This window comes from Quercus suber, unplaced genomic scaffold (assembly GCF_002906115.3).
Source record: "Quercus suber isolate HL8 unplaced genomic scaffold, Cork oak 2.0 scaffold_579, whole genome shotgun sequence".
Classification (NCBI taxonomy): Eukaryota; Viridiplantae; Streptophyta; class Magnoliopsida; order Fagales; family Fagaceae; genus Quercus; species Quercus suber.
The window spans coordinates 196,392-340,570 of NW_027070024.1; the positions used below are offsets into that span (position 1 = coordinate 196,392).

At 33.3% G+C, this 144,179-nt stretch overlaps 11 protein-coding genes and 2 long non-coding RNA genes across 16 annotated transcripts in view; 10 read left to right on the top strand and 3 right to left on the bottom strand.

Moving 5' to 3' along the window:
- The window catches only part of LOC112020913 (aladin), an 8,347-nt gene extending 1,334 nt beyond the window's left edge, over positions 1 to 7,013 (bottom strand). Inside the window, exons 1-10 of one of the 2 annotated variants that reach the window (XM_065764717.1) lie at positions 6,769 to 7,013; positions 6,635 to 6,690; positions 6,350 to 6,499; positions 5,511 to 5,625; positions 5,258 to 5,354; positions 4,943 to 5,126; positions 4,535 to 4,589; positions 3,352 to 3,439; positions 3,184 to 3,259; positions 925 to 1,024 (exon numbers count right to left, since the gene is read on the bottom strand). In XM_065764717.1, the coding sequence (XP_065620789.1) occupies positions 925 to 1,024; positions 3,184 to 3,259; positions 3,352 to 3,439; positions 4,535 to 4,589; positions 4,943 to 5,126; positions 5,258 to 5,354; positions 5,511 to 5,625; positions 6,350 to 6,499; positions 6,635 to 6,690; positions 6,769 to 6,826 (979 nt within the window). In that variant the 5' untranslated portion in view covers positions 6,827 to 7,013. Of the gene's footprint in view, positions 1 to 924; positions 1,025 to 3,183; positions 3,260 to 3,351; positions 3,440 to 4,534; positions 4,590 to 4,942; positions 5,127 to 5,257; positions 5,358 to 5,510; positions 5,626 to 6,349; positions 6,500 to 6,634; positions 6,691 to 6,768 lie in introns of both variants that reach the window. The other variant, XM_065764716.1, reaches the window with a different exon arrangement.
- A 16,702-nt stretch (positions 7,014 to 23,715) lies between these two features.
- LOC136063800 (F-box/kelch-repeat protein At3g23880-like) lies at positions 23,716 to 24,831 on the top strand. Its single transcript, XM_065764707.1, has one exon. It carries the CDS (start codon positions 23,716 to 23,718, stop codon positions 24,829 to 24,831), a length of 1,116 nt encoding a protein of 371 aa, XP_065620779.1.
- An 11,042-nt stretch (positions 24,832 to 35,873) lies between these two features.
- On the top strand, positions 35,874 to 38,226 carry LOC136063801 (F-box protein At3g07870-like). The gene is made up of 2 exons (XM_065764708.1): positions 35,874 to 36,879; positions 38,108 to 38,226. Exons 1-2 carry the CDS (start codon positions 35,874 to 35,876, stop codon positions 38,224 to 38,226), a joined length of 1,125 nt encoding a protein of 374 aa, XP_065620780.1.
- Positions 38,227 to 49,904: 11,678 nt separating this feature from the next.
- Positions 49,905 to 58,577, top strand: LOC136063809 (uncharacterized). The gene is made up of 4 exons (XR_010625448.1): positions 49,905 to 50,363; positions 50,480 to 50,542; positions 56,904 to 56,959; positions 57,978 to 58,577. It is a non-coding gene; the product is annotated as an uncharacterized LOC136063809 (long non-coding RNA).
- Positions 58,578 to 58,637: 60 nt separating this feature from the next.
- On the top strand, positions 58,638 to 59,141 carry LOC136063802 (F-box/kelch-repeat protein At3g06240-like). Its single transcript, XM_065764709.1, has one exon. The coding sequence runs from the start codon at positions 58,638 to 58,640 to the stop codon at positions 59,139 to 59,141; it is 504 nt and encodes a 167-aa protein (XP_065620781.1).
- A 2,210-nt stretch (positions 59,142 to 61,351) lies between these two features.
- On the top strand, positions 61,352 to 62,536 carry LOC112026524 (F-box/kelch-repeat protein At3g23880). The gene has a single exon (XM_024059214.2). It carries the CDS (start codon positions 61,352 to 61,354, stop codon positions 62,534 to 62,536), a length of 1,185 nt encoding a protein of 394 aa, XP_023914982.2.
- A 9,181-nt stretch (positions 62,537 to 71,717) lies between these two features.
- On the top strand, positions 71,718 to 81,209 carry LOC112012450 (sphingosine kinase 1). The gene is made up of 10 exons (XM_065764725.1): positions 71,718 to 72,319; positions 73,170 to 73,292; positions 74,129 to 74,229; positions 75,132 to 75,204; positions 75,926 to 76,012; positions 76,122 to 76,199; positions 76,498 to 76,568; positions 79,352 to 79,648; positions 80,122 to 80,244; positions 80,779 to 81,209. Exons 1-10 carry the CDS (start codon positions 71,986 to 71,988, stop codon positions 80,968 to 80,970), a joined length of 1,479 nt encoding a protein of 492 aa, XP_065620797.1. The 5' UTR covers positions 71,718 to 71,985; the 3' UTR covers positions 80,971 to 81,209.
- Positions 81,210 to 82,850: 1,641 nt separating this feature from the next.
- LOC136063803 (sphingosine kinase 1-like) lies at positions 82,851 to 85,172 on the top strand. Its single transcript, XM_065764710.1, has 4 exons — positions 82,851 to 82,880; positions 83,315 to 83,611; positions 84,085 to 84,207; positions 84,742 to 85,172. Exons 1-4 carry the CDS (start codon positions 82,851 to 82,853, stop codon positions 84,931 to 84,933), a joined length of 642 nt encoding a protein of 213 aa, XP_065620782.1. The 3' UTR covers positions 84,934 to 85,172.
- A 10,444-nt stretch (positions 85,173 to 95,616) lies between these two features.
- LOC112012445 (B3 domain-containing protein Os07g0563300) lies at positions 95,617 to 111,957 on the top strand. The gene is made up of 15 exons (XM_065764722.1): positions 95,617 to 96,007; positions 101,407 to 101,488; positions 101,623 to 101,721; positions 103,006 to 103,339; positions 103,508 to 103,841; positions 104,083 to 104,179; positions 105,387 to 105,561; positions 106,726 to 106,805; positions 107,209 to 107,256; positions 107,353 to 107,616; positions 108,541 to 108,590; positions 109,094 to 109,207; positions 109,728 to 109,798; positions 110,047 to 110,356; positions 111,077 to 111,957. The coding sequence occupies exons 1-15, from the start codon at positions 95,880 to 95,882 to the stop codon at positions 111,579 to 111,581; spliced, it is 2,691 nt and encodes an 896-aa protein (XP_065620794.1). The 5' UTR covers positions 95,617 to 95,879; the 3' UTR covers positions 111,582 to 111,957.
- Positions 111,958 to 114,852: 2,895 nt separating this feature from the next.
- LOC136063804 (vacuolar protein sorting-associated protein 28 homolog 2-like) lies at positions 114,853 to 117,060 on the bottom strand. Of its 2 annotated transcripts, XM_065764715.1 has the most exons (3): positions 116,921 to 117,060; positions 116,648 to 116,734; positions 114,853 to 115,840 (listed from the first exon to the last, which is right to left on the bottom strand). In XM_065764715.1, the coding sequence occupies exon 3, from the start codon at positions 115,714 to 115,716 to the stop codon at positions 115,093 to 115,095; it is 624 nt and encodes a 207-aa protein (XP_065620787.1). In that variant the 5' UTR covers positions 115,717 to 115,840; positions 116,648 to 116,734; positions 116,921 to 117,060; the 3' UTR covers positions 114,853 to 115,092. The 2 variants fall into 2 exon arrangements, with proteins under 2 accessions (XP_065620787.1, XP_065620786.1); XM_065764714.1 differs by lacking the exons at positions 116,648 to 116,734; positions 116,921 to 117,060 and adding an exon at positions 116,740 to 116,872.
- A 7,352-nt stretch (positions 117,061 to 124,412) lies between these two features.
- LOC112012449 (uncharacterized) lies at positions 124,413 to 131,334 on the top strand. The gene is made up of 5 exons (XM_024044832.2): positions 124,413 to 126,061; positions 126,649 to 126,833; positions 126,934 to 127,104; positions 129,766 to 130,218; positions 130,663 to 131,334. The coding sequence occupies exons 1-5, from the start codon at positions 124,534 to 124,536 to the stop codon at positions 131,116 to 131,118; spliced, it is 2,793 nt and encodes a 930-aa protein (XP_023900600.1). The 5' UTR covers positions 124,413 to 124,533; the 3' UTR covers positions 131,119 to 131,334.
- Positions 131,335 to 134,685: 3,351 nt separating this feature from the next.
- LOC136063808 (uncharacterized) lies at positions 134,686 to 136,256 on the top strand. Of its 2 annotated transcripts, none has more exons than XR_010625446.1 (3): positions 134,686 to 134,955; positions 135,201 to 135,239; positions 135,332 to 136,256. It is a non-coding gene; the product is annotated as an uncharacterized LOC136063808 (long non-coding RNA). The 2 variants fall into 2 exon arrangements; XR_010625447.1 differs by having other exon boundaries at positions 134,686 to 134,937.
- Positions 136,257 to 141,587: 5,331 nt separating this feature from the next.
- LOC112012457 (uncharacterized) lies at positions 141,588 to 143,446 on the bottom strand. Its single transcript, XM_024044841.2, has 2 exons — positions 142,711 to 143,446; positions 141,588 to 142,040 (listed from the first exon to the last, which is right to left on the bottom strand). Exons 1-2 carry the CDS (start codon positions 143,246 to 143,248, stop codon positions 141,640 to 141,642), a joined length of 939 nt encoding a protein of 312 aa, XP_023900609.2. The 5' UTR covers positions 143,249 to 143,446; the 3' UTR covers positions 141,588 to 141,639.
- Positions 143,447 to 144,179: the final 733 nt, after the last annotated feature.

The following is a 144,179-nucleotide window of genomic DNA, read 5'->3' on the forward strand; positions in this document are numbered from 1 at the left end:
CATATGTATACATATATGTAGTATGAATGTATATATGCACACATACAAACACCACAGTTAAGTATCTTAATGAAAAAAGCCCAAGGACCCAAATAAACATGTTAAACTGATATCTATCCATGCTAAAGATATTGTCCAAAGGGCAAAAGACTACCTGATGATTTTGCATTTAAAGGCTCATCTTTGCAAGCACATGATATTAAAGATCCAAATAAAATTATGAAATTGATGGAACATCACAAACCAATAAAATGTCTGTTAAAGAAGAAATACATAATAAATTTGTAAAAGGTTGTAGTTTGTAAGCTGGACCAATTGAGAGAACTAAAACGTTTAACTCTGAATCAATGTGTGTATGGCTGTTTACTAAGCATGGTAAATGGAAAAGATTTTAGTAAATAAAAAAAACGTTGTTCAGCCTGAAATTGCAGAGAGAGAGACTGACATTACATTTGCAGTTAGGGCTGCTGGTAAAAGTTTGTTATGAATCAAGGTACTTGAAGGATTACCTGGGAAGGTAAGAGTGGGAACGTTGTTTTCTTTGCTACTTTATTAAGATGAAGAATAAATTGGCAACCAAATTGGAGTTCTGCATTGTTCAAATTTGGGTTGACAACCCAGCATCTATATTTAAAAAAAGAAAAAAATAAGAGTACAAGATGATACTTTTTTCTTGCCTTTGTTTTTTGGCATTAACCTCATGAGGTTTCTAGTATGTTAAAATGAGGCTCTTGTGTGAATCTAATATGTAACCTATGATTCAAAAGAAAAATTTACAATTTCTGGAATATCATTTAATGGACAAGATCACACATTTGAAAATCTTAGAGAGGGTTGAAATAAAATATAGATATCAAAATTTCAATTTTTCTTTCTTAAAATTAAATGATTCAAAATAAGAAGTAGAAAAATAAGGTTGCAAACCTAATGATGGAGGCTTTGATGCAAAGTGTACAGATCCCAATGTTGACGACCCTGAGAAAGCAATTAGTATCATACGGCCATCAGGATCCCATGCTGCACCCTGATTTTAGAAGAATAAGAATAAATTAGTGAACTTTCTACCACTGTATGTTGACCAGCATCAAATACAATCCAAATAAGAAAAAGGTACTGAACTAATTGACAATCAGTGCATCGATAACTATGACTTCCAACTCATCTTCAGCAATACAGGGGTAAATACTCTCAAGTATGTTGGCCCTATGTATTATTGTCTCTCTTCTTCTTTGGCACAATTATTTTATTCACAGCCCTTAACAAACATAATATTTTCACTTTTCTTCGCTCTTTTCCAAACCCAAATCAGAACCCTTCTCTGTACCCTTTGAAACCTTGTGACCTAAAATATAACAATCTTTCAGTCTAAACATTTCTAACAGTACAACCTTTACCACTGCCAGAAAATTGCAGTAAGTTGTTTTCTTGGTTTCAGTTTCTTTCATCCATAAAATGTGAATATATATATATATATTTTATTTATTTATTCATTTATTTATAAGTTACACAAGCACTTAGGTTGTCTTGAACCCAAGATCTCATCCTCCATCCCGTTATGGGAGGAAGAAGTGCGAGTTGAGCTAAAGCTAATTGGCCATCAAAAGTGAATCTTTTCAACCCATTATTCAATCTACTAATCCTTAACCTTTCTACTAAATTTCCTCCAAACCCTAAGCCCACAATAATCATTTGTAAATAGATCCCCTAAATCTGTCCTAAACATCAAACTATATTATTCCTCAAGTATGTTTCTTATTCTTCCCCAGAATTGCAGATCTATAATATTCATAAAATTTCTCCACCAGTACATGCTCCAGAAGATGTCAAAAGGATTCCCAATTTCAAATGTAGGAAGGATTACCAACAGGGAAAAACTTTACCAACAGGGAAAAACTTTCTTCATAGTTCAGAGCATAGCTTTTTTTTTTTATCATAGTTAAATATCCAAAAGTGGATTAGGATTGAACAAAATTTGTAATCTACAGATTCTATGTTAACTTGAAAAAATTATTTAGGCCAAGGAAATGATGTTTGATCAAAGTACAGGTTGCAGGATTTTCTGGGCAACAAATAACAGAACTTCAAGGATTGTTTTGATAGGTTCTTTGGTGGCTAGTGGCTAATGGCTAAGTAAATTTAGTGGGGTCTTAGGGTTTTGATAGGTGTAAGAGAGGTGGTACAATCTGTGGTTGAAAGAGAAAAGAAAATGGAGAAATTACTCCTTGTTCCGGACAGCATGAACAGTGATGTGAACAGGCATCAAGATGAAGATGATGAGTGAAGGCAAACCTTAATACTCAACATTCCATTAATTAAATCTGAATCTTCTCGTACATGAGCATACATATAGAGACTCGGTTCATTGTCCTACTAGCATCGAACTCTTATATTGACTAGTAAACTAAAAGCCTAATAAAACCCATTATAGGACTCTTAATTCTACTAGAAATTCTATACCATTCTAGACCAAAAACAATTTAGAAAACCACCATAAAAACATAATTACATGCAGGGATAATTCAAATTTTGCTATATCCGCCCCTGCACTCAAAAGCTACTATAACTATTAAACTAATGACCCAAATTAAAAAATACTCTCACCATATACCCTTAGTAACTCAACCTTCAAAATTATGTAAGACCCATCCTAATCCAATGTTGCACATAGCCCTAATAACACACACACACACACACACAAAGATTTACTAAATAAAAACTTATGCCACTGACAGCTAGTTAACCTTTCTTCCCTGCCCACATCAACTTGTGATGTGTATTCAGTTTCCATTCAATTAACAATATTGCAGGCAAATAGATACACACACATGTATTTAAATATTTATACATGCATACACATATATGTATGTATGTATGTATGTAAAGAAAAAAGAAAGTGCCAATTTTTTGGTAATCCAACAAATATCTAAAACATCTCATGGGAATATAAGCTTAAAAATGACCATTTTGATACACTTATTAATGTTGGTAACTGACCAAAAAACAAAAGTCTAAATAGATGAAATCAGAGCAAGTCAGACAAAAACATGAATTAAATCCAAGAATGTTGATTTGGCAAGATCCATTGCAGATTTGCAATTTGGAATTTGATAATGTGACCATTAAAAGCCTATATGATTACAGTGATTTGTATCATTGAATGAATAAAGTAAATGTCATTTTTACCGTGACAAATCCACTAGTTGAAGACCATGGTTCAGATGTCCATGTATTTGTTTCCCAAAGATAAAATGTCCCGTCACTACAAAGAAGCAGGTTAATCAGCTTACTTCATGTTCAATCAAGAATAAGATCAGTCAGATCAAGGAGCAATATTTAAGTTAATGACCATACAATTTTGCAGCAAAAAAGTAATCACCAGTAGGTGACCACTTCATCATTGAAATACCCCCTAATCCTCGTCGAATGGGTGTCCCCACACCTGGAAATTGCATCCAGAAATTAATTTATGAATACAGAAAAAGAAATTAACTATTGTAGTCTAAGGAAATACAACAGTCACATAAAACAAAGTATAAGTTCCACAGAAGGGTGACTTTTTTTTTTTTTAGGGCGGGGGGGTGTTCTCAAAAGTTTTAATTTTAATTTATGATTTCAAATATATCATGTCAGCTCAACCATCCATTCCTATGTCATTGTCAAGAAAGTAATTGGAACTAGAACTTCTTTCTTCACTTGATATGTATATATATATATATATATAACAGTTCTTACATCATATGAAACAACAAAACCAGAAATTAAAGGAGTCCCAAGGGTTTCCTTCAAATGGTTAAGCTTGGGCCATTTTCGTTAAATAATACATTTTCAAAAATTATTTTCTAAAATAGCAATGTTGTAAATTTATTTTGCAAAATAGACCTTTTGTGAAAGAGAATAGTTTCTGCATGCGAATCCAAGCGTACTCATCTTTAAGAAAGACCAGTCTCACTGTTTTAAAGGAAACTTGTCTCAAGGAAAGACAAGTTCTACATCACATTAGCCATGTCAACATAAAAGAAGTAGAACTCACCTCTCCAAAAGATGAGTTCAAAGAAAAAGGCTATTTTGCAAATTAAGTTTAAAACAATGTTACTTTACCAAATAATTTAAAATATATAATCATTTATATTGAAAAAAAAAAGGCCATTAAGCTTGTAATTTGATTTTTTTCTTTGCATGCCTAAAAAACTCATTTCTGTACATCCTTCATATTTTCATGGTTTTAGGGATTACATGGTAAATTACTTCATTTCTGCTGTGTTTTAACACATGCTAGGTTGCCAAAATTTTAGACAAGGTAAATCAAACATGCAAAGCCATAACAACAACAAAAATGATAGTGAAATTGATGATAATGGAGATTAGGAATTTCATATAGCAAACATAACAGGGGGAAAATAGCGATAACAATGACTTCTAATTACTTCTAAAGTCATTAAGCTAGCAATTCTACAGAATTTTGTAAGCAGAAAGATTGCCAAAGGAAGCTAATAATAAGTTCACAGAAATATGAGGGACAATACTGTTATCATACCTTGAGCAACATCCCATACGGTAAATGATGAGCTCTCATAAGAGGCGGATGCCAAATATGTGCAAATAAGTCAAGGAATTTCTATATTACACTGCTTAACAAAACCTCAGGGAAAATAATGTCAGAAAGCCTACTTTTGCTGCATAAAAATACTACCAAAATATAAGATAAGGCTCAATCGTCCAAAATAACAGGTCTTTGTAGAATATGTTATATCAAAAGACTATCACAAGTCTAAAGGGTGTTTGAAAAGAGTTTGATTATAAGGGCTTCAATATGACAAAGAGATCACTTGCCACAAAAAAGATAAGTTGCATGAACAAGCAATAGTGGCGGTAAAAATTATAATATCTACAGGTTCATATAATAAACAGAACTAAAATCAATTAAGTACTGGAGTTGATTAGGATATCTTCCATCTGGACTCCATGACAGTGCACTAATTTGTTCATCATTAGGACTTCGAAGAAAATCCACCAGAATATATCGGACTCCAGAGCCCCTAGAGTTGGTTCCCAAGAAGGAAACAGCACCAGGTCTCACAGATGCAGCATTGCCTGGGAAAGAAGCAGCCCAAATGCAAATTCCGCCCCTGAAAAGTGAAATTCCATCTATTATTGAGAAATTACATGGACCTTGATAACTATAGCATATCTACCAAACAAAAAGCTAAAATATAGACATAAATTCAAATAACTAGAATGTAACATTTATGATACTTGCTTGCATGCTACAGAAAGCACCCTCCCGCTGTTTGGCCTCCACTCAAGTACTTTAACATCTCTTTGTGACTCGTTGGTCAAAATGCAGGGATCCTTTCCTTCTGTCCAAAATATAAATTGCATTAGGCAGTCATTTGCAAAAGCTAAAAGGAGTGTTTTCTAAACAAACAGAGATGCTAATGAACTTACAAAGGAAGTAACTCATACTGCAGAAAAAAATGATAACTTATTGACCGCATGCATAAGTTACAGACCTGAATCCTCATAGTCATGAACCATGACTTGACTTGGCCCAGATATAAATGCAATAATATGCTTATGTTGGTGCCAGCTTACTCCATGAAGATCAACCTCCGGTAACAAGTTTACCTGTAAATGTTGTAATTTGACAACACAAATTTAAGATATCCATAAGCACCTGCTTGAATACATGCTTCTCAAGTGTAATTTCTATCATGAATTCTATCAAAATTAAGTTAAGAATTTTAACATTCAGTTACATGACCCGAACAGTAAAAAATAAGATTCTGCGACATACTAGGACAGGAAGAGCAAGCCTTGTGATGTACAGACAACCAATGTACATGGCATTCTAAACTTGCAATTCACAGAATGTTTACATAGAGCAAAGCAGACCCACCACCAAATTGTTATCACTTTCCAATTCACTTGATTATTTCAAAAGAGGATGGGCCTTGGTGTGGTGGCAAGCGCCTTCCACCAAAAGCGATAGGTTGTGGGTTTTGAGTCTAGATAGAGATCAACCTATTCAAAAAAAAAAAAATAAAAAGAGTTGAAAGGTTGCCTACCTATCACCTCTCCTAGACCCCCCGCAAATGGGAACTTTGCGCACTGGGCTTATTTTTATTATTTCAAAACATCAAAATTCTCTCTGTTACACATGTACCTAATGGATTCTGAACCCATGCCACGAACAAAGTGCTATTTAAGCCAGAGCTCATTGGCCCTTTGTTTCAAGTAAAGAACATGTACAACATATCTAAATAACAAGCGAAATCATATGCTTGAACCGAAAATTTATCTACAAACTAGAGTTAATAAAGTGTATTGAGGAGGAGAGAGTGATACATACATCATTAGGATGAAAAATGCGTGCGAGGGAGTGATTAAGAATCCCCTGAAATGTAGATATTAAACCCTTTCCTTGCTGTTCTGTGTCCTGCTCAGAACTCGGCGGCACCACCTGATTTGACTGAAATGGAACCGGGCTGAACACCATTCCCTATAACAAATGAAGAATCCAAAAAGGTTTTTTTTTAAGTCCAAAATGTTTAGGGAGCAATAGTGTATTTAAGCGAAAGGGTTTTAAGTATAGACACAGACACAGACACAGACACAATACTGTAAGAAGACTTACAAGAAGTTTGGCATAGGTGTCTTTGGCTCGATCGTCTGAGAGGCTCTCTGCGGTAACTGCAGAAATCTGTGTGTCAATAATATATGAGAAAAACAACAAACCCAAAAATCATGATATGGAGAGGGAGAGAGTACTGAGGTCTCGATTGATTTCGCAGATGGTGACAGAACCAGGATGAGGAAACGAAGGCATGATGAGTGATGAGAAAACGAAGGATGAGAGAAATTATCCTTCGCTTTTTTCTCACTGCCGTGCTGAGTTGTGAGCGAGCGAGTGAGTACTCAATTTTGGGGTAGTAGTTAATAATAAGTTTTTCAATAAATTGAAATGAAATGGGGGAAACTTTTTAAAATAATTATACTACCAGACTACTCTAGAGTCTAGACAGCCGAGAGAGTTGAAACAGCCAAACAGGTTCGTCGTTCATTTGTGAAGGCGTGGGTTGGGTTTCTTCAGTGAAACGGCGTCGTCCTTGGGCGTTCTTCAGCGGGATTTTTTTATAAAATAACTATAAAATTCAAACAATATTATTAGTTAAGTAACGTTTTAAACATATTTCTTTTCTAACAATTCGACTTCAGAGCGGTCATTTTTTGGGTTACAAAATCGATTGGATTGGACTCAATTTTCCTATTTTAAATAGTTGATGAGTGGGTAATACAGATTAGAAAATGACTCCAGTAGAGTCGTTTTACAAGCCTAGAAAACGACTCCAGTGGAGTTTTTTTTTAGCACAGAAAACGACTCCACTGGAGTCGTTTTTTTAAGCACGGAAAACGACTCTAGTGGAGTCGTTTTCTAACCCAGAACACACGCGTCCCTCATTGCGCCCTATAAGAAAAACTGAAGTTCAAAAACTTAAAAACAAGTTCAAAACACACCGCTGTCACGCCTCTCACTTAGTCTCTCTCACACTCTCAGTCGATCACTCCCACTCTTAGTCACCTCTCCGTTGTCGTCGCCGTCTTTGTCACTCTCAATCCCGTTCAAAAAGAAAAAACTAAGTTTCAAAACACTCTCAGTCGCTCTCACTCTCAATCCCGTCTTTGTCGCTCTCACACTCTCACTCTCAGTCTCTCGCTCAGTCATCTCGCTCCGTCGCCGTCGGTGTTGCTCAGTCCCTCTCGCTCCGTCTTCGTCGTCGTCGCTGCCTCTCGCTCCCGTCGCTCCGTCTCCGCCTCGCTCCGACGCAAGTCTCCGCCTCGCTCCGTCGCTCTGATTACCTCACAAAAAGTAAGGACTCTCTTTTTTCTGGGGTTATTGGTAATGCATGCATTGATTGTTCCTTGTTGTTTCCTTCAATAACACCAGACCAGTTTGGATATGTTAAACCCTTGAAAAATCATTTGGATAAAACTATTAGGATTTATGAGTTTTGGCTAATTTCATGACAAATTTATTTGTATTTGTTTGTTTTATAATTGTAATGTAATTTGTGAATATAACGGTTGAAGGTTGAAGTTTTCATACTGACATTTGCACAATGGTGTATTTAACTAGACTTCACGGTTAATAAAGTGTCCTGCATGTCCCACACTCATTGAAGAATCTGATTTACAGATTGTAGTAGTAGCAGCAATACCTATAAAAAAAATTGTAATAATACTATAGTTACCATTTTGATTCCAAAAAATCTAAGTGATTAGTTTCCTATATCATTCAAAATACTTTCGATATTTAGTTTTCATATGGTTACTAAAGAAATTTACCTTTATTATTATATTATTATTTAATTTATGCATACTATATGTTCTATAGTTCCATTGTTCCAAGCAGTGATAAGACCCAGAGACTTAAGTCATAGTGGGACATATTCCATTTTAAAGAGTGTTGAATTTTTGAATTTTTGACACAAGTAATGAAAAAGCAATCAAATTACGTTGCACTTTTCAGAAGTTAGAAAATTGATATGTAAATCCAAATGCACCAAAGGGCCCACAAATTCACTTTGCACAAGTTAGAAAATTGATATGAATCGAAATGGACCTAAAATAATAGGCCACAAATGAAGGGTCCCATCCCATCATTTGTGCGGTAGAAATTTAAAGCATCAAAAAACCGACTAAGCTCAAACAAACAAACTCAAAGTCGTAGCAAGTAGTCAACACAATGCAATACAATAAAGACGGTCCATTTCCTATAAATTAGCATCCCATTATTAGCATTTCGTATTACATAACAAAATCATAAACAAGTTTTTATTTTTATAAAAGCATGATGATGATGAATTGTAATGTAATTTTTAGTTGGTTTTTTTTTTATTAATGTTACTTATTATGCTTTTTGTGAATTTTTGTGGGTTTGGAAATATGGGTTATAATTGACTTTGATTTATTGTGTTTTAAGGGCGGTCATGATTTTTAGTTCCAATGTAAATGTTGTGTTTTTACGGTTTGGTTTATGAATACTCGATGAGTAGCGGGTTTGGGTTAGCTCAACTGGTAGAGTCTTTTGACGTGTTTGAATCGCGCCTAGACTAAAAAGAATCTAATTTGGCGTCTTTGTCAATGGTAAAGAACAATCAATCGGAGAACCCAACATTAGCGTCCGCATCATCTTCATCACATTTAGCCATATCATCAACATCAGGAATTGGAGAAATTTCATGATCATCAACACCCCTGTCAAAGTCACCATTATCAATCCTCTCTTCGTACTCATCTCTATCGTCAGGATCTTCCCCAAAACAGTCTTCATCTTCATCTTCAACTACTGGAACTATAGAGGATTCACCTCGATGTGTATAAAATTGATTTTCATATCTATTTCCAAGTTCGCTCTCAATTGTTGCTGGTGTCTCTTGAAAAGGGGGTGTATAGCCTCCCAATGTGGTGCATTGATCATCTAGGACTGCAAATTGTAGAGATGTAGTTGTTTGTACAATTTCTTCCTCTACGCCGACTTCCGCACGCAGCTCCAAAGTGACGTACAACTCAAAATCTACTATTGGTTCCCATTTCTGCATCTTACTAAACATGAATTTCACATGTTTGTCCTCTGTTATCTCCATATTTCTATAATTAATGCATTGATTGAGGACTTCATATGGAGAACGTATGTCATGCAAAGCAGGGTTCACTTGCAACTATTCCATAATTTTTACTTTCAGCTCATTCAGGGTCTTTAGTTTATGGCGTATCATCATATAGTAGCACTGCATACCCGGACCTTGAAATGAGGATCCGTCATAAGGGTTGGTATTGGTAAGGGGTCCATCGTAGTATATATTTATAAGGATCATTGTCAACCTATAAATCATCAAGTGCAATTGTGTTAGTTACAAATTCATAACGCTCAATCAACATTAATCACAAAACTTTGCATATGAAATGCCAACAATACTAACCTCAACCAAATTTGCATATACTCACCTTTAGTAATCTTACAAAAATAGTCATTACCAAATTCATATTCTTTAAAAATTTCAAATCATTCTAGGGGCATGACTTTCAAAACCCATTCAAATAAGTTATGATGAACAAAAATATTATATACCAACCAGTTATCCATTGAAATCTTTGTTACAAATATTATCTTAGGTATCAACTCATAATCCATTTCATATCCATGATAAAGACCTAAAAGTACTAAATATACCTAACAATTGATCACAATATTTAGTAATAAATATTCCCAATACATCACAATAGTAATTTAAAAAAAAAAAACTTAGCATATTATCACAATATTTATACTAACAACCAAAAAAAATATTCCCATATGTTGTAATAACATAATTAATCACAATATTTTGTACTAAATATTCCCAACAATCACAATATTAATTTTTTTTTAAAAAAACTTAGCAAATAATTTAATCACAATATTTACACTAACAAAAACAAATTCCCAATATATTGTAATATCACAATATTTAGTTCTAAATATTCCCCATAATCATCATAATATAATGTGTGTATATAATGTATTCATGATCTTAAAGTATATAATGTGTTTTTGTTAGTGTAAATGTGTGTGTATAATGTATTCATGATCTTAAAGTATATATGTGTTTTTGTTAGTGTAAATGTGTGTATATAATGTGTGTATATAATGTATTCATGATCTTAAAGTATATAATGTATTCATGATCTTAAAGTATTCATGATCTTATAAATGTGTGTATATAATGTGTCCAAAAAAAACTAGCAAATAACAAAAAAAAAATTACAATATATTAACAATTTAATCACAATATTTACACTAACAAATAACAAAAACAAAACTTTTCCTAATATGTTTTAAAATTTTTCTTCAAAAAAAAAACTAGCAAAATAATCACATTACCTAAGATGATGAGTGTTGTGTGAGTGCAAGTGAGAGAGAGCAGGAAAGTGGTTATGGGAGCTGTTATTTGTTTTATGAAGAGGAGTTTTATGAAGAAGAGCTGATATGTTCAAAAAAGAGCTGAAGGTGTGACCGGGTAAGAAGGAAAAAGGTCCCAGTTGGGACCCATGATGGCAACACGTGGAGGGGATGGGACAATTCTTAGAAATCGAGTCCAGAGGAGACGATTTCTAGCTGTGCACGTGACCCCTCTGCCATGGAAGAGACTAGGATGAGACATCTAAAAAGGGGACAGGATAGTAAGAAATCGACTCTAGAGGAGACGATTTGTATGCACAGAAATCGACTCCAGAGGAGACGATTTCTATGTATAGAAATCGTCTCCTCTGGAGTCGATTTAGGGGGGGGGGGGGGGGGGGGGGTGTGGTGTGGTCGCGGGGCGGATTTAGACAAGCTAGATCTAAGAACAATGGTATGTTTGAAAATGTAGAAACCATAGTTTTTGTTTTTGTTTTTGTTTTTGTTTATTTTTATTTATTTATTTAATTTATAAAATGTACTTCAATGTTAAATCATTTGCATCTTTGGTGTCTCACAAATAAAAGCAAGTAATATTTGAATTTTGTAATAGTTTAACATTTAAGTTTTGTTGTAAATGTTGTGCTAATAGAGTTTAATTTTAAGTAAACTATCTTTATGAGATTATGGTATTTTTAAAGAAGATGGTCACTTGGCACAACCACAATTTTTAGGATTCAAATTTTGAAAATATGCATGATTTTCCTCTTTGAGGATTCGTATTTTGAAAACTAATTACTTAATTTAAAAAAAAAAAATCATATGGAATAGGTTTAGGTTTTATTTCCTTTTGAGATAGGGAGATAGGTCTAGTTTGAATGGATGGCCACACGGAAAATGGACATATAGTGCTTTAATGTGTGTTTGAGAACATCCTATTTAGTTTTTTGTTGAAAGTGCACTAAAATAGGTTTTAAAAAACTATACATAAAAACTAAAGAAAATAAATAAAAATAAAAAACTAGCGTACAAGCTGTACTCAAATCACAGTTACTATGTAAAGAATCTTTCAACAATATAGTATAATTAACTATAAAATTAAAATTAAAATTTATGAAGTGAATCATACATTTGTGGGTGCCACACTGACCAAAAGTTCATGATCTATATAGTCTTGTAACTTTAAGATGGGTGGGTTTTATGGATTTTCAAGGCACATACATGACTGGTATAAAGTATCTCTACCTTCATGTTCTTCTTGTTCTTAGACTCCATTCTATAGATCTAGACTTTATACGTAATTATCCAAAAAGAAACAATTTGACACACCATTGATTTGAAGATCCCATATTTTTCTTCAACTATATGGTTCATACAAATACAAGTCTCTCCCATGTCTATCCAGCGTAGTTACTATAATTTCACCATTTTTCTTGAAACCTATCACCGTTCCAAATCTTTCACCAATATCAATAACGTATAGCTTTGTTCAAAAACTCCACACTCCATACTCTTTCTCAAGGCTATAGCGTTAGCTGTTGATGTGAGGTTTTTACTTTGCAGAGTTTTTGGTTCGGGCTTTCTTAAGTGGGTTTGGTTATGGTAAATTAGGTCCAGCCCAAAATAATTAAATGGGTTTTGTATAGGCTACAGAAACTAAGACTATGTGCTAAAATACTTTTAGCCCAATATGAATGATAAGTTTGAGGCGGGTTTTACTTTGTAGACCCAAAGATTACGTGCTCCTCTTGCTAAGCCGACTTATTACGCATATATAAACTGTAACACAACACTAACCCTAATTAATATGCAGCATCTCTCGTCTTCTGATCTTCTCCAAAAAAAAAAAAAAAATGCAGCGTCTCTCATATTCTCAGACGCAGAGAAACAAAGGAAAAAACATGTCAAACTATTTGCCCGTAGAGGTTGTTGAAGAAATTCTTGTAAGACTAACGGCGAAGTCATTGCTGAGATTCAGGTCCGTTTGCAAGACATGGCACTCTCTCATCTCTAACTCTCGCATTGCCACCGCTCGCCTCGCTCGCAGCAACCAACGCCCATCTCTTATTCCAAGGGGATGCCAAGCAGTGCTTCGACGCCATCGACGCTCCAGATTCCCAATTTCCTTGCGCTATACTCGCCCCCATCTCTGATATTCGCTGTTTAGCTGTTTATTTTGTTTCCTGTTCTTTCGTTTGGGTTCCTAGATCCTGCAATGGTGCTGCGCACCATGCAGCTAGGGCTGCTTTAGACTTTAGGATGTTTTTTTGCTTCAATAAGGATAATCTTCCTCCAGACTTGTTGGCTGTGTGTAAGGAAGATTTCCCCAATTGTATTTTGTGCTCTTAGCAATGAATTGCAGATTATCAAAAAAAAACAAAAAAACAAAAAAACGCCCATCACCCTATTTTCTATTTGAACGTGTTTACCACAGAAAACAACGTTTTAGTTTGCATAGCAATCCAGCCATAGACTCATCAGATTTCATTGAGTTCCATACTCCATATGAGGATAGATATACCAACTTCAAAATAGTCGGTTCAGTCAATGGAATAATTTGTCGGGTTGATAGTGGAAATTTTATTGTTTGGAAACTCTTCTATTAATAGATACGTGCAACTTCCAGATCTCCATTGTACACGATATATTTGTTGCCATGGCTTTGGATATCACGCCCCAACTAACGAGTACAAAGTGGTGAGATTTCGGTGTTCGGAAGGGGACGAGGATACTCTTGTGGCTGAGATTTATAGTTTTAATAATGGTGAATGTCGCCTTTTGACTTTTTCACCAAGTGCTCCTTTTATTCTTCGGCAAGGTACTGCCTCCGTTTTTATGAACGGGGCATTGCACTGGCTTGTTAGGAGGACGCAAAACCCCAGGTACAATTTTATTATATCTTTCAATTTGGGTGATGAGACTGTTTTTCATGAAGTGCATGTGCCTAAGGTTTTAGAAATAGAAAAAAATTATCAATATAATCAATATTATTCATCATTAACGGGAAAAAATATTGCGATGCTTAATGGATTACTTGCTCTATACGGAGGGGTGGAGCCGCAAGAGTTTGATCGCGGCAAGGATTGGCTGGCAAAAAAGCATGATGTGTGGGTGATGAAAGAGTATGGAGTTGTGGAATCTTGGACTAAACTATACGTTATTATTCCTGGTGAAACATTGGGAAATGTGATTGGTTTCAAGAAAAATTGTGAAGTTTTTGTAACTTTTTCAGATAGATATCTATCTTGCAGAAGCGACTTATCTTTATACGAACTATACAGTTAAAGAAAAATATAGAATCTTCAAATCAATTATACAAGTTGTTTCTATTTAGATAATTACGTGGCAAGCCTAGCTCTATCGGATTGAGTTAAAAGAGCAAGAGTTATAAAAAAAAAAAAAAAAAAGAAACAAGAACAAGAAGAATATGAAGGTGGCCGGGATACCTTAAAACATATGAACCCCCTGGTTTGGCCCCAAAATATATATATATATATATATATATATATATTTTGACCTTAAAATATAATTTTGAACACCCTGAACCTAAATTTTGTTTAAACCCAATTGATATAAACTTGAAATATGATCATATTAGTGCTATTTTCACAATATTTTTACAATAAATGTTAAGTGATAATTTGTAATTTACTTTTTATCTAAACCCATAACTAACATCATTTTTTTTACATACCTTTAACAACTTGTCATCTAGATTTTATTGGATAAATGTTTTGTCAGTAGCACTACTCTTAAAATTGCTCATTTGTTAAAAAATAAATAAACCTTCTCTCTGAACTCTGGCTTACTTTACTGTTGATGGTAGAATGAAATTGTTTTTTCCTGCACTTTACTTCTTCATCAACAAAAAATTACACCACTTGTACAACTAACTAATTTGTATTTACATCTATTATTCTTTTTTCATTCTCTCTTTCTCCCTTCTATATTTTCTTTCTATCTAATCAAGTAGTTTGATAAGTGTTCTATAGTTTTTCGAGTCCAAAAAGTTTTTTAATGCTTGCTCCAATTCCAAGAGAATGACCACATATGTGGTTAAAAATCCATACACTTCAAAAGCAAAATCTTATATAAGTTACTATTTATTTTTCTTAGTTTAACGTTTACTCTCAGACCTACTCTTAAGTGTGTTACTATTCTTTTTTATCATATATTTTTATTTAATTGATATTACATATGATTATAATAAATTATTATTAATTTGACAAATATTATGATTAGTTATTTATTTATATGCATTCTATTATTGTTTTCTTACCGATCTTTAAACTATTAATAATTTTTTTATACTATTTTACAATATAGTTGTATCATATACTATTTAGAATACTGTGTTAGATTATTGTATGTAATATGACAATTGTATATACAAAATACAAATAAATAAATAAATAAATAATCATTTTATTTTTTACTCCCCACAACAAAATCCTAGCTTAAAACACTATTGACCCCCCCTAAAAGCAAATCCTGGAGCCGCCACTGATCCTAGAGTTTCAACACTATAGAGGTCGTGAACTTTTTGTCAGTGTTGTACCCACAAATGCATGATATGCTTCATAAATTTTATTTTTATTTTTACAGTTACTTATATTTTTAAAGATTTTTTTTTTCTTTTTCTTTTTGATAAGTAATAAGTTTTTTGACACCAAAAAGGGGCACCCTAGTACACAAGAAGTGTATAGGGAAAGAAGTGAATGATTAGTTTCATTAAGCAACCAACCAATCCAATAAAGAATTCTTTACACAGTAAGTGTGGTTTTGGTACAACTTATAAGCTAGATTTTTGCTTTTGAGCTTTTATATATAGCTTTTTAAAACTTAACTTTTACTTACTTTTTCTAACTTTTTCAAAGTACAAGTATACTTTAAAACACTTTCAACAAAAAGTTAAATAAGAAGTTTCCAAACACACACTAAAGCACTATATGTCCATTTTCTGTGAATCATCCATTCAAACTAGACTTGTCTCCCTATCTTGAAGGGAAATAAAACTTAAACCTATTTCATAGGATTTTTTTTTTAATTTTATTTTATTTTACATCTATTCAAACTTTTGGTAAACTATAAGTCAAACAAAAGGTAAAAAATGTACAACTTCTGATGACCATCGATTTCAAAGAATGAAGTTACAAATTACAATTTACCAAGTAATTAGTTTACAAAACCATGATCCTCAACAAGGAAAATCATGTATATTTTCAAAATTTTGAGTCCTAAAAATTGTGATTGTGCCAAGTAACCATCTTCTCTAAAGAGATTATACTCTCATGATGATAATTAACCTATGATTAAACTCCATTATATCAAAATATCAAGTGACAAGTACCTGAGTAGTGTTTTTGACACAACATTTTCACAACAAAACTTAAATGACAAGCTATTACAAAACCCAAATATTACCTGCTTTTATTTGCGAGACACCAAAAGCGCAAATGATTTAACAAGCAAGTATGTTTTTTAAATTAAACAAATAAATAAATTATAAAAATAAAAAATAAAAAATAAAAAAAAACAAAAAAAAAAAACTATGGTTTAATTTCTTCATTTTCAAACATACCATTGTTCTATTAATTTTAGACCCGGCTTGTTTCAAATCCCTAATGTATTATAATCAAGGGAAGGCATGAAGGAGCCCTTGACCATTATCATCAAGACTTTTGAATTGATGCCATCGTTGAGGAGGCCAGAGGGGATTGTACAAGAGTTTCTATAACCAATAATTGAAACTCGATTTGCAAAATTAGAGAAATCATTGTCCGGCTTACAATATTTCTTCAACCTGATTTGCCTTGCTTTGGATCAAGCACAACGGACGTTGATCTTGAGGGGCCAAGGCATGGTACAAATAAAGATAATGATCAGTGACCAAGAGATAACGTGCAGCCACCAAACTCAAGGAACAAAGGATTATAATCACATTCAAGTGGAGGAGATAAGATCACGTACTAAAGCTAAATCCTATACATTATTTCTGTTGATCTTCTTTTTTCTTTTTCTTTTTTGAATTTAAATTCTACATCATGTACAATAACTGTTCTTTTGTAATTTGAAATTCACGTTGACGTATAAATATACAAAATAGTTTCGTACCTTTTGGTACGTACGGTTGAATAATATTCTATTATATATTATATCTTCATTTATTTACAATGGTGAAGTAAGTTAACTATGTCTATGGTTAAGGACTACAGAGGCTACAAGTAAAAGCCAGAGTTGTTTTATTTAATAATTATATTTATAAATTTTTTTGTTTAATTAAATTATTAGTGCTCTTTATCGGTACTGCTTTTATATTTGAACCCAATTGCATTGTTGATTTGGGCATTATCCATGCCTATTATTAAGCTTCCTTATTTTTCTTCTGTCTGTTTGTTGAGAAAATGTTTCGGACGAGAATTCATGGTAATTGTTAAAATTATAGTTTGTTGTTAAAATTATTTATGGTAATTGTTATTAGAGATTTGGACTTTCGATACTGAAAAATAAAAAATAAAAATAAAATTAATTACTGGGCTTGAGATTGTTTAATTTCACAATAAATCAGACCATGAGACATTGCTTTGACATGTCATGGAAGATACTTCAGGATTACTTAGGCTGAAAGTTTCATACTTAAGTGTGTGACAAATCTTTGGGAGAGAATCTACACCGGCTTCTAGTTCTAGAATTCAGTCTCCAGTTTCTTTATGAGGATTATTTGATTCACGAATTATATACATTTTACCTGATTTTTACAATCGATTTTGCTTTGAAAACAATAGTATGAGAACAAGAATAACAAAATAATCCTTCTTCAAGGAAAGCTCACTAGTGATGTTAGTTTGTTGCCATCGTTGTTGCGGACTATCTTTGTTTTTGAGAGCCCTCTTCCTTATATGACGGCCTTGGGGCCGTGCAAGCCGGACTGCCTCCTCTTCAATTTCTTCCACCATTGCAGCTTCTCAAGGCTATAGCACTAGCTTGGCAGGTTGTGGAGGAGTGGTGGAAGCTTCTCAAGCCATTGTTGCCACAACATGAGCCATCTAGACGGCCTTGGTACTATTCATGAGTCCCATTGTACTATTACTTCAGCAAAAAGTTTTCATTTTTAAAAAAATAAACAGATCCCAAACGGACCCTATATAAACTAACCCTAATATGTACCATCTCATCTTCTCCCAAAAAGAAAAAGAAATATGCAACATCTCTCATATTCTCACACGTAGAGAAACAAAGGAAAAAACATGTCAAATATTTGCCCCTAGAGGTAATTGAAGAAATTTTTGTAAGACTATCGACGAAGTCATTGTTGAGATTCAAGTCCGTTTGCAAGACATGGTATTCTCTCATCTCTAACTCTCGCTTTGCCATCGCTCACCTCACTCGCAACAACCACTGTGCATCATCCTATTTTCTATTTGGCCGTCATTGAGGCTGGAAACAACGTTTAACTTTGCATAGCAATCCAGGCATAGACTCAGCAGATTTCAATGAGTTCCATCCTCCTTATGACAATAAGGTCAGGGGCTATCGGTTCAGTCAATGGACTAATTTGTCTGGTTGATGGTGGAAATTTTATTCTTTGGAACCCTCTATTAATAGATTCTTGCAACTTCCAAAGCTCCATCTTTCAACATATAAGACTCATCTGGTAGGAGATTTGTAGTAACATTGTTTAAGTTTTGTGAAAATACGTGGGATTTTTTTTTTTTTTGAAAATAACTATAAAAGTCAAACTATTTTATTAGTTAGCCAAGATTTGAAATTATTTTGGTATCTAACGACTTGAGTCTGTTAGACTTGATTTCACTGTAGCAAATTGAGTTTTAAAGACTCGATTTCCATGAGGTGCATAGTTGAGGTGGAGTAAAAAAATTCACGTGAAACTCAAGTCTCTAAGACTCGAGTTCCTTCCATAAAACACTCAACATGAACCAACGCTATGCAGAAACCCAGAAAACACCAACGCAGGAAGAAATCATAGCAACGCAACCCGGAAACCAACGCAGATACCCAGAAAACACCAATGCAGGAAGAAACCGTGATTTTTGGGTTTGGATTTTTGCTTCGATTGAGATCGTGATTTGGGTTTGGGATTTTAAGAAATGCATTTAGATCAGGGGTTTGGATTTTTGCTCCGATTGAGATCGTGATTTGGGTTTGGGATTTTGAGAAATGGATTTAGATGAAGAAGGAAGAACTAGCTTGGGTTTTTAGGGGCTTGGAAGAAGGGACGAAGACGGTGAACAGGACCTAAAATGGAGAGAGAGAGAAAAAAAAAAAAAAAAAAAAAAAAAAAAAAAAGAACGAAGGAAGAAGATGGTAAATAGGAAAAGTCTTAAAGACTTGAGTTCCACGTGGATCTTTTGTCCACCTTAGCTTTGTCAACACACAGAAATCGAGTCTCTTAAACTCGATTTGCTACAGTGAAATCAAGTCTAAAAGACTCAAGTCGTTAGATACCAAAATAGTTTCAAACCTTGCTTAACTAATAAAATAATTTGGCTTTTATAGTTATTTTCAAAAAAAAAAAAAAAATCCAAAATGTGTGTGTGTGGAAAAAGTGTGTAGAAATAAGCAAGGGTGGCTCTATAAAGTGTATGTGAATTGAAAGTGTAATTTTTTTTTAATTAGTTTATATTATATGTGTGAGTGTGTCTAATATTGATTATTTATATTACATTTTGTTTAATGTTATTTGTATAAATTATGATGTGTGTGGATATTTGTGTGTACAATATAAATATAATATAACTTTATATAATTTAATAATTAGGAAATAAAAGGGTTTTCTTACATGTGTGTGTATTGTTATCATATTATAATAACTGTGGGGGGAGAAAACCCAGCCCAACTTATTGGGCCCAAGGCCCTGAATGAGGAACACTCTTCATCCGAGGAGATGGGGCTTTCAGTCGGATGCCCACGCCAATGGGGGATGTCTGGAGATGAACACGTATTCCATCCGAGGAGATGCTCATATGTCCGAGTAGTCATGAGCCCTCGGATCCGAAGAGGTTTGATCAAGCACGAGTATGGGAGGTTCAAGTGATCTATTTGACAAGTGTCAAGAGGGAGAGGAACCTCGGACACACATAAAGATAACGGCAACGGAGAAATATCAAGGAGGCATACTTCAACCACCACATTTAATGCACTGTACCTACCTTTCTGGCCGCATTTATGTGGACAGGACACCTGAACAGTGCTTTCTCAGCTACCGCCACTCACATAAGGCTAAAGGTGGGATGATGGGACAGGTACTCAAGTGGGAGCCTGGATGATGAACAAGTGGACGTAGGAGATGTAAGAAGGTAATGCTATATAAGGGAAGGGTACCCCTGATAGAAGGGGGGGAACAAGAGAGAGAAGGGAGATATTAGATGGTTGTAGCTCCAGAAATTGTAATCTTTGATTATCAATGGAAAACATCTCCTCGGACAGAATACTCATATTAGTCCGAGAGCACATTAATTCAACTTCTAGCATTGGTGTTGTTGTTTAATACTGTTATTTTCATTATTTGCCTAGCCCTTTCGCCCACTCTCTACCAAATTTATTGTTTTGGGCTCAGTGGGTTCCGAATCCATACCTCCTTGGGCTTGGGCCGCAAAAACTGACCCTACAATAACTTTTTGTTATAAATTAGTAAAATTCAAGAAAAAAAATTGTAAAATTAGTGATTGTTCAAGCATTTGATTAATTAAGTAGACACATAGTGTATAATTTTATAATGTATAAATGAGTGTGATTGTGTACAATAATAATTAATACAGAGCCAATGAGTTGAGATTAGTCATTTAGTCTAAAATCTTTTTATAAAAACAAAGTAAGATAGATAATAAGAACTTTATAAAGATAAAAATGTTAGACAGACTTAACAAAATAAAATGGTCATTGGCTGATAGCTACCCACATTGACAATAGATACTCATAATGAACTATCATGTAACATTCAAAATTTGAAAACTTGTAGAATAAAATTGTAAAACTTTACGTGTTATTATTATATTTTTTGTCAATAACTTAATATATTTAAGTTCTCTTTTTATTAAAAAATTTTAATGAACCTCCTAAACAAAATTTCTGGAACAGCCAATAAGTTGTTTAAACACCATTATCAAACGAGGCCATATGTATTGCAAGCAGTGCCATGAATTTGGATATGACACCCCAACTAATGAGTACAAAGTTGTGAGAATTACATGTTTGCAGGAGGATACTATTGTGGCTGATGTTTACACTTTTAATAATGAGTCCAAATCTTCTATACCTTTTTTGTGTACCACTCCATATTCTATCAATCACTACTTTTTGGCTGCTATTGTTTTTGGTTGGCAAAACAGCATGAGTGTAGGTGATGAAAGAGTATGGAGTTGTGGAATTTTGAACTAAGTTATAAGTTATTGATATTGGTGAAAGATTTGGAACGGTGATAGGTTTTAAGAAAAATGGTGTAGTTCTAGTAACTATGTCAAATAGACATGGGAGAGACTTGTATTTATATGAACCATATAGTCAAGAAAAATATGGGATCTTCAAATCAATGGTGCGTCAAATTGTTTCTTTTTGGATAATTACGTGAAAAGCCTAGTTCTATTGGATGGAGTCTAAGAACAAAAGAATATGAAGGTAGAGATACTTTTTACCAATCATGTATGTGCCTTGACAATCCATAAAACACATCCATCTTAAAGTTACAACACTATATAGGTCATGAACTTTTGGTCAATGTTGTACCCACAAATGTATGATTCACTTCATAATTTTATTTTAATTTTAATTTATAGTTAATTATATTATATTGTTGAATGATTCTTTACACAGTAAATGTGGTTTGGGTATAGCTTATAAGCTAGTTTTTTTGCTTTTTAGTTTTTATGTACATTTTTTTAAACCTAATTTTTATTTACATTTTTTCACTTTTTCAAAGTGCAAGTATATTTTAGCGCACTTTCAACAAAAACTAAATAAGATGTTCCTAAACACACACTAAAACACTATATTTCCATTTTCCGTGCGGTCATCTGTTCAAACTAAACCTATGTCCCTCCCTATCTCAAAGGAAAATAAAACCTAAACCTATTCCATATAATTTTTTTTCCTACATCTATTCAAACTTTTGGTACACCAGTAAATTAAATGGAAGATAGGAAATGCACAGCTTTTGATGACCATCAATTTCAAATAATGAAGTTACTCCAAATTACAATTTACCAAGTAATTAGTTTTCAAAGTGCGGATCCTCGAGGAAAATCATGTACATTTTCAAAATTTGAGTCCTAAAAGTTGTGGTTGTGCCAAGTGACCATCTTCTCTAAAGAATACATATCTCATAAAGATAGTTTACTTAAAATTAAACACTATTATATCAAAACTAGCTTCTAAGTATGCACTCACACGCGTGCTCAAGAGCTCTTCTATTTTTTTGAGTGAAGGTTAATAATTAACATATATTATAATTTAGATTTTTTTTTCAAACAAATAAAAAGGATAAACTTTAGAGATAAGCATTAATTTAATTTCTTTTTTGAAGGTGAAAGGAAAAAAATTCTACATTTTAGGAATCCTCTTTCTGAATTCAAAATGAAATTTGTTATTTTACATTTATAATCTTATTTTAAAATGAAGTTACCATTCATTAATAAGGGTGTTTTTGAACCACATAAAAGTCTGTTAAAAGAAGGGAATCCTCTTATATATATATAGTATAGATAGATATCAAGTGACGACTACTCAAGTAGAGCTATTTTTTTTTTTAGAATGCTCAAGTAGAGCTATTGGCACAACATTCACAACAAAAATTAAATGACAAGCTATTACAAAATCCAAATATTACCTGCTTTTATTTGCAAGACACCATAGACGCAAATGATTTAACATGCAAATACGTTTTATAAATTAAATAAACAAAAACAAAAACTATGGTTTCTCCATTTTCAAACATACCAATGTTCTATTAATTTTAGACCTAGATTGTCCTCCCCCCCCCCCCCCCCCCCCCAACACACACACACACACACACACAAAAGGGAAGGCATGAAGGGGTCCTTGACCATTGTCATCAAGACTTTTGAGTTGATGACATCATTAAGGAGGTCAAGAAGGATGGAGGGGATAGCGGATTGTACAAGGATTTCTATAACCAGTAATTGAAACTCGATTTGCAAAATTAGAGACATCATTGTCCGGCTTACAATATTTCTTCAACCCGGTTTGCCTTGATTTGGAATTGGATCAAGCTATATAAACGGACGTTGATCTTGAGGGGCCGGGCCGTGTTACAAATAAAGATAATGATCAGTGACCAAGAGGTAATGTACAGCCACCAAACTCAGTGAACAAAGGATTACAGTCAGATTCAATTTCTTCCACCATTGCAGCTTCTCAAGGCTATAGCGCTAGCCGCTAGCTGTTGGTTGATCTGAGGTTTTTACTTTGCAGAGTTTGTGGTTCGGGTTTTCTTAAGTGGGTTTGGTTATGGTGAATTTGGTCCAGCCCAAAATAATTAAATGGGTTTTGTATCTGCTATAGAAACTAAGACTATGAGCTAAAGTACTTTTAGCCCAATATAAATGATAAGTTTGAGGCGAGTTTTACTTTGTAGACCCAAAGATTACGTGCTACTCTTGCTAAGCCGACATATTACACATATATATAAACTGTAACACAACACTAACCCTAATTAATATGCAGCATCTCTCGTCTTCTCCCAAAAAAAAAAAAATCAGTGTCTCTCACATTCTCAGACGCAGAGAAACAAAGGAAAAAACATGTCAAACTATTTGCCAGTAGAGGTAATTGAAGAAATTCTTGTAAGGCAACCGGCGAAGTCATTGATGCGATTCAGGTCCGTTTGCAAGACATGGTACTCTCTCATCTCTAACTCTCGCTTTGCCACCGCTCACCTCGCTCGCAGCAAACAACGCCCATCACCCTATTTTCTATTTGAACGTGGGGGCCGCGGAGATCTACGTTTTAGTTTGCATAGCAATCCAGCCATAGACTCATCAGATTTCACTGAGTTCCACCCTCCATATGAGGATCGCTATGCCAAATTGGAAATAGTCGGTTCAGTCAATGGACTAATTTGTCTGATTGCAGATGGTAGAAATTTTATTCTTTGGAACCCTTCTATTAATAGATACGTGAAACTTCCAGATCTCCATCGTACACTATATACTTGTTGCCATGGCTTTGGATATCACGCCCCAACTAACGAGTACAAAGTGGTGAGAATTACGCATCCGGAGGAGGGCAAGGATACTCTTGTGGCCGAGATTTATAGTTTTAATAATGGTGAATATCGCCTTTTGACTTTCTCACCAAGTGCTCCTTTTTATCTTCGATATGGAAATACTGCCTCTGTTTTTATGAATGGGGCATTGCATTGGCTTGTTGAGCAGCAGCAAAATCTCATGTACAATTTGATTATGTCTTTCAATTTGGGTGGTGAGACTGTTTTTCATGAAGTGCCTGTGCCTAAGGTTTTAGAAATAGAAATAATGGGAAAAAACATTGCGATGCTTAACGGATTACTTGCTGTATACGGAGGGGCGGGTCCACACTGCAATCTGGCAAAAAAGTATGATGTGTGGGTGATGATAGAGTACGGAGTTGTGGAATCTTGGACTAAGCTATACGTTATTGATCTTAGTGAAAGATTGGGAAGGGTGATAGGTTTCAAGAAAAATGGTGAAGTTCTTATAACTTTTCCAGATAGATATCTATCTTGCAAAAGTGACTTGTCTTTATACGAGCCATACAATCAAAGAAAAATATGGAATCTTCAAATCAATGATAGAAGTTGTTTCTATTTGGATAATTACGTGGAAAGCCTAGTTCTATTGGATGGAATTAAAAAAGCAAGAGTTATCGAAAAAAGATAAAGAAAAAACAAGAACAAGAAGAATATGACGGTGGCCAGGACACCTTAAAACAGTTTTGTATCTGCCTTAAAAATCCATAAAACACATCCATCTTAGAGTTTCAACACTATAGAGGTCTTGAACTTTTGGTAAGTGTTGTACCCACAAATTCACGATATGCTTCATCAATTTTATTTTTATTTTTACAATTACTTATTTTATATCGTTAAAGATTTTTTTTTTCTTTTTAATAAGTAATAAATTTTATTAGTTTCATAAAGCAACCAACCAATCCAATAAAGAATTCTTTACACGGTAAGTGTGGTTTTGGTACAACATATAAGCTAGTTTTTTGCTTTTGAATTTTTATGTACAAATTTTTAAAACCTAACATTTTCAAAGTACAAGTATATTTTTACACACTTTAAACAAAAAGTTAAATAAAATTTTCGCAAACACACATTAAAGCACTATATGTCCATTTTCCATGGGATTTTTTTTTTTTTTTTTTTTTTTATCTACTCAAACTTTTGGTAATCTGTAAGTTAAATGAAAGATGAAAAAATGCACAACTTCTGATGACCATCGGTTTCAAATAATGTATGTTTTCAAAATTTGAGTCCTAAAAATTGTGAATGTACCAAGTAACCATCTTCTCTAAAGAGATTATACTCTCATAAAGATAATTAATCTAAGATTAAAGTCCATTATATCAAAATATCAAGTGACAAGTACTTGAGTAGTGTTATTGGCACAATATTTTCACGACAAAACATAAATGACAAACTATTACAAACCCAAATATGGCCTGCTTTTATTTGCAAGACACCAAAAACACAAATGATTTAACAAGCAAGCATGTTTTCTAAATTAAATAAATAAACAAAAACTATGGTTTCTTCATTTTCAAACATGCCAGTGTTCTATTAATTTTAGACCCAGCTTGTTTCAAACCCCTAATGTATTATAATCAAAGGAAGGCATGAAGGAGCCCTTGACCATTATCATCAAGACTTTTGAGTTGATGCCATCATTGAGGAGGCCAAGAAGGATGGAGGGGATAGGGAATTGTACAAGGATTTCTATAACCAATAACTGAAACTCGATTTACAAAATTAGAGAAATCATTGTCCGGCTTACAATATTTCTTCAACCTGATTTGCCTTGCTTTGGATCAAGCACAACGGACGTTGATCATGAGGGGCCGAGGCATGGTACGAATAAAGATAATGATCAGTGACCAAGAGATAATGTGCAGCCACCAAACTNTTTTATGAATGGGGCATTGCATTGGCTTGTTGAGCAGCAGCAAAATCTCATGTACAATTTGATTATGTCTTTCAATTTGGGTGGTGAGACTGTTTTTCATGAAGTGCCTGTGCCTAAGGTTTTAGAAATAGAAATAATGGGAAAAAACATTGCGATGCTTAACGGATTACTTGCTGTATACGGAGGGGCGGGTCCACACCGCAATCTGGCAAAAAAGTATGATGTGTGGGTGATGATAGAGTATGGAGTTGTGGAATCTTGGACTAAGCTATACGTTATTGATCTTAGTGAAAGATTGGGAAGGGTGATAGGTTTCAAGAAAAATTGTGAAGTTCTTATAACTTTTCCAGATAGATATCTATCTTGCAAAAGTGACTTGTCTTTATACGAACCATACAATCAAAGAAAAATATGGAATCTTCAAATCAATTATAGAAGTTGTTTCTATTTGGATAATTACGTGGAAAGCCTAGTTCTATTGGATGGAATTAAAAGAGCAAGAGTTATCGAAAAAAGATAAAGAAAAAACAAGAACAAGAAGAATATGACGGTGGCCGGGACACCTTAAAACAGTTTTGTATCTGCCTTAAAAATCCATAAAACACATCCATCTTAGAGTTTCAACACTATAGAGGTCTTGAACTTTTGGTAAGTGTTGTACCCACAAATGCATGATATGCTTCATCAATTTTATTTTTATTTTTACAATTACTTATTTTATATCGTTAAAGATTTTTTTTTTCTTTTTAATAAGTAATAAGTTTTATTAGTTTCATAAAGCAACCAACCAATCCAATAAAGAATTCTTTACACGGTAAGTGTGGTTTTGGTACAACATATAAGCTAGTTTTTTGCTTTTGAATTTTTATGTACAATTTTTTAAAACCTAACATTTTCAAAGTACAAGTATATTTTTACACACTTTAAACAAAAAGTTAAATAAAATATTCGCAAACACACATTAAAGCACTATATGTCCATTTTCCGTGTGATCATCCATTCAGACTAGACATGTCTCCTATCTTGAAGGGGAATAAAACCTAAACCTATTTCATAGGAATTTTTTTATTTTTTTTTTATTTTTTTTATCTATTCAAACTTTTGGTAATCCGTAAGGTAAACGAAAGATAAAAAATGCACAACTTCTGATGACCATTGATTTCAAATAATGTATGTTTTCAAAATTTGAGTCCTAAAAATTGTGAATGTGCCAAGTAACCATCTTCTCTAAAGAGATTATACTCTCATAAAGATAATTAATCTAAGATTAAAGTCCATTATATCAAAATATCAAGTGACAAGTACTTGAGTAGTGTTATTGGCACAATATTTTCACGACAAAACATAAATGACAAACTATTACAAACCCAAATATGACCTGCTTTTATTTGCAAGACACCAAAAACACAAATGATTTAACAAGCAAGCATGTTTTCTAAATTAAATAAATAAACAAAAACTATGGTTTCTTCATTTTCAAACATGCCAGTGTTCTATTAATTTTAGACTCAGCTTGTTTCAAACCCCTAATGTATTATAATCAAGGGAAGACATGAAGGAGCCCTTGACCATTATCATCAAGACTTTTGAGTTGATGCCATCATTGAGGAGGCCAAGAAGGATGGAGGGGATAGGGAATTGTACAAGGATTTCTATAACCAATAACTGAAACTCGATTTGCAAAATTAGAGAAATCATTGTCCGGCTTACAATATTTCTTCAACCTGATTTGCCTTGCTTTGGATCAAGCACAACGGACGTTGATCATGAGGGGCCGAGGCATGGTACGAATAAAGATAATGATCAGTGACCAAGAGATAATGTGCAGCCACCAAACTCAAGGAACAAAGGATTATAATCACATTCAAGTGGAAGAGATAAGATCACGTACTGAAGCTAAATCCTATACATTATCTCTGTTGATTTTTTTTTTTTTTTTTTTTTGAATTTAAATTCTACAATCTGTACAATAAGTCAATAACTGTACTCCGCAATTTGAAATTCACGTTGACGTATAAATATACAAAATAGCTTCGTACCTTTTGGTACGTACGGTTGAACAATATTCTATTATATATTATATCTTCATTTATTTACAATGGGGAAGTAAGTTAACTATGTCTATGGTTAAGGACTACAGAGGTTACAAGTAAAAACCAGAGTTGTTTTATTTAATAATTTTTTTTGTTAAATTTAATAGTGCTCTTTATTGGTACTGCTTTTATATTTGAACCCAATTGCATTGTTGGTTTGGGCATTACCCATGCCTATTATTAAGATTCTTTATTTTCTTTTGTCTGTTTGTTGAGAAAATATAAATCAACCAGCCAATCCAATAAAGAATTCTTTACACAGTAAATGTGGTTTTGGTACAATTTATAAGCTAGTTTTTTGTTTTTTAACTTTTATATATAGCTTTTTAAAACCTAACTTTTACTTGTTTCTTAAAAGTAATTTATACTTACTTTTTCTAACTTTTTCATAATATAAGTATACTTTAAAATACTTTCAACAAAAAGTTAAATAAGAAGTTCCCAAACACACACTAAAGCACTATATGTCCATTTTTTCTATGATCATCCATTTTGAAGGGAAATAAAACCTAAACCTATTTCATAGGATTTTTTTTTTTTTTTTTAACGTCTATTCAAACTTTTGGTAAACCGTAAGTTAAACGAAAGGTAAAAAATGCACAACATCTAATGACCATCGATTTCAAAGAATGAATTTACTCCAAATTACAATTTACCAAGTAATTTGTTTACAAAACCATGATCCTTAACATGGAAAATCATGTATATTTTCAAAATCTGAGTCCTAAAAATTGTGCTTGTGCCAAGTAACCAACTTCTCTAATGAGATTATACTCTCATAAAGATAATTAACCTATGATTAAAGTCCATAATATCAAAATATCAAGTGATAAGTACCTGAGTAGTGTTTTTGGCACAACATTTTCACGATAAAACTTAAATGACAAGCTATTACAAAATCCAAATATTACCTGCTTTTATTTGCGAGACACCAAAAAGGCAAATGATTTAACAAGCAAGTATGTTTTCTAAATTAAACAAATAAAAAATAAACAAAAACTATGGTTTCTTCATTTTCAAACATACCATTGTTCTATTAATTTTAGACCCGGCTTGTTTCAAACCCCTAATGTATTATAATCAAGGGAAGGCATGAAGGAGCCCTTGACCATTATCATCAAGACTTTTGTGTTGATGCCATCATTGAGGAGGCCAAGAAGGATGGAGGGGATAGGGGATTGTACAAGGATTTCTATAACCTATAATTGAAACTCGATTTGCAAAATTAGAGAAATCATTGTCCGGCTTACAATATTTCTTCAACCTGATTTGCCTTGCTTTGGATCAAGCACAACGGACGTTGATCTTGAGGGGCCAAGGCATGGTACAAATAAAGATAATGATCAGTGACCAAGAGATAATGTGCAGCCACCAAACTCAATGAACAAAGGATTTATAATCACATTCAAGTGGAAGAGATAAGATCACGTTCTAAAGCTCCTATACATTATTTCTGTTGATCTTCTTTTTTCTTTTTCTTTTTTGAATTTAAATTCTACAATCTGTACAATAATTGTTCTGTTGTAATTTGAAATTCACGTTGACGTATAAATATACAAAATAGTTTCGTACCTTTGGGTATGTACGGTTGAACAATATTCTATTATATATTATATCTTCATTTACTTACAATGGTGAAGTAAGTTAACCATGTCTATGGTTAAGGACTACAGATGTTACAAGTAAAAACCAGAGTTGTTTTATTTACTAATTATATTTATAAATTTTTTTGTTAATTAAATTTATTAGTGCTCTTAATTTATCGGTACTGCTTTTATATTAGAACCCAATTGCATTGTTGATTTGGGCATTATCCATGCTTATTATTAAGATTCCTTATTTTCTTCTGTCTGTTTGTTGAGAAAATGTTTCGGACGAGAAGGTAACAATTATACTTATTTTTTAAGAAAAATAAACCAATTGAACCAGTTATCATAGTATGTTGTTAAAATTATTTATGGAAATTGTTATTAGAAAATTGGACTTTGGATATTAAAAAAAAAAAAAAAAAATACTGGGCTTGAGATTATTTTAATTTCGCAATAAATTAGACCATGAGACATTGCTTTGACATGTCATGGAAGATACTTCGGGATTACTTAGGCTGAAAGTTTCATACTTAAGTGTGTGACAAATCTTTGGGAGAGAACTACACCAGCTTCTGGTTCTAGAATTCAATCTACAATTTCTTCACGAGGATTATTTGATTCATGAATTATATACATGTTACCCGATTTTTACAATTGATTTTGCTTTGAAATCAATAGTATGAGAACATGAATAACAAAAGATTCGTTCTTCAAGAAAAGCTCACTAGTCACTAGTGATGTTACTTTGTTGCTATCGTTGTTGTGGACTATCTTTGTTTTTGAGACCCTCTTCCTTATATAACGGCCTTAGGACCGTGCGAGTTGGGCTACCTCCTCTTCAATTTCTTCCACCATTGCAGCTTCTCAAGGCTATAGCATTAGCAGTTGATTGTTGTGTGGTTTTTTACTTTGCAGAGTTTGTGGTTAATAGACTAGTTCGGGTTTTCTTGGGTGGGTATTGGTAATGGTGTATTTGGCCCTGCCTAAAATAATTAAATGGGTCTTTTTATGGGCTATAGAAACTAAAGCCACGTTTGGTAACGTTGTTCAATAACAACTGTTGTTTAAATACCTCAATATGTATTTTCATATACTTTTTTACTTACATGTATTTTTACAAAATTTAAACAACGTTACTAAAAATCTCTTACCAAACGAGCCCTAAGACTTTAAGGTAAGCTATACCACCACTAAAAGTTTTAGCTAAATATCAATGATAAGAGTTTTTTTTTTTAGAAGAATAAATGAGAAGAGTTTGAGGTGGGTTTTACTTTGTAGACTCAAACATTACATGCTACTCTTGCTAAGCTGACTATGTGTCCGTTTGGCAAAAATTATTTTTACTAATTTATTTTACTATTTAGCTTATTTTTTATATTATTTATGAGTCTCACTGTACTTTTTGGTATTATTTATGGGTCTCATTGTACTATTACTTCAGCAAAAAGTTTTCAGTTTCAGTAAAATAAACGGATCGGGATCCCAAACGGACCCTATGTAAACTAACCCTAATATGCACCATCTCTCATCTTCTCCCAAAAAGAAAAAGAAATATGCAGCATCTCTCATATTCTCAAATGTAGAGAAACAAAGGAAAAAACATGTCAAACTATTTGCCCCTAGAGGTAATTGAAGAAATTCTTGTAAGACTACCGACGAAGTCATTGTTGAGATTCAGGTTCGTTTGCAAGACATGGTATTCTCTCATCTCTAGCTCTTGCTTTGCCATCGCTCACCTCACTTGCAACAACCACTGCACATCATCCCATTTTCTATTTGGCCGTCATTAAGGCTAGAAACAACGTTAACTTTTCATAGCAATCCAGCCATAGACTCAACAGATTTTCATTGAGTTCCATCCCCCTTATGACAATAAGGTCCAAGGCTGTAGTTCAGTCAGTGGACTAATTTGTCTAGTTGATAGTGGAAATTTTATTCTTTGGAACCCCTCTATTAATAGATTGTTGCAATATCCAAAGCTCCATCTTCCAACATATAAGCCCCGTTTGGTAGGAGATTTGTAGTAACATTGTTTAAATTTTGTGAAAATATGTGTGTATGGAAAAAGTGTGTAGAAATAAGCAAGGATAGCGCTATAAAGTGTTTGTGAATTGGAAGTGTAATATTTTTTTTTATAAGTTTATATTATATGTGCATGAGTGTATCTAATATTGATTATGTATATTACATTTTGTTTAATGTTATTTGTATAAATTATGATGTGTGTGGATGTTTGTATGTACAATATAAATATAATATAACTTTATATAATTTAATAATTAGGAAATAAAGAGGGTTTTCTTATATGTGTGTGTATTGTTATCATGTTATAATAACTTTTTGTTATCAAGTTAGTAAAATTCAAGAAAAAAATTGTAAAGTTAGTGATTGTTCAAGCATTTGATTAGTTAAGTAGACACATAATGTATAATTTTATGTATAAATTAGTATGATTGTGTACAATAATAATTAATACGGAGCCAATGAGTTGAGATTAGTCATTTAGTCTAAAATATTTTTATAAAAACAAAGTAAGATAGATAATAACAACTTTATAAAGATAAAAATGTTAGATAGATTTAACAAAATAAAATGATCATTGGTTGATATCTACTCACATTAGCAATAGATACTCAAAATGAACTATCATGTAGTATTCAAAATTTGAAAACTAATAGAATAAAATTATAAAACTTCATGTATTATTATTATATTTTTTGTCAATAACTTGATATATTTAAGTTTTCTTTTTATTAAAAAATTTTAATGAACCTCCTAAACAAAATTTCTGGAGCCGCCAATAAGTTGTTTAAACAATGTACAATATAAATATAATATAACTTTATATAATTTAATAATTAGGAAATAAAGAGGGTTTTCTTATATGTGTGTGTATTGTTATCATGTTATAATAACTTTTTGTTATCAAGTTAGTAAAATTCAAGAAAAAAATTGTAAAGTTAGTGATTGTTCAAGCATTTGATTAGTAGACACATAATGTATAATTTTATGTATAAATTAGTATGATTGTGTACAATAATAATTAATACGGAGCCAATGAGTTGAGATTAGTCATTTAGTCTAAAATATTTTTATAAAAACAAAGTAAGATAGATAATAACAACTTTATAAAGATAAAAATGTTAGATAGATTTAACAAAATAAAATGATCATTGGTTGATATCTACTCACATTAGCAATAGATACTCAAAATGAACTATCATGTAGTATTCAAAATTTGAAAACTTATAGAATAAAATTATAAAACTTCATGTATTATTATTATATTTTTTGTCAATAACTTGATATATTTAAGTTTTCTTTTTATTAAAAAATTTTAATGAACCTCCTAAACAAAATTTCTGGAGCCGCCAATAAGTTGTTTAAACATCGTTATCAAACGGGGCCATATTTATTGCAATCCGTGCCATGACTTTGGATATCGCACCCCAACTAATGAGTACAAAGTTGTGAGAATTACATGTTTGCAGGAAGTTACTATTATGGCTAATGTTTACTCTTTTAATAATGAGTCAAAATCTTTTGTACCACTTTTTGTGTACCACTTTATATTCCATCAATCACTACTTTTTGGTTGCTATTGTTTTTGGCTGGCGAAACAGCATGATGTGTAGGTGATGAAAGAGTATGGAGTTGTGGAATTTTGGACTAAGCTATAAGTTATTGATATTGGTGAAAGATTCGGAATGGTGATAGGTTTCAAGAAAAATTGTGAAGTTCTAGTAACTATGCTAGATAGACATGGGAGAGACTTGTATTTGTATGAACCATATAGTCGAAGAAAAATATGAGATCTTCAAATCAATGGTGCGTCAAATTGTTTCTTTTTGGATAATTACGTGAAAAGCCAAGTTCTATTCGACGGAGTCTAAGAACAAAAAGAATATGAAGGTAGAGATACTTTTTACTAGTCATGTATGTGCCTTGAAAATCCATAAAAGACATCAATTTTAAAGTTACAACACTATGAAGGTCATGAACTTTTGGTCAATTTTGTACCCACAAATGTATGATTTGCTTCATAAATTTTAATTTTATAGTTAATTATATTATATTGTTGAAGGACTCTTTACACAGTAAATATGGTTTGGGTATAGCTTATAAGCTATTTTTTTTTTTTTTTTGGTTGTTATGTACAGTTTTTTAAAACCTAGTTTTTATTTACATTTTTTCACTTTTTCAAAATGGAAGTATATTTTAGCTCACTTTCAACAAAAAATTAAATAAGATGTTCCTAAACACACACTGAAACACTATATTTCCATTTTCCATGTGGTCATCTGTTCAAACTAGACCTATCTACCTATCTCGAAGGGAAATAAAACCTAAACCTATTCCATATAAATTTTTTTTTTCTACATCTATTCAAACTTTTGGCACACCCGTAAATTAAATGGAAGATAGAAAATGCACAGCTTTTGATGACCATCAATTTCAAATAATGAAGCTACTCCAAATTACAATTTACCAAGTAATTAGTTTTCAAAACACGGATCCTCAAGGAGGAAAATCATGTATATTTTCAAAATTTGAGCCCTAAAAATTGTGGTTGTGCCAAGTGACCATCTTCTCTAAAGAGACTATACTCTCATAAAAATAGTTTACCTAAGATTAAACTCTATTATATCAAAACTAACTTTTGAGCACGCGCTCACACGCGTGCTCAGAAGCATTTTTATTTTTTTGAGTGAAGATTAATAATTTACATCTATTATAATTTAAAAATATTTTTTTTTCAAACAAATAAAAAGGATAAACTTTAGAGATAAGTAATAATTATAATTTCTTTTTTGAAGGTGAAAGGAAAAAAATTCTAAATTTTAGGAATCTTTTTTTTTTTAATTCAAAATGAAATTTGTTATTTAACATTTATAACCTTATTTTAAAATGAAGTTACCATTCATAATAAGGGTATTTTTGAACCACATAAAAATCTCTTAAAAAAGGGGAATCATCTTATATATATAGTATAGATAGATATCTAGTGACGACTACTCAAGTAGAGCTACTAGCACCACATTCATAACAAAAAGTAAATGACAAGCTATTACAAAATCCAAATATTACCTGCTTTTATTTGCGAGACACCATAGGCGCAAATGATTTAACCTGCAAGTGCGTTTTATAAATTAAATAAACAAAAACAAAAGCTATGGTTTCTCCATTTTCAAACATACCATTGTTCTATTAATTTTAGACCTAGCTTGTCTAACCACCCACCCACCCACACAAAAAAGGGAAGGCATGAAGGAGAATGAAGGAGCCCTTGACCATTGTCATCAAGATTTTTGAGTTGATGCCATCATTGAGTAGGTTAAGAAGGATGGAGGGGATAGTGGATTGTACAAGGATTTCTATAACCAGTAATTGAAACTCGATTTGCAAAATTAGAGACATCATTGTCAGGCTTACAATATTTCTTCAACCCGGTTTGCCTTGATTTGGAATTGGATCAAGCTATATAAACGGACGTTGATCTTGAGGGCCCGGGGCGTGTTACAAATAAAGATAATGATCAGTGACCAAGATATAATGTACAGCCACCAAACTCAATGAACAAAGGATTACAGTCACGTTCAATTTCTTCCACCATTGCAGCTTCTCAAGGCTATAGCGCTAGCTGTTGATTGATGTGAGGTTTTTTTTTTTTTTTTTTGACGTCAATGATAGAAATATCTTAATAAAGAAAAGAGAAAACAGTATACAAAAAGAAACTAGGCCTAGGAGTTCAAATTGATGTGAGGTTTTCACTTTGCACAGTTTGTGGTTCGGGTTTTCTTAAGTGGGTTTGGTTATGGTGAATTTGGTCCAGCCCAAAATAATTAAATGGGTTTTGTATAGGCTATAGAAACTAAGACTGTGAGCTAAAGTACTTTTAGCCCAATACAAATGATAAGTTTGAGGCGGGTTTTACTTTGTAGACCCAAAGAATACGTCCTACTCTTGCTAAGCCGACTTATTACACATATATAAACTGTAACACAACACTAACCCTAATTAACATGCAGCATCTCTCGTCTTCTCCACAAAAAAAAAAAAAAAAATGCGGCGTCTCTCATATTCTCAAACGCAGAGAAAGAAAGGAAAAAACATGTCAAACTATTTGCCAGTAGAGGTAATTGAAGAAATTCTTGTAAGACTACCGGCGAAGTCATTGCTGAGATTCAGGTCCGTTTGCAAGACATGGTACTCTCTCATCTCTAACTCTCGCTTTGCCACCGCTCACCTCGCTCGCAGCAACCAACGCCCATCACCCTATTTTCTATTTGAACATGGATGCCGCGGAAATCTATGTTTTAGTTTGCATAGCAATCCAGCCATAGACTCATCAGATTTCACTGAGTTCCACCCTCCATATGAGGATAGATATGCCAACTTCAAAATAGTCGGTTCAGTCAATGGACTAATTTGTCTGGTTGCAGATAGTGGAAACTTTATTCTTTGGAACCCTTCTATTAATAGATACGTGAAACTTCCAGATCTCCATCATACACTATATACTTGTTGCCATGGCTTTGGATATCACGCCCCAACTAACGAGTACAAAGTGGTGAGAATTAGGCGTCCGGAGGGGGTCGAGGATACTACTCTTATGGCTGAGATTTATAGTTTTAATAATGGTGAATGTCGCCTTTTGACTTTCTCACCAAGTGCTCCTTTTATTCTTCGACAAGATACTGCCTCGGTTTTTATGAACGGGGCATTGCACTGGCTTGTTAGGAGGATGCAAAACCCCAGGTACAATTTGATTATGTCTTTCAATTTGGGTGATGAGACTGTTTTTTATGAAGTGCCTGTGCCTAAGGTTTTAGAAATAGAAAATCATCAAAATAATCAATTTTATTCGTCAATAATGGGAAAAAATATTGCGATGCTTAACGGATTACTTGCTCTATACGGAAGAGTGGGTCCACTGGTTCATGCAAAAAAGCATGATGTGTGGGTGATGAAAGAGTATGGAGTTGTAGAATCTTGGACTAAGCTATACGTTATTGATCTTAGTGAAAATTTGGAAAGGGTGATAGGTTTCAAGAAAGAGAGATCGGGAAGGGTGATAGGTTTCAAGAAAAATGGTGAAGTTCTTGTAATTTTTCCAGGTAGATATCCATCTTGCAAAAGCGACTTGTCTTTATACGAACCATACAATCAAAGAAAAATATGGAATCTTCAAATCGATACAGATTGTTTCTATTTGGATAATTACATGGAAAGCCTAGTTCTATTGGATGTTAAAAGAGCAAGAGTTATCAAAAAAAGAAAAAGAAAAAACAAGAACATGAATAATATGAAGGTGGCCGTGTTAGCTTAAAACAGTTTTGTATGTGCCTTGAAAATCCATAAAACACATCCATCTTAGAGTTTCAACACTATAGAGGTCTTGAACTTTTGGTTAGTGTTGTACCCACAAATGCATGATATGCTTCATAAATTTTATATTTATTTTTACAGTTACTTATTTTATATTGTTAAAGATTTTTTTTTTTTTTCCTTTTTGATAAGTAATAAGTTTTATTGATATAAAAAATAGACACCTTAGTACACAAGGAATATACAGGGAAAGAGGTGAATGATTGGTTTCAAAAAGCAAGCAACCAATCTAATAAAGAATTCTTTACATAGTAAGTGTGGTTTTGGTATAACTTATAAGCTAGTTTTTTGTTTTTGAACTTTTATGTACAAATTTTTTAAACTTAACTTTTTCTAACTTTTTCAAAGTACAAATATATTTTAATACACTTTTAACAAAAAGTTAAATAAGATGTTCCCAAACACATACTAAAACACTATATGTCCATTTTTCGTGTGATCATCCATTCAAACTAGACTTGTCTCCCTATCTTGAAGGGAAATAAAACCTAAACCTATTTCATAGGTTTTTTTTTTTTTTTTTATATATTTTTTTTTATTTTACGTCTATTCAAACTTTTGGTAAACTGTAAGTTAAACGAAAGATAGAAAATGCACAACTTCTAATGACCATCGATTTCAAATAATGTATGTTTTCAAAATTTGAGTCCTAAAAATTGTAAATGTGGCAAGTAACCATCTTCTCTAAAGAGATTATACTCTCATAAAGATAATTAACCTAAGATTAAACTCCATTATATCAAAATATCAAGTGACAAGTACTTGAGTAGTGTTACCTGCTTTTATTTGCGAGACACCAAAAACACAAATGATTTAACAAGCAAGTATGTTTTCTAGATGAAATAAATAAACAAAAACAAAAACTATGGTTTCTTCATTTTCAAACATACCATTGTTCTATTAATTTTAGACCCGGCTTGTTTCAAACCCCTAATATTGTATTATAATCAAGTGAAGGCATGAAGGAGCCCTTGACCATTATCATCAAGACTTTTGAGTTGATGCCATCATTGAGGAGGTCAAGAAGGAAGGATGGAGGTGATAGAGGATTGTACAAGGATTTCTATAACCAATAATTGAAACTCGATTTGCAAAATTAGAGCAATCATTGTCCGGCTTACAATATTTCTTCAACCTGATTTGCCTTGCTTTGGATCAAGCACAACGGACGTTGATCTTGAGGGGACAAGGCATGGCACAAATAAAGATAATGATCAGTGACCAAGAGATAATTTGCAGCCACAAAACTCAAGGATCAAAGGATTATAATCACATTCAAGTGGAAGAGATAAGTCATAAGATCACGTACTGAAGCTTAATCCTATACATTCAAGTGGATTATAATCACATTCAAGTGGAACAATATTATATATTATATTTTCATTTATTAACAATGGTGAAGTAAGTTAACTATGTCTATGGTTAAGGACTACAGAGGTTACAAGTAAAAACCAGAGTTGTTTTATTTAATAATTTTTTTTATAAATTTTTTTGTTAAATTTATTAGTGCTCTTTATCGGTACTGCTTTTATATTTGAACCCAATTACATTGTTGATTTGGGCATTATCCATGCCAATTATTAAGATTCCTTATTTTCTTCTGCCTGTTTGTAAATGTTTCGGACGAGAAAGTAACAATTATACTTATTTTTTAAGAAAAATAAACCAATGGAGACAGTTATCATAGTTTGTTGTTAAAATTATTTATGGTAATTTTTATTAGAGATTTGGACTTTGGATACTGAAAAAAAAAATTACTGGGCTTGAGATTGTTTTAATTTCGCAAGAAATCAGACCATGAGACATTGCTTTGACATGTTGTGGAAGATACATCGGGATTACTTAGGCTGAAAGTTTCATACTTAAGTGTGTGACAAATCTTTGTGAGAGAACTACACCAGATTCTACTTCTAGAATTCAGTCTCCAATTTCTTCACAAGAATTATTTGATTCACAAATTATATACATGTTACCTGATTATTACAATCGATTTTGCTTTGAAAACAATAGTATGAGAACAAGAATAATAAAATATTCCTTCTTCAAGAAAAGCTCACTAGTGATGCTACTTTGTTACTATCATTGTTGCCGACTATCTTTGTTTATGAGAGCCCTCTTCCTTATATGACGGCCTAGGGGCCATGCAAGCTGGATTGCCTCCTCTTCAATTTCTTTCACCATTGTAGCTTCTCAAGGCTATAGCACTAGCTGTTGATTGTTGTGTGGATTTTTTCTTTGCAGAGTTTGTGGTTAATAGGCTGGTTTGGGTTTTCTTGGGTAGGCATTGGTAATGGTGTATTTGGTCCAGCCCAAAATAATTAAATGGGTTTTTTATTGGCTATAGAAATTAAGGGTCCGTTTAGTTGGAGATTTCTAGTATTGTTATTCAGTTTTAAATATTATGGAAATACGTGTTTGAGTGTTATAGAAATACGTGTCAGAAATGTTATTGTCGTTTAAACATTAGTACTACGTCCACAACATTTTTACAATAAATCATAGGTGGTTAGTTGTTATTGGTTCAAATTTAAATTTAATACTGAGATTACTTTTTTAACCTTACAATAACAACTAGTAATAACCTGCCATTTAGGATTTGTTGTAAAAATATTGTGGACATATCATTTCTCAATACTGAAAACTGTTGTTTAAACACCGGTACCAAACAACCCTTAAGACTTTGAGGTAAGCTATGCCACCACTAAAGTTTTAGCTAAATATAAATGATAAGAGTGTTTTTTTTTTTTTTTTTTTTTTTTTTTTTTTTCAGAAGAATAAATGATAAGAGTTTGAGGTGGGTTTTACTTTGTAGACCCAAACATTATGTGCTACTCTTGCTAAGCCAACTATATAAACTAACCCTAATGTGCACCATCTCTCATCTTCTCCCAAAAAGAAAGGAAAAAAAAAGGTGGAAATCACATTTTCGTCCCTACATTTTCAGGCGATTCCCACTTTGGTCCCAATTTTATTTTTACCGCTTTTATTCTCTATCTTAAAAAACGCTTCCCGTTTTGGTCCTTGCCGTTACATCAGAGACGAAAAATGCACACATGGCAAACGGTAGAATTAAAAAAATATTAAAACTATTTTATTTTATTTTAAAATAAAACAAAATTTTAGTTATCAATAATTTTTAAATAAAAATATTAAAAATTTTAGTTAAAAATAATTGTTCTTTATGTTCTTCCCCAAGAACATGGTTGCCTAGAAAATAAGAAATTCAAGATTTTCTTCTCTTTTATTTCATTTTCTTAGCACCCAAACAAGCAAAACATATACAAAACCATGATCAAACTCAGATACTCTAACACAATCAAATAACAAAACCCAAACGAAATCTGTCTCTAAGTTTCAAAGAAAATGGCCTCTAGTTGCCAAGTAACTTCTGGCCCACCGACCCAAAACACCACCGTAGCAGTACGGTCCATAGTCTCACAAACCCCAACCTCGACCTCTTAGAAAAACATGATGATGCTATTAGAAACACAAAAAGAGAACGAAAATTGCCGATGATGGGTTTGGGTGGGTAAGTTAGCGGAGATGCAGAGAGAGGGAAGGAGGAAGATGGGTGTGTAAGCCAACAAAGAAATTGTGGAATATTTGATTGGCAGTTCAATTTATGAATTATTTTTATTTTTATTTTACTCAATTTATAACAGTCTTTGTTTTCTTTTTCTAAAAAATCTCTTTGGATTTTGGTGGTGTAACTCTGTGATTCAACGTTAAGATTCACCTTCTTGTAATGAAAGATGCGAAAACAGACACCTAATGTCTAGTCCTCACAGGTGTCTGGCTCAATGTCCTCGTTTCGCTAACTCTGGGTTGATAATAATATGTAAGACTACTTAAGTGTTTTGGGTTTTGTTACTTGATTGTGTTAGAGTATCTGAGTTTGATCATGATTTTATATATTTTTTGCTTGTTTGGATGCTAAAAAAATGAAATAAAAGAGAAGAAAATCTTGATTTCTTATTTTTTGGGCAACCATGTCTTGGGGAAGAACATGAAGAACAATTATTTTTAACTAAATTTTTTAATATTTTTATTTTAAAATTATTGATAACTAAAATTTTATTTTATTTTAAAATAAAATAAAATATTTTTAATATTTTTTTAATTCTGCCGTTTGCCACATGTGCATTTTCCGTCTTTGATGTAACGACATGGACCAAAATGGGAAGCGTTTTTCAGGATAGAGACTAAAAGCGGTAAAAATAAAATTGAGACCAAAGTGGTAATCGCCTGAAAATATAGGGACAAAAATGTAATTTCCGCCATAAAAAAAAAAATGCAGCATCTTTCACATTCTCAGATGCAGAGAAACAAAGGGAAAAACATGTCAAACTATTTGCCCCTAGAGGTAATTGAAGAAATTCTTGTAAGACTATCGGTGAAGTCATTGCTGAGATTCAGGTCTGTTTGCAAGAAATAGTATTCTCTCATCTCTAAATCTCGCTTTGCCACCACTCACCTCGATTGCAGCAACCAACGCCCATCACCCTATTTTCTATTTGGGCGTGGTTACGACGGAAAACAACGTTTAACTTTGCACAGCAATCCCACCATAGACTCATCTGATTTCATTGAGTTCCACTGTCGTATGAGCATGGATGGACCAACTTCAAAATAGTGATCAGTTCAGTCAATGCACTAATTTGTCTGGTTAACAATACAAAATTTATTCTTTGGAACCCTTCCATGCATTAATAGATCCATGCAGCTTCCAAATCTCCATAGTAGGCGATATATTTATTGTCATGGATTTGGATATCATGCCCCAACTAAAGAATACAAAGCGGTGAGAATTACGTATTTGGAGGGACACGAGCCCGTGGCTGAGATTTATAATTATACTCTTAATAATGGTCGATGTTACCTTTACTTTCTCACCAAGTGCTCACTTTTTTGTTCAACACGAGACTCTCTAGGTTTCTATGAATGGGGCATTGCATTGGTTTGCTGCTAAGAAGAGTCAAAACCCCGAGCAGCATGCTTATCACAATTTTATTTTGTCTTTCAATTTGGGTGATGAGAATGTTTTTCATGAAGTGCCTGTGCCTAAGGTCTCGTTTGAGAGGAGAGAATGGAATGAAAATAAATGAAAATAATAATTTTAGAATATTCTTCCATTCTCTTATTTGAGAATTTTAATGGAAGGAATGAAAAGTTTATTTCCCTTGTTTGGAAGTTTAAGTGGGAGGGAATAGAATAGGCAGAAGAGAATACTCATTCCTCTCTATTCCCTTAAAACTTCAAATTTTCATTCCTCCAAAATTTGGAGGAATGGGAGGGAATAAAATTAGATTTAATGATTTTTTTTACTAAACTCTCAAAATACCCCTATATATTCAATCATTTATTTTAAAATAGGGGTTTAATAATAGTATTGTCATAAAATGATTTCATTACATTCTCTCCATATTGCTCCCAAACAAAATTACTTACATTCCATTCATTTTCATTTATTTCCATTCTTTTATTTTAAAACATCCAATCAAGGTTACTTAATTTCATTCTTACTTTATATGGAGAGGTGGAGGCAGAGCAGTTTGACGACTACTATGTGTTGGATATTTTTATAAAAAATATCATATTTATTTTAATACTCATTTATGTGAATTGATTATATCAATTACCCCTTAATGTTAGATACGTTGATTGCTAAATTTTGAAATTCAAATATAATTCAAAATTTGAATAACTATTGTCCATGGTTTTAGTTAGAAAAATTCCTGAAAATTAATGTGATTTTAATACCATATATTGACAGCTTTTAGTATACTTTCCTTTATAAACTTTTGCTTTAAAACATTTCTTTTAATATATTTAATATTAACATTATAGATGGAAAGTATCAGAAAAATTATACAACTATACATTTATATAATTTACTGTTGATGGTTTATAGCATTACAACTTGCTTTCCATTCTTGGTTGTAATTATTGTGCATAGTCAAAGTTTCAAAGGAGAATATTAATTGATATCTAAAAGTCAGCCACTTATGGGCTATTATTTTGTTTTCAATAACATTATGACACTAAAAGACAAACTTGATTTTAGTTGTTAACTTGAGAAAATATTAGGTACTCCCGGAGTACCATAAATGCGTACTCTCTCCTCTCACATAAATAGTAGGTCCCACCATGAATTTAATTAGTGGGACTCACCATTCGTGTGAGAGAAGGGAATACGCATCTATGGTATTCCGGGAGTATATAGTAATTTCCCATTAACTTGCCTCAACGTATATACGATGGCAAAAAACTTTTGACCTGTTTATATATATATATATATATATAAAGAAATCTTTTGATCATATATTGATTTGAACAACTTTATGACCATTTAAAGTTAGCAAATGTTTTTATTCTTTGGCTAAGGACAAGTTACATGTCCGGCTCTATAAATATGGAAAGAAATAAAAGTTTCTAAGACATATTATTTTTTAATTACAAAAGTTACAGACTTTCAAAAACAATTTTTATTATTGTTCTAAACACTTACCTTCTACTGCTTCTTACTATTCACAAAATATATCTTTTACTAAATTTTCTGGAAAAATAAAGTACTATAGAGAGGTCATATCCTACGAGCAGTGTAGGCTCGCAAGAATAATCAGCAAAGGTGGCTGGGCTATTGTATCATGGGGACAACATGCAGAAACTATTTGTCTAACTATATTGGATATACCATAGACAACGTGATTTGTCTCAAGATAGTGACTTGATCCACGCCTCATCTCCGTCACCTCTTTTGGTAAAATCATATTGTGTAATTCCAAAGAAAAATCAGGTAATATCCCTCCTTTATTTCCAACAATATGTTTGGCTGGAAAAAAAGCATGATGTGTGGGTGAAGAAATAGTATGGAGTTGTGGAATCTTGGACTAAGCTATACATTATTGATCTTGGTGAAAGATTGGGAAGGGTGATAGGTTTCAAGAAAAATGGTGAAGTTCTAGTAACTATGCCACACAGACGTCCATCTTGCAGAAGAGACTTGTCTTTGTACAAACCATACAATTGAAGAAAAATATGGGATCTTCAAATCAATGGCGTATCAAGTTATTTCTATTTGGATAATTATATGGAAAGCCTAGTTCTATTGGATTCTGGTTCTTAAGAACAAGAAGAATATGAAGGTAGATATACCTTATACCAGTCTTGTACGTGCCTTGAAAATCCATAAAACACATCAATCTTAGAGTTACAAAACTATTTAGGTCTTGAACTTTTCGTCAGACTTGTGCTCACAAGTGCATGAAATGTTTCATTAATTTTATTTTTATTTTTATAGTTACTTATTTTATATTGTTAAAGGACTCTTTACACATTAAGTGTAGTTTGGATACAGCTTATAAATTATCTTTTTGATTTTTAGCTTAGCTTTTATGTACAGCTTTTTATAATCTAATTTTTACTTATTTTTTTCACTTATTCAAAATATAAGTATATTTTAACGCATTTTCAACAACAAAAAAACTAAATAAGATGTTTCCTGACACACACTAAAGCACTATATGTCCATTTTCTGTGTGGCCATTCATTCAAACTATACCTATCTCCCTATCTCGAAGGGGAAAAAAAAAAAACTAGACCTATTCCATAGACATTTTTTTACATCTATTCAAACTTTTGGTACACCCGTAAATTAAACAAAAGATAGAAAATGCACAACTTAGTTTACCAAATAATGAAGTTAATCCAAATTACAATTTACCAAGTAATTTAATTTCCAAAACCATGATCCTCAAGGAGGAAATTTGTGTATAATTTCAAAACTAGAGTCCTAAAAATTGTGGTTGTGCTTGTGTGAAACTGCCAAGTAACCATCTTCTCTAAAGAGACTATACTCTCATAAACATAGTTTACCTAAGATTAAACTTTATTAAATCAAAATATCAAGTGACGAGTACCCGAGTAGTCCTATAGGCACAACATTTTTATAACAAATTGTCACCTCTGCTTTTATTTGCGAGACACCAAATATGCAAATGATTTAACTTGCAAGTATTTTTTATAAATTGAATAAATAAATGAACAAAAACAAAAACTATGATTTCATCATTTTCAAACATGCCATTGGTTTATTAATTTAAGACCCAACTCATCTTGTTTCAAACCCTAATGTATTATAATGGACCCAATTATTTCTTCAACCCGGTTTGCCTTGCTTCAGTTCAGATCAAGCTCAATGGACGTTGAGCTTAAGGGGGCGTGTTACAAATAAATTAAGATAATTTGCAGCCACCAAACTCAAGGGACATTACAATTACATTAAGTCGAAGAGTTAAGATCACTGAGGCTAAATCCTAGACATTATCTCTGTTGGTATTTTTTTTTTTTTTTAATTTAAATTCTACAATAGGTACAATAACCATTTTGTTGTAATTTGAAATTCACGTTGAAGTATAAATATACAAAATAGGCCCATATTTTTGGTAAGGTTGAACAATACTCTATTATTATATCTTCACTATTTTGGTTAAGGACAATTCAGGTTACAAGTAAAAACTTTCCCAAGGTCACTCCAATGTGGAACAGACCCCATAAAAAAATCCAAATCAAATCCCGGCCGAACTAGTAAACTTTACATATATAACATATCTTCTTCTCCTCCATGTTGAAGAGGATTGTAACAAAAAGTGTGTAACTTTTTTTAAGTTTCAGACATGAATGGCCAGTTTCAGATATGAATGGCTAATAAATAAATAAAAAAAGATTTGAATGACCATCTTATATTGCAAGGAAAATAACTTATCTGCAGAGCTTCGACAACCCCATCTATTAATATATCAGGTTCCTTGAATGTTAACAACAATTTCAAATTTCTTTTAAAGCTTTTGAATTGCCTCATTGCGGCTTTCGGTTCCGACCAATCAAGCAATTAAGTTAACCTTATGAGTCTATTCAAGTAATATATAAATGTGACTTATAAGGTTCAACCACTGGCGTCTACATTTTGGCATGATTCAAAGTCATTATTGCATCAGCTTCAAATCCAAGACAGATTTCTGCTATGCTCTCATCATTGGTGGCCACAATTTATAGTAGAGAGAACTAGATATTATAAATTGAGAGAGAGAGAGAGTTTACTTTTAATAAAATTTTCATGATGATGTATGCTTAAGGCATGTACTAAACGAGAAGGTACTTAGTATCAAATGATACCATGTCAGCAGTATCAAAATTCAAGAAGTGTGAGATATGTTAGCAAAATATAACTACCTCACTAACAAATGAAAGACGTGTTAGTATAGATAGTTATTTTTACACACGTCTCTCATTTATTGGATTTTGATACGGATAACATGATATCATTTGATACAGAATACTTTTTTTGTGCTAAACAGTCATCATTTCAAAACGATTCAACTATTTTAGTTCATTCATCACTATTTTAATCCTATATTTGATGCTTAAAATAGGTTCCCTTGCCATAAGTGAGAAGAAACATGGAGTGTAACTAGTCAACCAAATTTGCTAACATTAGAGCATTCTCATCAGGAATGCTATAAAATATAGCATTTAGCATATCAAAAAGTTACTTTATTTATTTTAGCATCTCATTTTACAATACACCAAAAATCAAAGGTTCTATTATTTTACCACTTCATTTAAATATTCTATTTTTATTCTTTCTTTATTCTTTATTCATTTAAATCAATAATTACATCCATTGTGATATGAAGTAGTCAACAAGCATGGGAACAATCGTAGTAGTGAAACACCATGAAACTAACTAGGTCTTTTGGCTGGAAAAATCGTGGAATTTTGCATATATCCGGTGCAAAAACACAATAAGCAGGGGAAGAGAAAAGTGTTGGTCCCTCATTTGGGACGTGCTTTTCATTTCCTGAAGTATCACGCAATAGAATATTTACATCATTTTATAATTGTCACAGAAACCTATCCACTCGATCTAGTCGACCATGACAGTGTAAATCATAAAATATCAGATTCAGACTCACTGCAGCAGCAGTGCAAGTTAAATGCAAGAATTATTCCCTTGTTATCAAATCACATATCGTTTGTTCATCAAATTACATCATACAGATATCAAGATATTCCTTCTATAAGTAAATTTTATTTATTAAATTATCTATACTTGACCACCTAATCAAGAATCATTGGTAGACAAAATCTTTTTTTTTAAAACAAATAATATTTTTTTTTTTAACATCTTGCTACAGTGGGCTGCTAGAGATAGCAGCCTACTATAGCTAGATGTCAAAATTAATAGCATCTAGCACCTTTGATGGAGTGTGCTTTTTTAAAATTTGATGTTAAAAAATAGCATTTAGCATTCTTGATGAGAATGCTCTTATTCATTTTATAACAGATTGTCATTTAAAATGTAAGATAAAGTCATAAATAATGTGATTTACATCGCTACCTTTGGGTAGTTTGTTATAATGCAATCACTACTACGGCATTCAAGCCTAATGCTGCCCTTGATCTAGAGCAGGGACAACATTGGTAATTTATGATGAGACACAATGCAAATTTCAGTAGCCTTAGTTGTGTCAAGGAGACATAAAATGAAAATGCACTTTGACCCGAGTATCATCTTAAGGAATTTTTTTCTGAATGGTCATTAAAAAACTTAAATTATAAAAATCTGATAAAAATAGGATTTTATATATTAACAAAAAAAGCATGCAAATGCATAAATTTTTACAATTTTTAGAAAATTTTATATTTTGAAATTGTTATATGATAATTTTATTATTAATATTGCAAGTTACATTTATTTCAATGTACAAAACCAAACAATCATTCATCCACTGATTGTGTAATTCATTCTTTATATATTTTATTTCTGAAAATTTTCTTTCTATTATTGCAGTCGCCATAGAAATGGTCAAAACTAACTTCATAAACAAATAGACTAATAGAAATATGATATGCTTATGCGACTCCACTAACTATTCAACAAGGTAACCTTCATTTAAGCTCTACATACGAGTCATTATTGTGAATATCAAAAATGTAATTTTGAAGATGACTGTAAAGTGTCAAGAAATTTTCCTTGAAAAAATCATATGGATAGAACTTTGTTTGTTGGACTTTTTTTTTTTTTTTTTGAAAGGGCCTCATCTATATATATATATATATATATATAACCGATTTTTTTAACCTGAGTAGAGGTATAAGTTGTTATTCTATTATTTTCTTCTCCTTTACTTTATTTTAAAAAAATTATTTTATGGTTTTTCATGTATTATTTAAAAAATAATTTTCATACATGAACCACCAAATTCTCTTTAGCCCTTTTTTACAAGATAAAAAAGCTTGCAATAATTAAAATTTAAGGTTGCTACTACTACATGATTTTGCTCAACATTTTTTAGCGTGGGCCATATGCTGATAAGGTTCGTTTAAAGTTTAAGCTAGTTAAAATTTAAAACTTATTGCTTTATGGGTTAGTGCATTTTTTTCTTTTTCTTATATTTCTCTTTTGAATAGTCATATATTTTTTGAATTGTTTCAATAACTTATTCTTTAATTATATATCTTTTTTGGCATTTTGAAAGTTTTAACATCTAAATTGTAGTCACCCACACACATATTCTTTAATTATATATCTTTTTGGCATTTTGGAAGTTTTAACATCTAAATTTGTGTAGTCTCTCTCTCTCTCTCTCTCTCTCTCTCTCTCTCTCTCTCACACAACATAAAATTTCTAGGCTCTAAATCTTTTGATTCCTTTCAATATTATAGTCATGGATTATTCTTTTGAATATAACTCATCTTTCTCTTATATTTCTGTTTAGTCATATATATTTTGTTTTATTTCAATAATTTTTAAGCAATGAATCATCTAATTCTTTAATATTTTTTGGTCTTTCTTAAGTTTTAATATTTTAATTTTTAAGTTATTTTGTTGCACTATCTGAAACTGTTTGACAAATTTTTTGTAAGCTATTGCATGTTCAAGCAATGACTTCTTCACTAAATTGTAACACAAATCATGCATTGGTGTAGTTTCTTAATTAATTTAAGATTTTATAAAATTATTTTAGTCTACCTCACAAATAGGTAGGTTCTCGTGTATAGCATGCATTAGCGACTATATATATATATATATATATATATTCCAAGTCAGGGTCCTAAGATAACCTCGCCTTCAATGTGGAGCTGCTTAACCTAATAAAATCTTGAGGCTTCATAATTTCATTAGCTATATAAATGAGTTTTGCTTCATTGTCTTTAAAGTTCATCCAGATTTAGTCAGATATTGAAATGGATAGTAATATTATAAACTAATTGTTTTTTTTTTTCTTTGGGTAAGTAACCTATATGTCAAACCTACAGGTCTACATCAAAAGATTATTCTTCCTTTAGTAACAACATATGGTGTCAACCATCTTTGGAACAGAAAATAAACAAATATGAAGCTCAATTGCAGGACATAAAAATTAACAAGTTTGTTTTATGCGATTGCAAGTTTTGCTCTTTCCATGCTCTCTGCCAAGCACAAGATATAGTCAACAAAGTCCATAAAACATGGTAGACCTCTGTAGGGCATATAAGATTTAAAGACACACTGGTTGAAATAGGAACAAAATGAGATTACAGGGAAAAAAACACTTTTCCACGATAGTAAATGAATACACAGAATTTTGTGTCTACAATTACCCAATGAATTGGAAGTTCCAAATTTACTATGGAGCAAGAAAATAAAATTATCCAACCTAAATATTTCAGAGACTTGGTTCCCACACCCCCCCCCCCCCCCTCCCCCTCTCGTTGCCAGAATTTATACCAGCTGACCAAAGTTATTAATTTCCAATGGATTGAAAAAGTTGCTTTATGTTTCCCCAAAAAAATTTTTCCCTCTTCCCACACAAAGTTACGCTAAGTTCATTTCCCACGGTTTTGTCCCTCCTTTTTCTTTTTCTTTTTCTACAAGCTTTTTTCATTCTTTTCTTTCTTTTCATTCTTTTCTTTCTGTTCATTGTGTCCCACTTCTGCCTTTCGTCCCACTTCTATATTCTTCCCCGACATCACTTCTTTACACCTCTTCTATATTCTTCTCCCCATATCACTTTCTTCACACCTTGCCGCTGCTGCCACCCATGCTCACCGCCTTTGCCATCGGCCACCGCCGACCCACCTATCTACAAGCTCTTCCCTCTCTAGTTACCACCCACTGCCACCACCATCCTCTTTTCCCTTTTTTTTGGTGTTCAAGTTTCTTTAAAGTGTAAGTCTTTGTGTTTTGGCTTATGGGTTTGCTTTGATATGGTTTTTCTTTAACGGGTCATGAAACTTTTGTGCTAATTTTTATTGTTTGCTTGTTTTGGTTGGATTTTGGTACAGAAAGCTCTTATTCAAATTTGGCTTTTTGAGTAAGAAGACCTAAGCATCAAGGGTTGAATCATTGTAAGTTTACGTGCAAATTTGTAAATCTTGTATTTTTTTTTTTTTTTGACAAGTGATTTATTGTTTGGCAACCATGTGAGTTGGGTTTCTTGAGAAATTATTTGAGTTGTTGATTTATACGAGAGATTGGGTTTAATTTTTGAAAGAGGGCTTCCTTGCATTTTGAAATGTCTTTGGCGGTTGTGGTTGTGGTGTTAACTATAAATTTGTGCAAATAATGTGAGAATGTGTCTTTTGCTTACCAAGTATTTGATAAATTGCCTATATGAGTTATGAGATTGAATTTCTTGACTTGTGTTGTGATGATTGTTATATGAGGTTATGGGTTGTAACTCTAATTGTTTATGTGTGCTTACACATGTAACTTTAAGGTTTAATCAAGTCTCAAAGCTTTTGGCATGGTATTAAAATTATAGGTTTTTTTTTTTTTTTTTTGTGACTTTAAATCTGTTAGGGACAGCTTTAAGTCAAATGCATTACATGATTTTTAATAAATTAAAAAAAAAAATTATTTTAAAGCTGAATTTTTTATGGTACATACTANAACCTCTAAAACTCTCACAGTTTTCCACATCACCACTATTTTCTTTTTCTTTTAGGTTTTATATCTTATATATTTATTATTTCTCTTCAATGTGTAATTATCTTATCAAGTGTTACAATAGTTTAGATTAAGTAAACTCTATTAGATATATGTTTCAAGAGCTTGAAAATTCTATAACAAAAATTTCAACAAATATAAACCCCTACCAAAGTCGAAATCCTTCGTACTCGCTCAAATTTTCACAAAGAAAACACACACAGCAAATTAAAGCCATGGTAGGAAGCATGAAGGTTCAAAAGAAACAGAGAATTGAAAGAGATGATGACAAAGACGAAGACGACATCAGAATAAAACTTCTACAACATCAAATTATACTTTTAGTTTCACGGAAATTGTGTCGAGGATCTTTATTCTTCGCAATACAATTCCCAATCCCGCGCCTATACAAGAGTTGCACATCCGTTGAAACAAAAATTGTCTTCCACTCCATGTTGACACATGGATCCATACAACCTGTCGGCATGGTGTGAAAGAGCTTGATCTCTCCATAAATACTCATCCTAATCAACCTTTGGAGTTGCCCCGGAGTTCCCAAGCCTCATGATTATGGACCTTCTAAATGTTAGTTATGCAAACTCTAACTCTCTCTCGCTCCTCACTGCCTGCCCTGTCCTCCAACATTTGCACCTAGCTACAAATTTGGACATAATTATACTCATACCTACGGTAATAACATTAACTTTAAGTGCATGTCGTTTGTCAAACATAGTCCATATCAATGCCCCAGCTCTTGAATTCTTTTATTTTTATGGTTATTTGGGTGAGGATGTTGTGTTGGAAAACCTTCCCAACTTGGTTAAAATAGCCGTTTCCAATGAGATAAAACGTGACAACAGTATTGAAGATTTTGCAAAGAGGGTACGGACTTCATGAGACTATTTTGTAATGTTGTATCCATGGAGTTGCTTAGAGTAAATGCAGAGGTAAGGACATGTTGCCATCTTTCATGCTCTAACCCTCTATGATTACTACTTTATAATATTGTTATTGTTGTACTTGTGAGTGAATTTTGACTTTTTGACATTTGTGATTCTTATATTGTTGTGCAGATCCTCTTCCATGCTTCGAATCATGATGATATTCCCATGTTTCATAATTTGTCTTTCTTGGGTTTAATTGGCATTCTTTGTAAGTGGCATCTTATACAACTCTTGCTTCATCGAACTCCAAACCTACAAATGCTTGTCTTTAGATTGGTTTCCTATGATGGTGAAAGATCTGCAATTAAGCTGAATTTTTTATGGTACATACTAGACATATAAGGACTTCTCCATATTTAATTTCAAGCTTTTTGGATAACACTAAGTGAACCAAACAAATTTTTAAAAAGAGCTGACCTGTTGCAAATTTAATCGGAAAGTATGATTAGAATTTTGAGACTATAAGGAATTTACTACAAGCTTTTGTTGTGTGGTTCATCTTGTAAGTTCATATGTGCTTTTTTTGACAAGTGTTTTACTTTGGCTAATTTTATCATGGTTTGGTAATGACATGCTTTGTAATAAGTTGGTAAATGCACATTGTTTGTGGTAGGGAAATAAAAGGTTTTGGTTGTGTTATAGCCTATGAGTTTCTTGTATTCTTGCTTGGTTCTTGTTTGGGTAGGGGTACTCGTCTTAGGATGGTAAAGCTAGGTTTTAGGGCCTTAGGTTTGGTTGAGTTATATTTGTTGATTACTTTTTTTTCCAATATTTGTAGGCATTCTTAAACATTCTATATTATGATATTGATAATTGTGTTGAGGTGGATTGTTGAGTTGGAGCAATTGGGTGATTTGCATGGTGTTATAAGGTGGTTTCAATTATTATTGGGAGTGTTTATTGTTTTTTGAAAATTTGGATATATATTGTTGAGTTATATTTGTTTGATTATTTCATTTCTTTCACATGTCGAACATGCAAACTAAATGAGAATTTTCAAGAGATATTGGCTAGTTACCATGGTTTTTGCTTATTTCTTAAGAGCTTCAAGACTTAGTCCATTTGTGTGAATGAAGAAATGGATAGACTTGATATGGTTTGTTTATTAAATTTAGGGTTGTGTCATCTTATTTGTATGTTTATGAAACTAAGTGGTTATGAAGTTGTTGTGTCTTAAATCCCTAAGTATATGTGTGGTCCTATTTCTATGGTTTTTACTTATTTCTTAAGAGTTTCAAGACTTAGTTCATTTGTGTGAATGAAGATATGGATAAATTTAGTTGTATAGTACAATGAGGCTCATGAATAGTACAAAAAAGAAGCTAAAAACTCAATAAGCTGAAGCAAACAAGCACATCCCAAACAGGCTCTAATTGTACTTTAAATACTGAAAAAGAAAAAGATATTGAACAGGACATCGTAATCATATAGCTCATGCTTGGTGGGTTCTAACTAGAGGTGTCAATGTTAACACGTCACAAGTTTTTATCAGTTAAGGTTGGGCCTTAGCTATTTCCAGTCATAAACAAGTCAACCTAAAAGATACACAATATAAAAAATAATAATAATAATAATAATAATAAAATGCGATAAGTGGGTCAACCCATGTGACTCGCAATTGACACATGTAACATGTCAATTTATTCGTATCAACCCGAAATAACTCATTTAACACAACTTGTTTAACTCGTATAACAAATAAATATTTATTTTATTTTAGATTTATCATATACCTTTTATATCCAATATATATTTTAAACTTAAAAGGAAAGTAAGTTGTTACAAAAACTTATACATGATATGATTGTAAGTTGCAATTTTACAAACCCTAAAGAATATATGGATGATACTCATAGTCATAGTCATGATTAGTCTAGCTATTGGTTGCTCCAACTCTTTCCAACATTGATACTTAACATTTGATGAGTTATGTGGATGTTATATTTTTGTTGAACTACATTATTTTGAATTTGGGTTGAAGTGTATGCACTTCTTTTGGAATATAAAGAACTTATTTATAGATGGATATTAAATATATATATATATATATATATATATATATAATTTAAATTTAAAAAAAAAAAAAAAAAAAAAAAAAACTCACGTCTTGACTAATAGATAAGATTTAACAATAATCACGTTTTTTATTTTGTTTTTTTCCCTCAAGTTGCATGATTTAACAATAATTTAAAACATATTTAAATTCTATTCAAACTAAAAGTCTATTATAAAAAAAAATTTAAACTTAAATCCCTCACAACCCATGCTTTTGTATCTTATTAAATTAATATTTTATTAGGATATTAAGCTACAAAGCTCTTGATTAAGGATAAGATTTAACAATAGTTTAATTTAGATAAAGTTTTATAATCTACGTTTGAGAAATTTAAATTCTACTTCAACTAAAAGTCTATTATCAAAAGATTTAGAACCTATATATATTCAACCATAGTTTTCATGGTTGTATCAAGTGGCTACTCTTAACATATCTGAATCCTTAGTATAATTGCAACCAAATATGGAAATCATTAAACATTCCTAGGAATCATGAAACATTCCCCCATACTAAACACTACGTAAACATATTTTTCAATTTTTTTTTCCCCTCAAGTTGAATGATTTAACAATAATTTAAAACAGATTTAAAGTCTATTCAAACTAAAAGTCCTTTCTAAAAAAATTTTAAACTTAAATCTCACACAACCCATGCTTTTGTTTTTGTTTTGTTCCTCAAGTTGTATCTTATTAAATTAATATTTTATTAGAATATTAAACTACAAAGCTCTTGACTAAGAGATAATATTTAACAATAATTTAATAGTTAAAGTTTAGATACAAATTTGGTTGTAGCCTAAAGCTACAAATTTCTTTAAAAATTACAATATATTTTGAAAATTAAACCGTTAGACGGAATGTTCTTTATACTCTTGATACACATGTCAAATTTGTGTCAATTGAATATTATTTACTATATAATCTTATATTTTATACATAATTTTAAACTAACCTTAATTTATGTATCTATATATAAAACTGAAACTTCTGAAACTCTCACAATTTTTCACATCAGCATTTTTTTTCTATTTTTTAAATTTGATTTAAAAATAAATCTCATTCCCCCCCCCCACCAAATACACGTTACAAAACCCCATACCTCTTTAAAACCTGAAAACCAAAAAATCTCTCCTCTTCTCACACGCTAACATCTCCTTCCCCTAAATCTAACTCACCCTTTCCTTCCACCATAATCAAAACCCAAAACTCAAATTCTCCCGCCACCACGAATTGCCACCACCACAGATCACTGCCAATGCATCTTTTGGTTTTCCTCTCTGTATTATGTGACTCATTCTTTGTCTGTTATTGTTTTCAATTGAAAATCAAACTCCATACCCAAAGCCTAGGTACGCTTGCTTTCCTCTTTCTCTTTTCTCAGAATTTAAGTTTTTCAATTGAAACCAAACAAAGGAAAGGCAGCCTACTAAATGATGCAAACAGAGGAGATAGTATTGATTTAATGGTTTTTTTTGTTTGTGTTTATGAAAGGCCTAAGAGTCAGCCTGGTGATTAATTTATTTGGCTGAAAAATTATTTTATATTGATGTAGATTGTGGTTTTAGAATTTTCAGTGATATATATGGGTTGTTTGTTGCAGATAGTTTTGTTTATGGGGTTCAATAAAAGTTTTACGCACAGTTGATTTGATGCTAAATAGTTATTGGGTTTTGTTTAAGAAATCTTTAGATTTTTATTGTTATTTTGATTGACTTTATTTTTTCTTCTTTCGGTTGATGTTGATTACTATCTTGATTTAATTGATGAAGTCCTAAAACACACATATTATTACTCAGTGAGGTGTTATACTGATAGCATATATTATTGATAAAGCACTAGAGCTTGCAGCACGATCTAGAAATAGTAATGGTCAATGGGTTAATGCCGTGAGGTAACTACCAATACTTGGACCTTTATTGAAACAGGCAGATATTGCTGTCATTGATGATGCAAATCTGATATGCAACATGACTGACCTTTTTCAGTTTCCCTTTTTAAGTAATTTTGCTTCAATGGACATTGCTCATTTTGATCAGCATGTATTTAGCTACTTGAATTCTGTTAGATGCAAACTTACATTTAAAACATAATTGGTATGCTATTGAAATAATTAAGGTTGAAGTTTAATCTTGGGTTTGAGACAGTTTCATATTTATGCAAATAATCTTTTACTCTAATTTCTTCCCCCTAATAATGAAGCAGCATTTTTGCAGTTTTGCATACGTAAATTTTAGGCTATTTATGATGAATAAGATTTAAAAATTTAGTGGTCATTGATTTGAGCATTTATTTGATATGAGTAGGAGGTTTAAAATTTTAGAACTTTTACCTTGGTCTTTTCATAATTTTGCTTGGAGTCAAAGTGGTATGCGGTTACTTTTGAGAATATTATTTCCTTAAGAATCTCTAGATATTGATATGAAATCCATTTTTGTAGTTGTGTCTCTATTTAATGCTGCTTTTTTTTTTTATATCCCACTTTGAACACCATTTTTTTTTAAATTATTAGTTTATTACATACCTTGTGTTGGTTTTAAAACTAACGCTTGACGGTTAGTTTTATATCATTAGTGTGTTACCTAAGCTTTTGATGATAGATGTGTCTATTTCTACTAACAGTTTCTAATGGATAACAGAGAATACTTGGATTAGCAACTATATACTTCTCTTTATATTGTTGTGATTGGTGACATTAAGTAACAACCATATCTTAACATCAATTATATATTATTTTGTTCTACCAAATTAAATTACTAATTTGAGTTGTCTTTCTTTGTCATAGGGGTTAGTTAATCTATTGATTGGCTTTCATTATGTCCCTATTGAAACAAACTAAAGGTAATATATTCTTTCTGGTATATTTTTTTTTTTAATTTAAAATTTTGTGCATCAAATATTGTTAAATATAGTATATATTTTCTTTAACAAATATGATCTAGGTTTGGGTATTTTCTTGGGATAGATTATGATTTAGGCTTTTGGATTAGATAAAGGTATAAGGTTAGATTTGGATATGTTTTAGATATTTATTTGTGTTAGATTTTGTTGGTTAACTAAACCATGTGACTTGCTTCAAAATTGTACTTACCATGTGTAATGCAACTGAGAAAGATACATATTAAGTCAACTTTACATACATACTAAACAAATAGTAGGTATGGAAATAAACATTACCTTTATGAACTATAACTATAAGTGCAATAGAGATTTTTACCATTGCAATAAACATTACCATTACTTATGTTGCCTTTGGTTCCATCTGGAATTCAATGATTTTTTGTAGATAAGCTTTGGCTTTGCAAAAAAAAAAATTTCAACTAATAAAATGGTCCAACCTGATATGATCTTTTGTACTAATTTCTTAAACAAGTGATTGTGTCAAATGTTTCACCAAATTATTTGACCCATGGAAGAGTGGGCCTATATCAGATCTATGTTGGTGTTTCAGCTCTGCATGAAGCTGCAAGCAAGTTCATTTTATAGCTATCATATCATATGCCAAGGCTTTGTGTCTTCAAGGGATTTTTTTTCCTGTTGGATCTAAATGCAAAAAATTTATTATTGCATAGTTATATTTCTTTTCCACTTGATGTAGTGGGCATATATTGCACATTTTTATTTGAAATTGTTGTTGCATTCTAGGCAAAGATTTTTTTGTATGGTTTTGATTCAAGAAGTGGTACAAATTGAAAAAATTGTAATCTTCTTTTAGCAGTTTGCGTATAGCTATATTTTTACTTAATTTTATTCATTTTCAAATAAATGTACTTTCAAATAAAATAATACTAGTTAATATATAAGCATAAGCCGTAACACAACCTTAACCTTAATTAATCACCATCTCTAATATTTTCAGACGCAGAGAAATAAAGAAAAAAACATGTCAGACTATTTGCCCCCAGAGGTGATTGGAGAATTCTTCTAGGACTACCGGCAAAGTCAGTGCTGAGGTTTAGGTCAGTTTGCAAGACATGGTACTCTCTCATCTCTAACTCTCGCTTTGCCAACGCTTACCTCGCTCGCAGCAATCAACGCCCATCACCCTATTTTCTATTTGGACGTCGTGAACACGAAAAGGTATGTTTCAGTTTGCATAGCAATCCAGCCATAGACTCATCAGATTTCATTGAGTTCCACCCTCCTTATGAGAAGACTCGTATCTATGTGCATTCGTTTAACTGGAGTTGGAACGAAGTCTTCCAAATAGTCGGTTCAGTCAATGGACTAATTTGTCTAGTTGATAGTCATGGTGAACTTCATGAAAAATATTATCTTTGGAACCCTTCTATTAATAGAACCGTGCAACTTCCATTTGTTAGAAATCTCTTATCTGCAAAATGTAATTATTGCCCTGGCTTTGGATATCACGCCCCAACTAATGAGTACAAAGTGGCGGGAATTATGCATTTTGATAACACTATTGGTATGGTTGAGATTTGTGCTCTTAACGGTTCTAGGGAATGGCATTCTTTCGAATTAAGTGCTGACTTTTATCTATGGAAAGAACTCGGTTTTTATGAATGGGAGATTGCACTGGCTTGCTCAGGACTACCCCGAGCAGGAGGATGATACCTGTCACAATTTTATTCTTTCTTTTGATTTGGGTTATGAGATTGGTGATGAGAATATTGTTTATCATGAAGTGCCTGTTCCTAAGGTTTTTGAAATAGAAGGGGATCAATATTCATTACATGGGGAATATATTGCAATGCTTAATGGATTACTTGCTCTACACGGACGGTTTGATAAAAAGTATGAGGTGTGGGTGATGAAAGAGTATGGAGTTGTGGAATCTTGGACTAAGTTATACGATATTGATTCAAATGAAAGATGGGGAAGAGTGATAGGTTTTAAGAAAAATGGTGAAGTTTTAATGAGTAGGGAAGATAGAGACTTGCTTTTGTATGAACCAAATAGCCAAAGAACCATATGGGATCTTCGAAAAAATGACGTATCAAGCTGTTTCTATTTAGATAATTATGTGGAAAGTCTAGTTCTATTTGATACACATGGAATTTAAGAACAAGAAGAATATGAACTAAGGGTAGAATATGAAGTAAAGTTATTTTAAATTTAGGTTGAAATGTATGCACTTCTCTTGGGATGTAAAGAACATATTTATAGATGAATGTTATATTGTTGTTGAACTATATATGTTATTTTGATTTGGATTGAAGTGTATACACTTTTTTTAAGATGTAAAGAACTTATTTCTATATGGATGATACTACATTATAAACTTAATACTATTTATTAAGTACTTTGATGTTATTTAAACTTTTGGACGATATGTTTTTAGGTAATATTTGATGTTATTATTAATTTACAAATCATATGCTTAATAGGTATTTTGATGTTATAAGTTTATATTAAATTTATAATAATATTAATCAAGAGCTTTTTTGAAACGAGTTAAATTGATTGAATTTATGACAACTTAAAACGTTTAATATTAGGCGGGTTGAAATGGGTTGTGTCACATTTGTGTCAACAAAACACTACCCATTAATTAAGAAGGATGAATTATATATAAAATTAAAAAATAAAAATTGTGCCACCGTTGCCAACGGGATAAATGGATGAGTGAAAGTATGAACCCGCCTATATATATTTTGGTCTGGTTCAGATAGAATAACAGGGCTGAGCCCAAATTACACTTCTGGCTAATCTGCTTGTAGTTTTCAAGGATCTACACGTATCTACTTCAACTCCGAGTAGGACTAGGACTCATACTCTCATAGCGTCATAGTAGTATAAACCGTAACACAACCAACCTCAATCCGCACCATCTCTCATATTTTTCAGACGCAGAGCAACAAAGGAAAAAACATGTCAGACTATTTGCCCGCAGAGGTGATTGAAGAAATTCTTCTAGGACTACCGGCAAAGTCAGTGCTGAGGTTTAGGTCAGTTTGCAAGACATGGTACTCTCTCATCTCGAACTCTCGCTTTGCCAAAGCTTACCTCGCTCGCAGCAACGAACGCTCTTCACCCTATTTTCTATTTGGACGTTTTGGGTACGAAAAAGAAATTTTTAGTTTGCATAGCAATCCAGCCATAGATGACTCATCAGATTTCATTGAGTTCGACCATCCTTATGACATTGGGGATATACTCCACTCTATACTCCACCAATAAATATTTACCACGTGTTCACCTAATTAATTAAATATTATCATTATTGACTTATTAATCTTACAATTATTAATTAATAGTATCATGTGGCAAATATTTATTGGTGGAGTATAGAGTGGAGCAGGAAAAGTGGGACAGAAGATTTGGATTCGATAGAGACTTGCTTTTGTATGAACCAAATAGCCAAAGAACCATATGGGATCTTCGAAAAAATGACGTATCAAGCTGTTTCTATTTAGATAATTATGTGGAAAGTCTAGTTCTATTTGATACACATGGAATTTAAGAACAAGAAGAATATGAACTAAGGGTAGAATATGAAGTAAAGTTATTTTAAATTTAGGTTGAAATGTATGCACTTCTCTTGGGATGTAAAGAACATATTTATAGATGAATGTTATATTGTTGTTGAACTATATATGTTATTTTGATTTGGATTGAAGTGTATACACTTTTTTTAAGATGTAAAGAACTTATTTCTATATGGATGATACTACATTATAAACTTAATACTATTTATTAAGTACTTTGATGTTATTTAAACTTTTGGACGATATGTTTTTAGGTAATATTTGATGTTATTATTAATTTACAAATCATATGCCTAATAGGTATTTTGATGTTATAAGTTTATATTAAATTTATAATAATATTAATCAAGAGCTTTTTTGAAACGAGTTAAATTGATTGAATTTATGACAACCTAGAACGTTTAATATTAGGCGGGTTGAAATGGGTCGTGTCACATTTGTGTCAACAAAACACTACCCATTAATTAAGAAGGATGAATTATATATAAAATTAAAAAATAAAAATTGTGCCACCGTTGCCAACGGGATAAATGGATGAGTGAAAGTATGAACCCGCCTATATATATTTTGGTCTGGTTCAGATAGAATAACAGGGCTGAGCCCAAATTACACTTCTGGCTAATCTGCTTGTAGTTTTCAAGGATCTACACGTATCTACTTCAACTCCGAGTAGGACTAGGACTCATACTCTCATAGCGTCATAGTAGTATAAACCGTAACACAACCAACCTCAATCCGCACCATCTCTCATATTTTTCAGACGCAGAGCAACAAAGGAAAAAACATGTCAGACTATTTGCCCGCAGAGGTGATTGAAGAAATTCTTCTAGGACTACCGGCAAAGTCAGTGCTGAGGTTTAGGTCAGTTTGCAAGACATGGTACTCTCTCATCTCGAACTCTCGCTTTGCCAAAGCTTACCTCGCTCGCAGCAACGAACGCTCTTCACCCTATTTTCTATTTGGACGTTTTGGGTACGAAAAAGAAATTTTTAGTTTGCATAGCAATCCAGCCATAGATGACTCATCAGATTTCATTGAGTTCGACCATCCTTATGACATTGGGGATATATGGAGCTGGACCAGCGTCTGCAAAATAGTCGGTTCAGTCAATGGGCTAATTTGTTTTGCTGATAGTCATCATAATGCTTATGAAAAATATTTTCTTTGGAACCCTTCTGTTAATAGATCCGTGAGACTTCCATTGGTTACAAATCTCGATCAATCACCATATGTGCATTGTCTTGGCTTTGGATATCACGCCCCAACTAATGAGTACAAAGTGGTGAGAATTATGTATTTGGATGATGATAGTACTCCTTTGGCTGAGATTTATGCTCTTAACACTAGGGAATGGCACCGTTTTACTTTCCCACCAAGTGCTAGCTTTATTGTTCAACAAGCGACTGTCTCGGTTTCTATGAATGGGGCACTACACTGGCTTGCTCAGAACTTCATGCAGGATACTTATCACAATTTTATTCTTTCTTTCGATTTGGGTGATGAGATTGTTTATCATGAAATACCTGTTCCTAAGGTTTTAGAAATAGAAGGGGATCAATATTCATTAGAGGGGGGACAGATTGCAATGCTTAATGGATTACTTGCTCTACACGGAGGTCATGCGGAAAAGTATGATGTGTGGGTGATGAAAGAGTATGGAGTTGTGGAATCTTGGACTAAATTATACTCTTTTGATTTCAGTGTAAAATTAGGAAGGGTGATAGGTTTTAAGAAAAATGGTGAAGTTCTAATAATAACTTCGAATGGTAAAGACTTGCTTTCGTATGAACCAAGTAGCCAAAGTACCATATGGAATCTTCAAAAAAATGACATATCAAGCTGTTTCTATTTAGATAATTACGTGGAAAGTTTAGTTCTATTTGATGCAATGGATGGAGTTTACGAACAAGAAAAATATGATGTAAAGGTAGAACGTGCCTTGAAAATCCGTAAAATGCATAATTCTTAGAGTTTTTTTTTTTTTTTTCATAATTTTTAGAGTTACAACTATATAGGTCAGTCATACAACTATGAACTTTTGGTCACGGTTGTCACCATTGTACCCACAAATGTAAGATATACTTCATAGATTTTGTTTATATTTTTATAGTTACTTTTTTTTTTTTTTATAGTTACTTATTTTATGTAGTTGAAGGATTCTCCAAACAATCAATCACAATATGTCAATTTTCCTTGTGGCCATCCGTTCAAACTAGGCCTATTCCATAGGCATATTTATTTTACATCTATTCAAACTTTCGGTACGCTCATAAGTTAAATTAAACGAAAGAGAAAAAATGCACAACTTTTGAAGGCTATCACTGGCTGTTATGCTGTGTCGTGTGGGGTTTTACTTTGTAGGTTGCGGTTAATACTTTTTTTTTTTTTTTTTGGATGGGGTTGCGGTTAAATTCTTAATGGGCTAATTCAGGTTTTTTGGGTGGATTTGATTCTGGTGAATTTGGTCCAGACTAAATAATTAAGTGACGGTTTGGATAGCACTTCTTTTCGCTGAATGTGGCGTTGCGTTTTTAGTTTTTTTTTTTTTTTTTTTAAGCTGGACTTATTGACTTTTGAGGGAAAAAAGTACTATACGTGTACTGTTCACGTACTGTTTATGCACTGTTTACTCATTAAAAAATATTAAAAATGAGTTCCACGGTACTATTCATATATTTAAAAATTATTTTACTACAATGTTTTCAGTAACAATAAACAACAATAAGTTGTATCCAAACGGACATGGGTTTTTGTATGTTTCAACAAAAAAAAAAAAGGGTTTTGTATGGTCTATAGAAACTAAGACTTTGTGATGCTAAGGGGTGTTTGGTTTGTGTTTTCAAACAACCATTTTCAGTTTTTAAACAACATTTCACGCATTTCTACATACTTTTTCACCCACACATATTTCCACAAATGTTTTTAAACAACAATTTTCAGTTTTTAAACACATATACCAAACGGGCTAAGCACCACTAATACTAGCCCAATATTAAGAGCACCCGCATCAGATATGCTAAATGTGTCAAATGCTAAATTTTTGGCACATTTAGCACACCAAACACAAAAACGGAGCTTTATTAGATGTTTCAAATGTCAAAAATTATACCACATATGAACAGTACCATTGCAAATTTGCAACGGTACGAACGAAAATGGTATAAGTTTTATTAATTTTTTATTCTCTTTTCTCTCTCATCTCTCTTCACTTTATTCTTTTTCTCTTCTCTCTTTCTCTTTCTCTCCGCCTCTTCGTCTCTATCAGTGTCTCCTCTTTCTCTTTCTTTTTGACTCTCCCTCACTTTATTTGATTGTTGATCTTTCTTTGTGGGCTGAGTTGATTTCGTGGGTGGTGGTGGATCGTCCTTGTTCGTGATTTCATGGGTCTAGGTTGATTTCATGGTTCGGTTGTTCGACAAGTGTGAGCCTGGGTTGATTTCGTGGGTTTGGGTAATGATGGTTCGGCAAGCGTGATATGATTTTGGTGGGTTTTGTGGTTTGATTTCAGTGGGGTGATTTGATTTTGTGATTTGGTGGGTTCATAGGTCTCTGACCGGCATGGGTCATTGGCTAGGAGATCTGTTGGTCATTGGCATGGGCATCATGGTGGTTGTTTGCTAGATTTTGTGGGTTTGGGTTATGTGAAATGTGATTTGTGGCTTGGTCGGTGGTTGATCTGTGGGGATGGCCGGTGGTTGTGGCTATGTAGTGTTTGTTTGAGTTTTTTTTTTTTTTTTTTTTTTTTTTTTTTTTTTTTTTTGTAGCAATGGCTGATATTGGTGGTGGTGGTTGATCTGTGAGGGTTGCCGGTGGTTGTGGCTGTGTAGTGTTTGTTTGAGTTTTTTTTTTTTTTTTTTTGGTAGCAATGGCTGATATTGGTGGTGGTGGTTCGGCAAGTATAAGTGGCCGATGGTTGTGGCTGTGTAGTGTTTGTTTGACTCTTTTTTTTTTTTTTGGTAGTAGCGGCTGATATTGGTGGTGGTGGTTTATCTGTGGGGGTTGCCGGTGGTTGTGGGTTGTGGCGTTGATCTGTGGGTGTGGGTTGATGTTGTTGACGGTGATGGTAGGGAGGAGATAATATATTATTTTAATGTGTAGTAAATATTATTTTAATGTATATAATTGAATGATAAAACATCTGATAAATGAGATTTGTAAAATGATGTGGTAAAATAATAAAGTAGGTCTTTGGTGTGTAAAATGGCATAAAATTTAACACAGCCTGTGGATGCTCTAATGATTGAGTTTGAGGTGGGTCTTACTTTGTAGACCCATATCTAAATCTCGACAACCTATTCAAAATGTATCATCTTCCCTCATCCTGTCCTAGGGTAGACTAGGAATTTTCAGTTGGGGCTGATGTGTGTTGAAATACAAATATTGATTTTGTAATACTACACTACTACAGTATGTCTATAAACATATTAAATACAAAATTCTCAACTTTTACATACACACAAGATCATTTTTTTTATATAGATAAGATAGGCATGTTCAAAGTCAAATTTTAAACCTTGACAATAGAATTTACCTGTTAAGTTAAATAGAATCTATAATCTGCATAAAATTCATATGTTCCATAATATATATATATATATATATAACTCACATTTTATTATTGGGACTGTCTTCTACCATTGTCATTGTTGTCAAATCTGTCAAGAATGACCAAACCCAGCCCAAATGTCAAATGCTTAAAAAAACATGGGCTTGGATAACATACATAATACTCCATTGCATATCTAAACATTTATAATTAGAGAAGGGGGGGGGGGGGGGGGTTGCAGATAGATTCACACTTCACATCTTATATGCACCAAGTCAGCATACAGAATTTAGCCAAAAAAAAAGTCAGCATAGAGAAAAAAAAATTCCCCTTAAAGTCAAAAGCCTCCATAGGGGAATCAGAGGAGTAATCAAAATATTCATGTCTGACCCTCTTAGTATTAAATTAATCACAAACAATGAGATAATTGCAGTCAATTTTGACATTGATTACTTCAAAATTATTTTGATAAAGTCACAGGCATAACACTAATATTAAATATATAATTAAAAAAATTACAAAATTTAATTACAAAATTGTTGTAGTATTAGACTACAACCTTACTCGGTATCTTTTTATTGGAAGTTAATTTAGACAAATATCCACTATTGGATTACATCTTCTTCTTATACCTTTATACTTGTAAAATTTCTATAAAATTAAAGATCAATAACAGTGCCATTAATAAATTGTTTAAATCAAGTTTTTATAGTTTAAAATTTTGCATAAAATATAATAAAATTAACAGCTAATAATTGTACGAATTAAATAAGATAATAAAATTAAAACCAAACCCACCATCAAAATTATAAATGAAATATTTGAAATTACTATATATTCAAAATATACCACCTTCCCTTATCCTGCAGGGAAAAAGTAATAAATTTAGTTGGGGGCCGAGCTATTGAATTAATACACCAATATATACGTTAGTACACATATATGGGCAGGTGTGTATAGTGATACAAAATTATTAAAAATATCAATTTTGTAATACTAATTACTAAATGGGAAATGTTAATGAATATCCTGAGGGCATTGGTTAATAATCCATTTAAATAAAGTTTTTATGAGAAAAAAAAAAAACAATTACTATTTTGATAACTTTTTTCATTTCTCATAAAAGTAGTGTTAAAACTTTCATAAAATGAATTACTTACCAATGTCCTAAGGTTACTCGTTAACATGACCCTTTCTTATAAATAAATTGTGCAAATTAGCTACTAAAAAATGACAATTATCTCCCTAGATTTTTGTGGGTGTAAAAAACAAACATTGTCCCGATTGCAATGATTAAGTAGTTGACTTGCACAATTTATTTATAAGAAATACAAGGTAGAACTTCCACAATGGAAAAGCTGAACAACTGATTAAAGGGACGGAGGGATGATAAGATTATCTATTGATATATAAACCGTTTTCCCGAGGTACAAAGAGTTGAACAGAAAACTAAAAACTCTAATCTCTTTTCAACTATTACAATTCTCTCTCTCTCTCTCTCTCCTATTCTTCCTTTAGTTTTTCTCTCAATCTTTCTGAACCTCCTTTCACACTGCATCTCCCCCCTCCCCCCTTTTATATGCTTCTTCCCCTCCTTTATTCCCCCAGCTGGCCTGCTTCCAACTGGTTCTAGGAGATACTTGCCACATTACCTCTATGTTTTACCACCCTTTCATCATCAAAAAAAAAAAATTCTTTTGGGAGTGTCGGCACTATTCAAGCTAGTTTACTAGCATTTAATGTGAAAAAGATTAGGTAGAGAACATCTTATTAATTTGGAAGTAACTATCTCTGTGATCGTTATCTCTGCTTTATGACGTTTACCAAGGTTATCTTGATGATGGTGGCATCTTAAATCAAGTAGAGAGTTGGCTACCTATGGACCTTTACATGTCTGTTGTAGGAAAAGCTTTGCTTACCACCTCAGATAGCTAGGGGCCTTAGTGGTGATGGTTAGATTGGATCTCCGCGGGATATATTTCGAAGAGCTGCTCTTTACATCACAGGTCTCTTCACTCCCACCTTCAGCTTTGGGCCAGACCCATCTTCTAAAGCTTGATCTGTTGGGCTTTTGGCCTTCGGCCCAGGCGTAAGTTCATCCCCCATACAATTTTAACAAGCATACTGAAGTTGTGTAGTTTTATAAACAATATAATACAATAAACTTAAAGTAGGTTTTTTTGTGCCTTAAAAAAAGTAATAGTTTTTTTTTTTTTTTGGGGAAAAGCTTTTTTTTTCCTCCTCTATGTTTGGGGTAGTTTACAATTTCCCTTTTTATCTTTGAGACCAACCAATTTCCCCCTTTATGTTTGGAAAATGAACAAATACCTCCCATTCATTATTTTTTTAGTGAAATTACAATGATTACAAATGCAATCTAAGAAGACAACAGTGCAATCTTCAACTTTTTCTCTTTCTTGTGGTGTACAACTAAAAAATTTTTTTTTTCAATTATACAATAAAGTGGAAAAAGAAAACAAACTTAGCATCTTCCATCAATCATAATTTATGTCATACAATCAAAGTAAATCTCGATTTCCTAAGTCATCATTTGCTACTTCAACATTTTTATTAGTCTTTTTATAGGCAACATTTTTATATTAGTTAATATTGTATACGATTACAAAGATATTTTAAAATATATAAGAGTCATTTTCAATTAAATTCTAAAAATTTGATTATCAAATACATAAATTTCAAAAATTATTTTCAAAATTTGAATATTTCGTAGGATAAAAACTTAGATCCATAACTAAGGTGCACTATATTAAGTTCTTCAATTAAATTCAAGCATTTGCATTAATCAATAAAACAAAATTAGTGTTATATTTTATGAGGACAATTAAATTCAATCTACCTAAGTGCTTGAATTATAAAGATATTTTAAAATATAAGAATAGTTTTGAAATAAATATTATGAATTTGAGGATCAAATACATGAATTTAAAATTTCATTTTAAAATTTGAATATTTTAAAGAAGAGTCATTTTCAATTAAATTCTAAAAATTTGATTATCAAATACATAAATTTCAAAAATTATTTTCAAAATTTGAATATTTCGTAGGATAAAAACTTAGATCCATAACTAAGGTGCACTATATTAAGTTCTTCAATTAAATTCAAGCATTTGCATTAATCAATAAAACAAAATTAGTGTTATATTTTATGAGGACAATTAAATTCAATCTACCTAAGTGCTTGAATTATAAAGATATTTTAAAATATAAGAATAGTTTTGAAATAAATATTATGAATTTGAGGATCAAATACATGAATTTAAAATTTCATTTTAAAATTTGAATATTTTAAAGTATAAAAACTTCGATATGTAGGTTCACTACATTAGTCTCTCTTTAATTAAATTCAAATATTTTATTACATTAACCAATAAAACAAAAATAATATTATTTTTTTATAAGGATAATTAAATTCAATTATTTGAATAACTATATTTCAAAACACACCCTCTATGTTTCATCAAAATTAATTTCGGTCCTCTAACTTTGCTATCGTTTATTTTAGTCCTTTAACTTTCAAATTTATTCAATTAAGACTTTTTCATAAATTTTTATTATATATTGTGGTTAATTTTTTAATTTTTTTAAATCTTTCTTCAAAAATTTTTAATTAAAAAAATTTAATTAATGATTAAAAAGTATTTTTCTTTTTTCTTTTTCAAAAAATTTTAACAAAAAGTTAACAGAGAGACTTTAATTAAATAAATATGAAATTAGATGACATAAATGAACGAAAAGTCAAAAACAAAATTAATGGATTAAAACGAATTCTGAAAAAACTTAAAAGGACGAGTTTTCATTTTAGCCAAAACCTAAGATTATATCCAAGATTATAGTTAGCAGGATAAGACCCTTTATTGGCAAGTTGATTGCCCCTGTTCAAACTGCCTTTGTGCCTGGAAGGAAGGGTATTGATAATGTTTTGATTGCCCAAGAACTCTTTTTTGCCTTGGATAGAAAGAAGGGTAAGGAAGGCTATATGGCCATCAAAGTGGATTTGGAGAAAGCCTATGATCGGCTAGAGTGGAGTTTCATTTATAAAGTTCTTCAAGCTTTCCACTTCCCTCAGAATATAATCAAGGTGATTATGAGTTGTGTTACATCTACCAAGATTTCAATTATGTTTAATGGTGGTATTTTAGATCCCTTTATTCCAACAAGGGGGCTAAGGCAAGGGGACCCGATTTCCCCATATTTGTTTATTTTCTGCATGGAATTTCTTGGACATTTGATTGAACAGAAGTGTGTGGCAGGAGACTTGAAGCCTTTAAAAGCCTCTCGTGGGAACATAGGTATTTCCCATTTGTTTTTTGCGGATGACTTAATTTTGTTTGCTAAGGTGGAGGAGCATACTTGTGAGGTTATTTCAGAAGTTTTGAGCAGATTTTGTAAGGATTCTGGACAGAAGGTGAGTCTTGAGAAATCGAGGATTTATTTTTCTCCAAATGTCCAAGAGGGAGTCAAAGAGGAGATATGCACTAATTTGGGTATCCAAGCTACGACAAACATTGGCAAATATCTTGGGTTTCCTATTAAGCATAGAGGGGCTACAAGAAATAGAATGAATTTTGTCGTGGAGAGGGTGATGAACAAACTTTCTAGATGGAAAGCAAAGTTTCTGTCCTTTGCTGGGAGGTCTGTTCTAGTGAAATCGGTAATGTCTGCAATACCGAACTATGTGATGCAAGGAGAAGCATTGCCAGTGCATGTATGTGAGAAGTTGGATAAAATTAACCCGGATTTTCTTTGGGGTTCAACTAGGGAAAAGAAGAAGTTGCATTTAGTTGGATGGAATAAAATCATCCAGCCAAAGGAAGAGGGTGGCCTCGGTATTCAAGCAGCAAGGGCAAAGAATGTTGCGCTCCTTGCCAAGCTAAATTGGAGAATGTATCAAGAAAATGACTCTCTATGGGCTAAAGTCATTCTAAATAAATATTGTTCATTGGATAGGAGAAGAGCTAGAGAACCTGATAAACTTCCAGCTTCTTCCAATTGGACGGCTATAAAGGTTGGTTTTCCAATCTTCGAAAAAGGTATTGGTTGGAGTGTGGGAGACGGAAGGAAAATTAAAGTTTGGTCAAATTGCTGGATTAGAGATGTGTCGCTTCGAGATCTGATTGTTGGGCCTCTAACTCAAAATGAGAGTGATTTGTTACTTTCTGATTTACTCCTCGAGCAAGGACAGGGGTGGAGATGGGATGTTCTATCTTTTGAGCTTCCTCAAGATGTTAAAGATAAAATTAGAGCGATACCACAGATGCAGCTTGGGAAAAGGGAAGATTCAATTATATGGAAACTCTCAAAGGATGGAGATTTTTCTTCGAGGATAGCTTATTCTTTAGCTAATTCCTCTCATATTCTGAGCTATACCTTCCAAGGGGTGTGGATTTGGAAGCTTGATATTCTGCCAAAAATTGTCAGCTTCCTTTGGCTGTGTATGCATAGGAGTGTTTCGATGAAAAACACTCTTTTTTCAAGGGGTATCATTGAGGAAGATTCTTGTCCTTTATGTAAAAGAATGCCTGAAACAATTGGACACCTATTAAGGGAATGTATGTATGCTCGTGATTTATGGTTTAAATTAAATATTCCCCTGTCGGCTGTTCCCTCATTTCAAGCCACTGATGATGTTAATGATTGGCTTTGGGTCAATTGTTTGGGTAAAGAAATGCATCAATCTTCAGTCCCTTGGAGATATATATTTTCCATTGCTGTATGGGAACTGTGGAAGCATAGAAATAAGGTTGTTTTTTAAAATATTCCTCTAAACATCAATCTGTACAGAATGTGTATAAGCCAGGTAACAGAATTTTATTACTGTGTGGGGAAAATAAATAAACAGAGGACGTTGGCTAGCATTCAGGTGCGATGGGATAAGCCTCCTTCTAACTGGTTCAAATTGAACACAGATGGGGCTTCCTGTGGCAATCCGGGAAGGGCTGGAGGTGGTGGATTGATAAGAAACAGTGCTGGTGAATGGGTCAGGGGGTTTGCAAGGAGTATTGGTTCAACTACTAGCATTATAGCAGAGTTTTGGGCTCTAAGAGATGGTCTACAATTGGCCATTCAGCTTGGTGTTCAATATTTGGAAGTGGAACTTGATGCTAAAGTTGTATTAGATGTTATTAGTTCCGAAAACTCCCCTAATGCTGCTTATTCTTCATTGCTGTTTGATTGCAGATTATTGCTGGAAAAGATTCCTCACTGCACTGTGAAGCATGTATTTAGAGAGGCAAATAGAAGTGCTGATGCACTTGCCAGAATGGGATGTAATTTGCAGGATGATCTTGTATTTTTTGATTTTCCCCCATCAGATGTAATTGCTGCCTTAGTGAGTGCAGACAAAAATGGGGAAACGTTTTGTAGACATGTTGACAACTTAGCCATCTTGGCTATTTAGTTATATATATTTCCTTTTAACCAAAAAAAAAAAAACAAAAACAAAACCTAATGTAGAAGCTATCTTACCTAAATTTTACCCTAATAGAAAATCAAAAACAAATTAAGAATTAAATTTCAAAATTGGATATATATAAAAAACAGGATACCTTTCCCTTATCCACATCCGGCGAAGGCGCGTGACGTGACTGATTAAACAACCAAACTGAAAATACAAAACCAAAAACAAATAATGTAAAACAAAACTCACCTGCGTACCAACTACCAAGTACAATTCAGAGTCAAACTTCATTCTTAAATACGAACTCTCACATTCACATTCAAAGTACGCACAAAAAACCCGGTTCAAACAAACAAAAAAACCGGGTTTTCTACCAAACCTGAGAGAGTCTGAGAGACTACACAATTTTCTTTCCAACTCTCAATTCATTCTTTCACTCAAAGTTTTTTTCGATATGGAGCAACCCGAGAACCCGGCGGAGCAGCCCATAGTGTCTGACCGGGTCATCATCAACGGAAGCGAGACACCGTTAACTCTAACGGCGGATGGGAAGCTGAGGATGAGGGAGAGAGGTCAACGTTGCTTGACGGTGGAGAAAGAGGTGCTCGGTTTCCTAACGGAGGGCTCGAAGATTAGAATCAGAGCCGTCGTCCAAGGCGGAGGAGCTGGAATCTGCTGTGTCGCGAGCAAAGGAGCTTTGGCGAGGAAGGACTTCGTGTTTCAACCCTTGTCTAATGACTCTCTTAACCTCTGGTCTCAAAAGCTCCGTCAATACATAGACTCGCTCGGTAAAATATTTTAAATTTTTTAAAAAAATTTAATTTTTTAATTGTGGTCTGTTTGGATGGTTGGAAAATGTAGAAAAGGAAAATTATTTGGGATTAATTGTGGATGTCGGTTGGCCGTTATTTATGGTTTAAATTTGAAGTGGTCGTGGGTCAATAAAATAATGCCACTTATGCAAATGTGCGAGTCAGATTTCTAATAAGTACAAGAATTAAAAATAAATTTAAAAAACGACGTTATATCATATTTGCATAAATGACAGCGTTTTATTGGTCAGAAGGATCCAGAGGACCACTTCAGCAATCCTCTAGGTGACCTTTTCTCCCAGTTTTGGTATTTAGAAGTGTTTAATTCAGTTTTTGGGTATTGATGGTTCTGTTCAGTTATGACTTATGATTTAATATGCATTTTAAATAAAACGCGAATGGTTATGTAAATTTATTTTTAATGGATTTTTTTTTCTTTTTTTTTTGGGTACAAGTTAAGGTTAATGCGGTTTTTATTTTTAAGTGTATAAAAGAACTGAGAGGAAAAAAAAAAGCATGCATTGTAGCTGATATTAAGCATTGAATGAATTTCCTTAGACCTATACTCTTCGGGCACATATTAACTTGTTTTTATGTAATTGGAAAGGATTCTGTATGATTAACCAGTTGTGAGGAATGAAGCAAATTTTGAAAATTTCTGCAGTTAGTGTGAACCCCATTTAAAGAATCATCAAATTTCCTTTCTTGGTTTTCAGCAGACAAATTTGAGCTTAATGTCATCATTGTATTGTTGAATTTCAATTGGGTTGACTGGTCATATTGTTCCTTGATGATTCTCAGCGTAATCTGTTTCTCTTTTTAACAGGTCGGCCTAAACGGCTATTTGTTTTTGTGAACCCATTTGGTGGAAAAAAATCTGCATCCAAGATTTTTGTTGATCATGTGAAACCTCTTTTTGACGACGCTGATATCCATATTACATTGCATGGTTTGGATTCTTTCAAAAAAAATGTGTTCATTGATCATTAAGTTTTCCAAATTATAGGATTGTTTCTCATGCTTTTTTGAATTTTTCCTCCCTTTAATTCATCTCTCAGAAACTCAATATCAGCTTCATGCAAAAGAAGTAGCTAGTTCACTTGATCTGTCCAAGTATGATGGCATTGTTTGTGTTAGTGGGGATGGAAAAGGTTAATGCGGTATTTATTTTTTATTTTTTTGATAAATAACTGAGAGGAAAAAAAAAAAAAGCATGCATTGTAGCTGATATTAAGCATTGAATGAATTTCCTTAGACCTGTACTCTTTGGGCACATATTAATTTGGTTTTAGGATCTGTTTGAGGTTTTAACTTGTTTTTATGTAATAAAAAAGGATTCTGTATGATTAACCAGTTGTGAGGAATGAAGCAAATTTTGAAAATTTCTGCAGTTAGTGTGAACCCCATTTAAAGAATCATTAAATTTCCTTTCTTGGTTTTCAGCAGACAAATTTGAGCTTAATGTCATCATTGTATTGTTGAATTTCAATTGGGTTGACTGGTCATATTGTTCCTTGATGATTCTCAGCGTAATCTGTTTCTCTTTTTAACAGGTCGGCCTAAACGGCTATTTGTTTTTGTGAACCCATTTGGTGGAAAAAAATCTGCATCCAAGATTTTTGTTGATCATGTGAAACCTCTTTTTGACGACGCTGATATCCATATTACATTGCATGGTTTGGATTCTTTCAAAAAAAATGTGTTCATTGATCATTAAGTTTTCCAAATTATAGGATTGTTTCTCATGCTTTTTTGAATTTTTCCTCCCTTTAATTCATCTCTCAGAAACTCAATATCAGCTTCATGCAAAAGAAGTAGCTAGTTCACTTGATCTGTCCAAGTATGATGGCATTGTTTGTGTTAGTGGGGATGGAATCTTGGTTGAGGTAGGCTTACTTTGCTTAATTGCTACAAAAATGTATTATATGTTTTAGTTGTGACAATGATAAATACATGGAATACCATTAATTGTTTGGTGGAAAGCTACCCTAGCAGGAATGACTTACCATGGTTACCAGATCTCTTTCCAAAGGTATATTTAAGATCTAACTATAGGAAAAAAGCTGCAAGTGGACAGCTAGTTTGTGAATTCATCTGAACACTTAATTATTTAAGGCATTAAGATCTTCCATTTTTGGAATATATAGTTAATTCAATTAGGACTACAATCTTTAATTTCAAAAAATTGATTGTTGAAGTTCTTTATTTTAAAAAAAAAAAAAAAATGAAGAAGAAGAAGATATGATATAGCTATTAAATGCATTCGATTTCCTTTTTCTTTTTAAAAAATTAAGGACTCTAATTTTACATGGTTCTGGTGCCAACGAAGTTCTGTTCTTGAGGATTGTATTCGTGAATTGAAGTGAAGGTTCATTATCCCATCTTGAAATTCTTCTGTACTTGGTCATCAGTTCTATGCTTTACTCTTAGACTGTTAGCGAAATAAATTAATAGAAAACTATAACTAACTGTATTAGTTTTAAATTTCAATTTTAGAATTCTGCTGCGGTTTGACATTTTGAATTTTTTAGGCTATGCCCAAAAGGCCCAAATGCATGTCATAAGATATTGCTGCTGTTGTTAGATTGTTCCTTTCGTGTCACATGGTCTATATATTACTAATTATTTTGGCCTTCAATGAAAACGATGAAAGTTGTGGCTTAAATGTGTAGTTTATGAAAACCACTGCTATTTACCGAATTGAGTTTACTATCAAACGCTTCTGGTAGTGGCATCTTTTTGACCTCTTTTCCTTTCTTGCTCTAACAAGAATTGCATTATTTGCTAGGTAATAAATGGACTGCTTGAAAGAGAGGATTGGGAGGCTGCAATAAAAATGCCTATTGGAGTAGTTCCTGCAGGTTTATTACTATCTTTTTATGTTATTGTTATTTTTAGTTGGCATTACAAGGATTGTGGTAGGTATGCTTGAGTAGATAAGTATCATCTAATGAATGGAATAATATGTTCATGCTAAGGTTTTTTTTTCCCCTTTCCCTCTTCCTCCTCTTCCCCCTTTGGGTTAAACATTAATGGCACTGATGTATTAGTCTGCATTTCAATAATGTGCAATCATGATAATCTATTTGCAGGAAAAACTTTGACACTTGTTCCTTTTGGTAGGATATGGTTGAGGTTTGAAACCTCAACCAGTTACAGATGTTTGGGACATTGGGTTGTAGTTGAGAAGTTGTTCAAGACATTGCTCCTTCATTGCCATGGACTTTATATGTAAATGAACATTTTCATGTGTGCGTGCTAATTATGAAAATGGGCCATTTGTCTTTTGTTAAATTTTCTTGTCCAAATACGAAGATGAGTATTTCCAAGTTATTTTATAATTTGGACACTAATCATTTCAACAGTACTTTGAAGGGTAATATTATGTGGTGATTAGCTTAATTATGAATATGCAGGAGCGATGTAAAGTTGCAAAGTATTACCTTCCACCAAGTTATTCTCCCATTCCATTCTCATTGTTGTTGATGACGAAGGAGGGCCTGGTGGTTGTTTCTTTATTATAGTTAACATTTTTAATGCCTCGAATTAATTTGATATTGACAATAAATTTTTTTCTTGTAGGGACAGGAAATGGCATGGTAAAGTCCCTTCTGGATTCAGCTGGCTATCCTTGTACAGCACCTAATGCTGTTCTTACCATTATCCGAGGTTACAAATGGTGTCTGCCAGTATTTCAATTCACCTTTCCTTTTGCCATTATTTTAATGGTATTATTTTGATTAAAGAATTTTCTGCTGTTTGCTTTTATCATTGATAGGTCATAAGCGCTCACTGGATGTAGCTACAATTTTGCAAAGAGAGACAAAATTTTTTAGTATATTGATGCTTGCATGGGGTATGCTTGATTTTACTTGCACGGGTACTCTACCAGAAAGTTTTTAAAATCTTAACCACACATTGTCAAATAAATGGTTTAGATTTTTCCATGCCAATAACATTTAAACAAAAATTGGTTGGCAGTATTTTCTCATCTATTTAAGTTATTGATGTTGTGGAAAAATATAACCACTATTTCAATGATGAAAATTAGGATTTTAAGAACTCTATGGTGGAGTTAACCCTGGAACAACTCTAGAGGATCTCAATCCATAATATTTCCATTATTTCTCTTAGAAAATCTCATTCTATTTCAGGTCTGGTTGCGGATATCGACATTGAATCTGAAAAGTATAGGTGGATGGGAAGTGCTCGCATAGATTTCTATGTATGTTTTTAAGAATGTCTCATTTATCATTTTCATTGAATCTACTTCAGATTTGTGTGTATGTATTTGTATATGACTTGTAATCCCATTATTTTTTTAGTTACAACACTTAATCTAGTTCTGTAATCTAAAGTTACAAGTAGACTGAACAGAATAAATATTATGTTGTATTAATTGCATTATAATTTCTAAGATCTTGATAGTATCTTCAAAGACTCATCATTACATAGAACAAGAACCAGAGCTCTGCTATGATGGTGGTAGTAGTTATGACAGAGAAGTACTTAATAAGGCTTTGGGGATAAATTGGCTTACGTGTCACTATTGTTATTTATGTTTAGCAGATTGGGAAAAATGAGCTTTTGTTTGAATTCCTTGCTGAATGCAGGTTAGAGGTTTGTATCTATGTTGGCCATTAGAAAGGCTATAGATAAGCTAGAGTTTAATTTTAATAGGAAAATAATAAATAAAATTTACTTGTATTATACATTTGCATACACTTTAGTTTTTCTCATTTAATGTTTGACTTGTTTTTATCAATTCCACCTTAATTTTTTTTTTTTTTTTTTATTACTATCTTTTTATGTTATTGTTATTTTTAGTTGGCATTACAAGGATTGTGGTAGGTATGCTTGAGTAGATAAGTATCATCTAATGAATGGAATAATATGTTCATGCTAAGGTTTTTTTTTCCCCTTTCCCTCTTCCTCCTCTTCCCCCTTTGGGTTAAACATTAATGGCACTGATGTATTAGTCTGCATTTCAATAATGTGCAATCATGATAATCTATTTGCAGGAAAAACTTTGACACTTGTTCCTTTTGGTAGGATATGGTTGAGGTTTGAAACCTCAACCAGTTACAGATGTTTGGGACATTGGGTTGTAGTTGAGAAGTTGTTCAAGACATTGCTCCTTCATTGCCAAGGACTTTATATGTAAATGAACATTTTCATGTGTGCGTGCTAATTATGAAAATGGGCCATTTGTCTTTTGTTAAATTTTCTTGTCCAAATACGAAGATGAGTATTTCCAAGTTATTTTATAATTTGGACACTAATCATTTCAACAGTACTTTGAAGGGTAATATTATGTGGTGATTAGCTTAATTATGAATATGCAGGAGCGATGTAAAGTTGCAAAGTATTACCTTCCACCAAGTTATTCTCCCATTCCATTCTCATTGTTGTTGATGACGAAGGAGGGCCTGGTGGTTGTTTCTTTATTATAGTTAACATTTTTAATGCCTCGAATTAATTTGATATTGACAATAAATTTTTTTCTTGTAGGGACAGGAAATGGCATGGTAAAGTCCCTTCTGGATTCAGCTGGCTATCCTTGTACAGCACCTAATGCTGTTCTTACCATTATCCGAGGTTACAAATGGTGTCTGCCAGTATTTCAATTCACCTTTCCTTTTGCCATTATTTTAATGGTATTATTTTGATTAAAGAATTTTCTGCTGTTTGCTTTTATCATTGATAGGTCATAAGCGCTCACTGGATGTAGCTACAATTTTGCAAAGAGAGACAAAATTTTTTAGTATATTGATGCTTGCATGGGGTATGCTTGATTTTACTTGCACGGGTACTCTACCAGAAAGTTTTTAAAATCTTAACCACACATTGTCAAATAAATGGTTTAGATTTTTCCATGCCAATAACATTTAAACAAAAATTGGTTGGCAGTATTTTCTCATCTATTTAAGTTATTGATGTTGTGGAAAAATATAACCACTATTTCAATGATGAAAATTAGGATTTTAAGAACTCTATGGTGGAGTTAACCCTGGAACAACTCTAGAGGATCTCAATCCATAATATTTCCATTATTTCTCTTAGAAAATCTCATTCTATTTCAGGTCTGGTTGCGGATATCGACATTGAATCTGAAAAGTATAGGTGGATGGGAAGTGCTCGCATAGATTTCTATGTATGTTTTTAAGAATGTCTCATTTATCATTTTCATTGAATCTACTTCAGATTTGTGTGTATGTATTTGTATATGACTTGTAATCCCATTATTTTTTTAGTTACAACACTTAATCTAGTTCTGTAATCTAAAGTTACAAGTAGACTGAACAGAATAAATATTATGTTGTATTAATTGCATTATAATTTCTAAGATCTTGATAGTATCTTCAAAGACTCATCATTACATAGAACAAGAACCAGAGCTCTGCTATGATGGTGGTAGTAGTTATGACAGAGAAGTACTTAATAAGGCTTTGGGGATAAATTGGCTTACGTGTCACTATTGTTATTTATGTTTAGCAGATTGGGAAAAATGAGCTTTTGTTTGAATTCCTTGCTGAATGCAGGTTAGAGGTTTGTATCTATGTTGGCCATTAGAAAGGCTATAGATAAGCTAGAGTTTAATTTTAATAGGAAAATAATAAATAAAATTTACTTGTATTATACATTTGCATACACTTTAGTTTTTCTCATTTAATGTTTGACTTGTTTTTATCAATTCCACCTTAATTTTTTTTTTTTTTTTTTAACTTGGGAATATAAACGCAAGACTGCAAAACATAAGCATTAGTCATGGAATTTGTATCATCATATCCATCAGCAATAAAGGTGAAAAAATGCTCGCAATAAACAGTGTCTTGCATCTAGTTGAGTAAAATGTGACAGCTTTGACAATGCTGATTTCCATGTGATCTTTTTTGCTTATTTCTTTGAGTTGACCTAATTTGAATAATGGCTGGGTTGGAGTCATATGTTGCTGTTTTAATAGTAGTCTGCATCAAGGCACTGATGCTAATTATTTCTTTTCTTTAGGGTCTTCAACGAATTTTACATTTGAGGCAATACAATGGATGTGTTTCTTTTGTGCCTGCACCTGGCTTTGAAACCTATGGAGAGCCAACTAGTTACCCCAACAAATCTACTGGCAAGCCCGATAGCTGCAGTCCAAGTGAAGAGGAGTCTATTAAGGTTCGGCATCATGGTTACCAGGGACCTAATATTGACTTGGAGAATTTAGAGTGGAGAACTATCAGTGGACCATTTGTCTCAGTCTGGCTTCATAACGTACCTTGGGGAAGTGAAGGCACATTGGCAGCCCCAGATGCCAAGGTAAAGTCACGTTCAGCATGAATGTTTTAGTTTGTTTCTTTCACCCATTTTAATTCTTGGTATGTTGCAAGATATCAATTCTGCTGAAACCATATGGCTATGTTGGGTTTGCTCTGCCTATATCGCAAAATAAAAATTAAAAAAGCCCCTTGCAAACAACTTTGTTCAGCTGTTATTTTTTACAAAAATTGTAAGAGGGAGTTGAAAAATTTTTAATGGTCCCTCTGCCCTCCTTCCTCTGCCAGTGCTCCCCATGGGGGTGTTCAGTGTTTACAAAAGAGTGGTAGTTTTGGAGCCTAACAGCTTGATTAGAAATTATTTTCTCTTAATTTCAGCTTTGAAGTTTCTCTTCATCTGCTAGAATCTCTGCTAAATTCTCAATAGGGCATATTTGTGTCAAATTCAAATAATTTGTCAGTCAATTATAAGCATAATTGACATTTCTGTGTTCTCTTTTGCCTGTTGATGTGCAGTTCTCAGATGGTTATCTAGACTTGATCGTTATGAGGGATTGCCCTCAGTTAGCTTTAATGTCATTGATGACGGGATTGAATGATGGAAGTCATGTCAAATCACCACATGTCACATACCTGAAGGTAAGTCACCAAATTTAATAAGACAATCTGTTTTTCATTATCTTCTTTCTTACCCTTTAGCAGCAGTTATGAGATGGAAAAGAAATCTCCATAGTTGCTTTAACTTGCAGAGAGAGAATGTTTTTGGGGTTAATTGTGCTCCCCCTAAACTATAAAATCGGATTCAATCCCCTCATTAACAACCCCTGTATTAATTGATAACTATTTTGTTAAAAATTTCTGCCAATTTCAAAATTTCAATGGAAAATATGCATACGAAGGGGAGAGATTCATTACGGGGACGTTGCTAGATTTTAGAATTTTCCATTAAAATTTTGAAATTGACAGAAATTGTTTACCGTGGGGGCATTTTGCCTATTTTCAATAGGGACATTGCTCAATCTCATAGTAAAGTAAGGGAGATTGAATTTGATACCTATATTTTAGAGGGGGACAAATTGCAATGACCCAAGCTTTTGGTAATATATGTATATGTATGTATAAAGTATTTTGGTTTTCTGTTAACTGTTTTTTCTGTATCCTGCAACAAAACAGGTGAAAGCATTCGTCTTGGAACCTGGTCCCCAAACCAAGGAACCTACGAAGGAAGGGATCATAGATTCAGATGGTGAGGTCCTGGCTAGAGGGAAAGGAACTTACAAGTGTGACCAAAAGGCACCCATGGCCTATGATAAACTTCAAATAGCCGTGCATCAAGGTTTAGCTACCTTGTTTTCTCCTTTATAGAGAGTCTCAGATATTGAAATTCCATGGGTTTGTTCATTTTATTCTGCCTGTATAGAGCCACAAAGGGTAAATAACTTAATAAGGCAAAAGAAAAGTAGAAACGTTCTCTAACAAGTTGTTGCTTTCAATTTATTGCCTTAGGTGTGTAAATTTACCCAAAAAAAAAGGATTACTATCAAGGCAATGTGCAGTTCATTTGCTGCTTCAAAATTATTTGCTATAAAGTTGCTTGAAGATAATTATGAATGGTTCCTAATCATTGTAGTCTAACATACCATTATACCATTATGCTGGTAACTGGTAAGAGCCTCAAAATGGACTTGACTTACATAACTGAAATGCTTGCTTGGGCAACTACTCAACCTACAATTGTTGGTGACTTTCTTTTATTTTTACACGCACAAGCCAAGTTAACGCTTGCTTATGAAAAAAGCTTATGCAATAGCAATTACAAATGCACACTCCAATGAGATTTTGCTACATGCTTTAACAGGTTTTGGACACCCCAATAATGTGTTAAACCAACACCTTCACTTTGAAAAGGAAAGGTTCAACCATATGGCTACATTGAAATACAATTGATATGTTACTAAGCTTAGTGCACCTAACTTGTGGGGAGTTCAATCATTTAACCGAGCAACCGAAAATGAAAAGAAAATTTTCATTTTTGTGTGAATATTCTCTAATAAAACACTATAGTTAAAAGTGTTGTCTTCTAGTCTCTCCTTGTTAAGTGAAAAGCTAAACCTTTTGGGTTTGTTTCTATCAAGGATTTTGAGACACAACTCTTATGTTGGGTTGGTATGCAATCACTGTCATGATAAGTGTGTTAATAGCCTCTACATAAACTTAAAAAGAATATAATCGTGAAAGAATGAAACACAGTGTGAACTTGATGCAAGTTAAGGCGCCACTTCTGGGAAGTCAGTCACACCTTACTCATGATTTCGAATAAGGTTTGCTGTCCTTGTAGTGCTTTCTATTTTGTGGTGATACTTACACTCCACGAAATTTTGCATGTGAAAAACTACTATTTTCAATTCCCTCTTTCACGGCTTTAAGTTTCTTAATTAGTCCAAATTCTGTTTTTCTTTTTATAAGCATTGGCATGGTACTTTTGTTTTCATCGCATAGGTCAAATTAACTAGCCATGTGGTTTGTAATGGATGGTATGCATCATTAGGTGGTTAAATACATTTACTAGAAATCTAGAAAAAAGAGGGTTTTAATTTTTCCTTAACTAGAATAGTGCACTTTTTGGCATATACTTTTACGTGGATGTATTATGTTTTAATTTTGTAAAATAAATACAATTATCAGAAGTAAACGTTAAAAGTTGAAACTCTTTTTAAAAAAAATTTAGTAAAACAAATGTCAAGTCATTTTCAATTATCTTAAACTAAATGTCAAGCAATCAAGTAATCATGATGAGCAACAAGACCAAAATTCCAGATGTTAGAAATTGCAAGATTTTTTTGTAATTGTCATGATTATTTTTTGCATACTATTTAAGAAATTAGTCCACAAAGAACCCGTGGTCTACGTCAATGGCAAGTCTTTATGTCCTCTGCACAGAATTTCAATGATTCAAACTCTAAAAGTAAAGTGTCCATGGTGGGAAAGATTTAGAGAATTTATTTTACCATTGAATTGGGGAGGAGAGACGTAGAGAAACAATGTACAAAACAAAAAACAAAAAAGGGGAGGTCATAGTCGGGGGTTTTCACTATTCATGAACACGTTATTCACATGCACAAGCACGATACACGAAGGGAAGTGTAGGCTAGTACATAGTACATACTCGTGTTTTGACTAATCAGCCTTTTAGTCTTTGTCTTTGTTGTGTGGAAATTGCCAACCACATGAATTGTTTGGGCGTTATGACTACGGTGGTCAATGGTCATAGTGTGGTACATAAATAATAATCAGGAGGATGCAACGAACTTATTGCTGGCCATAATAGAGAATGATTACATTTAATACACTGAATGTGATTTTTTTCTATATATAACAGATAATTACTGATTGTGGGCTGTGGTTATTTTTTTTTTTTTTTTTTAACTTGGGAATATAAACGCAAGACTGCAAAACATAAGCATTAGTCATGGAATTTGTATCATCATATCCATCAGCAATAAAGGTGAAAAAATGCTCGCAATAAACAGTGTCTTGCATCTAGTTGAGTAAAATGTGACAGCTTTGACAATGCTGATTTCCATGTGATCTTTTTTGCTTATTTCTTTGAGTTGACCTAATTTGAATAATGGCTGGGTTGGAGTCATATGTTGCTGTTTTAATAGTAGTCTGCATCAAGGCACTGATGCTAATTATTTCTTTTCTTTAGGGTCTTCAACGAATTTTACATTTGAGGCAATACAATGGATGTGTTTCTTTTGTGCCTGCACCTGGCTTTGAAACCTATGGAGAGCCAACTAGTTACCCCAACAAATCTACTGGCAAGCCCGATAGCTGCAGTCCAAGTGAAGAGGAGTCTATTAAGGTTCGGCATCATGGTTACCAGGGACCTAATATTGACTTGGAGAATTTAGAGTGGAGAACTATCAGTGGACCATTTGTCTCAGTCTGGCTTCATAACGTACCTTGGGGAAGTGAAGGCACATTGGCAGCCCCAGATGCCAAGGTAAAGTCACGTCCAGCATGAATGTTTTAGTTTGTTTCTTTCACCCATTTTAATTCTTGGTATGTTGCAAGATATCAATTCTGCTGAAACCATATGGCTATGTTGGGTTTGCTCTGCCTATATCGCAAAATAAAAATTAAAAAAGCCCCTTGCAAACAACTTTGTTCAGCTGTTATTTTTTACAAAAATTGTAAGAGGGAGTTGAAAAATTTTTAATGGTCCCTCTGCCCTCCTTCCTCTGCCAGTGCTCCCCATGGGGGTGTTCAGTGTTTACAAAAGAGTGGTAGTTTTGGAGCCTAACAGCTTGATTAGAAATTATTTTCTCTTAATTTCAGCTTTGAAGTTTCTCTTCATCTGCTAGAATCTCTGCTAAATTCTCAATAGGGCATATTTGTGTCAAATTCAAATAATTTGTCAGTCAATTATAAGCATAATTGACATTTCTGTGTTCTCTTTTGCCTGTTGATGTGCAGTTCTCAGATGGTTATCTAGACTTGATCGTTATGAGGGATTGCCCTCAGTTAGCTTTAATGTCATTGATGACGGGATTGAATGATGGAAGTCATGTCAAATCACCACATGTCACATACCTGAAGGTAAGTCACCAAATTTAATAAGACAATCTGTTTTTCATTATCTTCTTTCTTACCCTTTAGCAGCAGTTATGAGATGGAAAAGAAATCTCCATAGTTGCTTTAACTTGCAGAGAGAGAATGTTTTTGGGGTTAATTGTGCTCCCCCTAAACTATAAAATCGGATTCAATCCCCTCATTAACAACCCCTGTATTAATTGATAACTATTTTGTTAAAAATTTCTGCCAATTTCAAAATTTCAATGGAAAATATGCATACGAAGGGGAGAGATTCATTACGGGGACGTTGCTAGATTTTAGAATTTTCCATTAAAATTTTGAAATTGACAGAAATTGTTTACCGTGGGGGCATTTTGCCTATTTTCAATAGGGACATTGCTCAATCTCATAGTAAAGTAAGGGAGATTGAATTTGATACCTATATTTTAGAGGGGGACAAATTGCAATGACCCAAGCTTTTGGTAATATATGTATATGTATGTATAAAGTATTTTGGTTTTCTGTTAACTGTTTTTTCTGTATCCTGCAACAAAACAGGTGAAAGCATTCGTCTTGGAACCTGGTCCCCAAACCAAGGAACCTACGAAGGAAGGGATCATAGATTCAGATGGTGAGGTCCTGGCTAGAGGGAAAGGAACTTACAAGTGTGACCAAAAGGCACCCATGGCCTATGATAAACTTCAAATAGCCGTGCATCAAGGTTTAGCTACCTTGTTTTCTCCTTTATAGAGAGTCTCAGATATTGAAATTCCATGGGTTTGTTCATTTTATTCTGCCTGTATAGAGCCACAAAGGGTAAATAACTTAATAAGGCAAAAGAAAAGTAGAAACGTTCTCTAACAAGTTGTTGCTTTCAATTTATTGCCTTAGGTGTGTAAATTTACCCAAAAAAAAAGGATTACTATCAAGGCAATGTGCAGTTCATTTGCTGCTTCAAAATTATTTGCTATAAAGTTGCTTGAAGATAATTATGAATGGTTCCTAATCATTGTAGTCTAACATACCATTATACCATTATGCTGGTAACTGGTAAGAGCCTCAAAATGGACTTGACTTACATAACTGAAATGCTTGCTTGGGCAACTACTCAACCTACAATTGTTGGTGACTTTCTTTTATTTTTACACGCACAAGCCAAGTTAACGCTTGCTTATGAAAAAAGCTTATGCAATAGCAATTACAAATGCACACTCCAATGAGATTTTGCTACATGCTTTAACAGGTTTTGGACACCCCAATAATGTGTTAAACCAACACCTTCACTTTGAAAAGGAAAGGTTCAACCATATGGCTACATTGAAATACAATTGATATGTTACTAAGCTTAGTGCACCTAACTTGTGGGGAGTTCAATCATTTAACCGAGCAACCGAAAATGAAAAGAAAATTTTCATTTTTGTGTGAATATTCTCTAATAAAACACTATAGTTAAAAGTGTTGTCTTCTAGTCTCTCCTTGTTAAGTGAAAAGCTAAACCTTTTGGGTTTGTTTCTATCAAGGATTTTGAGACACAACTCTTATGTTGGGTTGGTATGCAATCACTGTCATGATAAGTGTGTTAATAGCTTCTACATAAACTTAAAAAGAATATAATCGTGAAAGAATGAAACACAGTGTGAACTTGATGCAAGTTAAGGCGCCACTTCTGGGAAGTCAGTCACACCTTACTCATGATTTCGAATAAGGTTTGCTGTCCTTGTAGTGCTTTCTATTTTGTGGTGATACTTACACTCCACGAAATTTTGCATGTGAAAAACTACTATTTTCAATTCCCTCTTTCACGGCTTTAAGTTTCTTAATTAGTCCAAATTCTGTTTTTCTTTTTATGAGCATTGGCATGGTACTTTTGTTTTCATCGCATAGGTCAAATTAACTAGCCATGTGGTTTGTAATGGATGGTATGCATCATTAGGTGGTTAAATACATTTACTAGAAATCTAGAAAAAAGAGGGTTTTAATTTTTCCTTAACTAGAATAGTGCACTTTTTGGCATATACTTTTACGTGGATGTATTATGTTTTAATTTCGTAAAATAAATGCAATTATCAGAAGTAAACGTTAAAAGTTGAAACTCTTTTTAAAAAAAATTTAGTAAAACAAATGTCAAGTCATTTTCAATTATCTTAAACTAAATGTCAAGCAATCAAGTAATCATGATGAGCAACAAGACCAAAATTCCAGATGTTAGAAATTGCAAGATTTTTTTGTAATTGTCATGATTATTTTTTGCATACTATTTAAGAAATTAGTCCACAAAGAACCCGTGGTCTACGTCAATGGCAAGTCTTTATGTCCTCTGCACAGAATTTCAATGATTCAAACTCTAAAAGTAAAGTGTCCATGGTGGGAAAGATTTAGAGAATTTATTTTACCACTGAATTGGGGAGGAGAGACGTAGAGAAACAATGTACAAAACAAAAAACAAAAAAGGGGGGGTCATAGTCGGGGGTTTTCACTATTCATGAACACGTTATTCACATGCACAAGCACAATACACGAAGGGAAGTGTAGGCTAGTACATAGTACATACTCGTGTTTTGACTAATCAGCCTTTTAGTCTTTGTCTTTGTTGTGTGGAAATTGCCAACCACATGAATTGTTTGGGCGTTATGACTACGGTGGTCAATGGTCATAGTGTGGTACATAAATAATAATCAGGAGGATGCAACGAACTTATTGCTGGCCATAATAGAGAATGATTACATTTAATACACTGAATGTGATTTTTTTCTATATATAACAGATAATTACTGATTGTGGGCTGTGGTTTCTCTTGGAGCCAGAAGAAATTTCTGGTTTCAAACATATGCAATAGACCTTTCACAATAGTTGGATACATGCAATGGAACTCTGACTACAATTGAAGGGTTTTGGAATTTGGATACATGCAACGAACCTATCACAACAATTGGATCCTATAGACTATTGTGAGATATTAACTGCATATATCCAAAATAAATTATATTTATTCTTTGGGAGTGAAACAAGCCTTTTTCTTTTCTTTTTTCTTTTTTAGCTAAACAAGTACTTTATTGCTCAATCTGAAACAGGAGAGAAAAAAAAGGACCAAGCTTGGCCCCCCATCTCCCTAAAACGCATGGAGAGGTGGATTGAAGATGGGAACTGGCCTATATCAGTTTATAAGGACTGCCCATTAGGCTAGTAGATGGGCAAAGACATTACCTTATTTGCATACAAAAGAAAATATTACATTTATAAAAGATTTAGCAAAATACATAATGTCTTAAAAAATAGATCTAATACTCCAGCCGGGGGCAACTTCTAGATTTCTCATCGGCTTGATGACATTCCAGGCACCTCCCTCAAGGATTCTATTTTCAATCTCAAATCCTTCATTAGCTAGGTTTTGAATGGCATTCCAAGCTGCTTTCGTTTTCTCTAGCAAGGAATTTCCAAGCTCGAGTTGATCTAACCATGCCAACAAAAGATTAGTGGATGCATCTCTTCCCAATTACAATTGAAGTTTTCTCTTCACGGATTGTAGTTTTAAAATTAACTTGATCCAATTCATTGGAGTGAAGACCAAACTACGAGTTTGTTTGAGATGTGATAAAAAGTTCAGCTTATTTGAGTTTTTAGCTTCGTTTTGGTACTATTTGTGAGTTTTATTGTACTAGTATTATTCATAAGTCTCGTTGTACTATTTAGCTAGCTTTTAACCTTTTTTTTTTTTTCTTCTTACATTTTCAGTTAAAAATTTTCAATTTCAGCTAAATAAGTTATTCTCAGATAAACCATTCATCGATATCTTTGATTGGCCTCCCAAATTGCCCCTTCCAAGAACAAACCAAGACTTAAGATGCACACATGCCCATAGCAAATTTTATCTTATGGAGAATTTTGGAACTATGGTGCACATAACAAAATGAATTTGAAGCATTTCAATACATTATATTTTTTTCCCTCAATTCTTTTTCCCTTGTTTATCTAAAATTTCTTCGTTTCAATATATTCTAATCAACCTATCTTTCTTCAGATATAGGTTAATTAGAATAAGTTTAGAGACACTCTAAATTTCATATAATGTTAAAGTAGCCAATTGTAAATGATAGATGATTTTTACTCACTAAATTTTATTCATAAACTCACAATATTTTTTTCCACCACCTACAATTAACTATTTTTTAACAAGATGTTGAAATTAGTATATTCGTTATATTTTTTAAAGGGTCTAGTTAACCATTCATTTTTTAAAAACTTATAAGAAATTGAAAAAATTATTAAATTAATTAGTTACTTTTTTATTTTTTTATAAAATTTTTTTTAAAATAGTTTATTAATATATGCTGGGTATACATTGATAAAATTATTATTAAAATGATTAATGTGTCCCTTATTTTAAGAAGTACTGGGTTTGAATTTGAATGGCGTGGGTCCCATAATCAACAGCGTAACAATGACGGCGAGAATTACTGTTTCTCCTTGGGGAAAATATCACTTCACCTGCAATTTCGACTTCAGTGTGGTATGGCCTCCCATACTTTCCAACTGTCCAACATATCGCCTACATTCAAATGTGCAGTATAGAAAATAGTGGAACTTAGGATGTTGACTCTGCATGTACGGCCATATTTTCTTGTCAGGATACCTTTTTTTATTTATTATATATATTTTTTTGAGTTTTTTGCGTTTTTGTTGACTCTTGTTCTATTGAGTTTTGCAAAATAAAGCTATAATAGAAAATTTCCTTAGTTTTTAAGTTTTTGGCAAATTATAATCAACAGATTTATAAAATATATGAACTATAAATTATAATTTTTTTTCTTAAAAGCTTTTAAGTTTAAAATTAGTCTTATAATATTTCAATGTTTTTAATGAAAACATTCAGGATATAAATATTTCTTTCATTCCTAATTATTGGTGTAAAAAAAAAATCAAAGTACGCAGAGCTTTTTGAATGGCTGAACAAGAATTTTATTATACGGGTGAAAAAAATCTTCAAAAAGAACAAAGAAAATTAAAGCTATCATTTTCGTATCAAGCCAACACATCTCATAATTTCATGTTTCCTTCTGTTTTAAATGTATGTTTGATTTTCATCTCTTCTCAACCACACACTACCACAGTCCACACGTTTTTGGTTATATATAAATGCATGTTTTTATTATGTTGTACGTGTCTCTTCTCAACCACTACGTGTCTCTATATAAATGCATGTTTTTATTATGTTGTACGAAGAAACTATTTGTTAAAATGAACTCTATCATGAATATAAGAGATAAAAATATTATGAATGTAAGAAATAATAGTATCATTTTTTGTACTTTAAAAATACCTAAAAATTACTCTACGCTAACCCCACCGTTTTTAACCACACCTTTTTGTTCAAATAAATGCATGTTTTTAATGATGTTAAAGTTAATAATTGTCTTTCATAATTAAACTCCAGCAAGTGGCAATAATTAATAATTATGAAAAATTAATATACATGTGGCTGTCCGCCACCGATCACTATAATTAATTGCAAAACTTTGTTATTAGCTTTCTCCTAGGAACGAGACAACGAGGAAAACAACGTTTTTATAGATGTGGTCGAGATTCAATCCCATATATGCATGAGTCATCAGTTTATAGTATTTATCATATTATTATAAGACAAAATTTATCTTATATTCGTGTTTGTCTTTTTTAGTCTTTGCATTTGGGTCCCTTGCGTGCTCTCTAGATCATTCCAAGATCGATTTTGTTCACTTGTTGGTAGTTGCATAAACATCAAGCAAACCAACAACTCTGATTTTTAATCAATGAATATCTTTTACCTTGCGCCAAACATACTCCCTATTTGAAGGCTAGATATATTTTTTTTTGTCGTGTGTATCCTCCTAACATGAAAATATGACCCCTCTTTGGTTTTGGTGTCATGACAATTTAATATAATAATGAGAGAAAAATAATATATTTTGCAACTTTTAATATGATTTATTGTAATGGTTGCATAACAAAAAGTTATAAAAGAACGATGTGAAAGTAATAATATTCTAAAATGACATTAAAAAAAAAATGTTGTTATGAAAAATATTGTATGCCTAAGCTTGCTGATTACAAAATAAAAGAGACTCAAACAATAATCAAACTTGAAGTATTTTATGATGAAAAAGATGATAAAGTAGAGAAATAATAAGGATAACTAAAAGGTGTTTAAGATCGAACCATATTTTATGAAGTGGAATAATTTTTACAAAAAAATCGTAGTAAATGAATTTTATTTTTGTTATAAGTTTGACATTTTAATTTCTTTGAAAGAGAGTCAATTAAATATGAAAGTTTGTAGACATAATTTTTTTTGCCACAATTCTGATATGGTTGACTATGACTAATAAAGAAAAAAAGATGAGTTCATGTAAAAGTGACATATAACCCACTTACAATCGATAACATAAAAATAATGGTAAAAATTATACAAGAGAAGTTTTGGTCGTAAAAAAATAAAGTTAACGGAGGTTTTAGGGACATTAATTTAAGAAATATTTTTTGAAACTTTTTATTAAAAAAATTATTATTTTTTGACTTTTTAAAAAAAATTTCATTAAAATTATGTTAAAATTTTATTAAAATAATTTATTAACAATTTTCCTAATGAAGGACACCCATTAAAAGAACGATTATAGGATAAAATATCCTTAAGCTAATCCAAGGTAGGCAAATTAGTTTATATAAAAAAAAAAAAAAATTAAAAAAAGGCAAATTAAATTGACAGTTGCAAAAAAAAAAAAAAAAAAAGTATTGCTGAAAATAACATAGACAATGTCTACGTCGCAGCTGACCCTCTTTGGACCCCACAAAAAGCTTTTTACATTTTCTTTTTCTTATCCCATTCCCACCGCAACCATAGCCGACTACTTCAGTTAAGGAAGCAAAACCAAATCCACAAACCATTAACAAAAAATCTAATAACTCAACTATATTGAATCCTTTGGTTTATTTGATTATTCACTTGGCCCCACCATTACTGTAAAATGTGACCAATTCCTGTACTTTCTGCTCAGTAAGTGGTAGCCAACCAGAAAAAAAAAAAATAGTGACCCTATACGTACGTCACAGTCCACTATATACTAACTCTTTTAAAAGGCTCTAATTTGTTAAATACTTATAGTAGCTTAATTCTAGTCTGAATCTGAAAATTTACACCAAAGAAAAGTACCAACACCCGCCTCCCAGCACTTAAAGAAGAGTGATTCGAATGATAATCCTAACAAAATTCATGCGGTATATATGATATTATTTATTATCGTCCCAACAAAATTCATGTAGTATACATGATATTATTTATTGTCGTCATGTGGCATGAGTTATGAGTCCACGTCAGAAACTTTTTTTTATTAAAAAGAAGAAAAAGAAAAGTACCAACACCACCAAACCAGAAAAAGAAAGAAAGGAAATTTTTTCTTGCTAGTTTGAACTTTGAACCGAGAGTGAAAGACAGAAGGCTTTGTCAAAACAAAAGCGCGTGTTTGGAACCCAGAAGTAAGGGTTACGTGATTGCATGACCCATGGATGGGCCATGCATGATAATAAATTATAGTAAATTCGATGAACTTTACAAAAGCCTACTCTCGCGCCGTACATAAATTATTTACACTCGCCATATATATATATATATTTTAATCACGTGGGTTATTATCGTAAATTACTGAGTCCAACACGAGTCAATTTTTTAGCCTAAAATTTCTAACATTCGCTTGTTCCCTATATGTTCATGTTTTGATTGTTTTCTATTCATGTGTGTATTTATTTAAATAAACTTTTTAGAGATGGTTTGACAGACCTTAAAACACTCACATTAGAGCATTCACATCAGCATGTGTATTTTACACATCTATTTTTACACTAAAAACCTACTTTTTCTATTTTACACATTCACTTTTACAAAACACCTACATCAATTCATTTATTTTACAAGTTATTTCAATAAAATATACATTACACTCTATTTTTTTATTATTTCTCACCAACCACTCCCTCTTAAATACGCGCCCTCTCTCTGTCTCTCTCTCTCTAAACCCATTTTCTGATTCTCACTGTCTCACTGTCTCTCTCTCCCTCTCTCCATCTCTCTGGCCTTCCTCCCAAATCACAAAACGCCGATCCCCTCCGCTTCGCTCCGACGCTCCACTCCACTCCACTCCGATGCTCCACTCCACTCCGACGCTCCATTCACATCAGCTTCGCTTGCTCCGACACTCCACTCCGCTTCACGCCGATCCGCTCCACTCCACGGAGCTTCGCTCCGACGCTCCACTCCGCTTCGCGCCGATCCGCTCCGACGCTCCACTCCGCTTCGCTCGCTCCGATGCTCCACTCCGCTTCGCGCCGATCTGCTCTGATCCGCTCCGATTCGCTCCGCTTCGCTCCGATCCGCTCCGCTCCACTCTGCTTCGCTCCGATCCGACCCGATCCGCTCCGATCCACCAACGCCACATCTCCGATCTACACTCCGCTCCATCAACGAGCTCCGATCGTTCCAGTCAAGCTCCGATCAGTATCTTTCTTGTTTGTCTGTGTGGGTTTGCTTGTGTGTGGGTGTGTTTGTGTATCTCGTTTTTTTTTTTTTTTTTTTGAGCAAGTGAATCTGTGTTGGTCGGAGCTGTGTGTGGATGTGTTTGTGTGTGAGTGTGTTTCTGTGTATCAGAGGAAAAAGAAGAAGATGAGAAGTGGTGAGTTTGTTGAGCCCGGAGAAGAGAGAGAGAAAAAAGGAGCGAAAAAAATTAATAAATTAATCTATACACGAGCTACAGTAACCGTGTAAATTTACACGGTTACTGTAGCTCGTGTATAGATATAAACGATTTTAGACATTTTTAGAGGAACTGATGCAATGTAATTTTGAGCCAAAATGTGTAAAATCAGTTTCTTTTTCTATTTTACATGATTTTACATTAACTGGTGTGAATGCTCTTAGTCATTAGTAGATGTGTAATATATAAAAAGGGATAAATTTTGTACATTCCACTCTAAAAAACATCAATATCAGTTCATGTATACATAGTTATTATTCACTTATAAATCTATTTTTTTTATACTTTTTCACTCATATATTGAGAGATAGAGCAATAAAATTTTTTATAAAAAATATTTTAATAAAATATAATGTAAAATAGATAATCATATGTGAGTGTTTTTAAAAAGTGAGCGAGTAAAATACAAAAATTAGGTTTTATTTATTAACATAAATATAACTTTTTGCACAAGTTATGATTCAACGTCATTATAAAAAAAAAAATCGAAAATAAAATTAGTTCAAAATTGAACTGCTTGTCTAAAATCAGATTAAAACTATTTTTAGTTAACATGGAGTTCACGAAAATATCAAATTTGAAATTTGTTCAGGGGGTAATATATATATATATATGTGCAAACAGTTTTATTCTTAGCTTTGGAATAGAGGGGTGTCTTGGGTTTTGGCACTGTCCAACAAAGTATACATTCTTTTTATAAAATGACCATTTTTAATAATAATAATAATAATAATAATAATAATAAATTTAACCGGATTCTATAAGGGAATATTTTTAGTTCTAGTTTTTAACTAGTTTTTTTGGTATATAAAAAAAAAAAAAAAAAAACAGATGTTTAGAAAAAAGGGAAAAAAAAGGGATATTTATCTATTTGTTATAATTAGATTGATATAATGGATGAGGGAAATTTAAACTTTAGATGTTTTAGAAACACTAAAAAATACCGACTAGTTGATCTACAAAGTTCTTTGCGGTTATTTATCATTGATTGACTTGACTTTGGCAATAGCCAATAACTTATTTGATTTTTGTTGACAACATTTTGTTGAATGGTGGTTAAGGATGATTGTAACTAGAAAAGGTGATATTTTAAGAAATGAAAAACTAATGACAAATAGACTCTACGCTATGAGAATACTAAAAATACTATTAGTTTTATGGACAAAATTTAACTACAAAATTGGTTGTGACCTAAAGCAACTACCCTAATATCTTTTTATTGGTGATGAATTTTGACAAATCCACTATTGGATTATATTTTATTCTCATATCCTCCATACTTGCAAAATTTATAGAAAATTAAAGATCAATAGTTATATCATCAATAAATTGTTTAAATTGCAAGTTTTTGTAGTTTGAAATTATGCATAAAATATAAACTTATAGATTATATAGTGAATAATATCCGATTGATACAAAATATAACATGTATATTAAGAGCATAAAGAATATGTAATTTAACGGTTAAATTTTTAAAATATGTAATAATATTATTTTATTAAATAAAGTTGTAGTTTTAGGTTACAACCAATTTTGTAGCTAAATTTTGTCATAATTTTATTACAAAAACTTAATAAACAAACATGACAAAATATTTAAATTCTAGATATTTCTATTAAAGATATTATGAGATGTCAATCGTTTGAGTACAAGGCTCTAAATAAAGTTAATGAAGCAAAATTTGTAATATTTATAGTATCATTAGTTGGTTTTTTTTTTAGAGAATGGTAAGAACATTATTAACGCTATATTAAATATTTTAATAATTATTGGTTGTTTAAATCATCATTTATTAACTAGGTCAAAAATGCTAAGACTATTACTAATTTTATGACAAATAATAATAAACGTAAGTGATATAAATTTGATAGTATAATAAATAAATGAAAGTTAGTATTTTTAGGACCATAAATTATTCCACAACTTTTTTATCACAATTCAGACGTGGCAAAATATAATTAGTTAAACATCACTTGCACATGGACTCATAATTTTTTAATTTACCAATCACACTCTATTACGTTAAGTTATGAAAATTTTTGTGGTTCTATACTTTTTCCTGCATTAAACACCCCCACCACACACACACACATATATATGAGTCATGCTAACGGATGTCCTTAAGACAATGGTTAACAATCTATTTTAGGAAAATTTTGACATCAATGTTATGAGAAATAGAAAAAACTGTCAAAACATTGAATTTTTTTTTCTTTCTCCATAGATTATTAACTATTATCCTAAGAGCATATGTTAGTAGTTTCCTCTGCATATATATATTTTGAGATGATTCTTCATAAGCTGATAATTAATGAAAAAATACTCTACTATTTTAAGATAAAGTGAGAAAAATCTTTATGAAAAAAATCGAAATAGATTATTAATCATTTCTTTAAATGGACTATTAAGTATTAACTATTATTCCCCTTGAGCTAGGAAACGCTGTACTATTTTAAGACGAAGGGAAAAAAGTAGGCTAGAAAACACTGTACTATTTTAAGATGAAGTGAAGAAAAGTCTCCATGAAAAAAATCGAAAAACGACGACGCTCGAAAAGATGGAAAGGAAGAAGCGAACAACAGAAAAAGCAAAGCAAGCTCAGGAGTCAGGAGAGTCGACGTGTTTTTAAAGCCTCTCTCTATATATACAAATAGAAACACATTTTACTTTATCTCACACTTCAAAAATACCATTCTCTTTCTCTCTCTAAAACCCCCCCCTCTCTCTGTCTCTGTCTCTCTCTCTCTCTCCATTTCATTCCAAAACTCTCTTTCCCTCTCTCTCATATGATTACAGATCAGGCCGCGATTTCCATTTCGATTTTCGAACTTTCTCTCTCTAAAACTCCATGGAATTTCTAGGGTTTGTGTGAGCATTTCTCGCCGGCTCTGGTTACCGTTTACTTTTTTCTTTCTTTCGATGTCGTCGGCTTCGTCGTCGGCAAAGGTGTGTTACAATTCGGAGTGCAAGGAATTGAAATCAGAGCGAGCTAGGAAGGGCTGGAAGCTCCGAAATGGCGAGTTCGCCGACCTCTGTGATCGATGCGCGTAAGCAAAATACTTCTATTTTTGTCTTTGTTCTACTGTTTTGTTGACTGGTACAGTGGATTTTGCACTTTCTTTCTTTGCTTTGCTTTTTATTTTAGGGATTTCGTTGCTTAATTTGGCGTGAACTTGAGGTTTTGTAGTGTGGCTGATTAGTTTGACTTCGAGTTTGGTGAATGCTGCTGTCGTTTTATTTATTTATTTTTGGTGCTAAAACTTTGGTTGTAGAGCTGGATATTAAGCTTGTTAGAAAGTTAGTTTGGGAAATTAGGTTCGGGTTTTGATGTTTTTGTTGCTGTGACGTTTGATTGAGGAAGCTGAATGATTGATTTTTGCATTTGCTAGAGTTACCTTCTGAAATGGGAGTTGAAGAATATGAAAATTTTATTTGAGCATTTTTCTTTTACGTAGAATTTGTCTCCATTTTGAGTGTAAAAAGTTAACTGTGCAATACTCGTGACTTCACCACCCTGGAGGTTTTGAGTGTAACACAAAATATGAACACATGAGAAATTTTAGCTTTTGTTTTCGTGGATGTTTAACGGTTTACTGTCTCTACATATAGGACAAGACCACAAGGGTAAATGTTACAGTTAAAACTTAAGTGGGTTTTGTGTTTTACGGGGAAATCAAATGGGGGTTTTGTGTTTATTTCCCTAAATTTTAATTCAGTGGACTTTTTGATGTACTATTTATTTGGAAAATAATCTTGACGTGTATGATTTGGTTTGGGGGAAAACTTTTTCCCTGTGAGTCTATGTATATTACTTTCATTCTGAATTTCTCACTGGAACCCCAGTTAAGATAAAAATTGGACCCTGTATTGCATATTTCCTATCTTGTAAAATTGCAATTAATAGGAGGCTGTTTGCTTTGCTTGCTCTTGCCTAATTGCAAGTGCGAATTAATTAATGCTTGTGTGACTGTAGAGTTCTGCAGCCTGCGGGTTAAGTTTGGTCTCGAAGCTCCATATTAGTTCATTATGTGACATACGGTGACTTGAGGATCTAAATCATTGCCTTATGTATTGGTCCAGTTCTCGTATGATTAATAATTGCCTTAAACCATTCACATTCTAATTCTGAGTTTGGCATGTGCTTTTTGCTGGTCCTTTTTTTTTTCCTGCTTGGGTGATTCTGCAGCAGAGTTGTATTTGGAAGGTCACCGTAAAGATTTTTAACGTTGTGAATGAGGTTCCCTATCTTAACCATTGAAAGAGTTCTTTGAATCCAGCTGATTGTGAAGGAATGTCATACTAAACAAATATTTACATTAGTTTTAACTTTTTATTAGGGTATAGGTAGTCCTCTGCTTCTCATTTCCTAGTTGTTCTTCTCCAATGCCTGGGGATAAACAAAATCTCCATACTTTGCAGCATATTGTAATTGTAATTAATATTCTGATCATTTTTACAGTCAAGACATTATTCCTCTAAGAATCATCTTCTTTCTATTGTGCACTTTTCCTTCTTTCTTTTTTTTTGGGGGGGGGGGGAGGGGGGGGGGGGGGTGTGCCTGTCTATTTCTTAGACAAAAATTGATGTAGGAGTAGGAAGTGGCTGGAATTATTAGAATAATTGATCTTGTAGTGGAAATCCAAACCTTATGTATTGCTGAGGATATAAATGTAAGGAGCACAATTATAGGTGGTGTTCCTTGATGAGTAGATTCAGTTCTTGTTGGTTTGGATGCTGGAATTTGGTGTTTGAGGGCTTTGGGAATTTGGGTATCTAAGGTTCTTGATGATGGAAATATAAATGTTGATGTTTAGAGAATGCTAGGGTTTTGGTTGGTAAACTTTGCATAAGGGATGAATTGCATGCAAACGATGAGTGATTGAATGGCTTGTGACATTTTTGAAAGAGTCATCTTCTCCAAGCATGATTTTTATGATACAACTAGTGTGAAAACTAAGTTCAAAGGAATCTTGATTATTATTGTTATTACACATGATATCAAATGAGTGTTACATGTCTATATTTATACAACTCATGATCTAATTCTATTGGCTATGCATGGTTAACCCCTATTGGCACTCTAATTTGGCATGTGCTCCCAGGAATTAACCCATGTCATAAATGTCTTACATGCGCTTGAGCTCTAACTAACTTAATCCACTAGTAATTAATGAACGAATATCTAACTCTAACCCTAACCAGCTCTTGGACATGTGCCCAATTATCTTCCCACATAGATTACAACTTTAGTTCAAGCCTTAAACTGATTGCCTAGATGTCTCCATGTGCAAGAGAGTCCTGGACTTGGCTTGGTTTGAGTTTGGATGCATTTTGGTCAAGGTTGTCACAAAGTGCTATTTAGAGGCCTTGAACCATTTTGAGTTCCTAATATGATCCTAACAATATTTTAGAAAATAACTATATGTTCCTTGACCTTTTAGTCTATTTTTTGCCGCGCGTGTGTGTGAGCGAGAGAGAGAGAGAGCTATTAGGTGACCTCTTGGTCAAGATTGCGGGTTAGATGCTGTCATGGCAAATTGCTATCGTGGTGGATGATAAGGGCTGATGTGGCAGTGCTCTAGAGAAGGGGGATTTTCCTATTAAAGATGAGAAGTTATCCCAAATAGATTCTGAATAACACATTGGACTCAAGAAACATGTAGTTGATTATAACTTCTCTATAATCTTTAATATATATAAAACTAAACTTTGACTTTGGTTTGCTTCTTCTAATGTTGCCATATAAGTTTTTGAAAGCCCACATTTTTTCACGTCATCATTTTAATATATAGATGTGTGTGTATTAATTGAGTTAAAATTCTATAATGATTATGCATAAAACCTATTATATTTATGCCATTTATTAAAATCTTTTCATATCATATAGTGTGTGTGTGTGTGTATGTATTAAATGGCATAATAAATAATTCCATATATATATATATGCAATCATAATAAATGCATGTTTATCATTACAGTAATTATTAAATTTTATATTTAGACAACAAATAAAACAAAAAAAAAAAAATCATATTTTGTTAAAATTTTGTGTGCATTGCATGAGTTTCTAACTAGTATTACATGGTTGGCAATAATTCTCCAAACCGGTAACAAGGAAAACTTAATACTATCAGAGAATATGGTAATTTTGGAACAAACTGAGAAAAGTCTAAATAGAAAAGGAAAACCGACAATGCTCGAAAATATGGAAAGATTCAAAGAACAGAAAAGCTCACGAGTTGACGTGTTTATAAACCCTCGTTTATATAATAGGATATAATGTAGAAAGTGCGTTACTTTTTCTCTCTCACTTCAGAAATACCATTCTCTCTCCCTAAAACCCTCCCCAAATCTTTTCCTCTCTCGTATAGATCAGGCCATCACGATTATCATTTCAATTTTTGCTCTCTCTCTACAACTCTTTGGGTCTTTGAATTTCTAGGCTTTGTGTAAGCATTTTGCTCTGCTACTATTAGTTTTCGATGTCGCCAGCTTTGTCATCAACCAAGGTGTGTTACAATTCAGAGTGCATGGAGTTGAAATCGGCCAGGAAGGTCTGCAGGCTCCGAAATGGCGAGTACGTCGAGTTCTGTGATCGATGCGCGTAAGCAATACTTTTATGTTTCTTTGTTCTGTTTTAGTGTTTTATTGACTGGTACAGAGGATTTTGCTCTTTCTTTGTTTTTAACCTTTTTTTTTTTGTGGGGGGGGGGATTTGGTGGTTTAATTTGGCGTGTATTTGAGGTTTTGTAGTGTGGCTGATTGGTTTGACTTCTAGTCTGTTGTGTGATGCCATGGTTTTTTAGCTTGGTTGTTTTGGGGATTTTCGCTAAAATTTTGGTTGTGGAGCTGGATATTGGCTTGTTAGAAGGCTTATTTGGGAAATTGGATTTGGGCTTTGATGTGTTTGCTTCTGTGAAGTTTGATTGAGGAAGCTGAATAATCAATTTTTTCATTTGCTTGAGTTGCCTTCTGAATGGGAGTTGATGGATATGGAAGTTCTTTTGAGCATTTTTTATTATTATTGTAGAATGTGATTTCTGTGATTTGGTATGGAGGGAACATTTTCCCTGTGAGTGTACATGTGTATTACTTTCATCCAGCATTTTTTCTCTGTGAGTGTACTTGTTTTTATTTATTAAATTGTACCCTTTATTGCACATTTCCCATTTTGTTAAATTGCAATTAATAGGTGGCTGTTTGCTTTGCTTGATCTTGCCTAATTCCAAGTGGGAAATAATTAATGCAAGTGCAAATGTGAAGTTCTGCAGCTTGCGAGTTAAGTTTGGTTTGAAGCTCCATATTAGTTCATTATTTGATGAACAGAGACTAAAGAGTGCTAAATCGTTGCATTATGTATAGGTCCAATTATCCTATGATTATTCATTGCCTTAACCATTGACAATCTGCCTGTGTGTTTGGCATGTGCTTTTACTGTTTTTTTGGTTGCTTGGGTAATTATGCATTCAGAATTGTGTTTTGAAGGTCAGTGTAAAGATTTTCAAAGTTGTGGAGGAGGTTCCCTGTTGTAATCCTTGAGAGGGTTTGTTGAATCCTGCTGATTGTGAAGGGACTGTCAAACCAAACAAATATTTACATCACCTCAGACTTTTTCTATCTTGAAAGCCTATGACAGACTTTGCCTTTTCATTTACTCAATTGCTAAGTTACAATTTTTTATTAGGGCCAAGTTAGTCCTTTGCTTCTTATCATCTAGTTGTTTTTTCTCCAATTTTTGAGGATAACAAAATCTCTGTACTTTCCAGCATATTCTGCTTGTATAAGAATCTTCTTTCTATTGTGCTCTGTTTCTTCTTTTTTTCTTTTTTTTTTTTGGGGGGGGGGGGGGATGTGTGTGTGTGAGAGAGAGAGAGAGAGAGAGAGAGAGAGAGAGAGAGAGAGACCTCTTTGTATCATTGCTGCATGTGTGTGTTCATGCCCTTGTGTTTCCATATATACCTGATTGTACCTGCCTTTTCTGTCTGTATGTTTATTTCTTAGGGGTGGATGCATAATCTAAATGGGCTACAATTTATATTTTGTCCGTTCAGAACAAAATTAGTTCTTAGGATAATTCTGTGGCCTGAAAAGAAAAACTCAGCTGGTTCTGACTTAGCAGGGACAGCTTTTGACTGTGGAGATGAGTATTTATTTTATTAAAGAATTAGGAGTTTTAGATATTTGTACTATGTATTTTTTTTTAAATGGACAATATATTTAATTGAAAAGAAGCCTTTAGCCTATCTAATGTTTTACCATGTTGCTTCCTATATGCTTGGGTGACTAATTTTTATGGTTTGAATAAAAGTTTCCATTACTTATTTAAAAAAAAAGTTTTGTCATGTTGCTAATCCAATAGCATAAAGAACTGTTAATCTGTTTTGTGATAATTTTATTCTAACTCTTTAGTTATACAAAATCTGACTCTAGTTTTATTTGACATTAGTTCTGTTTATGAGGAAGGAAGATTCTGTGAGACTTTCCACTTGAGTTCTACTGGTTGGAGGTGTTGTGAGACTTGTGGGAAGGTGAGCTGGATGTTTATTTCAGTTTATTAATCTTCTTTAAAGGTGTGATAGATATCAAATAAATAAGTTTTCATTTTCCAATTAAAAGTTTTTGATTTCTAGTAGATGATCTAATGGTTAATCTTCCTTTGCAGCAAGTTCATTGTGGATGTATTGTTTCAAGTCATGCATTTACATTGTTGGATCCTGGAGGCATTGAATGCATGACGTGTGCAAGGAAAAATGTCCCTTGGGTATGGTTCTATTTGGCTTTCCATTCTTGTATTCTTTTATATGCATTTTTTCTTTTGTTGTTTGTTGTGCCATTATTTGATTTTGGGCAATTGTTTGCCTTGGAGTTCTTGCCAATTTACTACCAGTTGCTTTTGATTGAGAGTATTTCACTCATTTTCATTGGCTAGATCCTTAATTAGTGTTGTATGACTGTCAAGTTTGGAAAATTTTCTACTTAAATCAGTCAAATTTGATGCTTAGAGAAATAAAAGGTAAATGTTTTTGGTATTGCTTAGATTGAACTTGGCTACACTCATGAACTTCATGCACTGCATGTTTGGTGTGAGCTTGAAACTCATAACTGTTACTTCAATTCAATAAACTGTTCATTTACTCTTGAAGAAGGTAAAAAATTGCCTCATGTCAGGAGCTGGAGATATTGTTTTAAAGTTCTTTTACTGTTGCTAAATGTCAAATTGGGTAATCATAAAATAATATGTTTAACTTGCATAAAATTATTTACAGAGGAGGATTTTTAGCCCCATTCTGTTTGACAAGACAAGACTCTGTAGAAATGCGAGCATTTTGCACTGCGTATGATCTTTATTTTGTCTAACAATAATTGTCAAATGAATTCTCACTGTTTGGTCCATATACTATAAGCCAACCTTTGAGTGAAAATCATTTACTCATTAAAAAAAAAACGAAGTGAAATGACACGGCATCTCATAAATCATAATTTAGGCATTTTCTTACATTACACTGTCCACTGATCCCTCCTGTCCTCTTGCTTGACTTTTTCTTAATTTTTATTTTTATTTTTATAAATAAGTAAAATTTGATCATATGATAGTGCATCAATCTGTTTCTATATTCTACGCATAATGTTTTTCCAGATATTTAGTAATAAGTAAATTATTATTATTATTATTTTTGAGAATCCAATAAGTAAATTATTGAGACACTATTTTGCCATGGTCTTCTTGCTTTTACCCTTCTTTTTCCATAGTTATTTGTTAATCTAATGTTTATCTGATTTTTTCATCCCTGGCAAAATCTTGTCATCCATATATTATGAGAAACCGCTTAAGGTCTTTTTCACTCTTTCTTGTTATTGCTGCATAGCATTCTACAACTCTTTATGGGATATTTTTTAACAGTTTAAACTTATGATGAGCAGATAAGTTTCTCATATGATCAAGCAAAGGCATTACTTGCATTCAAAGTGATATTTAATATGTGCAAGTCTTGCATTTTATGTACCATTGATTTTGTTATAACTGTGTTTTTATATACTGCGTCAGTCAAATCCAGCATGGCCAACATCTCTGTGTTTTCATCCACCTTTACAAGAGAGACTCAAAGACCTATCTGTCAAAAATTGGAATCAGTTGGCTGGATCAGGTCCTGTACCATGGCGGCAGGCACCAAGTTTGTTTAATTCTTCTATACCTGCATCAGAACAGTCAAGATTTCCCTATGAAGTTGACATATCAGGTGGCATTAACAAACTTAATGCCAATGATAGATTATCTGCCTCTCCCTTAGAAAAAAAGAAAATTGAGGATCTTTCTGAAAGATTAATGAACGGAAACTTGAAACTTGGTTCACGGGAAATATTTGACAACGGGAATGCAGGTATGTGCTATGCACTTTATTGGATCATGATTTAAAAAAAAAGGGGGGGGGGGGGTGTGGGGAAGGGGTTTTCTAATGACCTCCTGTATTACTGATTCCATGCTGGAGAATTTTCCCGCAGAAATAACAGGTGGAATGGCTGCTAAGTTTATGTGAACTTTGTTGCAGGCATTAAGTCTGAAGAAAACCACAGTTCATGTTTATCTCAACAGTCTTCCTCCTTAAAGGAGGATCCATCTACCCCACAATTTGGTTTGACTGCACCTCATGCATCTCCAAATGAAACAAATGCCCAAATCGGGGTTAGTAGAACTCATTTGCGAACAACTCCTACACCTCTTCCAAAGCTGTTTCATGGTAATTTACATAATAGAGTTGACTTGTCTGGTGAAGCTCAGGTTCGCAATGGAAGGCCTCGAGTGGATGCACGAGGAAGAAGTCTCTTACTTCCTCGATACTGGCCCAGGTTTACTGATCAAGAGCTTCAGCAAATATCTGGAGAGTATCCTTTGATTAAATAACATGTTCTTCATATTTTAAAGTTTTCAAGTCAATTTAAAATATTATATTTTCTAATTAGCCATAATTGTAAATAGGAATTTTTATTCTTATCAGAATTTCTGCAAAACCTATTTCGATTTATGTTAATGAGCAAGGATTTGCTTTATTTGGTTTTTGATGCAAGACCTGTCTACTCATTCTATTTACAAATCAGCATCATGTAAGCCTTAACCACATGGGAGTTCAAATTCTGTGATCACTCCTTTATTTGAGAAAATGTTAAGTCATAGTGATGCTGGGCGGATTGGGCGTTTAGTGCTTCCAAAAAAGTGTGCAGAGGTGAGTCTGATGGTGCCCCAGTTTCAATTTTGAATTCTTTCAGCATTTCTATTCTCTAATCTCTTTAGTTAAGAAAATATTCCTGATTTTCTCATTTAATGATCATCAATGTTGATGCATCCATAGGAAGAAAAATTCAGTCAACCACACCATTTCATAAGAAATGACATGTCTTAGTTCTCTACTTTCAATCTTTTAATGTTTGAATGGAGAATTGCCCACATGGGTATGGCTCCAAAGAAACCCTTAGTGGTGTTATACCTTGAGGTCTTGTGTTCAAGTCCCAGACATACCTGTGGTTTGTGGGCTATTGCAGGTATCTGGGGTTTACCCGGTCCTACCATGTGGGAACTAGGCACTGTTGGTAGAAGTATGCTTAAGCGTGAAGCGCCAGAGCTCAATGCTTTTCCCCTGTAAAGCAAGGCACACTTGCAGAAGTGTGCCCTTTTTAGGATTTTTTATTTTTATAAAATAAACCAAATGTGAAATGTGGTGATATGTGCTGTAAGATGGTTCCCCAGTTTTACCTTTCACCTTACCTTTTTGGTATGATGTCAGTGTTCCATATTAGGATCAATGACTTGAGTATAATTCTCCTTTTCTGATATCTAGTTTGCTTAGCAACATATAAAGTGATGTGAACTGTGGTTGTAATGGTGGGTCTGCGGACAATGATTGACTGTTTATGACGCTGATAATTTACAAAAAAAACTAGGTTTGTTTTGTTATCAAAGGAAGAAAACATGACTTGGTTATAGAAATTTAAATATTTACCGTCTAAAATGGTAGAACAACTGTTAATAGTGAATTTAGTTTTACTTTTCTAGCTATTATATACTGCAATATATAACAGCTATACTAGGTTATAGAAGTTCCATGTCATACTGTTGATAACCTGAATGACTTCTGTGGCTGTCATTCCAGGTACCGTGTTTCTTAGATTAATTTATTTTGTCAAATTGTTTGCATTATGTTTAGTGTAAGGGCAGTTTTGACTCTAATGGAAACTTCTCCTTGGCATGAGATTTCTATGGCTATGTATTTATGATATTGCTTGATGACCATTGATATTTCTTGAAGATCTTATCTTAATTTGGTGTAAATATTTCTAGAAGATCTTATCTTAAATTGGTGTATTAGTTTTAGTTTGTTACAACTTCCTATGGTGATAATCCTTGTATAACACTATTCATTCACCATGAGACAGGCCTACTTTCCACCAATTTCTCAGCCTGAAGGACTACCTCTTAAAGTCCAGGATGCAAAAGGCAAGGAATGGATATTTCAGTTCCGCTTCTGGCCCAATAATAATAGCAGAATGTATGTTTTGGAGGGTGTTACCCCTTGCATACAGTCCATGCAATTGCAAGCAGGAGATATAGGTAACGAAACCAAATATCAATAGAGAGCTTTTGGACATTGTGGTTGATTAAATTTTCTATACAGGTAGAATGACAACTTTTTCATGCTCAGCTCAGTGTGCCTGTCTCCTACCACTGGTTTTCTATTTTATAGCTCTTTAGACTTGGTTTTGTGGTGCTTACAAATGCTTAATTGTTGTACATTTCAAGCATGGTTTTGAGTATGAATTTAGTTTTACTTTTCTAGCTATTATATACTGCAATATATAACAGCTATACTAGGTTATAGAAGTTCCATGTCATACTGTTGATAACCTGAATGACTTCTGTGGCTGTCATTCCAGGTACCGTGTTTCTTAGATTAATTTATTTTGTCAAATTGTTTGCATTATGTTTAGTGTAAGGGCAGTTTTGACTCTAATGGAATCTTCTCCTTGGCATGAGATTTCTATGGCTATGTATTTATGACATTGCTTGATGACCATTGATATTTCTTGAAGATCTAATCTTAATTTGGTGTAAATATTTCTAGAAGATCTTATCTTAAATTGGTGTATTAGTTTTAGTTTGTTACAACTTCCTATGGTGATAATCCTTGTATAACACTATTCATTCACCATGAGACAGGCCTACTTTCCACCAATTTCTCAGCCTGAAGGACTACCTCTTAAAGTCCAGGATGCAAAAGGCAAGGAATGGATATTTCAGTTCCGCTTCTGGCCCAATAATAATAGCAGAATGTATGTTTTGGAGGGTGTTACCCCTTGCATACAGTCCATGCAATTGCAAGCAGGAGATATAGGTAACGAAACCAAATATCAATAGAGAGCTTTTGGACATTGTGGTTGATTAAATTTTCTATACAGGTAGAATGACAACTTTTTCATGCTCAGCTCAGTGTGCCTGTCTCCTACCACTGGTTTTCTATTTTATAGCTCTTTAGACTTGGTTTTGTGGTGCTTACAAATGCTTAATTGTTGTACATTTCAAGCATGGTTTTGAGTTATTGTCAAGCAATTAAGTGCTGAATGTTACCTGTTAATTTATGTTGGCCTTCTAAATGCTTTTATCTTGAGTTTTGGTTTAATGCTTTTATCTTTTAAGTCATCTTCCTAGTACATGTGGTACTATCGAGAATTCATATTTTTCTTGTTTTGGAACTGATGATTAATTTTATTTTCTCAGTAACATTTAGTCGATTAGAGCCAGAAGGAAAATTGGTTATGGGATTCAGAAAGGCTTCAAATGCTCCACCATCTGATCAGGTTTTGCCTTATACAATAGCTTAGCACCTTATTCTTACTGTACATCTGTATGTATAAGTGTGTAAGACAATGGGTTTTTCAAGTGTTTATTTCTACCGCCTAGGTTTCATCTTGATGGTTTTTTGGAATTCAATTTGCTAAAATGTTTTACTTAGCAGTTGGAAGTGACTGCTTTATGCTCTAAGAACTGTATTATTGCTCCTGACTTTATGTTGGAGGATTAGTTAATTGCTGATTTCTTCATCATAATAACCAAATTCCACAATTCAATTGTGATTTCAGTTGCTTTGTTGCATAATTTTTTTTAGTGCAATAGTTTGTAGCCTTTAAACATCTGGTTTGCAGAAGGTTAACAGGTTTAGCTTACAATCTACATCACTTTTATGCATATATCTGTTGACAGGACCATGACTCTAATAAGACTATGAATGGAGTTTCTACCCATGGAGATGTAAGTGTTAAATAAACTGGAATTGTTCAAATTGATTTTAATGTTCATCATTTAAAAGATAGTTCAGAATCATCTATCTTTTCATCAATCCAACAGGCTGAATTGGCTGATCCTAGTTCATGGTCAAAAGTTGATAAGTCAGGATACATAGCCAAAGAAGTACTAGGAGCTAAATCATCAATCTCTAGGAAGAAAAAGAACAGCACCTTGCGTGCAAAGAGCAAGCGTGTAAGAATTGAAAATGAGGACCTGATACAGCTGAAGATAACTTGGGAAGAAGCTCAAGTATTACTCCGCCCCCCTTCTAACCATCTTCCTAGCGTAGTTGTGATTGAAGGCTTTGAGTTTGAGGAGTATGAGGTACTGTAGTTAATGTTTGTTTTGTGTAAAAGATTGAACTGCTAGTGATTGCTTGTACATTTTTTCAGCCAAATGTAAGATTTATTTATGATTGTTAATGATCTGCTTTTGCTCCTGGTCACAATTTTGGAGGTGGTTCTATTCCATAACTCCAATGTTATGACCATATTCTTTTCCTTTTTCCACACTGTAATAGCATAAACTGCATTGTGCTAATTTGCCATGACTTATGACATGCTATGCTGAGCCTGATAATTGGGTGGTTATGCGATCTTTGTTTTTTGGTGGTACCCACAGAATGTCTTTCCAGTTGTAAGAAGAACTGACAAATCAAGAGGGCTGGATTGATTGGGAACTTTTGTTGATTTTGTTCTTTTCCAGAATCAATTTCAATGGTTATAGTTAGAAGTGTAGTTACTTTGTTCTAGTAATGCTACTAATCTGCATTGATGATCTAAAATTTCTAAATAAACACTGCTAATGTGGACATGACAATGACAAAGGGAAAGACTTCTCCTTGAACACTCTGGTGTTGCTACCATTGATCTTACCAATTTTTATTTGGATTAAAGAATATATCATGATCTGGCATTCATCACACTCATTTAAAGTGTTGTTCATTGTCACAATAAGAGTACTTTTTTCTTGCCAAACAGCAAAGTGGGTGACCCCCCCCCCCTCTCTCCCCTTTTCTCTTTTTTCCCCTCTTTTCCCAAGAAAAACAACACTTGCTAAATGTTGAACCCAAACCTTCCTTTATTGATGAGGGATAATTCTAGAGGCCAGTGGTATGTCTTCTGTTGTATGTTTGTTGTCTTATGAATTGCCACTTCTCTTCGGTGTTTTCTTCTGTAATTGATTAACAGGTGAAACGATTCCTTGGTAAGTACCCTCTATTTTGATTGCTGCCGTCTATTATTACAGGATGCACCAATACTTGGGAAGCCAACCATTTTTGCTGCCAACAATTTGGGGTAAATCACTTACCTTTCAGTGCTCGGTCTTGTATTGAGATTCTGTGATGTTTATTTTTTCCCTGTTCGTAGTTGTGAGTTACTTCTTAAGTTCAAGCATGCTCAGTGTGTTTCTATTTTTGGGGTATCTTGTTTGAAATTGTTTTTCCTGGGTAAAAATGGTGCCTAAAATTTTGCCATGCAAAACGATGATTTATTTTCTCTAAATAAAAAATCTCATACATATCTTGTTTCAAAAATGTTTTGCCAGGGTCAAAATGGTTTCTAACTTCTACTGTAGAAAGCAGTGAAGAAAATACTCGTTTTTACGTAACTTTGCATTCTGTGTTGGATTTTGTATTATTGCAAACTCTATTATGCCTATATTGAAATGGATATACATATACATACATACATATATATATATATATATCCTTTTTTCAGTTTTGAGCTTTCTCTGTATTATAATAGACATGGACTGATTTTCCTTGTCTCTTTCCAACACTGTGTTCCATCTATGTCAGTGAAAAGATTCAGTGGGTTCAATGTGAAGACTGTTTTAAGTGGCGCAAATTGCCAGCCAATGCACTCCTTCCGTCAAAGTGGACCTGTTCTGATAACTCATGGGACCCAGAAAGGTAGACCATCATCTATTTCTATATCTGAAACATGGGCTTTTCATCCCATCTACTTCATATACCATCTTGTAGCCTATATGTGCATTCAAGATGAATATGCTTTGCTTAAATGAAAAATTTACTTCATTCATGTTATTGGATGGCTGCTCCATGATGCACATGTTGGGATGAAACTATATATGATGGAATTCAGGTTCAGTTTGTTGGCCAAACTGCTTGAACATTTGTTAATAAAACAAACATAGAAAAGAATTAGACCTTTCTTGCCATAGCCGGGGTTTTTGTGTCTAACTTTACACTTTGCACGAACCATTACTACCTTTATGATACAAGGAGACTACTTTTCCTTGTTATTCCCTTGCTTCGCATCTAGCCAATATCCTGCACATCTGAAAAGCTACACAGAAACACACCCAAGGGGGAAAAAGGACAAGCTATGGGTACTTTGTGTGTGTGTGTGTGTGTATTATTTGACATCTCTGTCATTCCCTTGATATGTTTGTATCCTCTCTGCTACCAGATCCGTGTGTTCTGCAGCACAAGAATTGACAGCAGAGCAGCTTGAAGATTTGCTACCTCACTGCAATTTAGGTATGAGTTGCTTTAAACAAATATGTGTCCTATATCCAGAGCTCATCAACCATTTATGATTCATGAGGACTCCAAGTAGGCTTATGGTCGAGCATAGCACTAAAGTACTCTGGTTTCTAGACTTTACTACTATTTCTCTCTCTCTCTCTCTCTGTACCTGTGTGCGCACACAAGTGTGGGTGTTCTGGTAGTGAACTGCCATCCATTGCCAATCATCAAATTTGCTACTTGTCATTGTGTTTGGGCAGGCGCTACCAGGAAAATGAAGGCTACTAAACGGGATCCAGATAATGTTGAAGCTCTGGAGGGGCTTGACACTCTTGCAAACCTAGCTATCTTGGGAGAGGGTGAGACACTCCCAGCATCATCCCAAGCAACAACAAAACACCCCCGACATAGACCTGGCTGCTCGTGCATTGTGTGCATTCAGCCCCCTAGTGGGAAGGGCCCAAAACACAAGCAGTCTTGCACCTGTAATGTCTGCCAGACAGTGAAGCGCCGTTTCCGCACCCTAATGATGCGGCGCGAGAAGAAACAATCAGAGAAAGAAGCTGAAACAATACGCAAAAAGCAGCATCAGCAGCAGCCACGGCAGCTGCCAATGTGTGTGTGTGTGTGTGTATTATTTGACATCTCTGTCATTCCCTTGATATGTTTGTATCCTCTCTGCTACCAGATCCGTGTGTTCTGCAGCACAAGAATTGACAGCAGAGCAGCTTGAAGATTTGCTACCTCACTGCAATTTAGGTATGAGTTGCTTTAAACAAATATTTGTCCTATATCCAGTGCTCATCAACCATTTATGATTCATGAGGACTCCAAGTAGGCTTATGGTCGAGCATAGCACTAAAGTACTCTGGTTTCTAGACTTTACTACTATCTCTCTCTCTCTCTCTCTGTGTACCTGTGTGCGCACACAAGTGTGGGTGTTCTGGTAGTGAACTGCCATCCATTGCCAATCATCAAATTTGCTACTTGTCATTGTGTTTGGGCAGGCGCTACCAGGAAAATGAAGGCTACTAAACGGGATCCAGATAATGTTGAAGCTCTAGAGGGGCTTGACACTCTTGCAAACCTAGCTATCTTGGGAGAGGGTGAGACACTCCCGGCATCATCCCAAGCAACAACAAAACACCCCCGACATAGACCTGGCTGCTCGTGCATTGTGTGCATTCAGCCCCCTAGTGGGAAGGGCCCAAAACACAAGCAGTCTTGCACCTGTAATGTCTGCCAGACAGTGAAGCGCCGTTTCCGCACCCTAATGATGCGGCGCGAGAAGAAACAATCAGAGAAAGAAGCTGAAACAATACGCAAAAAGCAGCATCAGCAGCAGCCACGGCAGCTGCCAGTGCCTGAAAAATTGCAGGATGATGATTCCCTGCTATATAATAATACAGGAAATAGTAGTCCGAAGCAGATCAGAGAGATCAATGAGGTTTCTGACGATGAACCTAACAAGATGAAGTCGTCTTCTTCGCCTTTTAAAGGTCAAATTGATCTGAATATTCAGCCAGAGCGGGAGGAAGAGCTATCACCTGGTTCTGATTCTGGCAGCATGATGAAGTTGCTACAAGATGCTACTGAGAGGTATCTTAAACAGCAGAGATTATCAAGCTCTGGTGGAAATTCATCAGCCAATCAGTCACATCCAAGTGGAGATGTAGCAGGGGGAGAAAAGCTCACCAATATTATCAACCTTGGAAGCAATCATTCTGATGCTGATGAAGACCGTCCTGTATCTTTATCAATAAAAGCATCAGCATCCACTCCGGCCGCCGGATAGGTTAACTTCTACATGTATACATGTTGATCAACAGCTATGTGGGGACTGTTGGTATTGATTAGGGCAGTTTCTGTTGTACATCCCATATTGGCTTCATGAATCTTCAGGTCTGTACATAAAGAAGAGGAGTAGGGAGTGGACACATGGTTGAAAAACGAATTAGGTGCTTTGATGTCCTCTCTACAGTAATATAAATTGACACCAAAATGTTCAAGTAGGGAGATAATATATTGCAACTGAAGTGGGTACTAGGTTGAAGCTATATAGTTTCTTTTTAGTAGCTCACCTTGCTACCCTCATCCAGAAACATTGAGGATGTAATTTTTCTGTGTTTTTTCGGCCCGGTATAAAAGAAATTGCTTTTTGGTAAATTAAATTCCATTGTTTTTGGTAATTGTTGGCATTTAAATTCAAATAATCTGTGAGACTGACAGGAAAAAGCCGGATTCTATTCAAGTCATTATTGTTTAATTTCAAGTTTGTAGGGAAAAATGTTGGGAGCTAACATGTACGAATACTGATAGTTGGTATGGTTATCATTCACGTTCGCGTTGGTTGAAATGTAAGCGTAGAGGGTAAGAGCACCGTACTCAATGTCGTGATCCGAGGGTAGAGAGTTCTCATTGCAGCGATACTTTGCACTCATGAACTGAACTGAGTAGAGTCAAGTACTAAAAATTTATGATTGTTTTGAACATAAGTCAAGCTCAAGTAAAGTACCAAATAAGGTTACATTTTTAAGCTTGAATCATTTTTTTTTTTGTAAAATAAACTCGAATTTGTTCATAAGTTACTTGATTAACTAATTCATTTATCATTAACTAATTCATTTATCATATTTAGTAAACATCACATCTATATTATTTTTAGTGAATTATATTAGATAATTTTTGTTTATGAACTAATAAATTAGATTTACCAACCTTGTATCATAAGTTTACTATAAATGAACTATTTATATTATAATTTGATGTATTATGAATCTTTTTACAAACTTATATATTCAAAGCTGTTTAACTTGTTTGTTTGAGTCATTTTTTTAGGACAAGGTTTTTTTACAAACTCCCTTTGTATATTTTTATTAGATATGAATTTTAACAAATCTACCATTAGATTACATTTTCTTATTATCTTCTTTATGTTTACAAAATTTCAAGAAGATCAAAGATTAAAATTGTCTTCAATTGAATGTTTAAATTTTAAAATTTTGAAATCTTAGATTATGTATAAAAAATAATTTAATGGATTGGATAGTTAACAATATAAAAAATATGCAATTCAACGGTTAGATTTTTTTAAAATGTAGCAATGTTAATTTTTTAATTTTTTATAGGGAGTTTGTAGAGTTTTTTTATAACTAGTTTGTAGAAAAAGTGACCAAATCAAAACTTATTTTTGAGTGCTTTGTTAGTTCTTTTATTTATTTATTAAATTACAATAAATAAATAAATAAATAAAGGTTAGAAAGTGAGTGAAACTTTTTTTTACGTGGAAAAAATATTGTTTGCCAGGTCAAAAATTTTAATCGAAGAAAAGATCATGCTGAAAAAAAAAAAAAAAAAAAATACCCCAAACATGAAGCACATCGCAAGCGCATAAGTTGGTAAAATAAGACAACGGTTGTTTTGGCCAAAGAAAATGAGACTATGCTGAAAATAAACCAATCATGAAGCACGTACCAGGCGCATAAATTGTATCACCTCCGTTTTATTTTCTTGTCCTCTATTTCATTTTGAGAAGTCTCAAAATATTGTCCTATTTCTAAAAATAAAAGTTATTAATTTACTAATATTCTTATTATACCCCTATTAATTTACTAATTTAATTTTTTGATAAATTTTTTTAAAAGTAATTTTAAAAATTTATACATTTTTAAAAAATAAATAAAATAATAAATAATATCCCTTTAAAAAGATGAATTTTTCAAATAGAACAAAAAGATGGAGGGAGTATATACAATAAACGATGAGTAAAAGGATAGCCATTAAATGCAGTCAGGGTTTATTGGAAGGCAAACAGCAGTCATACGCATATAGAAAGTAGTGAATAGTAATATCTTGAAATGACCAAACCTCTGAAAAACTAATAATGCTTCACTCCTGTCATTCACTAATTGTACAGAGTCCCGAGTGGAAAAGTCTATGGTCCAAAAAAGGTCTTATTCAATTGGGAGACTGATTCCCAAACTTGAGGATTCATTTTGCATGAGGAACTTCAAAAAAGCATTATTGGATTGGTTTTTGTTCAGTACTTTTTTTAATTGAAAGTCTCTTTTTATTTTAGTGAATAATATGACAGTTTTTTATTAAAACAAAATAATATTTATTTTAAAAAAATACTAAAAGTAAGCCAAACCATCCATGACTTATAAAAGACGATCTGGTAAACTTTAAAAAGCAAAACTTTACTATCACAAGCAAGAAAAAGACGCAAGTCTTCATTGGACAGCACCAGGTCTTAAGAACTCACACGGTACTAGCAATTGCCAGGCAAACTTTCACAGAGAACCCTACCAGAAAACCTTTCACAAATAAGACAGAAATAGGTGACGAAGTAGAAACCAAGAGTTGGAAGGGGAACACTTTTCAAATACAAGCAATAAGGCAACAATGCAAAAAGTGACATCTCTTTCAAGCATTTTGTTAAGGCTGCTTTTATTCAGAAAAGACACCCTTGTACTGATTGTTTATTCGCACAGAACTCCAATCCCCACCCACTCCTCCCACTCCCCTTTTCATCAGAAAGACAATTAAAAAACTAACACTTAAAATAAACAGCTATGTCCGGGAAGATATAGCCTTAATGGACTACTTTTTGACACTATAATTTGCATTGAAACCAGAACCTAAAACCAACATTCAAACAGCAGATTCTTCCAAATTATATCACACAAAATACTTCAACAACCAATGAGTGTAATTTTCAGTCTTGAATGCTTATATGCCTGCTTATCCTCCACTGAAGTTTATAGCTCAAAAGAAGCCACCATACTTTTTAAATGCAAGAAGATTGACAATAACCTTGTTGCCCCAAAATGTGTTTCAACAGTTCTGTAATCAGGGAAGTCATTACAGAACTGTGTTTGATAAGTGATTAAATCTTTACTACAAAATAGAATCAACTAAATATTTCAGCTCCTGGAATTTCATGACCCATCAACTATCAACAGTAAACCACATCACTTGACATGAGCAAGCAACTAAGAACTCATACTTTCATCAAGATAAGGGACCAACTCCCACCACAAAGAAAAACAAGGAACTGAATAGAATGAACAAAGAAACCATATTGAGTACTTTCACATTATCATAAAAATACCATATCTTTAAAGCACGAATCAACATTCAGAACAACTGGACAGCCATTCTAAATGTATAAGCAGTCACAAATATGGAACTCTTACAATCATCACCGAGGATCTACCAAGAGAAGTTGCAAAATGCACAAAATACTTCATCTAATTACTGAAACAAAAGAACATTGCCCTTATTTACATGCTTACCAAAATCAATCAAGTGCCAGAATTAGGCAAAGCTGCCATAAATGAATTGAATGATGAATCCAGATCAAAAAGGAGCTGCCTAGCCTGCTGCTCTGTCAACTCATCTGCTGCACTCATCTTCGACAACCTAGAAAGCCACTCCCTCATCTTCGTCTTCCCCTCAAAATCTGGTGGAAGAACAGCAAACTTATTAAGCGAAGCTGAGAGTTCTGAGAGCACAGGGTGCACCTGATCAACTGCCACCATATTCAACTTCAACACGTCCATTGCAGTAATGAAATTCGTGGTACATTCTGCCACAATTTTAGGGTCTGCCATGGTGGACGCAGCAGCACGGTGCTCCACCGTGGCAGGCACTCCAGAGATCACCAGGCGGTTTATAGCTGCTGGGCAATCCATTTTATAAGTATCTGCAAACCTCTCAATGCTTGGGACTGTATCTTTGAGTGCAGAAGCTAAGGTCTTAAAATGGGCAATGAGTTTTTGGCATTCTGTTTCATATTCAGATGGGGATATTATATCACGAACATAAGCCTTTTCAAGCTTCTCGGTGGCCTTAATTATTGCATAAAGCTCGGCAAAGTTATCATACATTTCTCTCTCACGCTTGTCATTCCATAGCTTAACCTCCATTTGGGTATGTATTCTAATATGATATAAATATAAAGTAAGGGTCTTTTTCTTTTTTACTTTTTGGATGAGTTTGGAGGATTGGAGAAGAGAACGGGACACGCGCAAAGAGAACAAATTTTCTTCACTGAAACACAAATCACAGAATAAGACAAAACATAGTAAGAAATCTAATCCTTTTAATTTTCTATATGTCATCAAAGAGTGAAACAAAACATTGTAAAACGAAATGGATCAGCTTGTTCAACAATCAGCATAGAAATCCTAAACAAAAATAGAGGTTTAGTTTTTTGTTGCAGAGAATTTAAGAGAGCAAAAATTTATAAGTTCGAAGCATAAAGTTTTGGCGAAAACATGGTAAGAAATCTAATAACCTTTTTCTTTCCTATATTTCATCAAACAATCAAACAAATCATTGTAACACTACAAATGGATAAGCTTGTTCAACAATCAGGCATAGAAAGTATCAACCCTAAAAACTTTGAAGCATATAGTTTTACACATATTATCCTTAAGAAACTTTGAAGACTTCAATCAAGCAAGCATAATTTCCCTCCGTTTTCTCAGCAACCAAACAGGCCAAGAAGCTTAAAGTGTGAACATTAAAAGCAGGCAAGTAAAATGCAAAAATTTATAAGAATCAAAAACCCAGATCGAAACCCAACACCAGGAAATAAATAAATAAATAAAAACTCAAATTACAGAACTCTGACGACTCCAATCATGCAAGCATAATTTCTCTGTTTTTTCTCAGCAACCAAACAGACCAAGAAGCATAAAGTTTGAACATTAAACGAAGAAAAGTAATATGCAAATATTTACAAGAATCAAAAACCCAGATCAAAACCCAATACTACGAATCAAGAGAAGAAAAAAAATCATGGGCAATAAAAACACACACAAAAAAATAAAAACCCAAATTACAAAACTTTACCATCAAGTCTAAGTTTTGAAAAATCAGCATCTGGGACATGCAAATTGGGGTCTCTACATGAATTTTTGTGAGAGAGAGAGAGAGAGACTTACAGAAAGTGAGACGCGTTGTTTTGAAAAATGTGAAGAGGGGTTGTGTGTAATGTGTCGGAGGAGGTGATGAAGAAGAGAGAGCTTGCGTGTGGACTCGCACATGTTATTATTGCTGCTTACGGCAGCGACGTGTAGCAGTTGAAAAAAAAAAAAACATGAGCCAGGCTATACTACGCAAAACGAGAGAGAGAGAGAGAGAGACTTACAGAAAGTGAGACGCGTTGTTTTGAAAAATGTGAAGAGGGGTTGTGTGTAATGTGTCGGAGGAGGTGATGAAGAAGAGAGAGCTTGCGTGTGGACTCGCACATGTTATTATTGCTGCTTACGGCAGCGACGTGTAGCAGTTGAAAAAAAAAAAAACATGAGCCAGGCTATACTACGCAAAACGCGACCTTTTTCGGTTCTTCTAACCTGTACTGCCGGCACATTGAGTTTCATGGCCCTGCGTGGTCACATCCAAATCCATTGGTTGAAAAAAAAAAAAAAAAAACAGTACATATAACATATGTAATGGTGTATTAAGAATGTATAATATTGTTGTGCAATGACGGAAATTCTAACATCATTTATTGTTATTTGAGGCTAGGCGGCTAGCAATAGTGCATGCAAAATAATTATAAAATAAAATATTCACAAGAGACAATAATATTTAATGTGGTTCGACTAACTCTATGTCTACATTTACGTCAATTGAAATAGTCTAATGTATGCGTTTGGTTCCAAATTAGAAAGACAACTTATTTGACTATTTAACTTATTTTTTGCTACTATTTACATGCTCTATTGTATTTTTTGTTACTATTTATGGGTCCTACTATATTATTTCAATTAATTTTTATATTTATCTACAATACTTTTAGCAAAAAATTTTCAATTTTAAACCCAAAGTGTTGGTTTGGATATGGATGATTTCTCCCGCGTTTGAGTTTTTTTTTTTTACTGACCAACGCCTCTTGCACTGTTCATGTCCCATGAACAGTGCAAACAGGCAAATAAATAGTAAGGAGTGTGTGAATAGTAATTTTTTTAATTATTTTCAGTTTTCAGCAAAATAAACAGTATCCAAACGAATACAAAATATAAATAATTAATTTTTGGTGAAATTACATTTCTACTGGGATTGTTTTCATTTTTTTTTTTTTTTAACAAATAGGGTATCCACACAAACCAGGTTATTACATGGAGGATTGTTTTCATTTTGGTGTTCTTAAAAGTTTGAGCATTTTCATTTCCATTTCTCAAATTTGATTTTATTTTCAAATTACACTTCTACCACTTGGATTGTTTTCATTTTGGGCTTAATTGTGAATCTCTTCTAGCCATGTTGATCTCAACTTAGAAATTGCAGCCCAATTCCCATGTAACCTCAAAAGTGCATCGACCACCTTATTTTTTCGTCTCGATCTGTATTGAGTCTTGTAATCAAAGCCCATAAAACTTCACTATTCCCGGCTGTTGATCCATTATAGAGATGCGCTGCTCTAAGAGATACATCAGATTGCGATAATATATTCATATTTGAAATTTCCGTCCCAATAAAAAATTCTGCCATTTATTAACATAATCAATAATGGTCATTAGTTCCATCTTGCATTTTTATCTTCTCACCCTTGAGTTCCACTAGTATGAGCTAAGGAGTTGTTGTCCATGTCTTGTTGATCTGAATTCTGAACCTTGAAATAGTGTTTATAAAATTTCCTTGGACTAGATCTAAATCTTTGTTGATTGATGATGACAACATGTTTGTATTCGATGATATGCGATGAAACGATAGTTTAAAATTTGTGTTTATTAAATGTTCAAATAATTTAAAAAAAAAAAAAACTTTAACCGTAAACGTTCAATCCATTTTATCGTATTTAAAATTTTGCTTTTGTTTTTTAAATATTTGGACGATGATTGCATGACATGACCATGACCATTATAATCTTAAAGACAGACTTATCGGTTGGGGTGCGCAGGTGCCTAACACTTTTCTCTTTTTGTAACTTAACCTCTGATGGTTCTTAAATTAAGTCTTATCCATATAATTTTAAATTTTTAGGAAGTCAAAGCCATGCAAATTTTAAACAGTATCTAGGAATTGAAGCTTTGCAATTTTCTTTTATTTTTCATCAATTGTAATTATTCAATTCAATTAATGGAATGAGGCACTTCTTTTATCATTTTTTTTTTCAAATTAAATCAAATAAGTGGCTACTCTATGTAAAACTCTTGATCTAGGGGTACAAATGACATTAGGTGAACTATGCATTTTAAGATATATTTAACACGATCTCATCCATTCACATGGATCTTGACTCAAACCAAACTCAAAGTTCACCCAATGTCACACTCTCTCACAGGTGGAACTTCAAGTATTTTTTATTTGAGTGATCAATTTTAATTATCATAATATAAAAAATATTGCAATTACTCTTCACATATTCATGTGGACAGCCTTACAAGTTGAGATGACTTTGTTTAGGAAAATATTGTACTATATTGCATTTTACCTTACATAAAGATTAAATCAATGCCTTTACTTTAATCCAAAGTCACATATTTTAACTTGTTTATTTATTCTAGTGGCCTACAGTTAATTGTCTCATCATAAATTGCAGCAATCCATTTTTTCCAATAAGTTTTTTTTTTCCCCTTCTACAATTGCAAGTTTTGGGTAGAAACTTATGCATATAACTCTAACCATACATGTTTTATTTTCATTAATGAGCAGTAGGATGAACTGAAATCTAAAAACTCAAGTATCACTTGCTTATCATAGCCCCTGGGGGCATGGCGCATTGGTAGGAGTCTCAGACTTGGTTACACTTGCGAATTTAAGAGTTGCCAGGTTTGAGTCGTGCGCTTTGCAAAAATGCTGTGCCACGACGCAGATAGCCCTAACATGCCTCAAGGTGTCCCACATCATCAATAAGTGGGTTTAAGTGGGCTGAGTCAATGATTACATGTGTTACACCCTTTTTTCATTGAAAAAAAAAAATCACTTGTTTATCACACTTCTCAAGCCAATATTTTCCTCTAAAAACCCTAAAAGCACGTTTTATCTAGTATTTTTGTGACGGTTGTATCTTTCTATCTCACATGTTCATTTAAAACTAATTGTACTCTTATAAGCCTACTTGACTTTTGTCAAAAACCATGTGTTAACATAATAACTATTATGAAGTTTATGACTATAGCCAATAGGCATTATTTGACCTGGAAATCACTTAGCTTAAGAATGCTCGTACTCCCAAAAGTCACAGCGCTTAAGAAACATTAATTTGTACAAAAATATTTCAGTAATAAGCCATGTTATAGATTAAATTATCATTATTCCAAATGTGTCAATAATTCAATTGTATATAAGGCATTAGAGTTTGAGAAACAGTTATAATTCTAAACATAAATTTAAAATAGAAAATTTCTATAGGGAAAATTTGATGACTTGGAAAAATATGAGAAAAAAATAATGGATGTAATATTCTGTATTCTTGTTGAAGTGCAAGGCAATGAACTTTCCTCTACCTTTTTCCATCACTCTCCACTTCCATTCTTGCTTCCTTTTGGCAGAACTTGATAGTGATCATGGAACTTGATAGTGATAATGGCCTAGAAGAAAATTTTGCAATTTGTGAAGAAAAGCTAAAAGGAGGGCATAATGTGCTCTTTTCAACTTGTATTTTAACGAGTACTTTAAGTTGCATGGGAGAGAAGAATAAAGAAGACCCAATATTAGAGATAGTAAAGCTTGAATATCAACGTTGCTTAAAAAAGTATAATATTGATTTTCGTGTTGCAAAATGTTTGTTTAATTGGCATCAAAATATTAAAAAGCACTAAGATTCCAATTATAAATGGAATGCAAAGAGTTGTCTTCAATATCATATTGGATAAGTAGTTTTTAACCTCTTTCTGGATAAAAATGCATTTACATGAGAAATATACCTGTAAGTAGCCAACACTTTTACAAGAGACGCATTTTCTTTTACATCCATCATATTCCAAATTATTCATTAAGTTATGTTTCACATTTTTATGAGTTATAATTTCAGATTCAATTGAAGGAATCTCAAGGTTAGTGCAAGAACAAGGTTTGTTATTATTATTATTTTTTTGCAATTCACCCCCCCCCCCCTTCAAAAGTTGTGTAATTCAAGGATGTTGTATAACTAATTATATATTTGTATTTAAGTCTTAAAGCTGTTTGGATTGAGGAATTCCAACAAAAACAAATTTCATGTGGGAGTTAAATTTTTTATAAAACTTTATTGGCTTGAATCATGTTTGAGTAGATAATCTATTTAAATGGGCTTGTGATGCTAGATTGTATCCTACATGTTAAAAAATGCTTATTTTTAGACAAATATTGTAATTTTGAAAGCAATACCATTGTCTGATAATATTTTGTTTGGACTTCTAGTTTGCTAGTTCTTTCTATTACATTTAGGAGAATAAGGAGAATATGTGCAATCAAGGGCCTTATAGATTAATTGAAATATTCTTATACACAAAGTGCTTTGAAGTCTATGACAAAATGATTCGAGCTATAAGATTAGAAGCACATTATAATTATTTAAAAAAAAAAAAAAAAAAAAACGCAAGATGTTCTTTACAAGATATTTGGAGAAATTAGGTCAATTAAATATTTACTAGATTACACGTAAACCATCAAGATTCCTTTGTAATGAGTGATTTACTTTAATTCTTATATTTTTCATAAACATTTAATAATGATATTTTAGGAAAAGTGTTGAGGGCCATTTTGCGCGACATGTGATGTGGCCTATGCTGTAGCCCATTCTATAGTGGCCAAGTGGACCTAGCCATAAGTTGCGTTTGAACAGTGTGCACTAATAAGTTATGAACTGGCTACAAGTACCCAATAACCTAACATCTTTGGTGGGTTTAACTTAGCCCTGTAACGCTTTTTTTTTTTTTTTTTTTTTGTTTCAATAAAAAACTTTGTATAAAAATAATATTTTATGTTTTTTAATATTTGGTAGCATTAAAAAAATGAATTAAAGGAAAACTATATTTAGTTAACATAAAAAGTATAACTTATTTTTAGAGATTATTTTTTACTAATTTTTTTTAAAAAAAACTCTATCCTACTATAAGCTAAGTAAGGAATGTTAGAAGATTTTTTTTTCAACTCATTTAAAGTTATTATCAAACATAAAAAAATTAAATAGTTTTATAGGAAAATATTTTTTAAAGATGACTCATTTTTTAGAAAATATTATTGTCAAAACAATCGGAGCATTAATAAATTTCAACCAGTAACTAGACATGCTACTTCCTTAATCCTAGGATAGTAAGGTCTCCGGTATAAGTTATTCTCTTGCGTTTGAGACAAAGGGCAGCCTAGGCCTATAAGCAACCCATTTGCAACTAGGAGTCATTATGATCAAAACAATGTGCTAAGCCCAAGTGCAAAAATCATACCACTGTATCAAAATATTAAGCCACATTAAGTTTTTAATGATTGAGATATGTATCTTGAAAAATAGGGTTTGATTCATGTGATTGATTTAGTTTGAAGACAATGATGTAATAAAATGCATGAGATGAATCGTTGTGTATGTTTACAACTAGCCCAAACAGACACACAGTGGGAGGATAATTAAGGCTTGGCCTATACTCCATGGGCTTTGATAGGAGCATTCACATCAGATTCTTCCAATTAGAATTTCAACTAAAATAAGTAATACTTAGCTCCTACATGTAAGGTTTATTGCGGTCAAATAAGATATATGAGATTTAAACCTCGGTTACACCAAAAAACTAATTGGCATTTTGGCTTGATGGTAAAGTAATAAATAATAATTATTATGAAAACAACGTTATATGTTGAAATACTATTTTATCTTTAAAAAAAATTAAAAATAAATACACCCCATTGTCGAATGATAGTCACAATTTCTTAGACACGGTTACGACAATATGATTTTAATTAGTTGGACTTGTTAGTCATGTGAGAAGTGAAAATTAGGGAGTTGAGAATTGAGAATGACTCAATTTCTTATTCATGAAAAGACTCTGATGCACATGCATGGTGCAATTAAAAACAATCACAATTACATACATATATGAGTTTAAATTATACCTTCTGTAAAAGTTACAATTTACAAATTATTTAAGATTTCTAAAATATGTAATGGTTTCTCATTATATGTATAATTTAGAATTTAATTAGATTTGGGCTCTATGGTTTTTACACCCAATAATTTACTTGTTACAAAATTTTAAAAATTAGATGGATATATCGCCCCAAATGGCTTAACTTTATATATGTAGGGACACAATTTTCAGACCAGGCCCCAAAATGTATGAGATCTTGGCCTAGTGAGCCCAGTACAATGAATTTGTAGAGAATGGGTCAAAGAGCTAGGTTTTAGTGCATGGATAACAGTTAATATGGTGTTCATGACAATCAAACAGAGATGAACTGAGTTTATCAAGGAAAGTTTGTCCTCAGCACAATCAAATGGGCTTTGTTTTAGTAAATATCGGATGAGAATGGTTACAAGAGTTCTTGAGATTGCTACAGTGCTTTCTTTCTCAATTGTCGGCCTCTTTTTCTCTAAGTTTCTACCCGTATTTATACTACATCTATTCCTTCACCTTTACCTAACACGTGGACAATTGATGGTTTATCCTGATACTTGTCCCGTCAGCCCCCTCTAGAAGTCTTCTGGGGTGGTTGTAAGGTTGCAATAATACTATACAGAGGTCACTTCCTCATTAATGCAGCCAGGGAGTTAGCAGGGGTGCATTCAATGCGGTGACAGCAGCTTTTCCCAAGATATTTTGGGATTCTTTTGTCTTTTGTTCCTGTAATGCTTATCCATATTTCCAGAACTTCATGGATCGCACCTCTAGATGGCAAGCATCCTTTACAAATATCGGCCTTGGCTAGCTGAGGACAAATTCATCCTCGGCAAAAACTCCTAGGCCATTATGTTCAATATTGTCTTCCTTATCCATTAGCATGGGTTTCCTTGACTATACTTACCCATCCTCGGATGACCCCCTTATCCTCGGCTTGGGCCTTAAGCCTATGATCCCACAATATATATATATATATATATATAGAGAGAGAGAGAGAGAGAGAGAGAGAGAGAGAGAGAGAGAGAGAGAGAGAGAGATATTTATCTAGTTCAATTAAAATTTTATTTGTTTATAATTTCCTAGTTAAATTGTTAGATAAATTAGGTCTTTGGTCCTTATTCATTACACTATAGTTTAATTTGGTTCCTAGCCTTTTAATTATGTAAATTTGGTTTATAACTTTTTAGTATCATGTCAATCTAATCCTTGCTATTATCTCTTCGAATTACTGACTTGTCAAATGGCCAAAAAAAAAAAAAGTTTATTACCACATCAACGAAAATTAATTTTTTATTTTTGTCGTTAGCGATGTTAGCAATTTTCATTCAAGAGATAATATCAAAGACTTAATTGACATGACAATAAATTGACACAATTAAAAGATTATAAAACAAAATAAAATATAGTGTAAAGAATAAGGCCAAATAAGTAGTTTGCTCTTAATAATTGTTTTTCATTTTTCAAATAAAAGTAGATTTCTTTCTCAAAAAAGGGTAGTAGAAATTCTAATCCTTACTGTGGTTATTAATAAAATTTTATTTAAGAGGTTTTTTCAAAAAAAATTGTTAGCAACTAGTCAGCGTTCTTGTAGAAATTAGGTTTTGCAGACAGAATGTAATTTTACGGCTACGCTACATCGGACTCTCAAACACAAACCCACACACTCTCTCTCCCCTTACTCTCACTCATATCCCATCCATGGAGAAAGAGTTCTACCCATCCCAAGACGACCTCCTCTACGAAGAAGAAGTCCTCCGCAACCCCTTCAGCCTCAAGCTCTGGTGGCGCTACCTCATCGCTCGATCCGACGCTCCCTTCAAGAAGCGCTTCATCATCTACGAGCGAGCTCTCAAGGCTCTCCCGGGCAGCTACAAGCTATGGCACGCCTATCTCCGCGAGCGCCTCGACCTCGTTCGAAACCTTCCCATCTCTCACTCCCAATACAAAACCCTCAACAACACGTTCGAGCGAGCCCTGGTCACCATGCACAAAATGCCTCGGATTTGGATCATGTACCTCCAAACCCTAACTCACCAGAAGCTCGTCACCCAGACTCGCCGCACTTTCGATCGAGCTCTGTGCGCCTTGCCGGTCACTCAGCACGAACGGGTTTGGGAGCCCTATTTGATCTTCGTGAGCCAGAAGGGCGTCCCAATTGAAACCTCGCTCAGGGTTTATCGCAGGTATTTGAAATACGACCCTTCTCATATTGAAGAATTCATTGAATTTTTAGTTAATTCTAGTCTTTGGCAAGAGGCTTCCGAAAGATTAGCTTCGGTGTTGAATGATGATGGGTTTTATTCGATTAAGGGGAAAACTAAGCATAGGTTGTGGTTAGAGTTGTGTGATTTGTTAACTAAGCATGCTAATGAGGTTTCGGGGTTGAATGTGGATGCGATTATTAGGGGTGGGATTAGGAAGTTTACGGATGAGGTAGGGCGGTTGTGGACCTCGCTTGCAGAGTATTATATTAGGCGTAATTTGCACGAGAAGGCGAGGGATGTGTTTGAGGAGGGGATTATGAGTGTGGTTACTGTTAGAGATTTTAGTGTAATTTTTGACTCGTATACGCAGTTTGAAGAGAGTATGTTAACATTTAAGATAGAGAGTATGAGTTCGAGTGATGAGGAGGATGAGGAGGAGGAGGGAGAGGGTGGAAAAGAAAACGGTGTTGAGGGGAAGAGAATGGATGATGAAGATGAAGATGAAGATGTTCGGTTAGATGTGAATTTATCGATGGCTAAGCTTGAGAAGAAGATTCTTAATGGGTTTTGGTTACACGATGATAAGGATGTGGATTTGAGGATCGCTCGATTGGATTATCTTATAAATAGGAGACCGGAGTTGGCGAATAGTGTGTTGTTACGACAGAATCCTCATAATGTGGAACAGTGGCATCGAAGGGTGAAGTTGTTTGAGGGTGATCCCAAGAAGCAGATTTTGACTTACACTGAGGCAGTGAGGACAATTGATCCTATGAAAGCTGTGGGGAAACCTCATACATTGTGGGTTAACTTTGCTAGGCTTTATGAGAAGCACAGTGATCTTGTCAATGCCAGAGTTATATTCGATAAAGCAGTTCAAGTCAACTACAAGGCTGTGGATCATCTGGCTAGTGTTTGGTGTGAGTGGGCAGAGATGGAATTGAGGCATCAAAATTTCAAAGGAGCATTAGAGTTGATGAGGCGAGCCACAGCAGAGCCGTCGGTGGAGGTCAAACGAAGAGGTGACTCTAACCCTTCCTCATTTAATGTTTCATTCCTTTTGTTACTGTATATTTCACATTTTGTAGTTATTCGATAGAGCATGCAATTGTTTTTGGGCTTATATATTATTGCTTTGGTTCTATTTAAGTTCATTGGGCATATAGAGTTAAGTTTTTGGACCAATTTAACATTGGTGTTGTTATTTTGGGCCCATGTTTATAGTCCATAAAATCTAAATGACTCTTGATTCTCCTGATTTTATAATCCTATAAACATATCATTTTTGTGATGGTTTGAATCGTATAAATGATTTCAGCTTGTAGGGGTTCCAATTGATAGCCAAATTGTAATGGAATTCTTTGTTGTGCTCCATGTCTGCGGTTCGAAGTTCAAAGCTCTCTTCCCCACTATCTACCTATTAAAAAAAAATGGATTTTAGATTTTATGATCCCAATTTTAACAACCATGCTTACATTCTATACTGGTGTCTTTGTCCAACACTTTTAATGCTCGCACTTTAAGAGAAAAGAAACGAAAAGAAAAAATTGTAGTCGCAGGGTATTGTTGAACCTAACTTATATTTGAGCTTGTTTGTTTTCATTTGCAGTGGCTGCTGATGGGAATGAACCAGTGCAGATTAAGCTGTACAGATCCTTGAAACTCTGGACCTTCTACGTCGACTTAGAAGAGAGCCTGGGTACCTTGGAGTCCACAAGGACAGTGTATGAGCGGATATTGGATCTAAGAATAGCCACGCCTCAAATTATTCTCAATTATGCATTTCTATTGGAGGTATGGGCATTCCACCAATAGTTCTGCTGTTATGTTCCTTTAGTTTTTACTTTTAGTGGTTTCAATCAATTAACAAAATTTTACTGGTTGATGTGTGCAGGAACATAAATACTTTGAAGATGCATTCAAGGTATATGAAAGAGGGGTGAAGATTTTTAAGTATCCACATGTCAAAGACATATGGGTCACATACCTCTCAAAGTTTGTAAAGAGATATGGGAAGGCAAAACTTGAACGGGCAAGAGAGCTGTTTGAGCATGCTGTTGAAATGGTATGCACCTATTATGAGTTCAGATTAGGTTTATTCTGGTAAATATTCATTGGTTGGGTGTTGAACTGAGTTTATGATCATGTCTGTATTCAATTACCAATTTGCTAAATAATAATGATGTGCTGGAGGAATAAAATTGGATCAAGAACAAAAATTTGGGAGCAGAGGGGTTAGTTATGATCATCAAAATTGTTATGGCTTATTGACTTTAAGTTATTTTTGAAATGCTTATGATCATCAAAATTGTTACGGCTTATTGACTTTAAGTAATTTTTGAAATGCTTAGAGGGATTTTTTTTTTTCTTTCCATACCATTCAAGGGAAAAGGCAATACAACAGTATATAGTATATTTTACAAAAGATGCGAACCAACAGAAGAAAACCAGCAAAGATGTATTGGCATTCAGGTTGCCAATCTAGCTACAGACTTCAAGCTATTTACAACTACAGAGGGTACCCAAAAAACATCACAAGAGAAACCATTTTGATTCAAAAAGCATAGATCAGTTAGCCTAGTACTGTCTAACCAATCCAAAGCTGTTTTCCTCTTATAAGTCTGTAGAAGACTCCTACTATTGCTGAGAACCAAAACAAGCTGAAAGCCTTGCTCCTTTGCAGTCAGAACAGCTTCAAGCATAGCCTCCAGCAGTGCCCCTGTTGATGTTCTAGCATTGCTGCTAATTACCCCAAAAAACACCTTCTCCCCTTGAACTGTTACAGCTTCATAAGCAGCACCATATCTGTGTGGTACCCTACTTCTACTATCTACATGCTTGAGAATCAGTTGCCACTCCCCTGCTGCACTTTGTCTCACTGACCTGAAGCCTCTATCCTAGGGGCCTCCTGAGATGCCAAGGTTTGAGTTTGTGTCCCTGTACCTGCAAGATAGTTGTTGAGCAGTTACTATCACTTCCACTGGATTTGGGGTAATTCCTTGGTGAAGCACTTTGTTCCTATGGGTCCAGACAGTCCAAAGAAAAGTAAGAACATCCTGCACATAGCACATTGAATTCGCATCATTGCTATTATGCCTTGAGATGAGTTGCTTAATCCACTTATGAACAGAAATATTGGTGAGATCAGATGTGTGAATGGACAAAATAGAACCATGCCAGCAAGCTCTTGCAAAGGGGCATTGGAGGAAAAGGTGAGTATGACTTTCTTCCTCCTCATTACACATAGGACACCATTTTACACTTGAAATACCCCTGCTGTATAAATTGAGAAGAGTAGGAAGGCAGTTATGCAAAAGTTTCCAGATGAAGGTACTGATTTTCAAAGGAATCTTAATCTTCCTGAAGGACATCCACCAGCCTTTGTGTGCTTGAAAAGGTCTAGGTTGGCTTGCTACATCCTGGGTTAGAATCTCATAAGCTTTCTGCACTTGATAACCCCCCTTGAGAATTTCCAAAGAAGTTGATCCTGCACAGAATCAGTCTTGGATATAGGTATTTGAAGAATTTCAGCTGCTTGAGGGAACGGATACAATCTTCTCACCAAATCTACCTTCCATTGTCTATTACTGTGATCAATTAGATCCCCCACAGTACCTGTGGTAAGATGGAACTTTGATCTTTGAAAATTTAAATTTGGGATCCAGCTCCTATGATTTAATGGAATTTTGCTACCCATTCCCCACTCTCCACCTGCCTTCCTTCAAAATATGATTCTCTTGTTGTAAGATACTTCTCCAAACCCATGATTGATGAGGTTTTGGCCTACAATCTTGAATAGTACAAGCTGGGAAGTACCTAGCCTTAAAAGTTCTAGCTAAAAGGGTTTGTGGATTTTGAATGATTCTCCAATACTGCTTATGCAGCATAGCCTGGTTCATATACCCAAATTTCTTAATACCCAACCCACCACGTTTCTTGGGTTTACTAACCGAACCCTATCCCAGTTGATCATGTGGAGCTTATTCTCACCATAATTATGGCCCCACCAGAAAGCATGAATGATTGAATCCATCTTGTTGCACACATACTCAGGAACTTTAAAACATGCAAAGGAGTACAAGGGTAAGGATTGAAGAACAAAAGTAATTAAGGTTGTTTTGCCAGCCTGTGATAGAAGTTTGATCTTCCAACCTTGAAGCTTTGATTTTAATTTATCAATGAGGAATTGAAAATCAGCAATCCTATTACCTCCCAATTTAAAATGAACACCAAGATACTTACTGGGTTGTTGAACCAAATTAACCTGAAGGGTTCTGGCAAGGTCTCTCTGTTCCTCCATAGGCATGTTTGGTGAGCAAAACACATCAGAAGGAGTTTCTTTTGCAATATTAGTTTTGAGTTAGGGAAGTTAATCTAGCTCATAGAGGGTTTGGATCAATCTATAACAAAAATCTACATGTGCATTTTTAATGATTTTTTTTCCTGAGACAAGAAATAGATTAAAATACTAGGTGATGTGAAAAAATATCCTCCCTTGGATTTATGTATAACAATACCTGTTTCGAGGGATTGTTTAAATATGGATTGTTTATTCTTTCTTCTTGCCATTTTTGGATTATTCCTCCTGGATCACTGATGTTATGCCTCTTATATATTGGGTAATGAATATAGTTTATATTAGTTTGAATGGTGCTAAAATGTGGTCTATCATAATTAACGTAGTTTGATTCTGACCTTTATCATGTTGTTTGATTTTGAATATCAGGCACCCGCTGATGCAGTAAAGCCTTTGTATCTTCAATATGCAAAGCTGGAGGAGGATTATGGTCTGGCCAAGCGAGCTATGAAGGTCTATGATCAAGCAACTAAGGCTGTTCCAAACAATGAGAAATTGAGCATGTATGAAATTTATATTGCTCGAGCAGCAGAGATATTTGGTGTCCCAAAAACTAGGGAAATATACGAGCAAGCAATAGAGTCCGGTCTTCCAGACAAAGATGTGAAGACCATGTGCTTGAAGTATGCTGAGCTTGAGAAGAGTCTAGGAGAAATTGATCGTGCTCGTGCAGTATATGTATTTGCGTCACAATTTGCAGATCCACGATCTGATGTGGATTTCTGGAATAAGTGGCATGAGTTTGAGGTGCAACATGGAAATGAAGACACTTTCAGAGAAATGCTTCGAATTAAAAGAAGTGTTTCTGCAAGCTATAGCCAGGTAATTCAATTATTATTAATTCTCTTCACCCCACCCCATTTTATCTGCACTAGCAGTGGCTTCAAATAGTGTTAGTTTTGCTAATATTTCTATTCACAAACAATATCACAAAATGAATTTTCCTCTAGACACACATTTGTCACTTTTCATAAATTGGATGAAATTCCTAGAGCAACAATCTATAGCTGGTTAGTAGACTTAGGAGTAGCTTTTTGATGGGGTAGTTACTGCATTGTGTTAGGAAATGGATAGATCTTCTGATTTAGCTCATTATTTATTTGGTTTAATTAATTGAACCAGAGTCCCCTTTTCTTTTTACTGAAACATTCTTATTAGTTTAAAGAGGAAGTTGAAAGGGGAGAGAGAAGATTGGAGGCAAGAGACATGTTCAATTTACACAAAAACACTAATTATTTTTATTTCTCACTTTGATCGTTTTTGCAGACACACTTTATCTTGCCTGAGTATCTAATGCAAAAGGATCAGAGATTGAACCTTGATGATGCAAGAGACAAATTGAAACAGGCTGGGGTTGCTGAAGATGAAATGGCTGCTCTCGAAAGGCAGTTAGCTCCTGTAGTTGACAATGGTGCTGCTAAAGATAACAACAGAAGAGTTGGCTTTGTCAGTGCAGGTGTGGAATCACAATCTGAAGGAGGTATTAAAGTTACTGCAAATAGTGAAGACATTGAGCTACCAGAAGAAAGTGATTCAGATGAAGATGACAAGGTTGAAATAGCCCAAAAAGATGTTCCTTCAGCTGTCTTCGGAGGCTTGGTTCGTAAGAGAGATGAGGCCGACAATGATGCAGAAGCACAAGATGCCACTGCTACTAAGGAGAAGGATGGTGACAGCCGCCTTGGTGCCCTAGAGAGAATAAAGAGACTAAAGAAAGCGTGATTATTTATGGCCAGAAGGAATCAGTCTGCATTTAAAAATTTTGTAGCTTTAGTACTAAACTCCAATTTTATACTTGAGCCGTCCGTAAAAGAAAAATTAGTTGTTATCATCATGGATGAAATGTTTTTCCTGAAAAATATATGTTTGTAAATTATGTATTCCCTACCAAACTTTTGTTTCTTTTGGAAGAAGAAGAATAGGGTTGTTTTTCTTTCATCCTCCCTCTTTTGCTCTTGGAATTGGACACACATATTTACCATTTCCTTAAAATAAAAGAAAAGAAAAATAAATAAATAAAAGAGAGAGAAATGGGACAACAGTCAACAATACCATGAGTTAAGCTTTGGTCAGTTGTTAGGTATATATCTTTGAAAAAGTTTACAATATGAGCCATTTACTGTAATTTGTGTATACCATGGTGGTCAAATTCACAATCTGGTTACAAGACCTAAATGATCATATTAATCTGGTTATATGACCAAAATGATTAGGATCGTATTTTTGGAAGGATCGTGTAGGATCATATAAGATCTTAATGATTCCACCAAAAATAATCATATTGAGTGTTTTAATTAAATTTTGACCATTATAGGCATGAATATATATTGTGAACAGGCTGTTTGGTTCACTAGTTTTCATGACTCAATTTTCTGTTTCCATAACTCAATTCTCAAAAATGGTAGGACCCATAACAAAATACTTATTTGCCTGCACAATTTCTTTATTTTCATAACTCTATTTCTAACACTCAATTCTCTACTTTTTGAGTTATGAGTTATGAAAATTGAAAACAACTTTGGGTTATTTTCAGTTTTCAATTCTCATAACTCAATGACATTTTTGTAATAAAACAAACAAGTGAGACCCACTGTCATAAATTCAGCTGCACCTTTTGACTCTCTTTTCACTTTTTTTTTTCCCTTTCCTCCTGAGTTGTCTTCTCCACTCCTCCTAGGTTTTTTTTTTTTTTTTTTTCCTGGGTTCACCGTCCCTGGGTTTCTTCCTTCTTTTCTTTTTTTTTTTTTTTTTTTTCATTGAGAAACTCACCGAACCCAATGAAAAAGAAAAAAAAAAAAAAAGCTGCAGTGGGTGACAGAAATGAGGCCTACAAATAGTGTGAAAAAATTAAGTGATGGGAAATAAGTGATGGTGCCAAATAAACATGGTATTTTAGAGTGATGATTGATGGATGATGAGTTATGAGTGATGAAAATTGAATGACGGAAATTGAGTGATGAAAAAAGTGGTGCCAAACAGCCTCTAAGAGATTCGAAGTTTGATCATTTCAAAGTTTCAATTTCATATATCAATTGGTGAAAGAATTCATGTATCAGTCACTTATAAAAATCTAATTCTTCTAAAACTGCTTGTATTGTATATATATATATATATACTAGCCTCTGAGCACGCCTCACGCGCGTGCTCAAGGCTCTTCTATTTTTGGTAAGGGTTAATTTAATTTATTATAATTTGGGATTATACATTTCTAATCACAAAAAAAACCTAGGGTGTGATGAAAAATTATTTTACACCATAATACTAAAAAATAGGTTTTTTTTTTATTATTAAAAAAATATAATTTATAATTTAATTTATCCATCACTCAAATAGAAGAGCCTTTAGCACGCGCGTGAGGCTCTCTATTTTTTGGGTAAGGATTAAATTAGAACATTTATTATAATTTGGGATTACTACATTCTCCAATCACAAAAAAAAAAAAAAAAAAACCTTGGGGTGTGATGAGTATTATGTGTGGTGAAATAATTTTTTATCACACCCCTAGATTTTTTTTTTGTGATTAAAAAAATGTAATAATCCCAAATTATAATAAATGTTTTAATTTAATCCTTACCCAAAAAATAGAAGAGCCTTTGAGCACACGCGTGAGCGCGTGCTCAGAGGCTAGTCTAATATGTCCAGTATGCAATCCAACAAAATTGTTGATATGTGACCCTAAAAAAGAGACCTGAAAAAAAAAAAAAAAGAGTAAGAATTAAAAATAAGAAAAACAACAAACATTAAATAGGAAGCAACATTGTTATTGCACCATTGTTACTTCGTAATTAACTAAGATATTCAATCTCATTAACCATTGCAGTCCTACAATGTTCCAAAAAAAAAAAAAAATTGTCCTACCGAGAATAAATTTCAAAAATTGATAATATTTAAAATTACACAGTCCTAACAAAGACTAAATATCAAAACTTGATAACATAATGTGAATGCTTTTGTAAAAGAAATGTACCAATATTCAACAAAAACCAATTGTGAATTGTGAAATCCTCGTTAAAAGACAGATTGCCTGTAGCTGTGATAAAGAAGTCTTTTGCTTTTGTAAATAGAGTTTATTCTTCTTGAATTTTGATGATGGTGTATTGTATTAGACTCCAATGGCAATGCAAACTCACTCACAACCTGTTTATAAATGTGTGACATCAATGGACAAATGCAAAATCGTCAAATTTATATGAATAAAAATATTTAACATAAATCCATATAAGAAAGAGCCTATTTTAAAACATAAAATCATAAATAATATAGTTTCTAATTTTTTAAAGAAACGTTTCCGTACAGAAATAAGTAATAAATAACATATGTATATATGTAGTATTACCGTGCTTAATTTTCACTACTGAAGCCAATTGATGAACAATTTTAAAATTTAATTTTTACAACTAAAAAATGCACTATGACCCATAGATAAATAGAACACGCGCAAACACTTACACAATGATCAATAGTCGATAATGGTACTCTAGTACACGCATCAGAATTATTTCAGTTTTTCATCGGCACCGCTTGGCATATTATGCACTTCTCTGCCCGCAGAAAAGAAAAGCTATGGTACGAAAAAACCTGCTGATGACCATAAAAAATCTTAAGAAAAAAAAAGAAAGCTGAATATGATTAGAAAGGAAAAGAAATCTAGCCCAAGAATAAGGGAGACCTTATCATGATTGTAGAAGATTGAATTTTTACAATAGTTTAGTGGGAAATTTGTATTCTGTAGTGGGATTGAGAGGAGTTTTTGTTTTGTTGTGGGAAGTTGAAGGCGTGGAGGAGGTTATTCAAAAGTAGTTTTTGTTTTGGATAAACATGGGGTGCAACGTGGGTTGTTTAACTTATTTTTTTTATAAAATAAAAAAAAACTTATTTTTGTATTTAAAAAAAACAATAAACATATAGTTACTTTGAAGAAGTGGGTTAGTGGAAGAGTATTCCTATTTTGTAGGTAATATTTTAATGTAAGTTAGATATGTATTTTTACCAGACTATCCTTTAATTTTATAACTACTTAAATTTAGGAGTGTAGGGGTATTTTGGAATCAAAAAAATCTAGTCCAAACAATTGCAACCCTTTAAATAATAGTATAGATAAAATAACTAATAGTCGAAACATTTGACTTTTTATTGACTACGTTTTATTGTGTGATGTGGCTACACACATTATTGCCACATTTACATTTAAAAACACCGAAACATTGTGTCTTTTCGTTTGGTAGAATAAGAGAACCGTTTTAGTGAATTAATACACAATCACACAATGTTCTGTTTATTGGGTAGTAGTTACAAAATATCAAACAAACACTTCTTTTGGCTCCTGGGTAGATACAAATTATGCACCTTTCACATTCGTTCCCACAAAAAAAATACGAGTACACTTCTTTCTTAATTTTTTTTTCCCTATACGCTTCTCTCTCTCTCTCTCTGATAATTTGTTTTCTGCACAACTTTGATACATTTCTCTATACAAGTTTTCCTCTATTTGCCAAAAATATCATAAGACTCTCCAATGGGATCTACGACTGTCTCTTCAAGGTACAGAATTGGAACACTGTAAGTTGCATGTTTCACTTTTCTTTTTGGTGAAAAACAAGAAAAATAAATATCAAATAAAGGTTTTTTTTGTTTTTGTTTTGCTTCTGTCTTAATTTTTCTGATTCATTTGTAGAACCAAGTGCAGGAATGTTTCTGTCTTTTTTTTCTAACCGCTGGTATTTTTTTTTTTTGGTTAATTTTGAATTTTGTTCTTTAATTTCTTAAATTTGAGTCTTAATTGATTCACATAACTTCACGTATAGGATCATTGTCTCCTCAAAATATCAAAGACTACCACTCCTGTAAGAGTCTCTCCTCTATTTGTCTTTCTCTCTGATTTCTTCTTCTTTTTTTTAATTGAATTTGATCGGTCTGATTTACATTGTTATTTTAGATTTTTCAGTGATATATATGGGCTCCGAAGCCACATGGCAGATAAAGGATACAGCAGTCAAGTTATTAGAATAATTGTAGCAGTTTGTCCCTATCAAGTGGCAGTAGTTTTCTCTATCATATAAAAAATAAAAAGTAGCAGTAGTTTTTTTGATTTTTTTTGTTGATAGGATCAAGTAGCAGTAGTTGGATTTGAAATAAACTCATTCTATTTTGTAGAGTAGATAAGGTGATTACGTTGGTTGTCATTACTCATTAGGATGTTATTATATCATTAGCCAATTGTTTCGACTATTTTAATTCTAATTAGTTTGCTATTTGAATTATTTTCAATCGGATTAAATCCATACCATGGCTGCATTTTATACAGAAAAGTGTTGAAATAAAGATCATTAGAAAATTTAAACCAACACTATCCCTTTTCTCTCATTGAGGAGATTAGTCATCTCAAATTGACTAAAATCCTCTTTGCTAAAGAAATTTTGCATGTAGGTTACTCATATGCAGTCAACGGCTAATTTTGATAGAGGAGGTACAATACTTGTCCTAATATATTGTTGGTAAATGTATGATATAACACAAAGTTGTTAATCTAAGCATGTTTGATGTCCTTTTTTGCGTCTTTGACATCATTGTTGCTGGTGATGCTTATTACAAAGCTAGTGCCCCTTTTCTTTATGTTTTCATTGGTGGATAGGATTTTCTTTTTTGTAAATTTATGGTTTTAATTGGTAAAAGTTTGGGTTTTAATTATTACCAAAATGAGTGGATGAAAAACTATTCTCTTTCTTTGAATTGTGATCACCTTAATTTGCAAAAGAAACTTTGAATTCCACTATTGGCTACAACCAGCTAAATCTTCTAATTGTTGATGTATGCTACAAGATCTCTTGTTTTACTTCATTGGTGGATAGGATTTTATTTTTTGTGAATTTATGTATTTCATTTGTTATAAGTTTGGGCTTTAAGTTTTCCCAAAATGAGTGGATTTAAAATTGTTCTCTTTCTTTGAATTTGTTTTCAATACCATCAGATTTATTGGTAATTGTAGTGTCAAAGCTATTCATATATTTTTGTATTTTACTCTGCAATTACCATTTCTGTTTAATGCCCATGATTATGTTTGATGATAAGTTAGAATGAAAGCTTAGCTTAATACTCTAAAACATTGAAAGAGAAAATCAACTAACCTATGCAGTAGGTGATTGATAGAAGGTGTGATTTGCAAGTTGTCCCAGTCTCCATTTATGAATGTTGAGAAAGAAGACATTTGAGGTCTTCCGCTTAGGCAATTGTACTATCGCATGCTATTTTAGGAGACATAATTTAAGAAAAAAGTTTTACGAAAGTTTTACAGGAAAGTTTCATTTCATGTTTGTTATACAACTTCCTTATTTAAATCATTAACATTCTTAATTTATGTTTTAGTGTCAATTCAAATGCCCTTTTGTATAATATAATCTATATTTCTTTGTCTACTTAAATAAGGAAAACAAACACTATTCAACTAAGAGAGATGCCTGCGCATTGCACGGGTAAGTGACTAGTGTATATATATATATACACACACACACACATTACTACTACTATTAAGTCTATTATTTAAGGGACTTTTCCTGTTTGGACATGGTTTTTTATATTCCAAAATACCCCTAAACCCTTAAGTTCAAGGAGAGACAAAACTAAAGGATAGTCTGGTAAAAATACATGTCTAACTTGCACTAAAATATTGCCTACAAAATAAGGATACTCTCCCACTAACCCACTTCTTCAAAGCAACAATATGTTTATTTATTTATTTTTTTATAAATAAAAATAGATTATGAATTATCACATCAATTAAATAGGTTTAACTATAAAAATATTAAAAAATCCCCATCCGTCCACTTTTTTTTTATTTTTTTTATTTTAATTTTTATAATTTTAAAAAAAATAACACTCCCATCTTTTGTGCAAATTAAAAAAAAAAAAACACAAAAATCGACAGGGATAAACACATATACAAATCCCAAAAATCTAAACCTCCCACTAACCCACATACAGTTCATCCGTAACACACGACACATCAAAACTGCCTCCTCACTCTTCTTCTTCCACTTCATCTCCTTCCCAGCAAGGCAACAACTACAAACCATCCTAAAGACCGACCACTACAACGTGACTGCAGTAGCAATGGCAGACAGGCATAGTCTTCCTAGATGCACCATCCTCAACTTTCAATATTGAACCCATTAAAGAATATTGCTAGCCAAATCAAAGTGAGAAGCATTTAAATGAATATTGCTAACAATACATTATTTGTTTTTTTTTTTTTCCCCCTTACTTTGTTTTTGAAAATGAAAATTGAAGTGTTTACAATTTGTTAAAGTAGGTTCCCAAAAATTTTGACACGGATAATGACATATGATAAAAATTTCGTATAAGTTTAGCATCTTATCTGTTCTTCACCCTATAGTTAAATAAGCCTTACACTTTTTCTTCAATTGAACAATTACAATATATGTCCATGCTTTGGCATATTGGTAATTCTTATTTATTTGAGATCCCTTGCTTCATAGGATGATGCAATACACATGAAAATGAAAATTGGTTGTTGTTCATATACAATTCGATTTAGAATGGATTTTCAATGATGCAGTAAATCTATATGAACAAGCCCAAGGGAGAGGCATTTGTGAGCGTTACAATTTTCATTGGATACCAATTGAGTAAATAAACACTCTCTTTTTTGGTCATTGTTCAATTAAAGAAAAATTGTTTCTTTGGATGCTAAGGAACCATAAACTTTTTTTTCTACACGTTGATGCTTGAGAAAGTTCATGGTTGAAGACTTACTTTTCACGAATCTATTTTTTTTAGCACTCTTTGAACTTATAATTTTAGTTTTTACTTTTCCATGAAATCTAATTGATATTTTTAGGTAATGCCTTGATTTCTATGAATTCTCTAATTTTTTTTTCCTTTGTTTTAATCTTTCTTAGGAGCTGGGAGGTCTGCCCTAGATGATGATAGTAGGAAAAACTATTTGCCTGGAATTCATAAGTCAATTTGATTTGCACCAAGGCATTGGTATTTGTTTCTATCACCATTTAGGAGGAATATGAGATTAGGAAGGGGGTTAGGGGATAAAAGAAGGGCAAGAGAAGTTTGGAAAATTGCGTAAATATGAAATGTGTGGTTACAGGNTTAACTTTGAATGTAAAAGTATTACTTTATATAGGTTCTCAAAAGGACATGGCTTGTGTTTAGTGGAAATTTTCATTGGACACGTCCGGATTCGAACACGTGTCTACAATCCAATGTGTCAGTGGAAACTTCCACTGGACACAAGCCACACCCTTCTCAAAAAATATAATTGGAAAACTTTTTTTACAACAATTGAGAGGGGAATTTTTACCATATTTATCCTATAAAGTAAAGCAATTAAATTATGTAATAAACATATAAATATAATGCATTTTGGCTAAATTTCGATGCGTTCATAGGATGATGCAATACACATGAAAATGAAAATTGGTTGTTGTTCATATACAATTCGATTTAGAATGGATTTTCAATGATGCAGTAAATCTATATGAACAAGCCCAAGGGAGAGGCATTTGTGAGCGTTACAATTTTCATTGGATACCAATTGAGTAAATAAACACTCTCTTTTTTGGTCATTGTTCAATTAAAGAAAAATTGTTTCTTTGGATGCTAAGGAACCATAAACTTTTTTTTCTACACGTTGATGCTTGAGAAAGTTCATGGTTGAAGACTTACTTTTCACGAATCTATTTTTTTTAGCACTCTTTGAACTTATAATTTTAGTTTTTACTTTTCCATGAAATCTAATTGATATTTTTAGGTAATGCCTTGATTTCTATGAATTCTCTAATTTTTTTTTTTTCCTTTCTTTTAATCTTTCTTAGGAGCTGGGAGGTCTGCCCTAGATGATGATAGTAGGAAAAACTATTTGCCTGGAATTCATAAGTCAATTTGATTTGCACCAAGGCATTGGTATTTGTTTCTATCACCATTTAGGAGGAATATGAGATTAGGAAGGGGGTTAGGGGATAAAAGAAGGGCAAGAGAAGTTTGGAAAATTGCGTAAATATGAAATGTGTGGTTACAGGCTTCCTGCTTTTGATGAAATCTATTACCCTTTCTTTCTCTCTTTAATGTGCCCCATCCTCTTAATGTAAGTTCATATAATGTATCAAATGCTTAAAGTCATATCCATATGAAAATGCTTTATGGTGGCTTCATCTTTGTTGTCTTCTCAAAAAAAAAAAAAAAAGTTCTGTTTTGTTTTTGTTTAGTTTTCGTGACATGAGGGCTATGCTGTGAAATTTCATAAATTTTTCTTGTTTAGGAAAAATAATGTGAAAAAAACAAACTTAAAAAAAAAAAAATCATAATTACAATGGGAAGATACATATTGCGTAGAATATTTTTCCCTCTTTTATAATCAAAATGGGGAGTGTATTTCGCACAACAATTTTTAGTAATGGATATTCCCACAACAATTTTAAGTATTGTGTCTCATGATTTTAAACCATGGAAAATTTTTAATCCACATTCTCACCTTTTTTTAAACTCTATTATTTAACCACTAGACCATAGACCTTTTTTTTTTTTTGGGTAAAGGTTAATAATTTTCAATTATCATAATTCAGAGTTGCTACATTCTTCAATCACAAAAATACCTAGGGGTGTGACGAGAATTATATACAAAAAAATTATTTCACCCACAAACGCATAAATCTCAACACAACTCTAAATATTTATGTGATTGAAGAATGCAACAACTCCAAATTCTGATAAAAAAAAAAAAAAAAATCCCTTTATTTTCTAAAGTGCTTTCAGCAAGTAAAGAATTAGTAAAGCTCATAAAAAATATTTCAAGTTTCTACACTGATTCATCAATTTCTTCATAATAGCTTTTGTAATACTTTCACATGTAATTTTTAAATACTTTTATAGTTACAATTTCATTATACATTTTCACTGTATGTAAATTTATAAGATTTGATCAGAGAATCTTTTTTTTTTTATCCCCCTACAAGTTAACACTTTTAGCATCATCTTCCAATCATTAAAATGTTGATTACTACATTAACAGAATTGCAAAAAATGGATGATAAATATGGAATACTAGCCTCTGAGCATGCGCTCACGTGTGTGCTCCGAGACTCTTTTATTTTTTTTTTATTTTTTGGGTAAATGTTAATCATTTGCATCTATTATAATTTGGGATTATTATATTTTCTAATTACAAATTTACCTAGGAGTGTGATGAGTGTTATGCATATATTTGATCATATTATGCATTTCAAAACTACTAATATAGCCATGGTAGTGTGTGCTTATATAATTTGCATCTATTATAATTTCAAATTATTGCATTTTCCAATTACAAAAAAAAAACTAGAGGTGTGATGAGTATTATGCATTTGTAGGTGAAATAATTTTTCATTACACCCCTAGGTTTTTTTTTTGTGATTGGAAAATGTAATAATCCGAAATTATAATAGATGCAAATTATATAAGTACACACTACCATGGCTACATTAGTAGTTTTGAAATGCATAATATGATCGAATATACGCATAACACTCATCACACCCCCCTACGTAAATTTGTAATTAGAAAATGTAGTAATCTCAAATTATACTAGATGCAAATTATTATCATCTGATCGAGACACCAATTGATTTTTGGTGTAGGCGGGGATTTAAATCCCAGATCCCATGATTAAAATCTCTTGTAAACCTTTGATGTTGGTTTTATTTATTTATATATATTTTTGTTAATATGTTTAATACTCTTTAATATTTGGTTAAGAAAATTGTATATGAATCTATTTATACAAGGAAAATTGCACTAACCTCTCTTATTTGAAAAAAAAAACACCATGTATCAAATTGCAAATACATGAGTGTTATGCGTATTGGGTGCTTATAAAATGGATAGTCGGACAGTCACAGGTAATGTAGAAAGACCCGGTTACATAATTTGCAAGCACATGATTTCACAAATAACAATTAATAAACAACTCCCTAAAAAAAAAACAATTAATAAACAAACAACCATATCAATCATTCATTCATATTTTAATAAAAGAATATGTTTTAAGCTTCATCCTTCCTTTAAAGACATAAAACTTTTCCTGTCAAATTAAAATATAATCACCCCCTTTCCTTTCCCAGAAAAGAAAAAAAAAAAAAAAACCATAATCATTTTAAGCATTTAATAAGCCCAACCCCCCATCCTTCTCCCCCACACCCCCAAAAAAAAAAAAAAAAAAACTATTTACTAATGGGTTAGTTAATGGGCCCCACGGTTAATCATTTCCTTGTACCGATTCAGTGACTCTTGCTTTTGCAACCTCATTTCCTCATTGAACTTCTCGATAAAAGCCTCCACTCGTCGGTTCAACTCGTCCTGACTCAGTGACGGCTCTTTCCTTAGAAGATGAGGCTTCCCAGGCCCAACGGACAGAGCCAACGCATCCGGTGCTGCCTGGTTGGTACGATCCTTGAACGTCTCTGATTTCTTCACAAGACCACCCAGCGAGTCCACGTGGATGTCACGGCCGTGATTCTCCCACGTGTCAGACTTCTTCATGTGCCTACTCAGTGGCATTGCTCTCCCTTCCGTTATCGCCTTCCACGTGTTCTCCAATGTCTCGTGCCGTTTTGGCTTTGCTACTCTCAACGCTCTTGCACCTGAAAAATAAAAATGAAAATAACTAATCTCAATTAACCATTTTAATTACATGACTAAAGTAACACTCCCCTATAATTAGAAATTGAAAACACAATTTCATAAAATTATAATTGAAAAAAAAAAAAAACACGATTTCAGCTATGTGTTTCGTTCTACTTTTCTAATGAGAAATTTATTGAAGTCTTTTTGGCTAAACTATTTCATTCGAGAAAGAATTTGACTTGAGTCTAGTATTATAACCTAATAAAGAAATTTTGTTAAGAGTATTTTAGGTTAAACTATTTCAGTCGAGATAGGATTTGACTTGGGTCTAGTCCTCTAACATATTGAACCATAAGGAAGGTTTAATCACGCGTGTCATCGTCCATTCAATACACTAAAGCACTAAACCTAACGAAATTTGAGACTTTCGGATTTATGACACGTTATTTTCTACAACCTCTTCACTCCGACAAAAAAAAAGGTAGTAGCATATTTCTAGAGTTTTTCTCTTTCACTGTGTAAATTGGAAAAGTAGCTGCGAGTGGAAGTGAAAGACGCCATATTTGAAAGCTGTTTTGTCCGATAGGTAAGTAAACAAAACGAAACGAGACCTCGTAAAATTCCAAGAAAACAGAAATGATTAAGAGACAAGAATAAAGAACAAAAGAATAGTAGTAAATATGGTACCTTCGGGACTGGCCTTTGCCGGTTTCCGGTGACCGAATCTCTCAGAAACCAGAGGTTTCTCCGCCGGATAAAGATACTCCGACGAGACCACCACATCCTTCTCCGGTGTCCACGTGGCACTCGGATCCACGAACTCGTCCTCTTCTTCCTCTCCGTTATTCATCACCACCGCAGCAATATTCTTCACTTCCGGAACCTCAGTCGAGTCCTCCAGAACACCAAACTCCTCCGGCGGAATATCCGCCGAAGAAGGCGTCGGATAGGGATGGTAACGGTCGGCGGAGGAGGCTGCGGCTGAGCTGCTGCTGTGGTGGCGGTGGTGGCAGCGCGAAGAGGCTGCGATGGTGATGATAATACCGTTGATGATCACATATACATAAGGTGGCTCGAGCCAAGAGAGAAGCGAAGCACACGTGACAGGCACGTGAGAAGCTGAGAACTCCATCACCATTGGAACCGAAGCTTTCAAACCCAGTCCCATAAACACAACCCCTGTCGAGATCAAAATAGCCTTCATCGACAACATCATCGAACCCATTTAAAGACTGAGAATGTCTTTGAGCTACAGTGAGTTGAAGCTTGAAAAGTGTGTGAATTTTTTTTTTTGAGCGGTGGTTTGTGGTGGCTAAGGATCTGAGTTTGAATGAATATTTATAGAGAGAGAGAGAGAGTGGGAGAGACTTGTGATTGACTCAAAGTTTAAGGGACGCGGTTTTGTGATGGAATGTGAGCCCGTTTGATGTGAGGAAGAGAGGAATGGAGGGTTGAGATTGAGAGATGAGTTTGCATGTGTGATGTGGGGTAGGGGGGGTGGTGTGGCCTTGTGTTGTGGGGGTGTGGCCTACTGGTGTCGGAGCTTATATGCTGCCTCTTTAGAATATCCATGTTGGCCCCACTTACTTTAAAGGTGTCCATTTTTATTTATTTTTTGGATGGGGAAAGTGGCAATTTGTTTAAAGATAATGTGATTAAGTATTGGTTACATTTAGTAAATCGTACTAGGGTGTGGGGATTATTCATTACTACTTTACTAGTACTATTATTATATTACCCTAATCCTAAGGCATTTGTTAATGTTAATTAACTTTCACTCTTACCTATTTAAGGCAAGTGAAATAAATAGGGCATGTGATCGAATGGGCATAATATGATACGCAATGTTAATTGTTGGTGATGAGTTCTTATGAAAATAATACTACTTTAATTACAATTTATCGGGAAAAAAAATTTAATTCTAAAAATTTTTGTCTCCCAAATTATAAAAAGTGAAATAATCCCATTCGTTTAACCTATTTGCTTTAAAGAGCTATTTAGATTGTTTTCTTATAAACTAATCTTCTTAATCTATTTAATTTATTCTACATCTATTTTAATGAGATTGTGAATTCACAAATCACTATAGGAGGGGATGCTAATACACTATAATTTTTTTTAATATTTAACATAGTTTGAGAGTCCCATGATTAGTA

Excerpts from the sequence above, each read along its gene's own strand:
- LOC136063800 (XM_065764707.1), top strand. The coding sequence starts at position 23,716 with ATGTCAAACTATTTGCCAGTAGAGGTAATTGAAGAAATTCTTGTAAGG.
- LOC136063801 (XM_065764708.1), top strand. The coding sequence starts at position 35,874 with ATGTCAAACTATTTGCCAGTAGAGGTAATTGAAGAAATTCTTGTAAGA. Across the intron at positions 36,880-38,107 it reads AGTTCTTGTAATTTTTCCAG|GCATGAAGGAGCCCTTGACC; the intron begins GTAGATATCCAT and ends AATCAAGTGAAG.
- LOC136063802 (XM_065764709.1), top strand. The coding sequence starts at position 58,638 with ATGAATGGGAGATTGCACTGGCTTGCTCAGGACTACCCCGAGCAGGAG.
- LOC112026524 (XM_024059214.2), top strand. The coding sequence starts at position 61,352 with ATGTCAGACTATTTGCCCGCAGAGGTGATTGAAGAAATTCTTCTAGGA.
- LOC112012450 (XM_065764725.1), top strand. The coding sequence starts at position 71,986 with ATGGAGCAACCCGAGAACCCGGCGGAGCAGCCCATAGTGTCTGACCGG. Across the intron at positions 74,230-75,131 it reads GGGATGGAATCTTGGTTGAG|GTAATAAATGGACTGCTTGA; the intron begins GTAGGCTTACTT and ends ATTATTTGCTAG. Across the intron at positions 79,649-80,121 it reads TGGCAGCCCCAGATGCCAAG|TTCTCAGATGGTTATCTAGA; the intron begins GTAAAGTCACGT and ends GTTGATGTGCAG.
- LOC136063803 (XM_065764710.1), top strand. The coding sequence starts at position 82,851 with ATGACTACGGTGGTCAATGGTCATAGTGTG. Across the intron at positions 82,881-83,314 it reads TGGTCAATGGTCATAGTGTG|GGTCTTCAACGAATTTTACA; the intron begins GTACATAAATAA and ends TCTTTTCTTTAG. Across the intron at positions 83,612-84,084 it reads TGGCAGCCCCAGATGCCAAG|TTCTCAGATGGTTATCTAGA; the intron begins GTAAAGTCACGT and ends GTTGATGTGCAG.
- LOC112012445 (XM_065764722.1), top strand. The coding sequence starts at position 95,880 with ATGTCGTCGGCTTCGTCGTCGGCAAAGGTGTGTTACAATTCGGAGTGC. Across the intron at positions 107,257-107,352 it reads GAGTTTCTACCCATGGAGAT|GCTGAATTGGCTGATCCTAG; the intron begins GTAAGTGTTAAA and ends TCAATCCAACAG. Across the intron at positions 108,591-109,093 it reads TTTGCTGCCAACAATTTGGG|TGAAAAGATTCAGTGGGTTC; the intron begins GTAAATCACTTA and ends CATCTATGTCAG.
- LOC136063804 (XM_065764715.1), bottom strand. The coding sequence starts at position 115,716 with ATGGAGGTTAAGCTATGGAATGACAAGCGTGAGAGAGAAATGTATGAT.
- LOC112012449 (XM_024044832.2), top strand. The coding sequence starts at position 124,534 with ATGGAGAAAGAGTTCTACCCATCCCAAGACGACCTCCTCTACGAAGAA. Across the intron at positions 126,062-126,648 it reads GGTGGAGGTCAAACGAAGAG|TGGCTGCTGATGGGAATGAA; the intron begins GTGACTCTAACC and ends TTTCATTTGCAG. Across the intron at positions 126,834-126,933 it reads ATTATGCATTTCTATTGGAG|GAACATAAATACTTTGAAGA; the intron begins GTATGGGCATTC and ends TGATGTGTGCAG.
- LOC112012457 (XM_024044841.2), bottom strand. The coding sequence starts at position 143,248 with ATGGGTTCGATGATGTTGTCGATGAAGGCTATTTTGATCTCGACAGGG. Across the intron at positions 142,041-142,710 it reads GGCAAAGGCCAGTCCCGAAG|GTGCAAGAGCGTTGAGAGTA; the intron begins GTACCATATTTA and ends TTTATTTTTCAG.